We start from the raw sequence: 144,179 nt of genomic DNA, 5'->3' as shown, positions 1-144,179 counted from the left end.
GCTCTCTCAGGGCAACGTCTGTTATTTTGCGTCACCTGCCAGCAAAGAGGGAGGTTGAGATGCGCAGCAGGGGCCTGAGGGAGGGATGAGCTGGGCTGTGGGAGAGAATCCCCCTGCCTGCAGGGTGGTCAGACTGAATGAGAGTCACCACCACGGCGGTAACGTGTGCCAAGAGCTCGCTCAAGCTAACAATGTGGCCTGTGGAGGGGCAGACTGGGGAGGAAATTGAGGTTAACAACGTTGTTACATATTAAACAGGGCCCGTCTGTGCGTACAGGATGTGGAATGGTTAATCCCTGAATAGTCATTCATGTTATTTAGTAATGAAATCCATAAGATTTTTTTATTAAATCCAAATATTTGTGGTTCTTTCTGGATATGCTATTCTAAGGATCTATGAATCAGAAAGACTTTGAAGTTATATGGAGGTAATATTCGCTAAGGAAAGCTGCAGTTAAAAACAATCTTAAGTTTTTAGTTTGAATTACTTTACATTAAATACTGTTTCTTTAAACTCACCAATTTCAGAGTAGTTCCAAATCAATGCTAATATTTAATGTATGGGTCCCTCTGAGAGGTCCCAGAACACTGTAAAGGTTTTTTATACAAATGAATCAAAATCCAAACAGCATAGTTAAATCTGAATTAAACAGTGCTTTTTACAGCTCAAGCCTTGCTATTGAATCTCACTGCTTTCCTTTACTCTTTCCCCCACTGTGCTTTGCCCAGGGGAGAGACGCCTTCTACGTGTTGTAATAAGGGTAGCTGATATAATGAAGGTCATTGTAATCAGAGCTAATGTGCCAAGGAGTCAAGACACTGTAGCTTTATTTGCCAGCAAGGCCCGGCATTTGGTACCCATGGGGATCAGACTGATAGTGTTATCTTTGCTAACCTGACTCTAATACAGGCCTTGCTCCGCTGTTTGTGTCAGTGTCGGAGCTGAACTTTTCCCAGTGATCCCTTCCACGTGTGGATGGGCATGGTTCGGGCTCCGCTCCTCTCCATCCTGGTTTAAATCCCATCCCAAGGTGTTTGGCTTCCCTCAGTTCACATACTGCATTTAAAAGAGCTGTGCTCCCTCTGTGTGACTGTCTGACTGGGAAAAACAGACTGGGCTCACATATGCTTCGATTGAATGTACTTGACATAGAAACATTACATTGGCGTCTGAGGAGGTCTGGCTCATAAGAGATGACCTCTAAATCTAATCCTGTCCCTCAGGATATGCAAATGTCCTCAGCTCAAATTTGATTTTTTTTGTCAGTTCAGGACACAGCAGTTTGTTTACAACTGTTATCTAACACAGTGTGAAAAACGGATGGTGCACATACTTGGCTCTACTTTATAAGACGTTTTACAACCTTGCTCACCAGACTGTTTTGATATTAAGGTCTTGTGTAAATTTGCCTTAAACTTGGCATTGGAATTCCTTTTTCTTAGCTTATCATTTTGTTTGATGAGATATGTTATAAAGCGAGTTTCAGTTTCAAATTGAAACAATTGTATGCATGACTGGAGTTATTGTGAAGGCTAAACATCAAACTGGTTGATAGAATATGAACTATTGTCAAATATTGACCAAGATATCTGTGACTGGACATTTATCAGGAACCCCTAGAAATCTAGCGGCATCCTCAACACTACTTGAAGGTTGATTACCATTTCCCTAATTTTTTCCTACTTGCCTTTTTAATGTGCCGCTTTCTGTAAGAAACATCAAAGGCCTTTTTTTCCCTATTCAACGGAGCACCTCCAGGAAAAAATAGGCTACCCATAACTAACCCCATGCAAGTCCCCTGGTCCCATCATTCAAACTTCCAAGCCTCTCTTTGTGGCTTCCTAGAGGACCATGGTGAAATGATCTCTTTTGTTTCGCATCATTAGTTCCATCTGTTGTGCGAGCAGGCCTGTCTGTTCCGGAGCATGGCAACGTGATGGTCGCCAGGGGCGATTGGAGACGCTACCGTCCCGGTGGCTTGTGGCTCGACCTCCGCCACCACCACTGCCTCGACCGTGATCCCTGTGACACTCTCACGCTCGCTTGACTGTTTTTACTTATTTATTCATACATCTGGGGAAAATAGGAACACACGTGTGCTTCATATGCTAGAAATACAGTTAATTCTGTTGCTTTTGAAGGAAGGGTTTAGCGTTGTGATGTTATTTTTAATATTATACAGCGTCATTGATACTCTATAATTGATAAGAAGTATAAATAAATAAATTAAATGTATAGAAAGTTACTGAAACAATATATACTGTTTACATTTTTTTTTATCTTTCTGAAGTGATTGTATGCAGTTAAATACAAATCACAATACTACAAATTCACGTTGTATGTCCACTCTGTGTTGAAAACAGGCTTTAATAGGTCAAATTTGTGTGCTTACTTTCTTGCAGTCAGGACTAAATGATGCACCAACAGATGTAGCATTTTCTCTCAACAAGGAAATATTTTATTCATGATTTACATGAATGATAAATCTTCAGAAAGTCTTAGCGCTGATGGGCATACACAATTTAACATCTGTCGTCCTCAGAATAATTAATCGCATACCAGAACACTTGGGACCTAGTGTTGGATTTTTCCTCTCACTTTACTTGATCTAATTACTTCTTTAAAAGCAAAACATTCTCTAAAGAAGACTGGAATGATAAACATACCAGACATACGCACGGCTGAAGATCTTGTTCTTGTAAAGGCTGCTTTTTATCCCCATCACTGTGAAACCATGCAAACGCAACCATACCTAAGACGGGGAAATGTGGCCTTACCTTCTAATTATAATTCGTAATTCCCAAATGAATATTTCCATAATGTCTCCCAAGTGAATTGCTCTGGCCTTATCACCATAGTGTGAATGTACAGCACAAGGGCATCTGTGTGCATGTCAATGTGGAGATCACCAGATCATTTTCATTGAAGACGGAGCCATCAAAGGTCATAGCCATCCAAATGACCTAACCTTGCAATGTAACACCTGGGTGTAAAAGTGGACTCATCCCATCTACTGGGATGGGTGTAATGTACCTCTAATGTATAAAGTGCGGAAATAAAATAAGAGTTATAGGTTGGTGGAGGAGGTTCAGTGTGGGCTAGAGAACACTGTAACTCTATAGGGTGAAATAGCTGTGTTGGTATCACCCGAGGTGACAGGCTATTGCCAAAGTGCTGTATTTGTTGGAACCATTATGAAATAAAGTCCACGAAAAAGGCCAATATTCAGTTTGAATTGATTCCTGGAAAACTCCAGAAGTGAATATGCTTTCATTTTGATAGTATTACTATGGACAAAATGTGTTGTGTCAGTTTCACCTCGCCATTACTTTGCTCCATTAAGGCAAAACCAACTGATTTTATTTTTGCCGAGTCTATTTTCTGTGATAAAATGAAAATGGGAGAGCTTTATTAAGTCTGAGTGACACCTAAAGCTGAGAGCCAACAGGAAAATAAGTCATGTGGGATCTAGTTTCAGTTCATTTTTGCTCAATTCCCATCTACTGATCAAATACTGCACTTTCCAGTAGGGGCCTAATGGGAGTGTCAAGTTCACAAAGGCCCTCTCTCTTCCTCTGACTCCATTACCTGATAACATCACTGGTTTTGGCACTTATTTGCACAGCGCAGTGAAACTATGCTTGTACTGTGCACATTTGTAGGAGGTTGTAATGGAAGCTATATTGAGGCAATTTTATTAATTTCTACAAATCTTCCCTGCACATGTGTCCAAGTTGCTGTGGGCACAAACCCATCTCATTTTCTTCCCTGTACTCCGACTATCTGAACTGTTCTTTTTAGTGAAGCTTTTGAATGCTGCTCCTCTTTAAGCTAAACAAACATGACCACTGATGTCTTGGGTTCAGGGCCTTTCAAACAACCTTTCAATAAAACAAGCTCAGCTGTGAGACATACAGGATCTCTCATGCTGGGCAGCCCCGCTGAAAATACCCTCCCTCCTGTTTCAAAGCCATCAGCTTTTGGTTCCCCCGGGGGAGCCAGCATTATCCTGCAGGGTTTATTTAAACTTGTTGGGAAGGTCTTGCCTTTTTTTCATGCAGTGGGTTATGTGACATTTAGGAGAACCTCACTTTATAAAAAACTGATTTTATTTGGCTTATCGATTCAAGTTTCATGACTATAGGTGCCAATTTCCAGTGGCAGGGAGATGGTGGCTGGTCTTTGATCTGGCCTGCATGGAGCTGGGCCAGCTACACCTGCAGCTCATCTGTCTGAGGCATAAGCATAGGATGATGGATGCTGAGAAGCCTTGAAGTACGCCTGCTGTGATTGCCAGACTTTTAGCACTTTGTGAGTGACAGTAACCTGAAAGGTGAGAAGGAACGAAGGAGAAAGACAAATGAGGAGAGATGACAAAGGCATCCTTTACAGCTTGATACTGAGGTCCTTGACTTGTTTTTATTGACCTTTTCTCTTTTCTTTCCCTTATCTATCTAAAGTATAAGATACGCCACTTAAATAAATGTCATTTGACCATCTCTGGTTTCAGTGTCAAACACTGAAGTGGTATTTTGATAGAATTAATTCGGTTGTGTGGATAGTGTATCTATTCTCACAGTTATCTTTTTTTTTAATCACTTCTCCTAAACTGCTTCTAAAATACTCAAACTGGTCAGTCTCAGTGTGTTACTTTTTTTGTTCCATCTTGGGAGGGCAACTATGCTTTGGCTGAGACATTACTGGACCATTAAACCGTAACCCAGCCCCCACTCTCAAGCACTTTCAGTTCTGTATAAATGCATTGGAATTACGTATGGGGGGGGCAAAAAGACCACTGGAAAGGCTACGTATTCTCTTAATGATGACTTGTCCTTTTAAAAGTCGTCATCTTCATCCACAAATGGATGAGTACGGCAGGGGAGCACCCCAGGGACTGAGGTCATCCCAACCTTCTTGTCCCAGCACAGGAAGTTACTTTCTGTGAAATGAGGCAGGACAGTTCGCATTAAAAGTTGAATTTGTTGACAGGGAGTGGGGGGAGTGCAATGCCACATACCACATAGTAATTATTGTGGGGGTGGATAAGTTGGCAGGTATTTGTGATTAGTATGCTGCCCACTAATAGCTGTGGCAAGATGAAAACTGTAAACACAATATTTATGTTTTTGAATAAGTGTTTTACATGTCAAAGTGGAATCCTTAACAGACATAGGCCAGAGAACGTTTTTACGAATGTCTGCTTCATCAACACATAAAATAACAGTGTCTTTGACTTGAACATTGTGAAAGAAATTGGGGACTTTTCTCATGGGAGTGCCCAAAAAGATAATCCATATACTGGCATGCCAGGGCATTAAACTATCAACACCCATCTATTATGGTTTGTGTCATGGTTGCACAAACTAATTGTTGCTGAACTGAAATTTTAAACAAACAGCATCATTTTTTAAGTCTAGATTTTTATTGCTAAAGCTGAGGAAGCGAGTCACTTAATATACTGTTTAGAGTAGTGTGGTTGGCACAGTGGTAAAAAACACACATATGTAAATATACAGAGTAACAATATAATGTGAATTTCTTTTTTTTCAATCCCACCACCTTTGGGCTGCCTACAAGCACACATCATGCGGGTGAGGTGTAGTCAGTGATATACATGACATGCGTCTCTAAGGACCCTCTGATTTGTATAATATCCTTCAGACAAGGTCATAGCAGTTCCTACGTCTTTGAAGATAGAGGAAAGAGAACATGTTCCCCCTTCATTGTGCCTGTGGAATAGAACAAACGTGAGATCACGGTGTCGAGGGGCTTCCACTCTTCAAAGTTGATATGAATCAGACATGAAAAGATTTAGATAAAGTGATAGTTATCTTGATTCCTGGCGCCGTCCGTTGAATAGACGCGCTGAATAGCGGTGTTTTAGTGCGGAATCCTGGGGAAAACGTATCCATCTGGTGTATGAATAATTTAGATGGCTCAAGTTGGTTCCTGTTGCTGTTGTGTTTGTGCTCAGCTTTCTCTCTCAGCTCAGCACCCCCACCACCTCCCATCCCTCCTTGACATCACTCCTGAGGCTTGTTTGTGATGCTTAAGGGGAAGTTGGGCCACATGAGGAATCGTGGGGAGGAGAGACTCACTTTCTCTCTCTGCTGTGCTTTCTGTCTCCCTTCTTCTCTCTTTCCTAGACCTTAACAAACCTCAGATAAACAGTTTAACACCCACAGACTCCTTCATATACACACACACCCCAGCATATATATATTGCATGTGGAGACACTGTAGATGTCGAGAAACTAAACATACAGTACACCTTGCACACCTTTGATGTCTGACAGTCTTGGATTTCAATAATTAAAATCTGATCATTAGCGTGCGCTAAGCATTGTGTTAATAAGACTGGGTGTGACCGATAATAGAATTTTACGTGGCACTTATAAATGCATTATGCAGCACTTAACAGCGATGCATCAGAGTTGGTTAAAGTTCTTTTCATATAAAACGTGAATTTAGGGAGTTTAAAATGGATTCAATGCGCTGAATTGCCAAGCAAACACACACACAAATAATGATGCGCCTTTTACCAAATTATATACCATATTTCACTTTACAATTGCACACATACACTCATTACATGCACAGTGTCTTTTCAAAATAAACTTCTGTCTTCACAGAAATTAGGTTGAGACAACAAGCCACTTAGTAGTGTTTCCGAGATGAGCATGGTTGTTGTTAGTTTGGCTAACTAACGACTCCAGTGACTACCGAGTGACCAGCTAATGAAAAACGAGACACATGACAACAATAACAACTCAAGTGAGCCACGTGACTTACGACTATAACAACTGAGATAACAAAATGTCAACTTTACTTTTTGTTCTGCACGTGACACGAACAGTGGTCTCCTGGACAAAAGTCCTGTGTTTGTACTTTAAAGGACAGTGTGTAAGTTTTAGTGGCATCTAGTGGTTTGTGGAAGGTTGCAACCAACTAAATACCCCTCAGCTCAGCCCCTCCCTTTCAAAGTGTGTGGGAGAACTACGGTGGCCTACAGGTAGGGATTTGTATGTTTTGGATTTTAGAACAAGAACGGCTCAGCCCGACAGAAAGAGCAAAGCAAATGCTCGCTGCAGCAAATAATAAATTACATTTAGTTATCTACTTATCAATACAACGATCTTTTATTATTTAGCATTGGGGCCCGTTTAATACTTGGAAACATGGTGGTGCAAGATGGCGGACTCCGTGGAAGACAACCCGCTCCCTCGGAAGATATAAATGGCTTTTTCTAAGCTAAGGAAAACATAACAATTCTTAGTTTCGGGTGACATATTTTGCTCTGTAAGTCTGATTTGGCGACGAGCCATGGACTGTCTACAAAGGCACTTTCTATATGCGACATCGCATTTGAGAGAAAAACACGCCAATTTCCCAGGAGTGAGTTAAGCAGATTGCTTCTATACACAAAACACTTCTCCAGTTGTCGCACATCGACGCAGCTCATGAGTTTGGCTCTTATTAAAACCATATACTGCATATAAGAAATGGACGTTGTCACCATGACGTCACCCGTTGTTTTTTTGGACCGCCGTTTTGAAGCCTCAAGTTCAGAATTTTGCCCATCGCATTCTTGGCTTTTTGCAACCAGAAGTGACATGAGTAGGCCGAGCCAAGTACAACTGAATGCTTAACATGACATTTTTCAGGCGACCAAAAGGTTACAATTAATCAACTTTCATGCACTGATAACACGACCTGTAAATCACAAGGTATCTGCGCCCTAAAGCATATCCTGCTTTATCGTAAATGGGACTACAATTTACTAAATGAACATCAAGTTGTATTGTAGAAGACTTAAAACTAGTGACTGAGACCATAAACTAATTTTTAAATGTTTACTAAGATTATAAATCAAATGAGAAGTACGGTCAGTTTCTCATAAACCTCTTTATAAACAGACTTCTTTTTCAACCAGTCGCCCCCTGATGGCCAGTAGAAAGAATGCAAGTGTAAGGCATTTCCGCATTCACTCTTCAGACCCAGGGGTTGCTGCCTGGTTAAAAATCTGAAATTCTAAAAGCATCAGTACTTAAAATAGAGTATTGTACCTTTTAATAGCGGGGTATTGCAACACTTTTCATAGTATCAGTATACTGCGCAACACTAGTAGGGAGAGCAATTGAATTATTGCTGTTGGGATGTAAAGACAATTTCAACAACTATAACAAAAAGGGTTTCTAAAATACACTAACTACCCTAGCTTTAATTGATTGTAAAAATGCAGACATGCTCCGGTTGAGTTGTGTCCTCTGGTGTAATCCAGTCCCTGTCTTTAAAGGAACCAGTGAGGAGGAGGGGGGGTAGCATCGAGGAATAGGAGGAGGGAAAGACGGAGAGAGAGAGAAAGAGAAAGAGAGAGGGGGAGGAGGAGGGGGATGTGACAGGCCCTTGGAATCTCAACCTCTCTCTCCTGGCGCCCGCACCAATCAACCCCTGTAATTTATGCAGAAAATATGATTTATATTTAATTTCACTACACTTGCATTGTTAATTTGAGATGTAATTAAAGCGTCGCCACGGCAACTAATTTCTCAATGCCGTAAATTATCACTGCCTTTTCATCAAAATTCAGTTACTTTGGCTCCTGTGTGCAGTGTTGTGATGCAATTAGGTTACCAGGGCAACCCCAAACTGTTAATTTTCTTTTGTTATACTGCAGCCAGGCAGAAGTTTTTATTCCACAAGTCATATTCACTTTTTTTGTGAACAAAGAACTCGGATTTGAGTTTTCTTGAAAAACGGTGAATAGGGGTGTTAAACTGTGGCTGTGGAACCTGCTGCTCATGAACACAAGCATACAACACTGCATTCTGCTTTTCCCAACACTTCTTATATTGCTGTGAACTGATTGATTGCCGAGACTTCTCTGCTATTGCAAGAAGAGGTGTTTGAAAGTTGTCCTTTGGGAAAGGGCATATTTGTCAAACGGAATCTATATAAATGAGAAATGTGTTCATTGTTCAAATTTAAAGGAGCTTGGTCTCTCTACCTCTGACAGCCCCTTTTTCCTCTCTTCTCACTTTCTGTTTCAGACATACAAACATGCTCACACATACCACAGCACATTTTCAGTACTCGCACTCTCTTTATTCCCCCAACAGTGACTGTGAAATGACTCAATATTTTAATCAACTGTATCTAATTTGCACTCGAGCAGAAGATAGGGCCACATGTGTGCTGTTGTTGCCCCGGGTAGCACTGAGTATGCCCACCGGATGCCTCTGAGCCGCCCTGGATTGCCACGCTTGCCAGTCTCTGTGGCCCACTCGGTGCGTCCGTCTCCAATCCATCTCCCCCCTTAGCTAGTCTTCAGTGGAAATATTGGGTCATTGGCTGCTAAGCTCTGGTTAACTGCAAAGGTAATTAAATTTGTAAGCAGGCTTTTTGATTCTTTTTAGCCTCTTCGGTAATACCGGCAGGGATTACAGCGTTTGTGAAGCACAGCTCTATTTTGACGCCATGGCAGAAAGGGGCCAAGTCCCAGTGACCGGACCGAGTTCACAACTGACAAACTGGCTGACAGATCCAGAGCCATGACGTCTTCTTTACTGTGGCTATAGACAGGGAGGACTGTCAGGAAAATGTTTGGTGCAGCCAGATGGAATGATGCACTTCTGCATTAATCTGTCTGTATTTTCTTTCCCAATAAATTCCTGAATTATTTGATTGCCACTGCCACTCTCAAAAACAGTAGCCTCACATGTGGTCAATATATACATTTTCCTTTTGTCTTTTGGGGTTTCAGTTGTTCTACCATGGCACTGATTTGCCTCATTTGTGGTACAGAAGAGCAGGAGACAGCTATGAATCGGAGGATTTCTTTTTCATATCACGATATTGTCCTTGCTGACTTTTAACAACAGTTTGAAATTATTTGCAAAGACTTATATAAAAGGATTCAGCGTATGCTCTCTGTAGAGGGGGGTATGGGGAGATCCCAAGCAGAGGCACTTTTCAAAAAGTCTGTTTCTCACAAGGTAACAAAGTTATTTGATAAAAAAACAAACATCTTTCCGATATAATTTTGCCTGTTTTAGAGTGTTACCTAATAAATTGAGTGATATTGGTTCCTGTGTAGATAACATGGAAGCTATTTGACTGTAACTGCAACCTCCAGCACTTTGATCCCTCCCTGTCTGATCTTTTAACTATAGATTCATTCCACCTCAGAGTTTAAAACAAGCCTGCACTTGCCTTATTTATCACACCTATGGTAAATACCAGGCAGTATGTAGAAACTCCTAAAGTCTGAAATGTATTTCATCACCTCTGACATACACATTCTTGCTTTATGTAAAGATAGTTTTGTGTGGGTAATATTAAAAGCAAAACATCTGAAACAAAGTAACTAGCAACTAACACAGTCATTTGTCTACTGATGTCAAACTTTGTCCTAATGACAATAAGAATTCAAAATGAGGCTAAACGGCTTAATCAAAAGCAGTGTAATAGGGCTTCTAACCGGTTCGGTATGTCTGTCAAGTCTGCTTGATTACAGAACAACATCGTCAAAATATTCTTGCTGTGGATGCAAAGTGTGAAAAAGGTCACCAAGGAAGTTTTTATGTAACTTGCGCTGTAAAAACACTAAGTTGATCAGACTTGTTTATTTATTCAGGTCTAAAAGAGTATTTGCTTTTGTCGCATTTATTCCCATTTTGCGAGCACAAGGGGCCCTGGAAGACGAGTTACCAAGGAACACAAAATTTTAATTAGTGTATTTTAATCATTCAGGCTTTTCAAGCTAATCCACAGACTCCTGAGAATTCCCAAGATGCAGCTCTGTGCTGCTTTACCATTTATTGTTGAGTCTATTATAATTACTGTTAGCAGGTGGGGGCAGGGAGACGTTTATTATGTTTTTCCATCTTTATTATAATTACTAGAAAAAATGAAAGGATGCTGTTTCATTAAGTTTAGAGATGATGCCATTTTCCCCCTGTTTTTCCCCTCAATCTCTTTCCTGCCTTTGTTCCATAATGCTATTGTACTGGCTTTCATTCTAGGGCTTTCATACATTGCACAGCTTTATGAGAAAAAAACAACAAATAGAGACAGATCTCTTATTAAGAACAGAAGAGGGGAAAGATGGTCTTAAAGAACTTAATTTCTGAGAGAGTTTTTCTCTTTCTTTTTTTTTTTTTTAAATCCAAGCAGTGCTCTGAGAATGAAGTTGATGCATCCTCTGAAACAGAAATGTTTAATGGAGTTGGACTGGGATCAGAACAGAAACGCAGAAAGTAGAATGTGTTTGCCTCTCTGTCACACTCTTCAGTAATGAAAGATAAGAGCACTGCAGTAAATCTTTAAGCCCCATGCTTTTGGTGCTCTGCAGGGATTTTAGCATCTTCGAGAAATATTTTATGTTTGTCTGTTTGTTTAAATACTATTTTACCACACCCTCTTCCTCTTGATTCCCAAATGTGTGGCACTTGTGTATCCAAAACAATCAGGCGGCTGAAGTTCTGATCCAAATAAATGGGTATTTTTCTCTGTTGGATTTCTTTTTGTATCCCTAATTGTGATACTTCCCCAGAAGTTGGAGTTAACGGACGACCAACTTTTGTGCAATAGTCTTGTTTTTTAAATGAAGAGAGGTTGCATTTAAACTGAAGTATCTTTTTGTATGGGAGAAAAAAAAAATGCTAGCGGTTTATGTGGATGCCATATGGGTTGACTAGTTGATCATGGTTCTTGTATGCTTGTAGTATGGCTATGTTGGAGTCAACTACATCACATAAAACTTAACGCTTGCCATCATTTCAATGTCTGTCAAGGGCACCATTTTGGCAATGGATCTCATCAATTTTCTTAAGTGAGCAGATCTGAGGCTGTCACTTGGCTAGAAAGCAATATGCTAAGGAACTCTATTTCAGAATGATGTCATTAGACTTTCAGTTCTGTGAATGGATGCTATGCTGTAGGTCCTCGTTCATAAACACCTGAAAGCTAAAATCTATTCAAAAATAGTTTGCATTTGGCTGTCGTCGAGGTGTATCCACACACAATAAAGATTTTATCATTAAGATCACTCAACACATACCTTTGCATACCCTCAGTTCAAGTTAAAACAACAATATTTCACTTATTTTTCTATTACCCAGCAGCAGTGATGTGACATTTATGTCTTATTGCCAAAGGAGCTAAAATGGTCAAGTCATGACAAGAGAGCCTTTACTCTGAAGAGGCAAACAGACAGATTCACTCAAGAGATAAACACTGGAGCTCGCTTTGTACAAGACCGAGACTATTTGCATGCGCAGTGTTATATTTTATGGTTGGGTGGTTGTATTTGGTGGATTTATTTCACACATTCACAGATTCACACATGTAGCATCTGCCCCAGTGAAACAAAAAATACATTTTTTATTTGACATCTCAACCGTTTAATGAGATGCTTCTCTGGAGTACTGGCAATGGATACTATTTGATCCATAATTTCTTGTGATGTGGTAACATTGTTTAAAGAAAAGACTTGCTACTAACTGTATAGACATCCAGTCTGTGCTAGTAGTTCATTAGCATACTTATTAGAACTAAAATCACTCCGTTGCTTTTCATATTGAAAGAGAAAATAGTACTCTACTTCACAGAGAAGCTGTGTTACAGGTCCTGCTGTGCAGTAAATAAACCAGAATAAATCCCATTGAAAGTTAAGTTATTGACTGCTTGAACCAGCTTGGGAAATAAGCTAACTCACACATTTGTCTACTACAAACAAGGGTTTATGTTTTCCTGACAAATGGACACACACATACTCCAGATACTGCATGTCCAATTATAAAATGGCAGATGAATAATGACAATTTTATACACTTTTGAGAATCAGGCAAAAGATCAAACTTCCCTATAAAGGGCTATTTTTTGCTGGTGCTAACCAAATCAGTTTTCACTTTTGCTCATGAGGTTTCATGCTTCAGTTTAAAGTTATTGTTTTGACCGTTGACTACTTTTAAATCTGCCTCTTTGACTCAATGCTGTCCTCTCTCAGGCCATTTCTGAAATTCTTGAAGCTTCGCTGTGTATTTAGCACCACATCATTGTTCTATTCTTGGATGTTTTTGACGGCAGAAAGGAGAGGAGAGTAAGCGGTCATCTCAAGTGGATATTTTTCATGTTTTCATGAAAAATTCCACATCTTCTCATGAGGTGGCTTTCAGGAACAAAAAAGAGATATATTTCAGGACAAGTTCTAGGAAAAAAATAGGAATAGACCTTTGAAGTGTGAAAGGCCATCCTAATGCAATTATAGAGTCTTTGTGAAGTGTCAGGATTTTGGAATTATAAAATCACTTTGGATTGGCAGCAGTAATTATGGGAGGTGAAAGACACATTTTCTCATACCTTTGCTGATTCAGCCTATCAACTGCCCCGTATGTCCACTTTGTTTAAGGGCTTTCTAGTTTTATATGCAGGCGTTTCACTAAGGGCGTTGTTGTTTTAAATGATTAAAAGTAATTTAATGTGTCTTTTCACATAAAATGAACAGTATGATGTAGTATATAAAGGAATACTTCACTCCTAATTATGTAATGGACAACAGCTTCTGTCGCAGGTAAACTCATACTGTAGCTGTTAAGCCAATTGTCTTTTATTTTTGATTTTCTATGTAAATGAAAGACTGTTTCTCCTGTGAAAGTTAAACTAGGGCATCAATTGTTCGACCTATGTGCTCTGTTGACTAATCTATTAGTCACTGATATAACAACTAGGGCTGTACAATTAATACTGATTTTGATTCTTACTCTATGCAATCTCATTTGTCCAACAATGTTCCTGTTTTATTTGTAGATTAGCCATGTGATCCGCACCAAGCACTCTTAAAGGTAAACAACCACCTATATTACAATACACATCCAAGTCTGGTTAAAGGTCTTTGGGAGTACTACTGCATACAGTATGTAATACATGTTTTTTGTGATGCCACATTAGCATTGGTTGGGGCTGAAGACTAAAATGAAATAAATCTATGTGTGGAGTCATAAAGAGTAGAGGTCACCAGACCTCTGTATCAAACTCCTGATCTCTGCTTGAGGCCAGCGGCTTGAGTCTACATTAACTGCTACTAACATAACACACCCAAGTCTCTGACATTACTGTGGGTGCTCAAGTGGCATTGTGGGTTATGTAAGTGCCAGTTTTTGACAAGGAAGAAAAATGAGAGAGATAAAAAAGATGATATCTCTGGTTCTGCAGCAGGAATTAAGATTATTTTCAAAGAATGTCCATCATGAGTCCGACAATGTTATAGAAGTGTATTGCTAAATATGACAAACTCTGCACTGATATAGGGAAAGAACAGCAACAGTACAAACAGCTTTTGACAAACACGTCATGCTTGGACCAAAAAAAGGGTGACATTCTCTTGAAAAATGATGATGAAGACGAAGAGTCAAATGTCATAGATTGCAAATAATGTTTAGCCAAACTGCAGAGTGACACCACAAATCGGAAATATCATATGAAATACGGTATGAATAAGCTTTTAAGGCCACAATAACTACCAGGAAATCCCTGCCACTGAGCTACACAACTGGTTTCTTTATACAGCGTATTGCACAACCCGACGAGCTCACACTCAATAACACAAGAATTGAAAGATGCCTTACAGTAGGTTTATTTAAAGAAATGTTTTCCCTAAGAGGTGTGTTGGAAAATATAATTCTAAACTAAAAATTATTTCTTATTTCATTGAGAATCGTACAGGAAAAGGACAGGAAAGTGCTTAAAGATATGTTGTTGCAGTGTCCTAATACATGCTAAAAGGTTGAATCTAACTGTATCGGAGGTCACGATAAAGATGCACAGTTCTTCGCCAGGTTCAAAAAGACAGACTAAGTTTAAACTTCACAGCAGTGGTACAATCACAGGAGAGTCTTTATTGGACCTCTCAGTAGCATGGCCTTGATCGGCTTTGTGGAATAATAATGAGTGCATCTGTTTTTCACGCAGACAGCCAGGTGATGTTTAGGTTTTTGTATAATAGTAGGGCAAGTGTTTCCATTAGCATCCATGATGGGTCTCCTGGGGTTATTGAGGACAGAAAACCTGTATCCCCCCCCTCCTTTTTTTTTTTTTTTTTTTTTTTTTTTTAAACCAGCTTGATGTCTGTTTCACCATGATGCAATACAGAGGCTCTTTTCCTAGTCTGATCTAAAGGTCCATGTGCTTAGTTCGAGTGTGGCAGTCTAAGCAGGCCTGATAAAAGTGGCATTAAACCATCAGACTTCTCCCCTCACACTGCTCCCACGTCCACATCGTACAAATTACTGCTCAATTTGGCTGCAATCATGCTCTTAACATGGAGCTGGTTTGGAGAGGAGCTTTTCTAATTATGGGCAATCTGTAAAAGATTGTTGTTGTGATTACAGCACAGACATATGCCCTAGTGCAGAGTACATACAAACTAGACACCAGCACGCTAAAAGCCCAGAAGAGTCCCTGGTTAATGCCTTATATGTTATAAATATCATATAAATATACTGTTAATAGTGTTACATGATTCTTATGGAATAATATTTGAAGAAGATGGGAATCAGCAGTGTGATTTTTCAGATACGTATCTCCAGCTTTTGGAGTTCTGACATTAAATTACTAAAAATAAATTAGAATTATCAAACACTTTGTTTGCTAAAATAAATTTGTAGTATTAGAACTTCTCCACATAGCCTCATTGTAATGCTTTCTGGAGTTGCAATGATTAAACTTAGACACATTTCCTTTCAGCAATCATATCAAGAACAGCGTAGAGACAAGATCAAAATATCCCAATTATAATTACAAAATTACACAGGGTACGACAAGGGCATTCAGTCTGATAGTGATAATTACGGACATAAATGGCAATAAGAAATATGGAATTGTGAGAAGCTCACTTTTGTCACTCCACCGATTCTCCATGGATGACTGTGTGTGTGTGTTTCTGTTTGTCTATATGTCTACCTACTGTATATTGGAGCGTTCTGTTGTTAGTTCTTCCAGTGCTCTGATCAGAGAGGTTTAGTGAGCCACGGCTTTGAAAAAAGACTTTGGAGCTATCTGCCTTAGAAAAACTCCTCATCCACCCAAACCGCCACACGTGCCCTTTTCCTGTCTCTGTTTATTACACAGTCATGATCCTCTTACGGAGGCTTCCTCTGCAGTGGAATACCATATGTTTCTAGTTAAGCCCTGTTTCTTTTTCTCATCATTCAAGACAAGCATTTGCCAAGCCAAAAGCATTGAGAAAGCCCCACTTCTGCCATTCTTTTCATTCCCCCTCTCTGAAATGTCTCTGAATATTTCAAATGGCTGAGGTTTTAAATTAATTTATAGCCACAACAAAAGAGCTCAGCATTTTAATAGCATTGTAAGTAATTTTAAGTTAATTCCGTAACCTTTGAAACAGAGTTCATACAGCCACTAAATTGTGGTTGCTGTTGACGAACACAGAGGTCATACAGAGGGTTCCAGCTTATTCATCAAAGGATTAGTGGTATCATTTTGGAATTGCTGTTTTTATCCAGTGGCACACAAAATGTGTCACTGATACACTGTGGAGGACTTAAAAAGCAATTACTAATTTGGTTAAGATTATTTTTATAGCTAACTCTCTCTTACCATTTCTGAGCAGCAACTGTGGTGCTCAAAATTAAGCAGAAGTCGTTTTAAATAATCAAAGTGTCTTATTAGAAGCATTCAGAGGTATATTATGCAGGTAATTGCAGTGCACCGTAGGAGTTGTAAATTGAATTTTGCTGTCAACCACAGCAGCTACACAAAATATTACAGAAATCCTTTGGCATGAGATATATCATTTTGTTTCTATAGGGAGAACTATGCTTAACATTTTAAACAGGGATGCAGCTTGTCATTAGCAACTGGGAACCAGATAACTATCCTTTTCCAACTCCCACAACACCAGCCAGTTCATTTCCTACACAGTATTTTTTTTTCTCCGTTTCTCCACATTACTGCTTCACAACCAACAACAAGAAATAAGTGGTTTCCTTCATAATGTATTCAACAATATGAGGGTATAGCGGTGGTGTCACCTCCTTTTTAGTGTGAATTTCCCCCCCATATTAAATGTAAGCTGTTATAGGACCCAAAGGAGCTCAGTAGTCTATTTTCCAATGATGTTGTCAGCCATGTGGCTTACACCCCTGAGAGGTGAAGGTAATCAGCCTTTTCATCTCCAGAGGAGGGGCAACATCCAGGTCCTGGCTGACTCCATATTTCCCTCAGCCATCCGCACTGTCTGAGCAAAACTTCACTCTTTCTGTAGTGAATCTTTTCTACTTACAGTATGTGGACCATCTCTCCAACAGAGCTTTAGTTTATCAAGATGCTTTTCATTATTTCCCTTTAAATCCTTTTTGAAGTAAGCGAGTGGGTGTATGTTAGGTCACTGAGACATTGAAGCGGTTCTCTTTTTGACATTTGGATTATACCCACGTGTGTTTGTGTGTGTATACATAATTGTGGTTTTGTTGTTCTATCAACGTGAATGAACCCAATTTTAAGAGAGGATCAAAATCCTAAATTCCCTCATTAAAGAACAAATTTCATATAAGGCTTTGAAATCACTTTTCTTCTGAGAGCACATCCCCGCATGCATTTCTTTTGTGTAGGTGTTGAAACAATTGCTCTCTTCCGTGCACCTCCCTAAAATAGCAGACAGTACAGAGCTTGTAAGAAAATTAGTCAATTTAATTTCCTTGAGTAATGAAAATGTCATGCACCATTTAATAAAACTGGAAGAAAAAAGTCTGTGTTTCACACGTTGGAGATAGCTGGGGCCCCATGGATTTGGAAGTTTGACAGTTGCCCCTTTTGATGTTTTCTCTGAGTTTTGTTTCATTTTTTTCTTGATGTGATTTCGAATTAATCTCAACAGCTCGGATGTAAATATGAAAATGAGACTTGTTTGGTCTCCCCCTGACAACACAGAGCACTGCTGGCTGAGGTAACCGATATCTCTTTCCCCTTTAAACTGCAAATTATTTTACGTTTATGAGTTTGTCTCATCTTCAAGGTCAAAAATGTAATTTTTGCTCTTTCAAAGGGTTATAACCTTAAAAGAGAACCTCCATCCTTGCTGATTAATGAGAGACTCTTGCATTTGATGTTTCAACGGTGACATTTCAAACTTTAAATATTTTATATGCATACCTATGAAAAAAATGAAGATATCCATTCATGTGGAATAAACTGTATTGCAGAGAAGAAAGGCTGGGCTGGGTATCATTTTAATAGAACAGTTAGAGTGCAATGGTTTTTCTTGGTGATTTTTATTTGAGGTTTTTATGTGTGCGCAAGCTGATTTAAAGGCACACTAAATCATTGGGGATGGGGAGTAGTGGATTATGCATTTAATCAAGGAGTAGGCCTTGGGAGAGTGGCTGGCCGAGTCACCAGGGCATCAATGAGGGGTTGGCTCTAACATGGGGCCCTATCCTCTTTGTTCCTTGCCATAATGGCCCATTTTCACTTCATTTGCAAGGAAAAAAAATGATTGAGCATGTGCTTCTGTACCAGCTGTGTTCCCACTGATCACTAACATTGTGTGAACACTGTATGCATTTAATATATAATACCTTTATCATTAGTTTGCAATCCCTAAAGTCACTTGAAAATGATCTGCATGAGCAAGCTCTTAAAGTAACATTTTAGGTTTTTGCAAATCTTGTTTTTTTAAATTATTTATTGTGAAGATGTTCCACCTCATGCAGTTACTTTGCTAAAACGTCTGTATTCACAGTATGCACACAGCTCTGTGATACTACATTGGGTATCTGTATGGGTGGACATAGTCACACATGTGAAGACGATGCGTACAGTCATCACATTCTCACTCCAAACTCGTCAAATACAGAAACTTGGTCAGAGGCCCTACACTTCCTAAACTATGATGCTCTACATACCCCTGAGGCTCAGTTTTGTATGTGTACATTTCCACTCATTACATACATCCACAGTCTTTTCAAAATAACACAGGAAATAACGTGGTTTAGGCAGCAACAATGCTTGATTAGATTGAGGAAAAGATTGTGATTGGGTGAAAATAAGTAAGTCTGTTACGTAGCTACTACGCTACGTTACGTACAAGATGTAAAATGTAGTAAAATAAGTAACAGTAACACAATTTTGGTTTCACAAGGGACACGTACACCGGTTCTGCCCCCCCCATTTCTAGTCTGTCTCTCTAAAACTGTGTCAAATAACCTATTGGCCTCTGGAAAGATACTCTTTTGAATTGCTGAAATATAATTATGAAATTGGAAACAATCCAAGGAGCATCAAATAGTTTAGTATCAAAGGGGCAAAATTTCGGTGTGTAATTCTAATTTTCGATATTGAAATATTCTTTTTGTACTTTTCTCTTGTCAAACTGACACTGTAACTGAAAGCTTTATGAATTGCACCGTAGAGTTTCCACAAATCTGCAGTGTTTGTCTTGGTTGTGTCATCAGCCTTATCACAGCTACCACACTGTCCCCCATGAAATTGAAATACTCTCCGTCAGTGGTTTTGTCTTTAGACATGGATTGGTGCGTCAAAGGTTTTCATTCAACCATACTGTACATTTTTATAAAAGGATGAATGCATGTTTAAATTATGTCTTTATGCTTATTGGGGCTAAGTGTTCATTTAGGTGTCCTGCCAGCTTCAGGTAAGTTAGCGTTGCTGTCTCCAAGATGTTCCCATTAAAGTCTTTGAAAATTAATATGTGTGCTTAATGCTTGATGACTTGCTTTCCTACTGGCCAGCTTAATGTTTAATTTAAAAGTCACAGTGTGCTTTGTATGTCAGAGCCGTGCAACTGTCTAAGGTCTTAATCAAGATGGCAGCACACAAATGAAGGATGAATTTAGAAAGCAATTGGAAACACTAGCAGGGGCCAGCCTTTATGTTTATATGCGGTAAGAACTACATGTATGTGTAGATATTGTTCTTATTATCAGTTTGTCTGTGAAGCTCTGCAAAGGGTAAAATGTAATATAATATATATCATACAGCTTTGTTTGGTTTTTTTTAAACACAAATTTGGTCAATTATGCAGCTTAATTTTAAATAACCTCTACTGTTCTTGGCTGTGCAGATAGATAGGTGAAATATTTACCCAAAGTAGGATTTAAACAGGAACATGTTTTCTATAAGGGCATGGTTTGTTTTCCCCTCCTATTTGCTCCTGTGGGGGATTAATACTGTCAATCACATTGACTGGCACCTCTCAAATCACACCCTTGCAGCAAAGTGGCTGATTTTGTCGAGGAGAGAATGGCGTTATCTGTAGAACCTTGTTTGGAGACTCACAAAACCGCTAAACCCGCAATTCATGGGAGATCTGTTTACAATCTGCACCGGCCATTGACTGCTAAACAGCCCGCGCAGATCCATCCTGGGCCACTCCGAGGAGGAGAGGAGCAGAGCAATTACATCCTCAAACAGCAATCTGAGGCTAGGTCGGCATGCAAACAGACATCAAGTACACACACAAACACTGACAGATTCAGACACAAGCAATACGTTTGCTCAAGACTTTGCGGGGTCCTGTAAAGCTTTTGGTATGAATATGCCTGGCCTATCTATTGTTGCATGTGTACAGTGCAGAACAGTGATTTTGCTGATATGATATGTAGATCTGAGGATATCATTTTACTTTCTCTTCATCAGAAAACATTAGGAGAAAAACAAATCCTGATACTAAGAAACTACTTCATGGCTGAAATGCGTAAAAAACCTGCCCAACAAATATTTTTCATGTTAAAAAGATTTTTGGCTTAATATGTACAAAAATAAATCAAATAATCCCAAACTTGCAAAATTACTTCTTGAAAATGATCACACACACTGACATATCTGACATTATCTACATTCAGTTGTACTTCTTTGTGGATGAATAAGATAATTAAAATAAGTATAGCTTATTTATGTTTCTACAATTGTAATGGTATGCTAACTAGTCTCTATATGCTATGTGTATATCAGTGTATTTTATTAACTTCCTATTGGAACAAACTATTATTGTCATTTGGATCTTTGTACTAAGTCAAAACATTTCAATTTAATTGGTTAACATTTTCTCCTAGACCACAATATACAGCAAATATTTTGCTGCTAATGTGAATACTCAAACGTTCTCAAGACGTTTTGTATAAAATACTATTGTGAACCTTCACATCAAAATCACTGTATCCCGACTCTACTGCTTGTTTTATACGTTTGACGTAGAAGGAAGACTTAAAACTGCAGTTGGTAACTTTTATAAAAATAACTTTTTTATCATGTTTGCCCAAACTGTCACTATATCCTGACAGTAGTGCTTAAGGCCGATTATCTGTGTACTACTGTCAGGATAAAGTCACAGTCTGGGCTAAGTAGAACAAAAAAAAAATGAAGCTGCATTTGCTTTGCAGTTTCATCAGGGCTAAAACATAGATATAGATCATATAATGTAAAACTATTCCAATTGCACTATCAGTATCTTGAGAGTTTCACATCTATGGTGGAACAACTTCTCATATACTTTCAAATCCGGATCCAAATGCTGTTCTTTGAACTAACATTGAGCATAGCATTGTCTGCATCACAAAGCAAGGTTAAAAGCTATAAAGATATCACAAGAAGATTAAAAGCATTAGAGACGATGTCAGTAGATCATTTTATTTTGCCCACCCTTCTTCTAGTCAGCACCTTTATATTTTAGTTGTTGTTAAAGGACATATGGCCTTTTAATCCAAAGTGGCTGATTGTTGTTTTTACAGCCCGGAAGTGTTTCTCGATTGGAGTGCACTAAATCATCGCTCCGCTCAATGCTATATAAATGGCTAAAGGTTGTCCAATGGGGAACATGTAGTACATGTGCTCAGACAAAGCAGCTACTCAAGTGTATTACTGACTATTCTGTACATTGAAGGTTAAAGACAAACCTACATTAAATAAAGCAATGTTGCCCTGAATATCTGTTGGTTTGGCATACCAACATTTTTGAGGAACTTATTTTCTCATTTTACACATCATGAAGTGCTGGATCAGTGATCATTACTTTTAAATCCTGCCTAAGACAAATAAGTCAATTTAATATATTGTATGTTGAAGCAATATGTCACAATAGGTGTCAGTCACGCTTTACGGTTCTTGAAATGTAAGCCCTATTCTGTATAGTGCCTTGGGCATTAAAGCTTGAGGATGATGCAAACAGCTAAGTATATTGCTTCATCCATTAAAGGATTTTAATAGTTGAGTTACATTATTGATTTTATTTTACAGTGATAAATACATCACTTATTGAAGGTTTTTCACATCAAAGATGAATTGCATTAGTCTTCCATTTTGAGGAGTCGAAATAGAGATGGGACGTGTGAAAGCCATAAAATCTGTATATGTGACACTTAATATGGACATTACAACTGTGCTAGTGCAGCCTTTTCACAGAATTGTTTTTAAAAGTAGTAATGGTTAATTCAATAAGCATCTATACGTAGCCTGAGTATTCACACATTTGAATTTGTTATCTCTAGTGCGGTAAAGCACAAAACATCTGATTGACATCTTGAACATTCTTTAACGCAAAGATATTTTATATATGCAATTATTTGATTTATTTAATGTTAAATTGAACTACAGCCCAATATCTGTTTTCTTTGGAAGATATTTATATACCTTTTTAGACAAAAGGTAGAGAATGGTGCTGCTCACATCATGTGCAAACAAGACCGGATTCACTGTGCAGTAAAAAAACAACAACAACAACAACAACTAACAAACATAAATAAAAGCAACTAACCATGTGCATGTGAAATATTTTATCTGAATTTTGGTATTTAGAAGATTCAGAGTGAATGATGATATGTGACAATCAGTCACAGCAATTAGTGTTACTGTTAAGAAGCCTTTTTGTTTTCTCTCACCCATACAGAATGTCACAAATAAATCCTCGCCTGCATTTGCATATTAATTGGATCTGAGACGTCAAGCATCTTTCATTAAGCAAAATGATCTGCATATTTGGAGACATAAAATAGTTTATTTCAATGTGGGAAAAGAAGTCATTGAAAATTGACCGCATATGGGATGTTAACTTTGGCTGATCCATTAACCCTTTACCCCCTGGTAGCAGATTGAACACAAAGCAACTACAGGCTGATTAACAATGGGATGATGTTTCTCAGGCTCAAACAATGCTGCAGTCAGATGCAGAAAAAAAAGCAGCAGTGAGATCTAATGATTATAATGAGGTTATTATTTGTGATTTATGTACAGTATTTGTAAAATAGTGACACTTTCATTCATTTTGTTAGTTTAGAGAAATGTAAAACTAGAAAATTGCAGTGTTTTGCATTATCTAACTGAATTAAGCTTTATTTTTTAAATGAAATTGACAGCCATTGCATGAAGCAAAATTAAAATTGTATGAATCTACCACAAATTATACATATTACTGAAAATAAATTTCACAGAGAAAAAATATGCCATATTTTCAAGCTGGGAAATTCTGTTATTGCATAAATCATACTTGTATTTGTATCAGCAGTTTTGTTTATCTTCTTTTCGGATTAGGCCGTGAGGGACCCCAACCCCATGATTATCAAAATCCCTGGTGTCATCTGCAGATGTCTTTCAAAGTTATTCTCAATAGCTCCAACTCTGCACTGCTAATTACTACAAACAACCTACTTCCCTTCAAAGCACCATTTGAACATAATGTCCTATTGTTTTAAGATTGTGTACTTCCAGTGATAAAATTCTCTTTCTCTTAGTGCACTCTCTTCTTCAAAAATAAATGCAATCCCGGGACAATAAGAAATGCCAAACAAAGTGGACAAGTGGGGAAAGATGTTGTTTGTCTGAAATCTTAGTGTGTCAGACACAACCATGCTTTGTTTGCCATGTCTGTTGGCCATTCTAAAGGGAAAAGTGACATTGGTTGGTTCGACGCAATTAAGACTCACAGGCTGGTAATGGAAAGGCTGTGTATCGCAGGGTCTAAATAGTTAGGGGCTAGACTTGTGAATAATTTGATAAGGTTGCAGGGGAATATATCTGGAGGATTATGTAAATGGCAGTGCCCCCATGAAGAATTCTTTTGAACTCTTCAGAACTCACATCTGCCGGGGTCGACAGCTAGACAGGACGGCTGGCTTCTTGTAGCCCGATTCCTCTGTGTTGGAGGAAGGTGTTTAAAGGTCATTTTCAGTACAAACAGACTTGTCCTGAAAGACCTCTCTATTCTAAAGAACTTCAATTTATTTTTTGTTGATGCCCATGCAATTATCATTTTCTTTGAGTCAACAATAGCTGAGCTTAGGACAATTATTGTTGTATACTAATTAGCCAGACTGTGTGCGCGTGTGTCACTAGTAACCTCTTGCAAGCGCTGTGTATGTACACACTGGAATAGCTTTGACCTGTTTACAATATATTTAAGGTTATATCTGCCTCTCCCTCTGTGCTGTCTGATTATGAGATTTTTCCCCCATGCCTTATTTGGTGTATTTCTGGGTGGGGATATGTTTGTGTTGAGCACTATGGCAACCAAAGTCAAGGTGACCAAGAGCATGTTGCACACATTAGATTACCAGAATAGAGGCAGGAGACAATGCAGTCAGCACAAAATACCATTTATCTGCAGCCTGATTGTAGGGATTTCAGAGACCATCCCTGGGCTTGCTGTGGATTTATTGTCTCGGTGAGTCTGACCACCGCGCTCCTGGCTGTATGAAAGCAAAGCTGCTTGTGCAATGGCTTCTGTATATACTGTGTGTGGAGTGGACAAGTAGATATTTTGGCTTCATGTGGACAGAGGGTGTTGTTGAAGCTACCAGTTGTAATGTTCAATTAATAGGTAATGTTTCTCTGAAGTTTTTTCCCTCTTTTTAAACATATAAGTAGCATTTGACAAGTATTTTTAAAATTGCCTTAAGAAAATGTTATCCATATTTGTTTTGTTCAAAGGCCGATACAGCGTAACAATGTTATCACTTCAATTGTATCATAATTCATATCTTTTTTGAAAAGCATTTGTATTCCACTCACAGTAACTCCATTACACTGTGGTGAGGATGTTCTGAGCTTATTTGATTAATCTCCAAAAAAGCTAAAATGCTCTAATATTAGCAGCTGGTTGAAAATCTGGCAGGCTCATAGCGGCACATGTTAAGTAACTCTGGCAACTTATGCTCGCTCGTGCACTGTGGCTGCATGTGTATGTTCAGGCCTTTGGAGATGAAGTGTTTGGGACTGCTCTGCAGAAACTGAGGCAGTGGTGCCAACGCAGTAAAAAACTTAATCACTTTGGCAGGCCATGTAGTTGTGGGATTCAGTCTCACTCAACAAAACATGAAAAAGAAAACAAGCATATTTTGACAGTGCTTAACCTCCTAGTTTATTGAACCTTCCGTCCACATGTGAACCCCCATACTGTGATGGAAATGTGAAATATGGGGAATGTCTGACTTTGTGCTTATGAGTGCTCTCAGTCAGTTTCCTCTCTCAGAGAAGTCCTGAAATATTGACTGAAAATAAGCTTGACAAAACCTCCCACTTCCCCTCTTTGAGAATGTTTTTTTTTTTTATTCCCAGGAATGTATGCAGGGCAGTAAGCGGTTACTTCACCAACAGGAAGGATGATACAAGGACATACTGTAATTATGTTCAAAGATACAGATTCAGCCCAGTTTTTACTTGTCAAACTTGAGCAATCAGTTTTGGAATCTAAAAGAATCCTCTTTTGTGGTTGTCATGTGCTATTGAAAGAGTTTGCTTTGCCCCGGCTTGTGACCACTTGTTGAAGGGGTTAGGAGTGATTTAGGGAGGGCAGCTGGATAACAGAGATTTTTTTTTATCTATTCTGAGAGCCCTTTATTTTTGCAAGCAGTTCTCAGCTTGGAGTTGCTGCTTTCATGACTTTGTGGCAGATTGTATGATTTGTGTGAAATGACTGTGACTAAAGGGGGGAACAGCTGATAGGGTGAATGTTTGGAAAAAAGTGAAGAAAATGGAAAATGCACGAGATGTTAACCAGAGAACAATCTGGATCTCTGGAAGTGCTGTTTAATGTGCTAAATGCTGATTTCCTTTGGATCTGTTAGAAGAAAAAAGAATGGGAGGGCAAAGCATTTGACAAGGGTCAGGGGCTGGGACATGGTAAATGTGTAAGTGTCTTATAACTTCATGCAGGTTGCATTCAACATTTTCATATTTTCATGTTATAAATGAAATGCTTTGATACAGCGTTCAACATGCTGGATTACTTCACAAAGAGTTCATGACATAAGAGTCACAAGAAATAGAAACTTTTCTAACGAGGCTTGGTTATTCAACTGTGTTTCTCACTGCTTTGTGAAACCTCTCAAGGCATCTGAATATGTGATTGTTCTGTGCCGCTACGTGTGTGAGGATAGATATGGAGGCATTATTACCCAGGAGAGGTCAAGGGTCAAGCATTAAGCAAGCTGCCTGCTTGAAGCCCTGCATCAGAGATTTCCCTCTGTTGGCCCAGGAAATACTCCTGTGCCTTGTCTAAATAATAAAGGAGTCCTTCAGCGTACAAATGTGAAAACTGATAAATAAACACAAGAGGCTGAGATTAAGAGGAAGTTTTTCTGCAAGGAGCCCGCAGTGCCAAAGTGAAGATTTTCCCTCTTAATTATAGATCAACAGACTGGTGTTTACGGGGCCTTACTCAGGAACAGGAATACCCTGTTGGTCTCATGCTGTCACCTTTAGTCTCATTTTCTTAGTTTCATAACAATGTTGTTTGACCTTCTACATAGGAACAGTTTGTTTTAACCTCATTCCTCTAAAAATGCAGGAAAACAATGGAACAGGCTGGGGCAGGAAGTCACATATCACCATATCAAAAACAGATTAGAAACTGAAAAAAAGGCCAAAATACATGACTACATGAAAACAAAAGCAGTTTCTTCCAATATGTCTTTGACATAAATTGTTTTAGTACTGGCTGTGCTTTTTAGTATATTTGCTAATGTTCTTTTACTGGACATGTACAGTATGTGCTAATAAATTGAAATATTTACTGAATATTTTTGTTAACTATGTCTTACCTAGACCACACTCAGGGTTTTTTTTGCTTTGTATTTGTATATAACACAGTGAGTATATATCTCACACAATGAACAAAGTTAAGAGGAGTAGCAGTAGTTGTAGTAGTGATAGTATTGGTAGCAGTGTTTCAGAGTCCTTGAGCTATCCCTATTATCTGATCAAACTTCCATTCTCTGAAAGTTCCCGGCCTGCCTCCTGTTAGAATCTCTAAAGAGGGACAAAGTTAGAGTGAGCATTATCACACAAACTCAAAATAACCCCAGAATTCAGACAGTGCCTTATTAGGACATGGATCCACAATGGGAAGGAAGTGAACAAAAAACATATTGACATGCCAATGTTCATTTGAGTCTAGGCACAGGACATCATAACTTAAGATATAGTTTTTGGTTGTGGGCTTTCCTTTGACAACAATTAAAAAGGGTTTGCATACATGAAACTGGGCTTAGTTGTATTAGTTTAGGTAAAAGTATGTGGGACACACAGCAACGTCTTGTGTCATTGCCTCGGGCTTATAGAGGCACATCACCTGTCTGAGTAATTTAATAACTTTCAATGTAACTGGCAATGAAGCATATTGAAGTTTTCAGTTCCCTCTTATATGAGGATGTTAAGGTTTAAAATGGCTCTCTACTCATATGAGAGTCTAACTACGGAACTGTTAACAGCAAAGTATTAGTTGAAAACGAGTCAAATAATTCAATAAATTGTCAATGGAAACCAAATACAGCCTATTTATGGATGCACTTGATAAAAAAGTGTCTTTTCCATAACATGCCTCACTTGTGTTTTGTTCTATTTTTGACCTGATTTTGTCCTTGTAAAGGAGAAGAAAACTGAAAGTCTGTGGGTGTGTGCATACGTGCATGTGTGTGTTTGTGTGGCTGTCGGACAGGGTGGGGTGTATTGCGTCAGAAGTGCTTCAGTTTAGGAAAAGTGACACTTTGCCTTGAAAGACTCTTCAGGGCAGTTAGATAAGGAATTTAGTGGCTTTATCACAAATGCCGCCATTTAATTTAAAAGGGTGAGGCACTTAGGATCTGGCACCGGTCTTTCAGTCTAGTGATAAATTTGCAAGAAAGTGGAAAAGATTGGAGCCTGAGAGCAGATTAGCAGGATACAAATATAGAAGTGACATTATAGTGGGTATTAGTCAGGTGCTCCTCTGAACAAGTGTTAGCCCTGAGAATGGGGCTGCAGGCTCTTGGGGCCAGACTTCTGGACACACTGTGGAAAGACTGATAAAAATAATAAGTTGTATCTCTTTTTAAAGAAACACCTTAAAGCTCATTCATGTAGAAAACTTATAGTACATCAGTAAATCAATATCCCTTTCTAATTATCCTTGATAGCATTCTGTCAAAATTTGTAAATTGGTTTGCTTTATTCTATTTCCCACCCTCCATGATGGGGCCCAGGCCGATCCTTGGCGGATCCTGAGCCAAATCTCAGCACTAATGACAGTGGTTGACCTTACCACAGTCTTGGGATAATCAGGATGTTAACATATTTACTAATGCACTTTTATTTACAATTAATCTGCTGTTTGATTTTCTCAATTAAATATTTGGTCAAAATGTTTCAGAAAATTGCAAAAATCAGAGCAAAACCTAAAGACATTCAATTTATTATCACATATGATGGAGAAAAAAAGCTTAAAATGCTTTCATTTGAGCAGCCTAACCAGCAAATATTCAGCATCAAAATTAAAAATGCACTGATAATGATATTGATTGGTCCAATACAAATAACTGGATCAGGTGAAAAAGTCAGATCTAAGCATTCCTAATAAAAAAATGTCAATTAAGCAATCAATCATTCAAATCATTCAAGAGCAAACAGATACCCTATGTCCATGTTATACAGCACAGACTTGACAAATTACACATTTTATTTCAAGATAACTGCTAGGCTAGGTTATCTGTAGTTCTTACTAATACCCTAGGCCTGGAGCTGATTGCAGCTACTCTAGACAATCTTGTGATTCCGCACCACAGCATAAAAAAGCCTAGAGAAAAGCGGGCAGGCGACCTTCCAATTGTAAAGATGAAAGTACTTTACAGATATTGAGCGTCATTGACAAATATCTAAGCGGATGTAGCGATAATACACTTAGGAGGACCCATGGCCAATGATTCCAATGAAGTGTTCGGGGATGCCATAACAGAAGCTCGAGGTAGTATCCCGATCATAACGGAGTGTCCAGAGAAAAGGTGGGGAGAAATGCCAGACAAGAAGAGAACGTGGCTGTAGTGCTGATGAAACCAGAATCGAGTAGCTTCTTGTCCAGACTCTGAGATGAATAGTAGATCAGTTGAGGTTAAGCTCTGGGATTTCCGGAACTTCAAATAGTTGGCAAGGGTCTCCAAAGGACTCGGGGGTAACTGTATTTTGAAGTAAAAGACACGTGTACGTTGGCCAGATTGATTGTAGTTTGCTTTAAATGGAAAACCATTGTGTCTGATATGCAAATGTGGCAGTGTGGTTCAAAGTGAAAGGTTGCAGCGGTGAACTCAGTTCATCTGATGAAACCGAAAAAGGCCAGAGAGAACATGGCTTCTAGAGTTTGAGCTACATGAGGATTGATGTATCTGGAGCGTATGGTGTGGATGCATACTGACAGCAAATTGATAATAAGAGGAAGGTGACAAGGATTTTGAGTGGGCTATTTACTTAAAGACCTTTAAGTACTGAAGCTAACTCAGGACGACTGCAGGCCAGGCATGGGGTGCAGGGTAAGAGTTTGTAGAAAGAGCGATTTGGCATTCGCTTGCAAGCTCCGAGGGCCATTCTGCCTCAAATCATCTCCCATCGTAACAAAAACCCAAATCCGACAAAAGGAGCGTCATCTTTGTGCAGATGTTAGTTGTGCCAGTGTATCGGTTTATCATCATAGAAGAAGGTATTCCCATTCCAGTTGGCAAGAAGATAGAGACAGAGTTTTGAACAGCTTGGACTGTCCAGTGAGATGGAGTCCAAGAGAGATGGGACTGAAGAGGTTGTTGATAGCAGGTGAGAGATAAAGGCCTGCCCTTGGTGAAAAATGCATGGCCCAGGAAGGAGAAAAGTTGGTGATTTGTACGGCAGGTAGTGAGGAGGAAATTGGAAATCAGAAGGCCGATGCAGTTGAGCGTTTTGATTGTCAGGGAAGCCCGAAAAAAAATTGTGTTGAGAGTGATTCCAAAATTCTCAAGGGATGTGGAAGGGGCTCTCTGTTTTCTCTACTGCCTCGGAGTTGAAAACTGAAGTCAGGGTGAACAGACCGGAGGCAGGTGGAGGTGAGGAAGGGGAGATGACGAGGACATTTTCCAATAGATGGACAAGGAATATAATCTTATGTTTGTTAGACAGAATCAGCAGATCATGAAGCCATCTTTCACTTCCTTCGTGAGCAGCTGCTCTACAACTCGGGTTTGTTTAGCGCTTCAGATTTTGGCATTTCGGAAAGGGCTGTTCCAGGGTGGAAACCATCTTTAAACCCCTTAATGAGGAACTGACCGAAAGTTGGATCAAGATGGTTTTATCTGTGCTGTATGTTGTGGGAACTCTAACAGCTGGGGATGTACATGCTGCCATCTTAGGTATTGGTGCTGGAAGTGTCGCTGCCGACATGCGAGAGAAAGAAGAAGCTATTTTAATGGGCTTGCTGTGGCTTAGCAAGGCAAAATAAGAGCAGGGAGAGGCTCGGTTGGATGGGGCACCACAAAAGGGAGCATGAAATTGCTGCACCATTATGTGTCCTCATTGATAGAAAACCCTTAGCCCCCAAAAAGGAGAGCCAGATTAAGAATTATGGCCACGTAGTTGTCCATTTCTCGCTGGCAGGTAGGACATTGAGAACAGGGAACATCTCTGAAGAGAGACAAAGTGTGAGCACACTCTCGCGGTGTGAGTTCTGGGACGGCGAATGGAATGACTAGCTGATGCCAGGGTGAAGTTGGTGCTTGCCCGCTGAGCTGGAAGGGGTTGGAAGGGAGGACCAGAAATAAATGGAAAGGCGGCCTACTGCTGCAAGGAGCCAGTAGCTCCAGCTGAAATGGGTAACAAGAACTGGGGAAACTGGGTGGTGGAAGAATCTGGCATCACGGTGCTAAGAGCTATAACAAACTGTTGGATTGCTGAGAGAGGGTAGCAGAGGATGCTTGCATCCTGGTTCCAGGAGCCCCAGCTAGAGCTTGCTGCTGCAGGGGGGGCGTCTTGGTATCAAAAGCCCTGGAAAACTAGGCTGCTGATGCTGGTGTTGGAAGACCTGATGGGAAGATCAGGATCCTGGAATTCCAATGTTCTGTGCTACATCTGAAGAGGGTAATTTACTTAAATAAAAAATAGAGGTGGTTTCTGTAGCTATGTTGTTCCTTGGTCTGGCTGAAGATTGCCTTTGATTTTTGATGCTGCTGTTTCTACTGTCATGGTGCTAGATGATAAGGGTGAAGTGTCTCTATAACAGGAGTGCTGACATTGTGATGTGTTGTTAGGGTGTGCGTGATAAAGTCACCTGGAAGAGGGCTGGTGTGCAATATGGGCTTACGTGTGTATTCAAAAGTTTTGCTTTGTTTTCCGTTCTGTGAAAAGGAATTTCTTTTTCTTTTAGTGTTTTTAGAACAGTCAAATCTTAGAACAATGAAGGCTGGTTGTCGAGGGACTTGGCTGGAGTATGGTGATGCTGCGACCGACTGCTTTTAGTGAGGCTGGAATAGCCAGGGCGATGGGGGGAGGTTAGCGTCTTTTTTGGAATCGATGGAGTTTGGGAACTGCAGCGGTGCTGAACTGTCTTTGAAAGGACTCATCCTCTCTTCTCTGATAATGGCAAATGTGAGCAAATGAGATCGTGAAAATAGGAAACGTTGGTAGCTTACCCTCTGAAGTGTTCAAGCAATGTGCATGCTCTTGGTTCTAGTGCAGAAATAAAAAGGAGTCGGTTTGGTGCATATTTAATGGAAATGCAGAAAGTAGTTGTGTGGTCTTTAAAAAAAAGATATGATAATAAGAATCGTCGCGTTTTTGTTATCTTGAGTTGGTTTTATCCACAAACGGAGTGGGTCCTCTTCATGGAGCCAACTGCCCAGAATGGACAAACCAAACACTGTATCTAGAAAGGGCCATTAGTGTTTTTTGTTTTTTCGTGTTGGCCACCGCAGTTCTCCTGCACCCTTGGCGCACGGGAGAAGTTTGAGTTGGTTGCAAAATACAAACTGCAACATCATTGCAGTTACCAACTCAGGTTGTGTGACAAGTATTAGGCTAAATGAAAGACTGCTATTTTATTAGCATTAGACTAAACATTCCCCTCTGAGCCGGCCAACCAACCAGCAGGAATCGCTAGCACAGTGACAAGGACTTGATCCCCTGCGGGCCTCCCACTAGAAAACGAGTTGCTATTGGGTGACTGTGTCCATAGAGGGGTGCGTCTTGATTACTGTACCACCTGAGGGCCTGGTTGTCCTCTGCTACTGCTGGTTTGCCCTCAATGGCAGACTGTACTTTGTACAGTAAGCCCCAGTTAGTTATCTATAATGCCTTTAAATTCACATTCATATGACGTGTCTGTGGTTTCTGTAGCTATGTTGTTTCTACTGTCATGGTGCTAGATGATAAGGGTGAAGTGTCTCTATAACAGGAGTGCTGACATTGTGATGTGTTGTTAGGGTGTACTTTGTACAGTAAGCCCCAGTTAGTTATCTATAATGCCTTTAAATTCACATTCATATGACGTGTCTGTGTTTATATGCTCATACCGCGCTTTTGACTTATAGCAGCAAGTTCACACCTGTTTTCAGAGGGTTGGTTAAATACACCTTAGCAAAACAGTGGAAAATGCAATAGAATGTATGTAATAATATAATTGATGAATGGATTTATAATATAATTGATGAATGGATTTATTAAGCACACAGCAACACTTTATTGCCTTTCTTCTCATTCTCATCATTAAGCAAAAATGCCCCAAAATGTCTATCTTTATTTTTCTCTGATCCTGTAACATACAACATGTATATCTGTATCCATATTTATTACCCTCACCCTCCCCTCTTCCTCTCTCCCTCCTCCTTTTTTGCAACAGTTGTTGTGTGTTCGTTTTGGCAGTGCTCCATAGTCTGTTTGATGTGGTTTCCAGAAGTCCTGAACTGCAGTCCCTGGCCACTCTTTCTGTCATCAGTAGACCTGCTGTCTCTTTAGCCTCCATTGACTCCTTTTAACCTCCTCCTACCTTCCTCACATTGAAGCAGCTGCTTTCCTTCCCGCTGCACATTTCCTCATGGAAATGATCTGATTCCCATTATTTGGTAGTAAACTGGATTTTGCTATGGGCTGCATATAGAAACGAACTCCTGCAAATACAGTTTGCTCTTTTGTCAAGCATACACTGCATTGACGAACATCTTCCAGACTCTTTTCCAGGCACTGAAGAAAAATTAAAGAATGCTACAATTTCCTTGTTGTAAATATAAATTAGGCAGTCCTTAATCGATAGTCTGCTTTTTAAGTCATGAGCTACCAAAGACTTGTGCTCTTGCCATCCCAATAATATGTATAACTAGATAAAAATTAATCAGCTTTGTTGAACCCATTCTACCAGCGACCTCTACACACTGTAATTTGAGTGATAGGAGGAGGGGGGTAGAGCCAGCAAGATAGTAGCTTCAAAGAGGGCCTCGTAGAGGACAGTCAGTGACCCTATATGGGCGCCTTTCCTGCACATACCAGCACGTTTAAAGGGAAACTGATATGCAGGTGAAATATCTGCCACTTACAGAAAAGAGGCAGAGACTAGGGAGGGCAGACAGGACAGAATGGATATGGATTGGGTCACAAGGCTGACGAGGCCTTCCTAAGGAAATGAATATTCCTTGCAAAGTACACTTGGTGACACTTAGGTCTAAGGACAAAACACAAGAGCAAAGGAAATCCATTCCTCACTTTTATTTGGCATACAAGAGCACTGGATCATAGTTTTTATTTTCATCACATAATACCTTACACGCTGTATTAGAGTTTTTATGGTGACAATACTATAAAATATGTCGTGTTGTTCTGACACCATTTATTGTATAATGATTCGTATTACCAAGTAACAATGTAGAAAACGCATTCTTCAATCACTTCAATCTTCAGTGTATATTTGAAACTGAAAAGTATAGGAATTAATCAATCAACTTTTTTCATGCTGTGGAGTATATATGTATCCACTTTCACCACACTAGCAGAGATACATATTATTATCGTGTGGACTTCCACTTTGTATCAGATGAAGGCGATGCTGTCGAGGCAGAGCTAAACATGCCCAGGGGGCTAGAGTGAAACCGGTGTCTCATTTTCAGGGGCAAACAAACACATACAGGGAGCAGACATGGCTGTCACATCTCCCTTAGCTTCCCTGTCACCCCCGAGGGCAGTGGGCAGGGGCAACCTCTGCGCTGTGGTAGTGCCACGAAAATCTACATGTACTCATGCCGAGACAGAAATACATGACCAGACATAAATATATAAAGTGCATAGAAACAAATTCACACACATATGCTGCGCCTTTTGTGGCTTCTGTCCAAACTTTGACAAATGCAGCAAAAAACACTCTTGTGTTGTTGAACCTTAATATCACTCTTGAGATCACCGGTTTGACCTTCCAAGCTGAAAAGCAGCAGATTTTGTCCACAAACCTGGCTCCATTTTTAACTTTCCCAGATTGATCAGTGATTGTGCTGGCGCCGAGCAGCTGTATAGCTTTACATCAGCAAGGAGGAGGTTTAGCGGTTTTCAATAGTATTTCAGGATATCCTTGCTGCTGCTGCTGCAGTTTTTGGCAGCCTAACAGCTGCCACCAGCATTAGTGAACAAGCAGACACTTCTTAATGTTCCCCAGCCCTGGCCTCATGTGTCACATGGACTCCATCCAGCCTAACCCAATTGCCATCCGCAATGGCTGGATTGGTTGAAAGCGGTGTGAGACCAGCAATTTACAATATGCTGAAGACTATCCTTTCATTTTGGTTTAAGGTTAGTAACGATAATGTGACCAGTTCTGACGATTTGGTTGGCCTCTGTTTGCCCACAGAAGGCAAACAGAGTAGAGACACCTTTCTAATTATACGCGATTTATTATCACAGATGAAAAGTGATTTATTACTTTTTTTTTTCAACAGTCTCTGGACCAAGGGAAATTAGTTATGTAGCCCTGTTGCTTATAATTTGAGAACACTGCCTTGAATTCACTGAGATGTAAAATTAATTCTTGCAGTTGTTTTCAATGGGAGTTTCATGTTTGCCTTGCTCACTGTTAAAAATCTGAGAAAAATACAAATGATTGGGCTTGGCTCAGTAACTTCATTGTGCAGGGAAAAGAAAGCCAAACTGGACGGGGTTCAGTGGTTTTTAGGCCTTTTGAGGGTTTGTGTGTCAGGATTTATGTATTTAATTACACACTCATTCTACTAATGTAAGTGGAGAAAAAAGGTAAATGGATAAAAAGCCCCATCAAGCCTATAAGCTTGTAGTTTCCCTCTTACTGAAAGTTGGCCACCGCTGCTGTTTAGCTCCCCTTGAACTGGGCTAATTCTTGTCTATTCCGATTAGGATTAGTATGTGTAGCATGGGCTCAGGGACCCGGGACTCGTAATCTAATAAATCAAGATAAAAAACTCTGAGATTGGTTTACAGAGGGCTCGGATTTACTATTGGCCATCTCAGAGAAACAGGGATTAACACAGCATTTGGTGCCGTAGCTACACACTCCCAATTCTGTGCATAGGGAGAAAGAGAGAGACCTAGGCGGTGAGGGAGGGAAGAAGACTTAAGAGGGAGGTAGTGGAGGAGAAGAGCTGGCTAGGGCTTTATATTGCCTAACAGACATCAAGTTAAACTCGCAGTGACAAGGTCAGGTTAGTCCTTGTACAAAAGGCTTTGTTCCATAGGCAGATTAAAGGTCTCTTTGACAGTTTTTACACTTTTGGATCATGTTGAACATGTTAGGAGTTAATCCTGTCTGTGAGGGGAAGAAGCCCCACTGCCACACAAATGAGAGAGGCAGAAAATGGTGTGCATACTGTGTCCAACAAAAAAGAGCTGCAGACAATATGACTCAACACTTTTCAGATAATTGATGATAAATCAGTTCTTTTTTTTATGTTTATATTATAGACAAGTTACTAGTTTTCACCATATTCCCTCTGCGCCATTGATACATTAGGGGGAAAATGGCCCCAGCACATGCCATTTCAAATTGTTTGAAGAGTAAGTACAATGGTTGCTAGTGAAGGAATGAGCTTCAAAGAAGGGATTCTAAATCTGAAAAAAATCTGCTATGAAGTAAGTTTATTGTCTATCCTTTGCCACATTTGGCCTGTATTTAAAAAAACTGCCGCTATAGTCTCCCATGGCCAGATACAACACATGATTACACCACAGTGTAATGTGAAGACAGTCCCCCTGACCTTTAACAGTTAAGGATACATTTCCCCATGCAGAATCTCAAAATCAGAAATTAAACTGATAATTTAGGGACTTTTGGTTTGCACAATGTCTCTTTTTCACTGATAATGAAGCAGCTCTGAGTTGAGATGATATGATAAGAGTGTTGGTCGTCTGGTTTAAAGACTTGTTGTTCAAGTTCAGAAACAATGATTTCATAACCATTTCAAATGAAAAAAACGAACAGTTGTCTTATGATTTTTTTAATTTGCTAGCTGGAAGGTTGTCAACAAGAATAAATTCCCTGGTGGATCTGTTCAAGTCAATATTCTTACCTGGGTTTTAAGGACAAGTTGCTGCGTATTGTGGTCTATGAGAGATGCAGCTAATTGCCAGCAGCTTGTCCTGGTTTATTTCCGATGTATTTCAACATCATTCTAAACTTTCCTTTTTCAAAATGTTTTTGAAAGAACCATATTCGAGCCATTTAGTCATATCCCAAAAGACTATTAGGTTTCATCTTCTGAGATCTAAAATGTATGATTTGGATATGTTGAGGACAAAAGTGCAACCTGATGTTTTCCCCCTCAGACCTGTCATGTGATCAACATGTTAGACTTTTGGTTTCCTCCTTCACATTTGAAGAGAGTTGATGTTGTTAACAATTGTTTTGTGCACTGTCCAATTATCAATAGCAATATTATGTTAAGGTACATTTTGTCACCTTCAACTTAGTTTGTAGACGCTGTGTATCATGGGTTTCTGAAATTTCAACATATATACTTCTTATATAACAATGAATCGGTTATGATCTCAAGTGTTGTTTTCATACAAATACATTTCAGTTATATTTTGTTTCAGCAAGTGTTAATAATAAATATTATGTATTTGCAGTAATGCAGGTAAATGTACACAGTTGCAGAGCCTTTGTTTTCTTGCCATATGAAACATTCAGACACAAAGGCATTTAGATTTGAAAATGATGTATTTTTGGCAGTTATCCATCCGGTGCAGCTCCTTTTTCTGCTCTGCGTTTTTCTGAGAAACAAGACTAAAATATCACCTGAAATACGAGCTCTTTCTATTTTTTTCTTTGATGCCAGGGTTTCATATAAAGTTTTACATATCAAAAGTGGAATGTTCTTTCATCTGCTCGCATGTCTTGTTAAGCAATATCAAACACAGGAAATCTTTTCTACATCCCCGTATAAATGTTGAAAAATCCTAGCAACATATCCCAGCCTGAGCAAAAGAGGCCTTTTCTTTCTTTCTTTCTGAGGGAACTGTTAGCAATATCACCGGGCAATTAGCAAGGAAACGAGAGAGAAATGGAGAAGCCAATTACTTCTGCGAGTTAGCTAAAGGCCATTTTAAACTGTGTGCCCATGACATAATAATGTTTATGGTAAATATTATAGTTGGAGACAGTGAGTGCATGGCGTGAGAGGCAGGGGAAAAAAAAGGCATCAATCTCAGATCGAGAATAATTTATTAAGATCTGAGATGCGGCAATTACGTGGAAAGGACCAAAAAGAAAAAAAGAAGAAGAAGCCAACTCTCCAGGAACCGCATACATGATTGCAATCTTGATTAAATCCCCCTGGATCTAATGAGTTGATTTTCTGCTGTTAATATTGCATTGGCTGATGATGGATTCGTTAAGATAATGGAACGAAGCTAAAATATAAATGACTCCCTGTCAAGGAGCAGATTTTCGTCATTTTCCGTCTGACACCTCCGCCGTGGGGATTTGGTGAGGCCTTTTTGTGTTTCCAACCATCAGGATCTGGAATACTAATTGCTTATGTGTGGACGCTTCTAATGCCTCCCCTCCCCTCTGCACCCCCCCCCCACCCCTCCCTATCGTCTTGGTAAATATCTCCTCCACATCTCTACACGGAAACAAAGACACAGAAGCAGCTTTCACATAACACAACTCATTTCGATCCTGTTTAACATTCCCGGTTCAACTATGAAATCTCAGAAAGAGAGGCCAGTTATTTAAAGCCACTGTAAATGACACAAAAACTGACAACAAAAAAAGAAAACATGTAAGCAATGGGCTTCTCATATCGACCTGTGCTTTTGAGATAAATTAATAATGTGGTCTCCCTTTGGTGCTGTGCAGAGTAGCTGAGCCAGTCTCTCTCTCTGTTTTAAATGGTTTGTCACTTAGGTCAACTGGAGGAGTAAAATGTCCGATGCATAGGATATTGATCCCATATCACACACGAAACGCATACAATAACACTACAACAACGCTACATGTATAATGTCTCTCTCAAGTGCATCATGAACATAATGCAAAAAGCATTTGTAATAATACAAATGTATATTATAGTGTGAATATGTTGAGATATTTTGCTGTCATTTGAATCGGCCGGAAAGAGAGTCGTTAACCAAATAGGAAGTTAGTATGTTTAGATCCACACAAGGTTTAATGACTTATAAAATATCTAGAGGCACAGTTTTCTGATAACAAAAGCTTTAGTGTCTGAATTAAAACTGCAGTTTGTGGAAAATCAAACACTCCTCCAATGTAAGTGAATACAATATTACCATGTGTAGTTTGAAGTAACCTACCTACAAAAAACAAAACTTTTTGTATCACTATGATAATGATCATTGTTGTCAAGTTTCATGCTCATCCTGACCCTTCCTTTGTTGCGAATATAATATATTATTCGTTTTTCTGTGCGATATTACCAGGAAACCCCGTCTGATTGGGCCATCCCCAAGGGCCCTTTCTTCTGTGTGTCACTTTTTGTGTCCTTTAACATGGTTTTACTAGAAAGTCTTTTTTAATCAATCAAGAAGCAGGCAGAAAATAGGCTTTGTCATGGCCTGGCCTGGGGTCGTGTGATGCCTGCTCTTCCCGGTGACAGGTCTTCAAAAGGGATAAAAAGGAATATTTTGGGGGGAAAACGGGGGTTTCCATGGCACCGGCACTTGTTGCACATGGATCACCATTCTTTGGTTCTGCGTGAGATTGAGGTTTCAAAGGGCTGGACAACAAAAATTAGGCGAGGAGGGGACAGCGGGACTGTGGAGGTAGCTGCCCTTAAGCCCCCCGACTCTGTCTCCTCCAAGGGGAAAGGGAGAATAGGAGCCAGAAGTGACAGCACAAAAAGGGGCCTACTAGGTGCCGTTAATATGCATGAGTAAATGGTCAGTTTCTCACTCTGCAGTGTGTTCAAAAAGTCAGAACGAAACACAGACAAGAAGGCACAAAGTACAGATCTATTCAGTGAGAAGTGTATTCTTGTTGCGGCTTCCACTTCATGTAATTAGAGGTTGTTTCATGTAGAATGAGGTCACGTAAACTTGTAAGTTTCTCAGTTCATGTGTGGGAAATGAAACCAAGGAATTTAGACAATAGATTTGGCAATCATTACCACAAAGGGGGATATTATTTTAAACTGTTCAATTGAGTGCCTGTTTGTGTGTTCCTGTTATTTAAATGTGTAATAAATGACACACTACCCTGTGATGTATCAGCTTAACTTGTTTACTAACTAAAAGTTTAAAAGAACTTTACTGTATGCAGGTCTGGTTTGCATTAACCGTGTTCATTGTATTAAAATTAGCATGTCACCTTATATTCCACACATGAATGGCTTTGAGCTATTTTCACTTCTGTAATATTGTTGTGCAGTGATTACCTTTGTGCTCCACCTCTAATTCTTCTAACAATTACGCATTCTTCTGTCTTTGGGAAATGGCGTCGTGAGGTCAAGGTTTTTGCATGTTCAGGAGTCCTTTAGGCAATTTGCAATAATTTCCATAGCATCATCACTGCCACCTTCAATAACGAACAAGGTTACACACACGTGTTGCTCTTTACACGCAAGCAATCACAGCTGAACGTGTTTTAGTGTTGGAGGGCTTTTGCCTGTTCACACTTGCATAAAGGAGGTCAAAAAGAAGAAGCACATTTAGGAATTTAAGTATAAGAAAAGGATTGTGTATCCCTGAAATGCAGTCGGTAATGTTAAAATTTCAAAAACGAGGTATGGTTTAACGGCATCTTATTATAAGTTCTGTGTATGTATGAATTTATTTATTTATTTTGTTCTTTCAGGTTCTCAACAATGAGCTGCCAGCCTGTTTAAAAGGTTAAGGCAGTCGGGATATGTTCCTTGATAGGATTTTATCATGCTAGGCATGCTCTGTTTCCTGATGAATATATTAAAATTATTACTGTGCAAACAGAGTTTCTAATTACTGACCTGCTTGCCATTGTACTGTGCGTTCTGTATGCCCCCCTTCTTCTCCATGCCTTGTTTATTTATCTGCACCACTGAATACAGAATAGTCTATGCGATGTCATTTCCATCCACATGAAAATGATTTTGAAAATGCCAATCTTGCCTATTATACAGTGTAATTACTTGTCTGCTTTTTGATTTCATCATATCTTCAGCCAGTGGGAAGATACTTGGACAGGGCTAAACATCTTAGTGGAGCTTGTCAGCTGACGATTTGCAGTGGAAACGAAAAAAGACCCCCAGTTTGCAAATGAAAGTGTTATCTGCCACATGTACAAACTCGATGATTCTAGTTCACTGTGTGCTTCTCTTGAGATTCAGGAATTTCGTCAAGTGAAAATAAATGCTGCCACGTCATACTTGAATGTAAGGTATGAGCTACTTGGACAGCAATGAACTTTTTGGGGACAATTAATTATGAGCCTCAAGAGAAAACTTGGCATCGGCTATATAGATAACAAAAACAATTTTCAGTTTGTCGTTGAATACATTTTTCAAATACATTCTCTACAAAAGCATATTTTAGAAGGTATGTGAAATATGGGCAGATGGAAGCACCTTGACGCATTCTTAGGCCATGAACGAGCATTTGCCAGTTACCTTTGCTTTCACTCAACAGGTTTTTCAACTTACGAGGACAAAAACACTACTTTTGGAGTTCATTTTGATTGTCACCGCTGCACCTCTGACATGAGTATATATATATATATATATATATATATATATATATATATATATATATATATATATATATGTGTGTGTGTGTGGATGTGGGTGCAGTGATGAAATTGTCACAGATTTTACTGAAGCATCTGCACTACATCATGGAAAAGGGCAACCCTGTTGTTTACTTGTCTGCCTGCAATGTTGCACAGGGGGTTGATCAGGGGAGTTGATAGGAGCTGCAATTTAAAAAGAGGACACTGCAGCTCTGAACAAAAACAATTAAAGGAAAATGAAAGACGGCCCCCAAGGGTTAAAAATAGAAAATTATCAACATGCATGCTGGAATCCACTACCCCCCACAACACCTCCCGCACCAGCAGCCCCCTCAAACTTACTGGGCCTGCATTGTTATGTATGATCAGATCTGCCAGTTCTTCCTCTAAGCTCCTTGTCACATTTTGACTTAATGAAGTGCAACTTAGAAGGGAATTGGGTTCATCATGCTAGTCGCACGATGCTCCCTTGTTGTAGCAAACAGGAGTGGCATGGGACCAAAGCGCTACAGCGCGAGTCGTTATCATTCCGGTCAGTCTGTTTAACACAAAATTAAACAAAGAACTAATTAGTGCCTCATGAATTAATAACTGCACTGTTGCTGAGAAGAAGTTAGGTTGCTGAGGGGAGATATAAAATAAGTAGGAAGATCAGGTTAGAATTATTATTACTTTTTCGGGGATGCATGGGCTCTCAAGGTTAGGAAACTTTTGAGAGGATTTAAGAGTGACTCAACTGGTTCTGCCAAAGTTGGTTTCTGTCCTGAGGTAACACTGTGTCTGGGTTAATAGATGTCATATAAGGCACTGTGCTTTTCTGCATATAAGAGAAAGACATATGGGCATAAGCTTCAACTTTCTATTTCAGCCATTTATATCATTTTAGCACAGTATGAATAAGGAACCAGCACTATGTATTCACTCCCATAACCTACTTTGACCTCTCAAAGTAGGTTATGTTCTTCATCTAAGCAGTGTTTGATCCAGAAACCTTTTTATTCCTGTCATATCATTTTTGTTACAGATTTTTTAAATGTCTTATTCGTCAAGACTCTGGTGAGTCGCTCTCAGCTAAGAAGTAGGAAACTGCTGTTACTTATTCTCACCCAAGTATGATTTTAGGATTACTGGCTGTTGGTAAATTATTACTGGCAAACTGCTGAAATATGCACGGACATAGCTGACTGTACTCTATGACTGCTCCCCAGGCTTCAATGGGCTTTGCAAACTATAGCTTCTCTGTTGCCCCTCCCTCTGTCGCTAACCCCTTTCCCCCAGCTGTGATGTGAGGCCTTGGTATATGTGGAGCTTTATACAGTATATCAGAAGGACAGGAATGCACAAAAGTACACATTTTCCATTTGCATCATCTGGAGACTTTCTACTATTATGTGAACCACTGAAGATCAGATGACTTGAGTAAATGTATGGATGTCTCCAGAACATGTATGCATGTGCATGCGTCTACATCGGAATAATCAGTGTCTGTCTGGGTTTTTAATGTTTTATCCTTTGCTCTCTTTCTCAGATGAAGTGAGCCCCCGTATGGAGTGACTCCCCAGGAAGAGAAAACGAGGTAGGACAAATCCCAAACATGACTGATTACTGTCCCCACCATCTCCCCTGTTCATATCTACAACAATATCAGGCATCTTCATTAATCCCCATGGATCAATGTGTCTGGGGGTTGTAAAAATTGACAAATGACTTATTAGAATCCCACCGTTTTATTTTCCAACTGATTAACTCACAGCAATGTCGTACACTATGCAGGCACACTGATGTATCTGTTTTCCAAAGACGGCGTTCTCTCTGTCTCTCTCTCACTCTCTCTTGCTATGAGGGATCTATACAGTAAAATGCACCCATAACACTGTGTATTAGAAACCCTGCCAGGCAGCAACGACTCCAAACTACAAGAGCTATAAGCTGCTTTTGAAATATATGAACTGCTGTTTTATCAGTTTTCTGACATAAACAGCCGGTAAACAATGCTTTGCAGTACTTAAAATACAAAAATACGTTAATGAACCAACACAGAATTGGAAAATAAACAGCTACAATTTGAAATGACATAAGCTTTTCCCTGGTATTAATAAAACATGTATTTTAACACCATCATTTCTTATAAATGTGCCAGCATGTATGCCATATTCTGTTATCTACCCTGTAACGCTGTCCCATTAATTATAACTGGATATTCTTTTATGCCTGCTTTATGTCTATGTTGATCCCCCATTGTCATCTTGACAAAATAATATCATTTTCCCACTATAAGGCATTTATTACTGTAACAGACATTAGACACAGACATCTAAGTACGGATGACATCCACCAAATTAACAAGAGTATAAAACCTTTTGTTGCTGATAAAAAATCTGCCTCTGTACAATTTGACTCTCGAGAGGACGCTAATGACTTGTGACTTGAAGAAACTGGGTTGCTTTTTTTTCTCTCCCTGAGATGAAACCTTCTGTGCTAATGATGTTAGCTGGTATGAGCACAATGCTGATGTGGGAGTCTGTCATGAGGATGCATACAACAGCCCTTGCCCCTGGCCTCCTAGTCAAGAGGGATCTAAACATTCAGAAGTGACACCGTGGGCTGTCTCATGTCAAGCCAGAGACCCTCACTATCACCGGGGGGCGGCATGGCCGTGAATTGAGGCGGAGGGCTACACCACACTCCTTTGTTTCTGGTGGTGTCACTCATACACCAGACACAGACACACTCCTTGCATCAATCAGAGCGCCAGAAACATGCTCAGTTTACCTCCCTACAACATGATGATGACACTATCCACAGATTTCCACATAGATACAATAAGTAACAGCAACAGGAGGATGAGAGCGTCAGATCAGATTCAGTGCAGCTACATTTACCCTCATAAGTTCCCCCCACAGTTGGATGCATGGACGGACACACACAAAAAGCCCTCTTCAAACAGGTGGCTTTGGAAGCAAAGTTTAGTATGAGTCAACTGTGTGACCACATACACTAACTTAAGTCTTCCCTTGTTTAACTGCATAACAACAACATAACAGAGTGCAGTTAGTTTAATTGGCTTTTGATATATGTTAATGCAACTAATAATAAAGGCCGACTGACTCTAACACTAGGCTGAAATGACATCCCCTCTCTCCTTTTGGCTCCCACAGACTTAGTCAAGAGAGCGCACCCAGAGCGAAGTCCCTCTCATAGACAGTGGGAAGGAAATTAAACTGCCAAATTTGTTTTCATTGGTTCCAGGGACGATCTCAGGGGACTTCAAGGCTTTTAATTGAGCTCACTGAGCAAAAATTTGGAGGGCTGCTTACCAACAACACTGGTGTCCCCCTTTTACTTCTTTTTGGTCTCAGTGAAAGATCAGGCAGATTTTTTAAATAATGTGATGCTGTGCAAAAAATGTTTTTGTAATAAATGGGATTATGAGCATTAATATAGCAGCAAACAACTAATTGTTATATAAAGATATAGTGGAATAAGTTGTACCCGAGCAGAGAATGAAGCTCACCCTCTTTGCGTGTGTTGTAATCTGAGCTTTGGGTCGGCCGTGCATGCTTTTAGTGCGTGTTTATGCATGTGTGCATGCCCCACTGGCTAGCTACTGCTCTGCCCTGTGCTCGTACAGCGGTTTCAGCTGATAATGTCGTCCCAACCGACAGCATCTTCACAGAGCGTAGCACCCACCCTCTGGTTCCTCTCAGGTAACCTGTGTTAACTCTGTCGGCACTTTGGCTGTAGTTTGCACTGCTAGCGCCTTATGCATCGTTAGCTGCAGGACGCCAGCTTAGCTGTCGCTATGTTGGGAGCCTTTCAGATCCGTTCAGAGTCAATAGAAATGGTCCCAATCTCAAGTATAGCACCTTTAAAGGTTACTTTCTACTTGTAGTTTTTCCTGGAAAACAAGGAAATGTGTTTGATAATGATTTGTAAGTGAAAGTCACTTTGTTTTGTGCTTTGTTGGTTTTTTCCAAGGTTTGTGTGTTATAGGGCATGATACTCTAATAAATAGGAGTCAATTCAGTCATAGATAAAGGTAAATAAAGTCAACAGTTCGCCTTGGGAAAGATAATTGGTCTCACTGAGAAAAAAGAGCAACAATATTTGATACTCAATTTGGTATTATCGTATCACCCAGTATAGTATAATAACAAAAACGAGAAGCCACCTTCTCATTTTTTGCACCTTTCTCACTCCTCTTTTTGTCCTTTAAATTTTTCCAATGTGTCAAAACAAGCAAAGGCTACATGGAAACGGCAGCCCTGTGTAAATATTTATGATGTAACATCTCCATGTGAATAGACTTTCCTCCCAATCCATCCATCATTACGGGCATATCGTGAAAGCCCACCTCCCGGTGGTGGCTCAGGGCCTTAGGAAGCTCAGACAGGAGCGGCGTGTCCCCCTCTCATTCAAAGTATTTGTTTTTCTTTTGACTGGGGGCAGCCCAACTGTGAGGGCATTTCATGTGTCAGCCCCGCCGTTTTCATTCAGGGCTGACTTCAAAGCCCATTTTGGTCCATTGTTTCTGTGACGTGGCTGCTGGACCCGAAAAATGCCCAAACAGAAAAATGTGTTGTAGGTCAAATTACTGCAGTTGTGCCCTGAAAAAAAGAGGAATTCTTACGGTCAAAACATAAAGCCCTGGTTACCGCCTAACCCTAGCTTTTGTGCTTGTTGTCCTCATACCTCTTTATTTGTTCATTGTAGAACAGAATGGAAGTTGGGGAATGTAGAATAAAGAGGCTGGAGTTAAAAGTGTTTGGCAGAAGAATCTATGTTTTTTATATTCTGCATTTATATTACTCCAAACAGGAACAAAAATGTAAAATGTTAGAAATGTAATTAGGTTGGAAACTGTACAAAGGTCCTGTATTATGATGTTATTTGCTCTTGCAAGTGTGAATGTGACTTAAGGATATATACGGTGTATCCATAAGGGCCAATGAGAGAACAATTCTTTGAATTGTGCAATGATTTGAAATGTGAAACATGTCTTCATTTGGTACAAACAATGTGGGATGAAGGATCTGCTGCAGTTTTTTTGAAGGTGAGGTAGATTTATGAGGTTGTGGGTTTGCAGAAGTAGGTAAGTCTACTGCCTTACCTAAGTGGATTACAAGGTTTTAGGCTTTTCTCCTTGCACAACTTATCGGCAGAAAATAGGCGTTGCAGACGTTAGCGAAATATTGCCAACCAGCCTCACATAACATTATCATTAGCCATGGAGGATTGCTGAAATGTGATTAATACATCACCATTTTGACAGACTGAGCCTGAAAAGGTAATATGGATTATTACAATGGTTGTAGAGCTCAATACCGCCATCCAAGTTTATCCATTTATCTGCAATGATGAGACTCCTTTGTGTTGTATAGCATTGTAACATCTATCTAAATAACAAAAGATATCTCTCCCATACACAATTGTCGTGCTGTTAATATTCAGCCCATGCAACAATGCACATGGGATTGGAGTGATGAGACAAACTTGACTCAGAAAGGGGGAAAAGTCCATAGAACATAATGAGCACTATGAATAGATGTTCAAGCCTTTAGTACCGAGCACTTCTTTCCTTTGCTTAGGTATCTGATTACCTTCAAACAAAAATATTGCTCCTTTATTGTTCAATTACAACTGGTTGAGTGCTGAGTCATGCAATTCCCTATCTAAGAGCTATTTTTCTGTCTTTGTGTATAGACTCTATGTGTGTTTCATTCAGTTGGCCTTGGACGAGACCCGTTGAATAAATGCCATTTTTCTGTCGTTTCAAGTGCCTCTTTCCTCTCTGTGGATCCATTCAAGCTTTCAATACCTTTTCTCCCCCTCTCTTCTCCTGTCTCTTTTTTCCACGAGCAGGAGGGTTTTACTTTACTCCTTTGTCATCCTAATTGATTGCATTAACCTTTTGAGTATTGAATTTCCTGTGCATCACGCCGAGCACAATGTGGAATATTATCATAATCCTTCCAAGTAATGGACACAGGGCAATCAACAATGCTTTAGGAAAAGTACATCTTTGAAAGATGGAGCATCATATTATTTTCAGTCCAAAGAACTGGATAGGGGAAGACTGTTGAGCTTTAAGAAACTTTGTCAATAAGTGAAGCATGTTTCTTTTTTTCTTCTAATAAAGTCAGAAGAGCTTATGCCATGTTGGGAAACAGTGTTTAGGTTTCTGCAATTGTCTTGTCCTGATGAAATGACCTATGTAACACTGTTAGACAAGCACATACATGATACGTTTTAAATGTTTTTTCTTGATGTATTTCTGTAAAACAAATTATTCCAAGAAAATGGACCAGTAATGAGAAACTGGATATCTAACAGCTCAAATTCTTGGTGGAAATTGTAATATTTATTTGTATCTGAGCCATTTGCATACTATTACAATCTTAAGAAGAACCCCTACTTCACTTAAACTAATTACATAGTGTAAATACTATTTACTAGAATTAGGATTCTTTCAACAGTTGCAATTATTTCTAATGGCCTTGTAGAATCTTTAAAATATTTTAATAATTTACTGCAAAATAAAAAAACTAATGGAATAATATCAGCTATTATTTACACATTTTGATCTAATGGTGGTATGCTATGGAGCCAATGCTGCTTTGGAACCAAACTCCTGGAAACAGAGTCATTATAATTGAGTAGTTAGAGGTTAGTGAGAGGTGCCAGGCTGTGCTGGGATAGTCACAAGTTCCTGGTTCAACGCTTGCTGAGTTTTTATCTGCAAGTATTGGAGATCCCTATGATTCAGCAGGATGAAACTGTGGCATCTTGGGTTGCAGAAGCAACCACTTGTGTCCCACAAGGGCCTATACTGGGTCCTATTTTATTTACAATTTATGTTATTAATTTGTCTAGCAATATTATTTATATAGAATTGTATTAGTATGCAGACAACACCATTATGTATAGTTCTGCCTCATCTTTAGTGAGTGTAATGAAGGACCTGCGATCTGTTTTCAATGTTGTTCAGAGGAGTCTGTTCTGTGAATCTTGTACTAAATGTTGACAATCAAAATGATGTGCTTCTCAAAGTCAAAGAAGAGAGCTGATGGTGTGTATCAGATTGTTACTATACATATTAAGGTGATTTAACAAGTCTCAATTTACACTCTTTTTTTTTTTACCTAGAAGACGATCATTCTTTTTTAAACATCATAACAATTGACTTACAATTGTGTTTTTATATATGGTTGATCCTCTTTGAAAATGTTAGATTCTCATTATGCTGCGTTATGATTTGTCTCGGATTCGAATTGAACATAGTGGAATTGAACATTGGTATTTTTTTTCATTTTAAGGCCATTAAACTATGTAACTGAATCCTAAAACATCAGTAGCCACATCATTCTGCCAAATAATGTGTGTCATCGCTCAAACCCCCACCGCCATTGGTTAAGTGCCTTTTTAACCAAATAAATGTCTAAGCAATATAAAAAAAAAAAAAAGGATTGAGGACTATTTGAACGCTGAATATACAGTGGGTACGGAAAGTATTCAGACCCCTTTAAATTTTTCACCCTTTGTTTCATTGCAGCCATTTGCTAAAATCGAAAAAGTTCATTTTTTTTTCGCATTAATGTACACTCAGCAACCCATCTTGACAGAAAAAAACAGAAATGTAGAAAGTTTTGCAAATTTATTAAAAAAGAAAAACTGAAATATCACATGGTCATAAGTATTCAGACCCTTTGCTCAGTATTGAGTAGAAGCACCCTTTTGAGCTAGTACAGCCATGAGTCTTCTTGGGAATGATGCAACAAGTTTCTCACACCTGGATTTGGGGATCCTCTGCCATTCTTCCTTGCAGATCCTCTCCAGTTCTGTCAGGTTGGATGGTGAACGTTGGTGGACAGCCATTTTCAGGTCTCTCCAGAGATGCTCAATTGGGTTTAGGTCAGGGCTCTGGCTGGGCCAGTCAAGAATGGTCACAGACTTGTTCCGAAGCCACTCCTTTGTTATTTTAGCTGTGTGCTTCGGGTCATTGTCTTGTTGGAAGGTGAACCTTCGGCCCAGTCTGAGGTCCTGAGCACTCTGGAGGAGGTTTTCTTCCAGGATATCTCTGTACTTGGCCGCATTCATCTTTCCTTCAATTGCAACCAGTCGTCCTGTCCCTGCAGCTGAAAAACACCCCCATAGCATGATGCTGCCACCACCATGTTTCACTGTTGGGATTGTATTGGGCAGGTGATGAGCAGTGCCTGGTTTTCTCCACACATACCGCTTAGAATTAACGCCAAAAGTTCAATCTTGGTCTCATCAGACCAGAGAATCTTATTTCTCATAGTTTGGGAGTCCTCCATGTGTTTTTTGGCAAACTCTATGCGGGCTTTCATATGTCTTGCACTGAGGAGAGGCTTCCGTCGGGCCACCCTGCCATAAAGCCCCGACTGGTGGAGGGCTGCAGTGATAGTTGACTTTGTGGAACTTTCTCCCATCTCCCTACTGCATCTCTGGAGCTCAGCCACAGTGATCTTTGGGTTCTTCTTTACCTCTCTCACCAAGGCTCTTCTCCCACGATTGCTCAGTTTGGCTGGACGGCCAGGTCTAGGAAGAGTTCTGGTCATCCCATACTTCTTCCATTTAAGGATTATGGAGGCCACTGTGCTCTTAGGAACCTTGAGTGCTGCAGAAATTATTTTGTAACCTTGGCCAGATCTGTGCCTTGCCACAATTCTGTCTCTGAGCTCCTTGGGCAGTTCCTTCGACCTCATGATTCTCATTTGTTCTGACATGCACTGTGAGCTGTAAGGTCTTATATAGACAGGTGTGTGCCTTTCCTAATCAAGTCCAATCAGTTTAATTAAACACAGCTGGACTCCAATGAAGGAGTAGAACCATCTCAAGGAGGATCAGAAGAAATGGACAGCATGTGAGTTAAATATGAGTGTCACAGCAAAGGGTCTGAATACTTATGACCATGTGATATTTCAGTTTTTCTTTTTTAATAAATTAGCAAAAATTTCTACATTTCTGTTTTTTTCTGTCAAGGTGGGTTGCTGAGTGTACATTAATGCGAAAAAAATGAAACTCCGATTTTAGCAAATGGCTGCAATGAAACAAAGGGTGAAAAATTTAAAGGGGTCTGAATACTTTCCGTACCCACTGTACGTCCTGTTACTGAACAACAGTGCTAATTCATTGGTTGATGCAATTTGCTTTGTGTTTTAAGTCGGTTACATGTCTCTTTTATAAGAAATTTCTTATGTTGTTCTAACTTTTTGCTGTTTTATTATTAAGCCTGTTATTTATGCTTTTGTTTAAAACGTTTAAGCTGACATTTTGGCCAGACTCCCTCAGAGAAGATATTTTAAACAACAAGGGAACTTTTCTTGTAGAATAAGGGTTAACGAAAAAAATGGGGCATTAAAGAAGTCTGGGGGTGTCATGGAGAAGAACATTCCGTTGGCTTTTTAAGGAAAACTGTCAGACAGGAAAGGGAGGCAAGGCCTTGCTCAGGCTCTCCTCAGATGAAATGCAGATCCTCAACTACGCATATGGTCAATAGTTGAAATAAACGTTAAGGAAATCCTTTCCAAAATACCCTCTGTAGAGGATGCAGAGCTAAAAAAAATAAAAACCTTGAGCTAACCCTTGCCTATCAGGCAGTGCTCACTGAGGTCAGCAAATTTCTAATCAGTGACAAGGTAACGTGGATAAGATGAGAGACGTTGTTGTGGTTCCCATTTTTAAAATGATGGAACTGATGAGTGTATTTTAATAATCACAATGTTTAGCCTCCCTGAGAATGCAAATACCAATCTGCTGGAATGGAAGTTCAATCCGAGAGTCAAACATCAGATTCAAGGAGAGCATTCAGATTCCTGGTCATGGAAAAGTCCACATGTGTTTCATGGATTTTGAGGAGGCTTATGAAAGTGTCATGTCGGGGAAACTGGGGGAATATAGGCCCACACCATTCTACATGCCATCTGGCCATTGTACAACCAACTCAACCTATATGTCTGTATTCTTGTTCTTCAACTGATTAGTGGTGTTTTGTCGGTGATGACAAAATCATGTTGCTTGTTTGCACTAGACAGCAAATAAGCTTTACTGGGAGGATACAATGCACATGAAGGTGTATAGTGTACCTTCAAGATCCCAATTCCCCCAGGAATCTACTACAAATTATTAGTGCATTACCAATAGTGTGAACCCTCACCATGATCTCCCCTCAAATACTATTACTAGGTATTCCTAAAAATGGGAGACGCTAGTTTAGTGGTTTAGCATGCTTACTTTTGCCAATTCATGATAATCCATCCAGAGGATGTTGTGATATTTCACTGGATAAGTGATACTTTGACCTGTTGATGACCGTAACAGTAGAGGCGATATTGCGTAACTTTTGACCACAAAATATCAAAACCGGTGTCACCACATCCTGTTCTTCTACACTATGTTAATAAAATTGCAACCAAGCAAGCAAAGTAGTAATATCTTGAACAACAGTGAATGCGCATTCAAGTTGAAGCTCATTAGTGTCACATATTAAGGTGGCTCGTGAGAATGAAACGGCAGCGCAGCAAAAATCTATTGGTTTAGGGGCAAGTATCAGTTGAGTTTCCCTGTTTTCTTAAGTGTCTTTGCTTGTTAATTATTTAGCGCAAGCCTGCTCATATTTGGTTATCTTTATCTTTCTCCCTGGCCCACATTTACATGAATGGAGATTAAAGCAGGTGCAAAAAATTTTTTTTAACAGGCATTACACATATAACACTGCAGCTCTGCTATATCATAATATTGAGGCCCCAAGCCTAAAACCTACAGTAGACACTCCAAGTATAACGGAACAATAATAGCCTGTTAACAAGGCAGGAGGTAGCCCATAGGCCTATTGAGTTTAATCTGTTGCTATAGCGGTTTTATTTAAACATGATGGTAAAGGCATAAAAAGTAGTTTATGTTGCAAGACCAATGTAATACCCATAACTGTCTTATAAAGGCTTAACGTCAGGAGGCTTTAGGGGAAGTGTCACTAGAATAACACTGATCAGCCTTGAGCTTGGGAATTAGAGACTGCAAATCTTTGAGCATAACGTGACAACTGGGATAGTTTGGAGGGATACAAGTGGACTGCGTTTTTTGCTTAACAATTTATATATATATTATACAACATTTTACTGTTTTTATCATCTTGTAAGAAAAGGCTACCACACATAATGCGACATTACAGAACAAAATGTAATATCATGGGGATAACCTACAATTAAGACACCAATAACTACTATGCAGCAGGTAGCCTAATATGCTAGCTATGTTTGCTCTGCAGTGGCAAGCTCAGATGTCTTTTTTTTTGCAATGACATGACATGTTTTCTCACTTAGAACCCTATATGCTGTCTGATTCTGCCATAAACCACCTAATTACAGTATTTGTGGACTTCTACAGACTGTCGTGTGTTTCTCTGTAGCATAAATCCATTAAAGTAATTGATTGTTGAAAAACAGACAAAACTTGTTATCATGTTTCCCTGGCAACGGCAAGCATTATCTGGGCTGTGTTGATGAATTGAAGCAAAACACCCTGTAATTCATATCAACTCCATTATATTTTTCAGCTCAAAGAGGAAAAATCAATTGAAACAAGCTCTTATGCATGGATAGATGCTCGTTTTGATCAATACTATTTTCACAGGGATAGTGCCTTTGAGTTTGAGCGAGGCCAGGTTACACAGAGCTAGCCAGTGGTGCTCGGTACTGATACAAAAATGTAGATATTCAGAGATATTGAGCAGTCACTATTGGGGCGCATTTTCTAGCACTTTCACCTGAGTTTTATTGATCAAAATAGAATCATGTGATTGAGTGAGGATGTGGGTCAACAAATAGGTCAAGGTCAGTCAACAGCACAAAGCCTAATCCTGTCCATCTTTTGTATTCCATCAAGCGTCACTGGTATTCCACTGGGAACCTGTGCCCACAGCATATGGAAACTAAGGGCCCGTAGTTCAATTATACAAGCCCATTGAGCTTTAGAATATTGACATATCTCTGTACTCTGAAAATGTCATGGATAATGATCAACCAGTTCACCAGAAAATGCTTTCATACAAACCAAGATCTGGAGGCTGGATGTGGATTGCACTGAATGTGTGAACTGTAGCTGTAAGGTCAGAATTTAGCTGCTCAAAGGTACAGAAGGTTTGATATGCACGAGAGCTTTTGTTTTCTCTGAGAAACAACACACGTCCATAGCCACACACAGGGTTCACAAAACGTAATGCATATCATAGTGTAAATCAGGTGTTTTTCAAAGGTCGTGAAAGGTTGGTTAAGTGGTATGCAGAGGTTACATAACAGATCTAGTTATGGTCAATGATCACTGTTAATATCCATTTTCACCGACTGGTAGATTTGACCCATAGATATAATAATAATAATAATAATAATAATAATAATAATAATAATAATAATAATAATAATAATAATTAAGCCTTTATTAGTCCCACAATGGGGAAATTCAGTTCTCTGCATTTGACCCATCCCGGAGGAGCAGTGGGCTGCAATGAAGCGCCCGGGGATACATAGAAAGACTTTTAGATATAGATTAAATGTATTCATGTTTCACACAAAGATGTTGAATTATTGACAGTAGGAGGAGGAAGTTGCTGTAAATTTAGTTAATTTAAGACTTTTCACACTCAAAAACATGGCTGACCACAAAACGGCTTCAAGCTTCTCAGTTACTCCAGAAGGAAATGTGTGCCCACTGGAAAAATTTAACAGTTCAGCTTACATCTGCAATTACATGTTGTCAAACATGGTGTTGTTAGCTGTGTAATTTGGGGATCCACAAGAAATGTAGCCATACAATAAGTGACAGTAGAGATATCTATCTCAGGATCTCAGTTACTTCCTCAATGCAGAGCGCAGGCAGCCTCGGCCAGGAGTTTTTAGGTTTTTTTTAGGGACACTGACACTTGAATTTGCTGTGTCTTGACATTTGCTGACCAAGCCGACACATAAATACATTCACCAAGTTTCACTTCTGTTGCACCTCTTTTCATATATTAAATGATTATCAACAAAAAAATTCACACAATAGCGAACAAGTGAACCCAGGCAGCAATGCGCTGCATTCAAACTGGCTGGACATAGAAATACCTTAACTCTGTCACAAAACACACAACATTAGTTTTCTTCCGTATTGTACTTTGGCAGCTTTGTCTCTTTCTTTACATTTGAACTCTCAGTCTTGCTCGATTCAGTAACAGATACAGGCAGAATCTTAATTGATCTAATCTGGTTACTGCCTGCTATTTTCAACAGTTCCATTAGAAAACTCCCATCCTCCCCCACTCTGTCTGTCTCCCTTCACCTCCCACACTTTCTACCCCCATCTGCCCTGACCTACATGGTAGTCACATGGCCCGGGCTCCCTGGCTTGGCATTTTATGGAAAATCTGCAGGAGATAAAGCCACAGGGTTTAAAGTGTTATCCCTCCCTGTCCTTTGAGGAGGGCTAAACACTGAATGAGGTGTTATTGCATCAATGCTGTTGGACACACACCGGCCGCAAAGAGGATACCTTCCTCCCTCCTTCCCCCTCCCCCTCTCCCTCCTCAGTTTGATTGGATTTAGTAGAGTGTCACCACTGTGACTTTGGGGGATTTCTCTTTCCCTGTCAGTGTCTTATGCATGCTTGCTTGGGTTATTTACTTAACTTGTCCAGAAAATGGACTGTGATCTGCAGCTTACTGCCAAAGCTAAGGAGACACAAGTGCCTCATGCAAGTTAAGATATGCCAGACAGGCACCTAGACGCTTGCTTGCGGCTCTGGCTTGCTTACTCCCTAGTTGGTGCTGAGGGCTTAGTTTTGCACTGTGACCGAGTCCCCTTCACACTGTTGTCTGCCTGTAAATTTTCTGCTGCCCTTGCTATTCAGCCAATTACAGCAAAAGAGCTTTAGTGATTTTTTTCCCCCTTCTCTTCCTACTGGTGTATATTTATTTTTACAAGCGAATGACAAGCATAGCTGAAGGTTAAAAAAATGCTGAATTTCATAGTGCATATAATGTCAACTTTTTTCTATTGTAGTAATCAATAGAAGACAGTTTGTACAGAACAAATACACACACTTGTATAGCTTCTTCGCCTGTTGCGTTTCAATTTTGATTTGTCCTTAATGCTATTAGCTTAAATGTAGAGAGGAAACATCACAGTATTTGCGATAGTATTTTTAACATAGTCTTTATAAGGGAACAGTTTGTTTTGATCTATGAGTGAAAGATTGTGTGTTCCAGTAAATACATAAATTACTGGTCCGATTTTATTTTCTTGGACCAGTAGTCCCTTGTTGTGGAACCTATAGCAAGGACAGAAACAGCGACTGCTCTTAAAATAGAAGTGACTATATGAGATACTGTGAGAGTGTAAATAAAAGCAAATAAGTTCAGTTTATCAGGAGTTTGCAGGTCCTGTGGTTTGTCCCAATGCACACATCCTAGTTTGTTATGCTGTCAGTGTCTTCCCTCCCCTCTTGACATTAATCAGCTCTGTCCCATACTGTCAACCTTAGTAGCTATATATTCAATAATTGGTTTAGAAGTACACACCCCTAAGCCGATACACAATAATAAGGTCTGCTGTATTTCAATGCATGCACCATATGGTCCTCTCAGGTAGGTTTCTTGAGTTGTTTATTCATTTTGAGGCTAGGATGTGGTACTAAATATATTTGACCTGATGTCTGTGAAAGGCCACTCAATGACTATCAATCCAATGCTAAATGTAATGCAGAGCCACAAAGCAGTTTAGGAATGTATTCAAAGTGCTGTGCCATGTTGCATTCTGGTGCCAAAATGACCAGAGAAAATACTTGATAAGATAAAGCAGTCAGGACAGCTTTGCATCACTGTGGCAATGGCTGTAGTCATATTGTAGTTACACTTGACAGGGTGAAGTGCAGATTTACAACAGTCCCGCTGCACCAAAAAAAGAACATCACATAGGTTTTATTGTTCTGTCTGTCATAAAAACAAAACCAGAAGTTACACAAGTGATAATTGTGCATAAAAGCAGTGACACCACAAAATGCAGTGTTCCAAAACAAGAGAGCAGAAGAATAAAGGGCTCTTTCCACCAGTGTAAAATCCGCCACGCCTAGCAGTGGGAACGGAAAGCAAAACTGCTTAATGTGACAAAATAAAGACAGAAACACTCCAAGGGAAAGTTAGAATTAGGATCCTGAAAGATTTATGCCTCCATTTTATTTATAATTTGTTTTCTTTTCCTTATTGGAATTGAGTTGCAACTGAATATTTGATGAACACAGCCTAGAAGTAAGGATGTTATGTCAGCAAGGAAACAAAAGTAAAGAGAAACAAGCAAGAAATGTTTTTTTGCAAAGTTTGCCCTTTTAGAATAAACTAATATGCCTCTGCTTTCACAAGTGACTTGTTAATTGAATGTAGGGGGAGTTCGCTATCTGCAGGTTGTGTTGAGCCCTAGCGAGGCTAGCTGCGCCTTTCCGTATGCACTGCGCTGATTGCCGGGTACTCTCCGTGCACAGAACACCATCTGCATTTTGCTGTTAACGCGCCTTCACATCCAAGGGAGGATTAGGAGAAAATCCCCTGGTTTTTTTCAACCAGTTGACAAATATCAGATTTGTCTCTAAAAAATTAGCTCCATCTATATCTCCCGCCATATGACACACAAAAAAGATTATCTTTAATACCCCGCCAGCTTGGGTGTGGAAAAAGCAGATTAAAGTTTCAGTTTGGTCATATTTACCCAACCACTTCAACTACGAGACAGCCTGCATTACACAGCAGACAGACCTCTTCACATCCACATATGCACTCCCACACCCATCCCCGAGCCTTTACCTTCCAGAAACAAGATGTCTGCCTTGAAACAATTAGACATCATGCTTAAATAATTCATCATTTCTCAGTGAGTCTTTCTCTTCTACGTGTCCTTTAAACAGACAGAGTGAGCTGCCAAAAGGGGCTAAAGTGAATAACAGCAGCAGGTGCCTTTTCAGATGGAGCTTTGTAGTCTGCAGAGGGTGCTGAGCTGTTATTTTAGTGGCCCACTGGTGAGGAGCAGGGGGTGGCTGGGAAATGGACCTGGTGGCTGACCTGAGACCCCAGAGCTGTCCTATTAGCAGTGTGGTCGCCACTAAACATTACCAGCAACAATTCCTGGTTTCAGTGGCCGGAAAAACAACAATACCATATTCACCCATTGTCACCTGTGAAGTTAAAGCCATTGCTTGAATCCTTATTTGATCATTTAACAAACCTTACTTCCCGAGAATAAAACTCCTTTGACCCTGAAGGAGGTCATTTGTGTCTGCAGTGACAGATTGTAAGACTGGATGCATGATTAGTACCCATCAGCATGCATCAGAGGGATTTAAACATATGAGTAAGATGCTCCTTAAGCCTCTGCTAAGTCAGTATGTTCTTCCTGACCATTTCATTATCAAATGCATAATCGTCATCTGCCGAGCACAGGACTGAAGGCCTGAGGCCCTACCTGGTGTCCTGAACGTTGACTTCCTTGCTTCCGCTCAGGACCACTGCCCCACCCAGAGGTTGCTTTATGAACACAGGAGCCCCATAAATGAAATTAAGGTGTCAATTAGTCAATTACAGCATAATAACTCTGAGGGCAGACATTTAGAGACAGAGAGAACCTCAGCTAAGTTCATTTCCTCCGGCCCAGGAGCCTAGCGCTTGGCACACGTCACTCCCCACCCAGACTCGCTGAATAAAGGCCCCAGTGCTCTCCCTAATGTTATTTTCCCCTGGATATCTTTTTTGATCAACAATTTCCTTTCATGGGTTTGTTTTTCAGATGCAGGTTATGCGCTTTTTCTATCCCCAATTTGGCTAGGGAGAATTTTATAATTTAGTAATTAAAATCTTTGTTAGGCTTTAGAAATTGCGGCTAATTGAATTTAATGGGAAGATGAATTTCAATTTTATTTGATTAGCAGGACCCCTGGCATAGGTATTTATGGAAAAAAACTCTACAAAAATATGCTGTGTGGGCTAAGATGGCATAATAGAATTACTCATAATCGGATTTCACTGTCATGAATTTCACTCTAATTTCACTCTAATTTTCCATTAGATAGCTGGTTTACAAATATTTGCTCATCTGCGATGGGAAAGGCTATCTGTCTAAAATGATTACGGAGCAAGCCTTCAGAAATATGTCCCTTTTTTCCCCTCCCTTTTAAAAACCAGATTGCGAGGGATCAAAATTAGGAAGATTGCATTATGGATGTCTGCATCCGGGAGAGCAGTGGGGGAGATATGATGATTACGGCCGGGGGATGAAAGCAGTGTCAAGAAAAATGTATGACTCAAAAACATAGGCCTATTCTATCTACAAAATCTCTGCTCTCAGCACACCGCCGCCAAGCAACGTGCTATATCATAATTCATGTAATATAAACAGTGCATGAATAGAAGAAAGGCAGTGCAGCACGTTGACACACAAATATACCTTATACCTCATACAAACTCCATGTTAATTGCTTTCAAGTGTGTACCTATAATGAGATTTTGCAATGTGATTTTCAAAGTGTATGTATGTGGCTTTATATACAGCTATACAGCAATTATGAGAATCAAATGAGATTCTGAAGAATCATTGTCATGAGTAATGCAAATGATGATCATCAAGAAGTGGTGTATTGCCATCATCACTGTTCTGGCTGTATTTGTGTGTAAGTTTAATATTCAGCCCCTTCTCTGCTTAAAAAATAAATATATAATGCAATATAAACAGACGTGAGAGGGAATAATATCCCGCATCACAGACAACCTAGAATAACACAAGGGTGAACTCTTGTTGAATCCCACTTTAAAAGACCCCGCTTCAGAATTAAGCTTTACACGTTCAATTTCCTGCCAATTTGACAACAACATGACAGTGAATATCCAGAACAAACTTGGTCCATTGTCTTCTGAAATACACAACTCTTTTAATTAGTTGTGTTTAAAGTTAGACGTAGTAGAAGTGCTTTGTGCAGCTGCTCCTGTGTAATCTCCCACCTGTGTAACCAACCAGTTAGGACAGACCTCCACCCCACGCCAGCTCACACCCACTCCATCCCTCCCATTTGCTCACTCACTCTTTGCCCCAACTGCCAGAGACAGCAAGAAGGGTTCAAAAACACAATCTGACTCTCGGCAAAGGTCAGATTTCTCACTCGGCATGTCTCTGGGCTTTGGGCACAAAAGCCACTGAATTCACATCTATCAACTGGGCCCTAGCTTTTGTCCTGGGGAATGGAGGACTCGGAGTGGGCCCTTCACCAGACCAGCCCCTCCTGGAGTGCACTGTCAGGGGCAGCCGAACGTCTGGCCCCGGCAGCCCTTTGACTGATGTACCCCTGCCATGTCACACGCACGGAAGCATGCACACACACGCTCACACGCATACACACTCCACCTTGCCCTCAACATTCTCCCACATGCTCCGTACAATACCCTCAGACCACATCAAACGAAAATCCCCACAGCTTCTTTTGAAAAGCGATGGTTTCGGCCCCAAAGATGTCAGCTTAAGGGCCAGAGGGCTGTAATGCATGGACGACAAACCCCCCCTCCTGTTGACATGAATAGAACTCACCCCTGTAAACTAAAACCTCACCCAATTTCAAGTTTAGATATACTGTAGTAGTTTTTGTTTAACTTTTTATTGATATGCTCCACCTATGTGGAAGAAAGTCTTTTTTTCATGTTACTTTCAACCACAATCCTTAAAAACTCATTTAAAACTGCTTCTTTTTTAAATATATAATCTACATTTATATTTTTTGCAGTGTGGTTTGTATTAAGATACTCACAAGAGCTCACCAATTTTAATAACTACAGCACCAGTGATCTGAGTCTTTTAATGACTACTATATTTTAACTTGACTTCCTATATTTTATGTCTTTTGCACAACATTAAGGTAACAGATGTATAAACATGGTAACAACAACCACTGCAATCAAGTTTGTCCACTGGTGTAATACCTTACCAGGGCACTGAACTATGAAGCAGGATTTGGGGTTAGCCAAACTTAACGTAACTTCAGGTTTAACCTGGATTTTTTTGTTCTCCGGCTGGTGGTTCACTTTTTACAGGGGCAGTTCGCCATGGTAACTTAGGTTGCACACCTAACATGCTCTGGAGCAGGTTATATTCGAGATAAGATATCAACTAATATAAAAGCGACAGCTACTAATATTCAGCTTTATTCCATATTTTTTGGTGTTTAGCCTTTCAAAAATAAAGTTTGGTCTTCCTCGCAGCAATCTAACAGCACCATAAATAACATTTACGTACCCACAATAACACAACATATTTATATTCTTTTATCACATATTCCTATCCTATATCAACTTCAGCGAAATGTTGATGTCGTGCCTAACAGTTGCGTAGGCTGGTACATTAAATGTTCGCTGTATGTGATTACAAGATATGAAAGTAAGCCTATTTACAGTTTTGAATTGTTTTTATTATTGTGCTATTTTCTATTTGCCCCCCAAATCCGTTTCACACCACCAGGGTTGCAACTGAAACATAAGGCTAAAATTTTAATACAGCCAGAATTTCCCTAACAGGATGAAGAAAGCATCTTCTAATCTATTCTATAAGAATATAGCTGAGCAACATATTCATTTAACAAAATACAAATATGTTATTATAGTCAGATCTACTCGTTCATACAGGTAGATGGGGCAATTATACTATTCTTTTAATTTGCAAAAAAAATATGCAGCTCTGCTGACAGTAGACTTGTCCATGTTTGCAATTGGTCATATATGCTGCTAACACGTTTTATGTGAACGCGCTAGCCAGATTAAGAAACTCTGGTTGATTTACCGAGTTGATAACACCGTCGTAGGACCGCTTAGCGGGATGACGGCTGTCTGCGTTAGTTTAGCCAGATAATAATAAGATTGTATGTTGAGCTTGCGTTGTAGAACAGGGCCCTGGTCTCACTAATCCACCAAACAAAATATGTTTGTTTGTTCAATATATGATTGATGGAAAACAGGACTGACATTTGACAAATGTCCAACGCCTTTACAACAGAAAAGGTTTGGCTGCCAAGTCAGTTCATTTAAACACTAGATTTTTTTTATCAAGGCTAACAAAAACTAAAGTTGTATTTACAGTACAATGTAAGATCAAGGGTGTAACCTTTTGATAGAAACGCTTTTAAGGACATATCCCTTTATGAGAGTTATGAAGGAGGATACAAAGCTTTTTTTCCCAGTATTAACTGGTATGAGTCATCATGATTTAAAAATCAACCAAAACCTGTTTTATGTACATACTTTGGACTTTGCTGACAGCACTCAGGAACTGAAGCCAGGACTATGTATCATTGTATTATGGTTCACAGCCATAAAGTTGTTCATTTCCTCTTTTCTATAACCAGTAAATGCTAGTTATACATCACCTTTATTCAAATAAAGCAACTCCTGTGGAAAACAGGAATATCCAGTGACCTTTTGAAAGTTTAGAATTTTTTGCTATTTGGCGTCACTTTGTAAATTCCACATTCTTGACATACACAGTCATGTTTACAGTATATGGGCATAATGTAAAAGAAAAAGGTCCAGAGGCACTTTGCATGCCACTGCGGAAGAAACTGCCAGGCAAATAAGGGGTTTGTCTTATAAAGTATTCATTGTCACCTGGTAACGGCTGTCGTTTATCATTTCACCTGAAATTACAATGAAAACTGATAGCTTATCAGAGGGAGGGAAGGAGAAAGAGTGTACTCTGAGGGAGAGAGGCAAAGAAAGTACACTACACAGCGCTGAAATAGAGAGGATCTCTGTTTTGTGAGAGAAGTGAAAGAGTTATTTGCTTCAAGCTAAAGTGTTGAAGGAAAATCTTTATCAAATAACGCAAACGACCTAATGCTTCTTAGAAGGCACATAAAAGGACAAGCATGTTCATCATAGCTCATAGCTTTAGGTGACTCACTTACAATATTGTCCAAATATCCTTTCACATACTGTAGTATTACTTCATATAAAACAATAATGGAATAATGGTGTCTAAAAAGCAGCCTTTTTAACTATATTTGATTTAAATCTTTTTTCTAAAAGCCTTGAATACATGTGCGCAATAAAAGTAAAATACATTTTAATAAACGTGCAATCTCTTCCTACCAAAACCCTTTTTTTTTTTCCAAGTGTTGTGCTCCCTTCATTTGAATAGAGGCAGCAGAGGCTCCACCCCAAGAGAGTTGAAAGGCTAGAAGACCACAAAGATGGAAAAGGCCAGCCCACTGAGGGGAGGGAGAAAAAAACTACTCCGGTTCCTCTGCCATAATTTCCTATCAGCCTATTCAGACAACATCACCAACAGCTTGGTCTGTGCGTGTGTGTGTGTATGGGGGCAAAGCCGAGAGCGAGAGAGAGGCAGCGTGTGAGAGGCAGAGAGAGAGCGACAGAGAGAGAGAGAGAGAGAGAGAGAGAGAGAGAGAGAGAAGGGGGAGGCTCCATATTCTTTCACCTACCCCCCGTCAAACCACAGGAAGGAGGGGCCAGACCCTAAGCTGCCAATCAAATCAGCTCATGGCAGCCGGCATTATCTCAGCAACAAACTATTGACAGATTACATGTCAAGGAGTTTAGTGCATGATTGAAGGAAGCCTTTTTTTATCTAGTTACTTTTCCGTTTTATTTCCCCCTCCACCAACCAACATTCGAATGACTTTCTGACAGAGTTGAGTAATATTATGAAAGTTACATGTCTGAGAGGATTTAACTTCGACTTCCCTGAATATGGTGAGTACTCTTCTTCTTTTATATCTTTGCCAGATATGTTTTATTAGCTGACAGTTTAAGGTGTGCCTTTATCTCTGACTAAATACACGGAGAGGGGAAGTTGTTCATGATTAAACTATGTGCCAGAGCATACGTATACCCAAGTGTTGCGACACCCTTATTTATAACTCTTTGACAGTGCCCAAAGGTGACTGCAATATCAAATATGATTGCCCATACGACTCAGGACGCTGTGTTACACGCAGAGCACATGAGAAGAAAGTTCACAAAGCCAGTTTCATTTTCTCTTGTCAGAGTCTATTTCTCTTCTATGACATGAGACCGGCAAAAAAAACTCCCTGTCAGGCTGTTCTGTTTCTTCGTCCTTGTTTTCCTGCTTGTTTAGTCGCTTCAGATAATTACATGTTTTTGAATAAGCCAGTATTGGTACTGTAGAAATACAGGTATAGGTTTTACCCACAGAGGCACTGGCAATGCCATTAGAGTACATAGAATGGCCTAAGGGTTTGTTACCAAGGGGACAAAGCAAACAAACTGTTGTGTTGCTCTTGTTGTCACACATGTAAAGGGAACAGGAGCAGGGCTCACACCTTTCCAGGTACTTCTAATTAGTTTATATGCATTACATTGGCGAATGTTACATTAAAATGTAAACAGTCTGGTAAATCAAATGTTCGATAAATTTATAACAAAACACTACATTTATTCAAAATGTTTAAAAAGATGGTTCTCATCGATCAGTATTTTTGTGCAAATGCACCTGTGGGGCAGATCATTTTAAATTTCATTTGATTTCCTGTTACTGTCAGGGTAATAACAGTCACTCTGTGGGTACTTTTCAGAGGATGAACTTGTCCTGCTGTAACTGGATTGCACCTTTTACTCATAAGCGTCACTCAGCTCGCCACTTTAATTGTAATAAGGGTTTTGTACGTGTTTTAAAATAACTCACGCTCACATTTAGTTCTTTCTGTTTTGCGTGTACTCTGTATGCGTGTTCTCTGTTTGCATGCTCTGAGTGGTGTCTCCCTTTTATACGTGTGTGTATAATTAGCCCCTCTGTATTTCATTATTTGCACTATAGATAAATATAACTACTCGATAACTAAACTTTTTAGAGATATATTACGTGTTCTTTTTGACTTTGATAAATCTTATCACCTTATTTTTGAAACACATTACTCTAAACTCATACAGTAGATAAATATTTAGTAAAGAGTGTGGCAATTTTTTGAGTATGCTGCTGTATTTAAAACATCAGTATTTTAAATTACAGAAAGCATCCTTAGAAAAATATTTATATAGAGAATTATTCTGTCTTTTATTTTAAGTGTTTTATGTATTTTTAGGGGAAAAATCTGTAATTCAAACTTCATTCAAACACGTTTTGCTCCAGGCTGTTCTTTTCAATACATTTGTGTGTCAGTTATGTACTCGCTCTCTATCTTTATTTATATCCTCTTAACAATTATTTATTATTCACTCTTGACACCAAATAGGTTTTTCTGCTCTTTAACTTGTATGTGGCAGCATTACTGAAAAATAAAACCCAATCTAAAGATATTGTTTCTAATTAAATAAAACTCTGAGAGACTGTATAGCAGACCACTGTGACCATAGGCTTTCACAAACACATTCGCGAGACAGACAAGAGGGCTTGGTTATTATGTCAGGTTATTTAAGGTGTCCGGCATTATAGTATGAAATAACAACAAACAAAGTACAACTGTAATCGTGACACACCCTAATTTCAAACTTTTTTCGTCAGCTCGGAAAATGTTTTTCTACCCTCATATGAGTCATAATGTTGATTGCCTTCTCCCTCACTGAGTTGTCTCATTAACCCTTTGTGGCCCTCTCCATCTTTTACGGCCTTCCACAAAAAACAGGATGAAATGAGGGAGAAAAACAAGCCCAGTTCTGAAGGCCCTCAATAACCTTTTATCACAATTTAGCAATAACCTGAATCAATTTGATGTCTTAAGCAATAAAATATGCTGTTGCACTCCTATTTCTGCTGCTCCTTGGATGACAGTAAATTTACATTTTTTAATTAAACTAGCCGGAATTTTTATTAGGGGGCTGGGCTATGCTAATGGGAATGTTGTGTACAGCAGATTAACAGAGTTTGGAAATAAATTTAACAGGGAGACATTTTGAGGGAAAAAAATGCGAGTCATTGTCTTTAACCTCTTTCATGCCGATTTCTCCTGGGGGATCCTTGTATTCTAAGGAGCCTTGTCAGGGAAGAGTGCTTCTCAGCAACGAGGTGATTAGTATCGCCTTGTCAACCTAGGAAAAACACTCACATTCTCAAGATCTGATTTTTAAATACCTTGTTCAAATAATACCAAAATATATGATCACTTACATATGCATATTAAATATACCGACACAATTCACTCTCTTTCAGTTAATATAAATTAAGTTTTTAAAAAGGAATGTATATATTCATGCAATGTTTAAATTTTTTTCAAATGTTATTGCATATTTGAAACATTATGTTTAAAACATTATCTCTCCGATCGATTCTTTCTTTTAATTTCCCTGGCTTAAATAATTCCTTTTCTATGTTTAAATTTATTTTTCCTGATTTCACACCGCATCCAACAAGAACTATTAAATAAGTGTCAAATACAGTAGTTAATGGCAGTGTATATGTTTGTGTAGTTTTATGGTCCGCTCTCAGTATTTGATTGATGTTACGCGAGGCTGTGTGTGTTATGCCTGGTTTTAGCAGAGTGGCAGGGGGAGAGAAGGGGGAATATAGACAGCAGACGAGGGAGGTGTGTGTGTGTGTGTGTGTGTGTGTGTGTGTGTGTGTGTGTGTGTGTGTGTGTGTGTGTGTGTGTGTGTGTGTGTGTGTATGCGCGCGTTAGGGGGGTAGACAGAAAGAGAGGGACAGCTGAGTCCTGGTTGAGCATGTGCCCAGTCATCAGACACAAGCCACCCAACACCATAATTACCTTAACCCCTGTCTTTTAATACCCAAATCACACCAACTGGCTTTTTTTTTTTGTTTTTACCGGTGGAAAGAGGAAACATTAGAGATCAAACGATCAAATAAACTCCAGATGCACATGGGCTGCCATGCGTCTTGCGGCAGTAGCCAAAGTGTTCAGGGCTACTTGATATGGGCCAGGAGCAAGGCAAGTGGCATCACCACCCCCTTTCTTCAATCCTGTGCACTCATGCAGTGGCCAGCACCTAATTAAAACCTCAAAGCTCCCCGTCACCAATCTGGAGTAATGGCCTAATTAATACTCGGTGAAGAAATATTCCAGAATGATAAACAGGTTGCACCTTGGGTCTTCATTGCCTTTATTATCTAAAATGTAACGGGCCAAGTTTTTATTATCACAGATAATGCATGTTTGTTAAACTACGCTACTTAAAAAAAAGGGAATGAGAACGGTGAAGTATCCTTTTTAATTAAACTATCTTAAAAATGATGGAAATTAATTCTAAATCGTTTCATTAATTAGAAAAAAAAAGTTTTAATCATATATCATTTTCTGGGAAAAAAAGTGTCTTTTTTTCCCCACTTTATTTCAGTCTAAATTGTCTCAGCATAACCAGTCATAAAGAAATCCTGCTTTTAATCTCACAGCTGAATATGCCGTGTCATGTATTCTTGTGAGAGTCAAGAGAAAAGCTTCCGGTAACTTTTTTTTCTCCTCAACCCGATTTCCTAATCTTACATATGAAATTATAATTTCATGCAAAGTAAGGGGGAAGAATAATCTCTAGTTGTTGATATGCTATATAAGCGGGGAAAAGGGGAAAACGAAGAGGTAATTAGCAGGGTGGGAGACTTTGGCGCGTTCGTCTGAAAGCAAGTCCTCCACTGGCCATGAATGAATTTGCATGCTTAGCTTATCGACGCACACTTATTAGGCCAGCTGAAAGAGAGATTAAGCCAGCACAAAATGTGGTGACTAATCCTTTTAAATGTGGCAGGGGGTCTTTTAAGGTGTGAACCAGTCCGTACGTAGGTTGCTGGATATGGAATGTGACGGACCACAACTTTCATACAACCGAATGTGTGGAAAAGGAAGCAGCAGATGCGGGGTTAACTATTTAATGACAGGGACAGTGATTGACACAGGTTATAAATTAATAGTTTATCTCCTGAACCTCGTATCTCTGGAACAAACAGAGCAGGTGGGGTCAGGCTTGATATCATGACGGAAACACTTTATCTGGTCAAAAATCAGTGCTGTACTTTTCCTTGTTTTTTTTTATAAATCAATATGTTGGTAAGTTTAGTTAATCATACATATAAGGCAAAGCTTAAAAAGATGAGAAGAGTGGGCGTTGAGCTAAATCTGTCTTCTCACTTTGCTGCTGTTTTTTTGACATTGAGCACATCTCTTGGTTTCAATTCTCTATCAGCTGTTCTTTGACAGGATTAAGGTGGCTGCTGTTCTGACTGTGGTTTTATTTTTTGATAGGGGGAAAGAAGAAAAAGAAAATCTGCACAAACAAACACAGAAGCTCTTTTTTTTCCTGTCACCTTCACTGTGTGCAGGAAAATGTTTGCTCTGCCGAGTTACAGAGCCAATACCCCTGTCCTCGTCCGTAATTGACTGCAAACAGGAACGTAGTGACGTTTAAACACTGCCCTCCTCTCTCTCTCCTGTGTGTCTCTCTCACACACACACACACACACACACACACACACACACACACACACACACACACACACACACACACACACACACACACACACACACACACACACACACACACACACACACACACACACACACACACACACACACACACACAGTCCCGCGCCCCTCAGCCTCAGGTCCCCCTTTCTGCCGAGTGTTTTTTCATGTGACATTCTATTCACTTGGGTCAGTAGCAGGCAGCACCAGCAATAATTACTGTCTGTACATGATAAATCTGAAGCCCAGCTGTTCATTTCTGTCACTGCCGACAGAGACAGAAAGATAGCGAAGAGAAGGGAGAGAGAAGGGGGAAAGAGAGAGGCTGAGCCCGGTTTGCCGGATTTCTTTCCTTTTTTTCCTTCTTTTTTTTTTTTACTTGGAAACTTGATAGGATTACATGGTTCCAGAGCCCACACCTGTTAAGAGGCTGTTAGCAGAACAGTTGGCAGTCCCATAACCACAGCTTAGTCCTTTTTTCTTCTCCCGCTGCTGTCCGTTCTGTATCCCCTTTTTAGGATTTCACCCCGCATGTATGACGAGAGTTTGTGTCTCTCCGGGTCTCCTGAGGGGTGAGGTCGGGGGGGGAGCACTCCTTGTGACACGTGAGCGGTGTGTGTTTGATGTTAGGGGAGCGTACCCGTCTGTGTGTGTGTGTGGGAGGCCGGGTCGGCTGACATCTCTCTTTTTTTTTCTTTCCTCCCTCTCCTGAGACACATCTGCCATCGGTTGTGCTTCCCTTCTCCGACCTCAGTCACACCGGAGCCACCTCCAGAACAAAATGTATATAAGAAACACGACAGCAAAGAGAGGAAGAATCCAATTTGGTTTGTTTTTTATAAAAGGGTGGGAGGACAGGTGTTGGCAAGGTCATAAAATACCCAAATACAGGTTAAACCAGACGATTTATATGATTAAGGGTTAGGTTTGAAGAAGGTTTCTGCATATTTTAGGAGTGCCAAAGCCGTGCTGTCAATTAGAAATACTTTTGGAAGGAGTGGAGAAATGAGTAATGCATCAAATTTGTTGCTTGTTTTCTCTTGTTCGGCTTTTATTCAAGTGAAAAACAGTCCTGAATGTTGTGTGGATACGGGGGAGATGTTGTGTTGGAGACAGTTTGTGGGAGAAGCGGTGACAGTCGTCAGACTCAGAAAATCGCATTACAGTAGGTTGTTTTGTGCCTTGGTGCAACGTGTCTCACTGCCTTATTTGGCATTCAGCAGCAACCCAGCTCTTTGGCTTCGTCACTTTCTATGTGCTCTCAGCACCTGTTCCCCCTATTGTGCCGGAATTTTCTATATTTGGCAAGAAGTTGAAACCCTCTCAATTGGTGTGTAGGACAACGTTTTCTAATAGTTAGAAATCAACTCTGTATTCTCCTTTATCTTTCCTTTTTTTTCTGCTGTTGCTAGGTTGATCAAAAGACAATATCAGAAAACATGATTTAACTTGGGAGGACTACGAAACATTTCTCACCAGGGGCATCTAAATGTCATGTCCTCCCTTGCATGTCATTGACACGTTGCATAGCCGGGCGTGCAAATTATCTTTCTACTAAAGCACAGGAGAAATAAAAAAAGAGCAAAGTTAATAGATATCTCGGGCTAACTTTTAATTGTTCTGATATGTAATCGCTAAATGACAATAAAAAAAGGAGCAGGGCCACTTTAAAAGCTTTATCTCTCCTGCTCTGTGCCCAAAGTGTCATGTCCATAACAGCACCACCTGATCTACAGAGTAAAATTACCGCTAAGGCTTATTGTTTGGACAATATTGGAGCCCCCCTCCCCCATCCCCACACACCCCACCCCCTTGCTCCCACCGCTGCTTCTCTCCCCCTCTCCTTGATTCATTTCACCCACTGTCCTCGGCTGCCGGAAAATGGCGTTAATTTTTTTATTACCTGTTTGACTCTCCAGCCTTATTACTGTAGCCCCTTAATGTTCTCTGTAACCGTGGAAACCAGATGAATAAATGTCCGCCAAAGAAAATGAGATGATTAAACAGGTCACCCTTGCAAAACAAATTCGCTTGGTCGAGCGCAATTTGTGTACCAAGCGGCTGTCTTAACAGTTTGCTAACAAGGGGATTGTTTGCCAGACTAACTGACAGAGAGGGGAGGGGGGGAATGAAGATATCTGGGGAAAAGGATATGATTGAAGAGATAATATTTTAGATCACAATGCTATTTGTCTCATCTCTTTATTCTCCATGTTAATGTGGTGTTTGCATGAGATTTAAAGTCCTACCTTTCTTTATTTTATATTTCTTAATTAATGGAGAAAGATATATTTATAAATGTTCTTTTCCAGTGTATATTTTGTGAGTATTTACAAGTAACAATTAAGTTTAAAGCGGCTATCCATATTGCTTCAGAGGCATTCAGTCTGTGATCATCCGCAAGTGCAGTAGCAAATAGAATTTTCCTCATTTATGTGGCAACCAATGATTACTGCTAATTGTCCTTGGGGCCATCTGTATAGGACGGCTCGTCCTCTATTGGTGTTGGAACAGTACTGGTCCAATAGTCCAATAATAATACTTAACTCCTCCAACCTCCATAGTCAGCGCAAAACAGTTCATATTCATAACTGCAGTAATAAATATGAAGGATGTCTTTTTTCCCCTCAAATTAAACAGTAGCCTGAACAGCATCCTGGATTTAAAGTGTCACGAGCTGCTTTCCCATGATGCACCCACCCTTCCCTTCTTGGTCCAAGTGTAATGTTCTCATGCAGTAAGACTTGTTTTAAGCAAAGCTCTCCGACAGCCGTATGAAACGTCTGGCGTTTTCATCTGGGAAAATAAGAGACTCGGTCGGGCAGATTTAGCCGTGTAACGATAGGGCAAACATGCAGACTTGGATTAGAATCAGGCCTGTGTTGCCATTCAGACCACAAATCATAAATGTCGGGGACACGGCGGTGGTGTTGTTTATGGAAGGATGCCACGCTGCGCCACTCAAGGGTGTTGCCTGTTTGCATTGATGCACCACCACCACTTACCGCCTCTTGCTTTAAAACAACTTCCGCATCCCACTCAGCCCAGCCATTTTGTCCCGTTACCAGAGCAGATCCCAAACGCTCACCGCAGCTTTAGCCTAGACTTTAAAAGAAGGGGGGAGGTTGTGGCTCAAAGCAGGGCCGTGGCTTCTTTAAGCCATTTGTGGGACAGAAGATGGCGAGCCAGAGTTTTTCCACTGGTGGAGGTGGTATTTCATCCCAATACGGGGACACTACAGCTCAAAACTGAAAAGCACTTATGCATTATTGATGTTTTAATTTGTGCAAATGCCCAAGTCTTTGTTAAGTGATTATAGTGCTAGGGAGATAACAGGGGAGGTACTTCTCCATGAAACAAGAGCTTTCTTGCTGGCCGCACTGGGAAGCCATTGGACTAAATCTAACAAGTCAACGCTTCTACTGAGCTCCGTGCGAGCGAGAAAGAGAGAGAGGGAGGGAGGGAGGCGGGGGTTGGGGGTGGAGGGGTGAAGAGAGTTGGCTCAAAAATATCAACGTGTCTAAGATAAGAAAAAATTCAGCCGTTGATCTTTTGTACTTATTTCGGCTACACCTCTCCCGTTTATGATGCTGGGTTTATAGTTCTTTTACATCCCTTATCAAAAATTATTTGATGTAAATACAATGGAACTGACCTGAAAAGCCCTGTGTGTACATAGTCCTCATGGCACACTAGAAACTGACCTTGGGAGAAGAATGCAAAGTTATTATGCTTGCAAAACAAGCCAATAAAATAATACACCGTTGAAAGGAAGGAGTTTGGGTAAATATGAAAGAGAAGAAAAGAGAAGCACTTTTCTTTCCCTGCAATGATTAACTCAGAACAAAGGTTATCAAGGATGACTTTCTTTTTTAACTCTGTAATTTATGTAATTGCCTGCTATAGCTACCTTGCCAGATCAACAGTAATGGAAGAAAAGGTTGAAACTTTCCCCCTAGAAAACAAACATACCTGTATATGCAGACTATGAGCTGACCTAAAAAGATTTATTTCCATATCCTAGTTGATCTGATCTCATCTCAGATCATTGCCACCAGAGTGTAGAAACCTCTATTGTGCCGTTTGGTGTCTGTGATGAATGTCCAAGCTCGGCCTCGTCTCTGCTGCTCCCACACCTGCAGCTGTTCACACAGCCTGCCATCCCCAGCACCTAATGCATGTATAACCTGTGAATTATGCTGTATTCATTTAGCTCAAACTGCATTAATATGGTCTCTATCAATGTCAACCCATGAGATAAGTGTTGTAGTTTTGGCTTTGGTTTCGGTATTAGTCATTCTCTTTTGTTCAGTGGCTTTATTCTTGCTTTATTCTTTGTGAAAATCTGCTTGAGTATGGAACCAGGCTTTGCCTTCTGCTTTGAGGTCCCTGGTGGAGGTAAAACACGAGAGCATGCGTGTGCACATACGCACACACACAGACACACACGCACACAGTAGGCTCTCAGGCTTCCCCAAGCATTTACTGCTTTATTAAGCTGTCTCATGAACCCACTAGCAGAACATGAGAATACAGGAAAAAAAGAAAAGCCTATATTACTTAGATGATTTGATGTCATTTGTGGACTACAAAACACCAGGCTTTATTGTGTGCGCAGGGAGAAAGAGCGGGAGCAGAGAAAAAAAGGAGTTGGCTTAGAAATTCAGAATTTCAATTAGCGTACGTAATCTGAACCTGACGGCTTTGATAGAGGCTTTTTTTTTTTTTTTTTTTTACTAAGAATACAGCAGCACTTGTAAAACATTAATTAAGCAGACTTGTTTTTTTAAAGGATGGAGTAAAGTGTGCTTTATGCAGTCCTTTTCACTGAACAAAAGGCATTTACCTCACATAGAGGACTGCTTCACCCAAACCATTTGGAAAAAAAGGGCAATTTAAATTGGAGAAACACACAAAAGACAAAAAAGACAAGCCATTGAGAGTAATGTTCCAGAGGAGATGATATCATATGAGAGCGCAGCCTTTTGCTGAAGAATAGAAATGTATCCCTGCCTCAGTGAAACCTAAGCTTGGTGCAGGAAAACAAGCCCCTATTTTAATGACTTTCTACCTGACAGATGACCGCCTTTTGGATCACATTGCTCTGACTTTGTCTCTTACATCACCAAACCATTGATTATTAATAGTTTATATGAATTGTTAATTGATTGGTAATATGAGTTATGATGGCAATGTCCTCCTAAACATAAAAAGATTACTGTTAGATCTGTTTTAAAAAACTAAAAAGTGATGACTGGTGATGGTTTGTGGTAAAGCTGTTGTATGACTGTTTGTGCTGATGAAATGGTTAGTGTGGCTACGTGACAATGAAGCTGAAGTGCATGCTCTAAACAATACTGTTTAGCATTAAAGGGGATTTCAGTTCATTCACACACTTTCCATTAATGTTTCAAGATAAAAAAGCAACGCAGGTTATTCCCAATAGATTGTTTACCAAGTTCAGAAGCACATAATGACAAAGGTATAAAATAAACATGTTAAAGGGGATTTTCTTATTCACTTATTATAATACATAAGCGGTTTTATGGGTTCAATTTCTTGGAAAATATAAAAGAAAAAAGAGTCCCTGTCCCACATTTGCACACGGTGTTCTATATGCATTTTCCACACACTATTGTAAATCCTCTTGCAGTGGGTGATGAGTACACATACAGATGATACATTAAAACTGCCATAACTCGCACACCCAGCAAAGCTAAAAATCAATTGGAATGGATAGTTAAGCTGGCCCCTAAAAATCAATGAGCAATTCATGTCCTTGATCACAGGGTGTCATTCCTCTCAATGTTAGAGGCTGATGAGGGCTGAGCACACACCCATATTCTCACATTCAGCACAAATATACAGGAAACTTGCAGACACATTCACTGTGCTGATAGAAGAAGTAAAGAGTAAATTAAACACACAGGACACATCAATTAATTCACTTGTATTATAAACAATCTCTCTTGATATCTTATCTTATATCAAATGTATTCAGTGTAACAGTGTGCTGTCCATTTTACTGCATGTTTTAGTTTTTACAACTGAATGAATGTACAAAGTTTCCATCAAAATCTGTTGAGACAATGTCAAATATGGTTAGGGTATTTCAGCAGAGTCAGCTGGTGGATGCAAAATTGTAGTCAATCTAAAATAGCATGGAGTCAAATTTCAAAGCTGGTGTTGTTGTTTTTAAACCGTTCAAAATGTTGCAATTCAACGACATTGTACACAGAGCCTGGAAAATAGAGATGACCTTTTTAGCCATTACATGGTGGGGGCACAGACGCACTCAGACGCACCTACACTCAGTCACACACACACACACACACACACACACACACACACACACACACACACACACACACACACACACACACACACACACACACACACACACACACACACACACACACACACACACACACACACACACACACACACACAGTGGGCTTTCATGAAGGAGGAAGCCGATAGGATGAAAATTCTGTTTCAAAATAGCAATTTTGCCCTTATTAATGCCATTAGTGTAACAGTCATAATGGATCAAATCAACGGATGACCGAAGCAACTCCTCTGTCTCTGCGCTATGACGGGATCACGTCGGGAACAATTTGGGCATTTTGTGTTGATGAGTGAAGTTTAGAGTGTTGTAGTATCCTGCAAACTGCCCCCTAAATGATGCAGAAAGTTCCTCTCTTTATCTATTTCTCTTTTTACTTTGTTCTCTTTTTGTAAACATATTATCATTTTTTTCTTTCTGTGAACATTCATTTGCTATTGCCCCCCTTCATTTCGGCCAGCTATCAGTAGAAGTGACCCTTTGGTTGAGAACTACTGTATTTTTAACCCAGATTTAGATAATGGCACTGTGACAGTCATTATTGCTCCTGGGCTATTCACTGCTTTGAGGCATTTCATGTCACTCACACTTTGTATCTCTCCGTTACCAATTATAGCGACACTGACCAATTCAAAGCAACGCTACAACAGAAATTATGTCTTTGCAACACCATATCTTTAATTTAAAATCTTAATTTCTGTTCTCTGAACCTTTCCACAAACTATGTTCTCCTTCTTTGTCCACAGAGTCTGGGTTTTAAAAGTTATGAGTAAGCAGCAGTTGCTTGGCCTTAACAGGTGGTCATCTTTTACGGTCCATTACTCTGGTAACATTTGAAAGGGTCATTCAGCCCGCTAGCTAAATACCTCAGATTTGGGGAGAGGGCCTTCGAAACAGTTGTCGCCTGTCAGGAGGAGCAGAGAGTCAGGAGGAGGACCGGTGAAACACTTGCTCGTCCTCTCGTCGAGGTGAGAAATTTTCCAGCAGCTGTCACTTGGCCTCTTTACCTCATGTTTTTTTTGGGACGGGTGTCTTTTTTTTTCTTTTTTTTTTCTTCATTTGCAATAAAGCAGAAATGAATGTTTGTGGCAACTGGAGGGGGAGGGCAGACTCCAGTGCTCTGCCCTGTCACTCACAATCTCGCCCGTGTGTGTCCTCCTCTAGAAGGGTTACATGTCTCATCAGCCGCCAATCACGAGTCGCACGTGAGACAAGCCTAACGGCAGAGACTTCTTTCTTGTGATTGAACTGCTTAAAAAGGGCTCTGGTGGGTTTTCATTTAACGTCTGGCGTCACAAAACTCTCTCCGTTTGGCCGTCTATAGTAACAAAATGGTGTTTCGTTTGCCTCTGTTCTGGCTCTCCTCGACTGCACTACCCTTCTCTCTCTCCCATTCCCCTTTCCTTTCCCTGTCTCCCTCGCTCCCCCTTCACCCCCCCCCTCCCTCCCTCCCCTCAATCCATCTGCATCATGTCGATCTGTCAGACTGCCAGTGTCTGTTCCAATTAGATTCCACTTAATACACGTAACCTCGATTAACACGCAATCAAGCCCAGATAAATCACGTCCTTTAAGTCCCCCCCTCTGCCTCTCCTGTGTTGCTTTGCATCACTCAGTTTCCCCCAACAAGCTTTCTTCGCCACAGTCGTTGGTCACAATGTATGAAATCCCACTTTGACTGCACAAGCAGGTTAACTTAGCAAATGTCCTCGGTGGTGACATTTTGCTGCGGAGACAGGTGCTTTTCACCTCCAATAAACGCTCGTTCTTCGTTCGGTCTCACTTCTGTCCCCACATATGTGAGGTTTCCAGCAGACTCTTGTTGGTGCCCTTTTCTCCCCCTGAAGATGAAGGTGTCTTAATTATATCTTTGGTTAAAAAGCTACAAAAGACACCCAGGGCTTTTTCTACATTGCGGGGTAGCTTTGTAGTCTATTGTCACAATGACCTTTTTAGCTAGCGGACAATTGGTTTGACTAGATTACAAATTAAGACACAGCGCCAGGCACTTAGAAAGCAAGTCTGTTAGAGAGCAGTTCTATTACTACCAGCCTGTGAAAGCCACTGGGCCATACATTTTAAGCATCACATAAAAGGCCACAAAGTCAGGCATCAGATGCACATTGTTCCGTATCTATAAAATATAAAAGTTGAATTTGCTTTAATGATACCTGATATGCCGTAGTTCCTCTTTGCCAGTGGCAGAAAGGGAAAAAACACACAAAGCCACTACAGAGCTTAGGATTCAGGGCCGATTATAATTCTTTAAACAAAGTTAATAATTTACACTGTTTATGCTAATAGGAGGGAAAGAGGACTGTTGAATTACCAAACAGCGAAAACCTCTAAAAATACAAACCAAATGAAAACAACCTGGGGCACTGAAAAAGCACACACAGCACTCTTGGGGTCTTCTTTTATTAATCGCAGCTAAAAGTGCTAACATTGACATGTTGAACAGATTAGCCTCTTTAATAACGGGGCGGGTCAACATGGCTACCGCTGTTGATCCAAGGATGGCCTGTCGGGAGCCGGATAGCCGGTGCGTTTCATATCCTGACCCTTGCCTCTGTTGGGCTTGCCCCTGCACTAAAGATGCACTAAATTTGGCCTTTGCTTTCACTAAATGAAGACTATAGTATTTTTCTTCTTCTATCTCTTTTTTTTTTACTTTTTCCTCACATTCATGAAGGTCTGGCAGTATTATCGCAGTGTCTGACTGCGTTGTTAAAAAGTGGGAGCTGTGGCAGTTAGAGATCTGGCTTTGTTTCACACAGCGACAGCTTGTGTCATACACGCTCAGGCTGCCGCTGTACAGCATTAATGGTTTTAAATATCTCAATGCTAGTTGGAGCTGACAAGGCTTGCCGGTGCGCAGTGTGTAAATAGGGCTTGGATTTAAAATAAATTAAGCTATGGGAAAGGCTCACGTTGATCCATTTCTTATCTCCTCTGCTGCCTTGTCAGCCCAAAGACCTTTCAAATAGTGTGGACAAGCAGTCCTCATTCACAGTTTCTAGCATATAGAAATATTATGTTATTAGAACAGAATATTGAACAATGTTATGTATAACTACAATAGATACTATACTTGTTTGAAACTGTTCATCTCTGTAAAACCAATTAAAAAGTTGTGCGTGTTTTATTTAATTAGTATTGGGTGCAAACAAAATGGGTATTGAATAGACACCCGATAGCCCTCTGCCCTGTCTTTTTCCATTTATAAACTCTGTCCACAGCCACAACAATGTCGCACTGTCTCTTTAAAAGGGGTGACAGTTTTGACTATAAGTTGAGCAATTTTTTTTTTTTCCTTCCCTTCCCAGAGAAAAAAAATGGGACTAACACTGATGAGTTTTAACAGCTTCAGCCAGGCGATGGGCAAATATAATAAGTGTTTTCGTAGACGTCACCATGATTATCTCATCTGGGCATTTTGGGTGAATGTAGTGGATTTAGAGGCTCGTCTCCCATTGTGCTGACATCACCCTTTAACAAACGAAATTAAATCATGGCTAAAATCGTTTGAAACTCTCCCAGAGTCTGTCTCAAATGACTAAACAATGAAAGTCTGGGAAAAATTTAAAGGGAACGCTGGGTGCGTTTGGATGTGCGTGAGTATGTATGGGTCTACGTGTGTCTAGTTGTGGGGGATGGGAGGGGGGTGTACTGTGGAAATGGGGGCAAATTTACCCTCACACTGCATAATGCGATAAGGGAAGCCAATATTAACACATTCTTAAGAGAAATTAAAGGACACCATTCTGACACAGTACTTTGCACTCATGGGTTTTTTCCTTAATTCCAACTGTTATTTAGAAATAAGTTTTTAGTCTTTGTATTAAGTTTTTCTGTGATGTCCCCAACCTAAGCATGGAAAGTGCTCTGTAAAGAAAACTCCCAGAAGGCTTATAAAATACAACCTGTGTCTTGATATAGCTCTACTTTTATAGATAGAAAGTCAGATTAAAGGGCACGAGTGTCCAGTTTCCCCAGCCAGGCAACGCTGCATGGAAAATACTTTGATACTGATCCCACTATGACACATTACAGGCAAGAAAAGAGAAAATGACACCTGTATATTTTATAAACACATTATGGTGATGTGCCATCGTAGCGAGTGAAATGTATGCCAGTCCAAGTAACAGTGATTATTAAAGTGGCCTCTTAAAAGTTTTCTTTTGAAAATAGAAGTATTTTGAAGTATTTATTTATTTATTTAGCCATAAGATATGGTCTACTAGCAGGGCTGGAACACACAGGGATTCCTCAGCTGTCCCGTTTCAACACTCAAGCGCTGTAGTTGGCCACCCATGACCTTGTGAAATGAACAAAGGAGTAAGAGAGAGGGAAAGTGAGTGAGAGGAGTCAGTGAAGGAGTTGTGGCAAAGTGTGGAGGTGTATGGAGGTGGTGGGTTGAGGGAGGGGGGGTTGCTGCTAAAGGACCTCAACTCAGCCGACGTGGCCTGATGTGACAGGATTAGCTAAGCCCCGGTGAGCATGGCTGGTACTGTGAGCCTCTGTGTGTGTGTGTGTGTGTGTGTGTGTGTGTGTGTGTGTGTGTGTGTGTGTGTGTGTGTGTGTGTGTGTGTGTGTGTGTGTGCGGCAGGCAGGCATTGTGCACAGCATACTGGCAACCCAGAACTGCTGCTCGCCACCAGCCGAGCCAAGACAAGACATGGGAGATCAACAGTGTGTCAGCCCATTGCTGCCATCCAGACTTAGCCCTCACCCCCCTCCCCTTCCACCAAGGGGGAGAGAGCCAGACCATAGAAGAAACAGCCAAGGGAGTCAAGATACAGTGGCAGGGGGAGACACAGTGGGGGACTAGTGGGCGGGCAGCTGGGGCTAAAGTGAACGTGAGTTGGAAAATGATCCTATTAAATTGAATTAAAGAGGCAGTCTTCATTTACCCCAAGAATGATGGATTTGGATAATTAACAGTGTTAATGGGGACTGGTTAAAGAGGGCAAGGCAAACCGGTGATGGCAGACACAAAGTAAAGGGGCCAGGTCAGACCTGCGTTGCATTCGGTCCAGCGTCCCCAAGGGATTTTTTTGCACCAGTGTTTTGTTGGGGCTTATTTCATAAGTGTTACCAGACGCCGTTCGGAAATGCTACAAATCCCCCTTACCTCTTTTTCCTTTTCAAGGTGTTCTTTTTTTTTTACCACCACAACTCAGCAACTGTAAGATGATCTGAACACAGCAGATCAAAGGCAGTTACGCTGAGTGGCATGCATGTGAATGGGGAAATAAAGGCAATAGCAGGGTGTCACTGATGGGCATGTAGGCTCCGGGTCCATACATTTTGTGGTGTAGTGTGCTGCAGCAGTGACTGCATTATACCAGTTTAATGCCCTCATCTCAGGACCTCATTATGACACTAGTTGTGTGTGTGAAAATATATATGTGCACGTACATGTGGCGGAGTGCTTGTGTGCCTGGGTTTTCATTTTGGTCAGTGCACAAAACCCTATCTGCATGTCCTTAATTCTTGATGATGTGTAGGCCTTAGGCAGTGTGTGTGATGGAGAGGATGCCTGTGTGCCAAGTTGAAGTGATCAGACGGCAGCGCATGGGCCCTCCTTTAAAAAAAAAAATGCCCTTGCTTTGCTCGCAGCAGCCGAACGGCAGTAGTGCGTCGCTAGTTTCCACAGTCTAGTCGGGACTAGTGACACCCCTGCCACAAAGAGCCAGATTTATAGGGCTGTATGCGTCACCGGGTAATCTGCAGCTCATCTATTGCTTTACAAATAATAGCTTATCCTTGGAAAGAACTAGCTATTTACATGATCTCGGCCACTGCCTCACTAATTCTGTTTATCCCTTATATGCAGCGTTTATTATGCGCTGCATTGTTTAAGGTCGAGCGGTTCTCTTTCTTACACAGACTTGTGGATGTAATCAATTTTGACAGTTGTAGATGCACACTCAACTCTCTATTACCTTGGACGATTTGCACCACGGCTTACCTGAACCCTGATTAGGCAGAGAATGTCTTAAGTAAAGGGATCAAATAATTTTATGCTACTTTTCTCCTTTCGAAAAAAATTAACACCACAGTGTGTGTGTGTGTGAGCGAGAGAGTGATAGAGTGTGTGAAAAAAAACAATCTCATCAAGCAGGAGGCCGTTTGCTTAGCAAGAGCTGACAGTCTTTGTGTATGTAAATGAAGAATTTAGACTAATGGAGTTGAACCATTTCTAATTTTGTGATGGCAAGAGGATTTTGATTGAAAGTAATTAAGCAAGCTAGCTGTAAAATTAATTAAAGCAAAAGGAGGAGGGGGGGGGGACTTTTATTGGATTGGATAGCGATATAGCTGCTGTCAGGCAGGGGGACAAATGGGGGTGACCTGGATTCTCTGCCCTCCCTCCTCCCACTCGGGACTTTTATGTCACTTTAATCTCCTTAGAGCGGCTGGTGTGCATTTGTTCGAAATAATCAAGGAAATATGGTCAGAAATTGTCAGCTTTCAGATCTAATTTACCTGACAGCCTTGCAAGTGTGTGTGTGCACGCGCAAGTTTGCATGTGACAGTGGCAGGTCCTTCTTTTTCTCCTTGCCCTCTCCTCAGCTTTGTGGAAAATGCTTTTGACAGTCTTGAAAGCATCTTGGTTGTCGAAGGGGCGGGGGAGATGAGGAACTTGGGTGGCTTTAAGACGGACATTTCAATGAGGCGTGTTTCACCCGGCTTAGCACCTCTGACACCGTTGTGTGCGTGCACACACACCAACATGCTTAATTGCCTCTGTAACATTTTCAGACTCCGTTTGGCCGCTGTACCAGCACCTCCCTGCCTCTGTTGTCTGCAGGTAGCCTAAACGAGCAGAAGCAGATTACAGTCACGACAAAGCCTGTTACAGCTACTTAACCACTGACAAAAAAGATTGGCCAATCCTATGCAAATAGACATGGAACTTATTGTCCATTTTAGTTAAAAAAAATTTTTTAAATGAACATCTATATAATATTTAAAGTAAACGCTGAGTAGAATATTTTCCCTTTGATGTTCCAAACTTTTATTTTAAGCTCTTAATTGAAAGGCTGGGACGTTGTTTAAAAAATATCAGCCACCTGTGCAATTTGTGCTTGGCTAATAACCAATCATAAAATAGCCCAGCTAATGCCCGGCGACATCTATACGGCTTTGAGCTGTATGGGGTCCATATTAAAGATCCACGGGGTTTCCCACGACTCCTCACTGGGTGAGATGCCACTTCCTCTTAAAGCTTCTCAGTGCTTTCTGCTGTTTGTGACATAGGGTCTCAGTGTGGCCCTCAGTACCCCCTGAAGAGACAGTTAATTAAGGCCTGGGCCCAGACAGCGCTGCCGGGACTCTCACCCTCCACACCATAGTCTCCACCCCGCCACCGCCCCCACCGCCACCAACCTCCCCTCCTCAAATCTGCAGCCGCCGGGGCCTGTGGGAAAAGCAGAGCGCCAGGGCTGCGCCACCAGCGGGGCCCCTAACGGGATTAGGGGTCCTCTGAAAATAGGACCTCAGCTCCAAAAGCCTCTCACCCACCTTCATCTGCCCAAAGGATCCCCCTCACTTCACCCCCAGCCCTATCCCCTCCTACCCCCACCCTCACACCCCCTCTATAAGACGGCTCCACCCGAGCTCCGTTTTATCAATTAATGTAATAAAAGGTGGAACAAAGAGCTTTCTTTCCCCCCGATCTGTAATTAGAGGGGGAGATCTCCTGAGGACTGCCATTCCTTGGGCCCGAAAAAACATGATTCGCAATCCCCCCCCATCCTTTCTCTTCCGCCAGCAATCAAGCGGAACTTGGCGCCTCGATGTATAAGGGTGATAATGTAAATTTGGTGCAGTTTGCCAGGCATACCGGGCACGACCTATTTTGCAGTATAGCTTTATCTAAGTGTGAACAAATGAATGTAACAGTCGAAAGAGTGATACATTATTAACTCTAATTGATTCCTTTATAACACTATACATTTACTGTCACCTTCGCTTTGGCTCGCACGAGTACATGCGCTCTGAATCAGTCTTGTCGCTGTCCCTATTCTAACACGTTACGTGTCACTACACACTGTTAACAAATGTGATAAAACCACCTGAATCGAGAATATCAGGTATGGCGTCTGCCTATGTGTGTTTTTGTCTGTTAAGGTGAGATACGGTAGACTACTGTATTGTGTGTATCGTGTGTGTGTGTGTGTGTGTGTGTGTGTCTCTCTCCCTCTCTTGTGCTTAACTGTGTCTACACGTGTGCAAAAGTAAAAGAGGGACAGAGCGCCAGCTTTCACAGCCACTGGAGCTTTTGATAGAAATTAGTTTTACAACATATGCAAATGTTCCCACCTTGAAAAAAAAAAAGGGGTCTTTAAGTGACAGGTTGATATGTGATTAAACGACAATTAGAGTGCTGAAAGTAAGTGTCGGCAGTAGGTCAAGCACTGGGCGGCTCAGCTAAAAGGTAGCAGACTATTGAGGAGAAAACATTCCCAGGCAGAGGCCAGCAACAGGACCCAAAACAAATTAGAGAGGTGAAGGGGGGACGAGGTTGGCACTGTGTTCCCATAAACCCACAACAAAAACAACTTCTGTGTTTTGCCTCGATGACAAAAGACAGAAAATTCATGATTAGGCCAGGATCCTGTTTTTAACAAGCCAGTTCCGAACATAAATACAATCCGTGAAACCAAACTGTATTTAAACTCTATTACACTGCTTTAGTGTATTACTTGACTGGCAAACTTCAAGCCGCTATTTAACAGTGATTCCCTGCTTGTTCTGATTTTAACCTTTCGGGCCCCCAGCCCAGATAAAACCAGTTGTTAGCACCCCTCTCCTCTGCTGCCCTTTAAGTTAAAAGTACAGAGACGCGAGGGTCTTTTTTTTCTCTTGCTGTCTTTCTCTAACAAACACATACACACTCACACACATTTGCACACAAACATACAGGCAGAGACATAAAAGGGCTCACGCTTATTCTGGCAACAGATGGCCCTGTCCCTATAATCCCCTTTGATGCTGCGGTGGGCAGTGGCTCCTGAACATCTCTGAAGCCAAAGCCCCAACAAAACTTGAGCTACTTTTCCTTTAACTGACCCCAATTGCCAAGGAGCTGTCAGCTGTCAGACCTGGTTAAGAGCGTCTTTACTGGGGGAGACTGAAGGGCACAGGTTTTTCTCTCTCTCTCTCTGCCTCTCTCTCTCTCTCTCTCTCTCAGCTTCCTGTTTGTTTTGTGTCACAGACGGTTCATTCCACCTCCACGGCCCGGCTGTGAAAGCAGGTTGACCGTGGTACTCTGACTCGTAGTATTGACGGAACTTGTTTCCTTCCAGGAGGCAAAAAGAGTGAACCTCCCCGAGCTCTAATATTGGAGCCACAGATGGCAGGAGGTGGGATAAGAGGCTTAGATTTCACTGGAGCACTCACCTTAATTATTGTCAATTGTAAGAAAAAGATCTTTTCACTGACGTGTTACCTTTATACAGCATCCAACACGACGAAATGACCAGCCCTGTAATGCGTCACTTATTTTTTTCTAGATATAAAACTGTTTTTGAGTGATTTACAGCAGATATCTTATCTTTTTTTTTTTGGTCCTTCTTTCAGGCATTTACATAAGCTCTCTTCAGCTGAGAGCTGGCCAGTTGATGCTGATGAAATAAATCTGCTATCTTTAAAGAAAGTGGTTCAGTCTGATAAGATAAAATCCCCAGGATAGTAATGAGCTCACTAATGGAGTTTTAAAAATAATTTAACAAGGACCCCTTAACCCCTCTTTCACAGAAGTAAAGAGTGACTGTAGTTTAATTCTTAACACTTATGTTATAGCTGGCATTTTAAAAGAAATTGCAAAAGAACAAGCATTTTTTTATGTTGTTAATGCTTTTTTATTCCTAAAGTCACTGATTGTCAAGGCACAGAGATGTGTTCCTCACCCTTGATTAATTTGAAGATCACTCACCCAAATGTTTGAGTGAACCAGCACTACGGAGCACTTTGCTCTCTTATTAATTTCGCACTGTAAATAGAATCAAATGTGAACTCATGTCTCAACCTTTGTCTTAAATAATTTCTTCTCCTAATGTAGGGAGCTCCGTTCTCGGGGCTTCTAATTGGAGGACAGCAGTTAAATGTCTCCTCGGGTGCAGAGGCGACTGATTGCAGCAGTCTCTTCTGTTTTTCATTTGGAAAGCACCAGATTTGAACACAAATGGGGAAACCCACATTAGCGCTAGCTGGCTTTGTGATTTCAGAGAAGCCTTCTGTACGGTTTGATTATGTATTATCATTTGAGAGCTTTAGGGGATAATCATCACTGAGATTTGCTCACGTTTCCAGCAGGTCTGCTGAGATGCATGTACGTAGCTAATGGGATTGGGCTTTTTTTTTTTCTATCCCTCTCCTGTGGCGTTATGGAGCTGGCAGCTGAACTTGAACGGATGCGCATGGTGCTGAGTCGTGCACAAGACTATTTCAAGACTGAAATGCGATTGTTTTAATACTTTAATCCACCTGTCCTTGGCATTCAGGATGTTGCAGAAGTCGCCTAATTATTTCAGTGCCCTCTATCCTTCCTGGTTGAAATACAGCAGAGACAGCAGTACCCTTCTGTTGATAAATAAGTTCATCTTCAAGGTATTACTTCTTTGAATTGATTTTAATAGAAACTGGTGGTCATTTATCTCTGGAAATAAAACAAAATGTCTACAAAGAACTCGAACACACAACTTCAGAATCGTACTTAAAAGATGTATAGCCTAATTGAAATTTTAAAAATGCATGTATGCAAAGAGGATCTGAAATACCCCAAATCACTTTATAGAGCGAGCTATTAAACATCCAGAATCCTCGGAATTGTCCCAGGTTCAAACCACCGGTATGCAAACACAAATATTTTCTTTTAATTAAAAAGGCCTCATCTCGCTGTATCCTCCCCCAAGCCTGCTGCCAGCGCCCCCCCATCCCTCCCATGCACACACACACACACACACACACACACACACACACACACACACACACACACACACACACACACACACACACACACACACACACACACACACACACACACACACACACATTCAGACACACACATACACACTCTTGTGATGCCTTGTTCAAATCCATTCACACTCAAAGTCACATACATTGAGCCAAATTTGAGAAAAAGTCATTACTTTAATTGTGTCCTGGGCCGTGGATTCCTCTTGACTAGCTGCTAATCTGTCAGAGCCTGGTTGTCAATTGAGAACCAGGGACCAGCCGTCACCAGCAGTGACGGGCTGCCCAGTTCACTGATAGCCCCCTGAGGGACAGTTAAACCTCAAACACCCCCAACCTCCGAAAAAAAAAAAAGAAAAAAAAAAACCATCTCGTGACTCCCCACATCCACCCTTCCCCCCCAGACTGGTCCAGCCTACCAGAACCTGTGGCACTAAAATGTGGGGAGGGGGGGTGAGGAACTGGTCGGTCTTTGTGCTGCTTTGGGACAGTGGGGATGCGTATTTGTGTATGTATGTGTGGTTTGGCAGGGGGGGGTGGCGGCTTGATAGTAATGCATGTTGATGGTTTCAAAGATACTTCATTTCAGAAACAGGGGCCTCATTAAGCGTAGTCTTCATCAGGCCAGCGAGCAGCGGGCACATTAGGGGTCCACAGGAAGTTAGAGTACAGCAGGAGAGTGCATTAGGGAGGCCTGGGGAGACACACTCCCTCTATTCTCCTCAGTTTCACTTCCACCTCCAGAGCTTTTTCTATATCTTAATGCACCTTTCAGAGGAATTCGGATAGAGGTCAATAATTATGCTCTTTAAATTATTCAGTCGAGGTCCTCTGTAATTGTGCTTTTTAGAGCTCGGACATTGACAGCATGGTTTACTGCACCGCGTTTGGGGCACGGCCTGACCGGATGAATCAGTACAGAGTAAAGAGAAAGAGTTTGAGTGTGTTTAAATGCGCTTGCACCACCAACTCATAATGGATGTAGCCGCGATCTGCATTTCTGAAATTTCAATACGTGTCGACATCAAATGAACACATTAACTCGTATTCGCAAATGTATCCAGGTTGGAATTTCTTTTAAACACGTCAGCACTGGGTTGCCTGCGCTTGGTATGTTGGTGTCAGAGACTTTCGCAGACTACCAGCCACTGTGTGGGAATGTTTAGTTTGGGACACAACCGTGTTATTTTTGTGACATCGAGGAGAGGGAAGCACATACTGCTAGGGTGGCAGAAAAAAAAAAAAAAATCACCAAACTTTTCTCTACAAAGCCAGCCCGGCAACGTTTGACTGCACATGATAACACCGTCAGTCCACACAAGTCCTCTTTCAACTACAGATTATTAACACATCGCTGGAAGCGGCAGAGAGCGAGTCGCTGTTGTCACAGGGTCTAATATTTATATTTATCTAGTTGGGAGAGGCATCGACAAACATGTCACACACCTGCACTTTTGTAGTATGTGCTTACTGCAGTTCAGTGTCAAAGAAAGAGCCTGTACAGTTGAGTTTGGTCGGGGCGAGAGGAAGACTGTAATTACTGTCTGACGATTCATCTAGTCACTGCATAAAATAGTGTTTATCCAGCCGCCCGTGTTTTCTGTCGCGGCTGAGGGAGGGGAGGGTCATGTTTTGCACAACTGAGACAGCTAGGGCAATCAGGAGAAGAATCGTGACTCCAAAACATTCAGCCTTTCTTTCTTTTTCCTCTCTTTGTCTCTCTCTCTCTCTCTCTGGTTGAGAACTGGTGCCTTAGAAAATGAGATCTCCCTTTCTCCCCCCTCCAACACACCCACACACAAATAAACATAAAAAGCTAATTTGTTAGCGCCCTCATTTCAGAGGCCTGAGCAGGAGAATATTATTGGGGGGGGGGGGCGAAAGTAATGCTTTGTCAAATGTTGACATATGTTGCAAACATGGGGCCTTTAGCAGCAGCGTTTCGTATAGTGGCTCAGGCACATTGTCGGCACATGAAGAGAGGATGCTTTGAAACAAGATTAGCCTCCAAATGGCCTTGCCTGCCGCCCCCCCCTTCCATACCCCTGTGCATAATGTGTGCAAGTGCGCCTGCACTAAGATGCTAAATGATCAGATCCGCTGAAATATTTGTTGGCCTGATTTCTCATAGAATGAGTCGGGGGTCATGTGGTGTATATCACCGAACAGCTGAAGGTGTGTGTACGCTGCAAGGCCCCATTGTCTGGCGCGTGGTGTGGCTGGGTTTCGTGGGCCAGAAAGCACACGTCCCTGTCACTGAGGCTACCTCCCCTTGGCTTTGGGTCAGGGTGACACTGGGCAAGGGGGAGAAAAAAAACCCCCCACCCCTCACCCCCCACCCCCCCCCCCCACAAAAATGAATCAAAATTGGAAAACAACATGCAAGGTCCGCCTAATACAGGAACACTTGCAATATGCTGATGTTTTCTTTTGCACACTGTGTTTGCTAAATTGCCTTTGACTGCGTGCATCAGTAATGAAACTTTATGTCCTTGTGGAGAGGGCAGCAAGTCCGTTCCAGTTAGGACCGGGACGATCTCTCCTGTCTGGCTTTTGTAAGACTTTTTTTCTGCTAATACGCGTCCTTATGAATAAATGAAGCCCATGAAGTCATTTTTTCCATATTTGTCTAAATTGCTTTAAAAGCATTTTATCATGTCATAAAAAAGCGCAATTGATCTGCTGGGCTTAGCCCATTGGACAGCTGTGTGTTTTGTTAATGGCCACTTTGCTCCGAGCAGCTTATTAAAAAATTTATATATAAATGCTAAAATTGCATAAATTATTTAGATACAGTAAGCATTTTTTTGTTTTGGTCAGGCAGGGAGGGGCTGTTATCAGTATGTAAATTTACCATAGTATATTATCTGCTGAAATATAGTAATATATCTGCCCAGACACATATGTGTCCTCCTCACTGCACCCCCATACATGCAGAGGCGCAGGGAAAAAAAGTATATATTTTTTGATGACTTCGTTTCAGCAACCACGGAATGTCACCCATATCCTGGTTGATTGTACTTTCGAGTTTTATGATGTTTTTCCATTGATTTGTTTCCCCGGCGCAGCTGCCGACCTCTATTGAGGGACGAACGTAATCAGCGCTGACGCAAATTAGATGGTTATTCGTTTCGAAAATTGACAGAAAAACAATAAAAAAGATGAAATGCTCCCAAATCAATAGATATAATGAAATTCAAATAATCCGAGAGATGAGGTCTCCATGGCAACTGATAATGTGGAAAAGAAAACAATTTAATAAAGGACAGACACGCTTTGAAAACAGATTGGGGGGGGGTGCTGTAAAGCGGGGAGAGGAGAGCAGAGCAGAGGAGAGAGGAGGTGGGGAGATGGAGGGATAGAGAGAGGGAGGGAGGGAGGGAGGTGGAGGGGTGTTTGTGGCTGTAGTGGTTGCTCTATAGCTTGTTTCCCCCGGCGTGTGAAGGATCTGTGTCTGTCCCAAGGACACCGGAATAATTAGAAAAGCTTTCAGGCCAGAAAGTGCAGATTCAGGTTTTAATACACAAAATTATTTCAGGGGCAGTGAATCGGAAAACCATTTGTTGGTGACCTTCCTGAGAGGCCTCCCCCCCCCCCTCCCCTCCCCGGTACAGGGCAAGATGGAGGCTATGTGGCAGCACTGCCTGAGTTATGGCATATTTGTGTTTTTATAGAGGCTGGGGGAATGGAGTTGGGGAAGTTGGAGAGGGGGGGGTAACAGTGCGTGAGTGGTTGTGTTTCGGTGTATATGCGTGTGTGTGCGTGCATGCGTGCGTGCGTGAGTGCATGAGTTTAGGGGGTGGGTCATAGGCAGACCTTCACGTTGTGTGTGTGTGTGTGTGTGTGTGTGTGTGTGTGTGTGTGTGTGTGTGTGTGTGTGTGTGTGTGTGTGTGTGTGTGTGTGTGTGGGTCTGGCAGGAGTTTAGGAAGAGGGAGGGAGAGCAAAAGGCAAGAGGGAGAAAGTGAGGCAGTGAGAGAAATGGGGAAGTTGCAGATCCGGCTGTATTTACAGATCAGTTGTCAAAGGGAGCCATTTAAGGGGAATGCGCCCGTTCCTGCACTGTGACAGGCGAGGTGCCTGTTTAAAAAAGCAAAAAGACAACTATGAACCTGAGAGGGAGGTAGTCAAACACAGGCTTTTTTTCTGTTGAAGACAGACAGAGCAGGGGGGTGGCGAGGGAAAGCGAGTGGGTGTTAAGTGACTTCATTTGTAGTCTATTTAAGGTATGTTTTACTTGTCCTTGTGCTGCTCCTCCAACATCTAATACAGGGGGCTGCGTTCTAGTTAGCACAGCAAGGGAATAGTGATTTGAGTGCGTCGTTCTTATTTCCTGTAAATACAAATGACTTTCCTTCATCTGCTTAAAAACCTGTATTTGATTTCAGTCAAGGGAGATTTGCTACTGATGCAAACAGTGATAAGAGTCAACCAAAAGCAAAGCACGGTTTTCTCTCATCGGCTTATCACGACAATAAGTATGTACACTTTCAGGTGGCTTTATTCAACATCCGTGTCCTGCTCCTTTTAACATCCTATTTTCTTTATTACTCTTTGTCAACGTTTTGAAGGCAGTCTGGTTGGGCGTTGGAGATTTGTCTGTCAAGCAGTGACTACAATTTTTGTGTCATTAGAAGGCTTTGTTTGACTCAAATAAAGGCGATCCACCCTCTGTTCAAATGATACAAACAGCAGGTCCGGGATATCACGTCTTGAGTGCAGATGCCCTTATCCTGTTTCAGGCAGCAATAAATGAAAAAAAAAACAAGTCCTTACACAGAGGTTGGCCTGATAATTACTGTTCTGATATTTTAATAGCACAGGATCCTGATCAGGATCACTGCTTTCCTGCAATATAAACCCTCGTAAAAGTTGGGCAATATTTGATAAAAAATGTGGGATCAAGTTCCAACAGTGTTAATCTCAATGCTTTCTCTTTCCTAGAATTAGTTTGTTGCTTAATTCATTATTAAGGTGTACAAAGAGTATTCTTTGATCTACTCTCTACTTACTTTTTAAAGGTTTCATTCCCTTTTTAACTTGATTTTTTGAAGCGTTTTGCACCTTTAATTCAGTTGTTAACACGATGTTGTACACAGCATATAATTACAGGATTATAGGGACTCTGGATAGATCTTCCTTTTCTTTTACCCCGAGGGAATCTGCCCTTATTCAAACGGCAAACAGAGATCTGACATTCTTCAGCAGGACAGCTAATATTCTCCAGTATTGATATTGTGATGTGAAAAGTGCCCCACAAGTAGGCGAGAAACTAGAAATTCCCCACTGTGCCCTAGCTGAGAGCCTTCAAATCTAACATGCCAGTGTCAATGAAGGCTGTTTTCTTTTTTTCTTTTTATACATGATTAAAAAAAAAAGATAGAAAAGAGACCTGAGACACGAGAGCCGATAGGCATCCGCTGTGTGTTTGTGTATGAATGTGTGTTTGTGTGTGTTCTTGCACATGCACACTGACACACACACATAGGGCACAAAGCACATGTTATCACTGTCAACAGCAGCAGTAACAAACAGCGGCAGTTGTTCCGTGTGTGTGTCTGTTTATCAAAGAAAGTGTGTATGCTTGTGCATGCCCTCTCTCTCTCTCTCTCTCTCTCTCTCTGGCTGCTCGCTCTAAGAGAGCCACTGTAAGTCAATCTGTGTGTTCATGTGCCCGTGAGTGTGTGTTCATGTGCCCGTGAGTGTGTGTGTGTGTGTGTGTGTGTGTGTGTGTGTGTGTGTGTGTGTGTGTGTGTGTGTGTGTGTGAGCCACTACTGTACTACACTTCAGGGGCCAGGAGCCAGGACTGAGACTAGCTGAACAGGGCTGTAAAGGGCCGAGGGCCAGCTCCCCGTGTGCAGACCATCCACTTCACACCTGTCTCTCTCTCTCCTGCACACACACACATGCGCACCCACACACACACACACACATGCGCACCCACACACAGCTCGTACAGCCGTGCAGCTCTGCACAGGGCTCTCATTGTAGCAGTGACAGGAGGGCGCCCGTTAAGTGGCTCTCTCTTCCTGGGGCCTGTGTGTGTGTTTTGTTCCCCCATGTGGCTTCGGGGTGGAGAAGGGCGATGAAGGACCCCTACTGGTAAAGTGGGTAAACTCGCACAGCCTCGACATCTGTGCTGGGAGGGAGGGAAGGGAGGGAGGGAGGGAGGCAGGAGGGGAAGGAGTGGAGAGAGAGAGAGAGAGAGAGAGAGAGATGGAGAGGAGGGGGTGGGTAAGGAGGGAGGAGAGATAGAAGGCGAGAGAGAGAGGAGGACAGAGTGGGAAAGAGGAAAGGGGTGAGAAGGAGAGACGGAGGGAGAGAGAGACAGAAGGAGAGGGGGAGAGAGAGAGAGAGAGAGAGAGAGAGAGAGAGAGAGAGAGAGAGAGAGCAGAGCCTAGGCAGAGAGCAGTTGATGAGAAAATGCCTTGCTTTGTGGAGAGAATTCATCCAGGGCAGGAGGGAGAGGTGAGACAGAGCGCAGAGGGCGGTCTGCTGCCAGGTAAGACTCACACACACCCTTCCTCTCTCTCTCCCTCTCTCTCTCTCGCTCTCTCTCCCTCTCCTCGCTCCTCACACAGGAGTTGAGTGCTACCTCGAGGTGAACGGGTCTGCTACTAGTTGCAGTTGGCATGAGTCAGGCACGCATGTGTAGTGATGTGGTGGGTGGTGTCAAAGGGTGTGTGTGTGTGTGTGTGTGTGTGTGTGTGTGTGTGTGTGTGTGTGTGTGTGTGTGTGTGTGTGTGTGTGTGTGTGTGTGTGTGTGTGTGTGTGTGTGTGTGTGTGAGAGAGAGAGAGAGAGCCCAAGCGAGTTTGAGAAAACAGAGCAGGTGTAGTGAATGTCCTTTTGGATAAAAAATGCCGTATTTAATTAGAGAGGCACATTTTTTCCTATGAGTGTCAGTGATGTGTTTAATTAGTTTTAATGGTGTGTTGCTTCCTCAAAAGTTTTGTTATTGACTTTTTGTATTTTGCCTTATAGCACGCCACACTTCCACTTTTGTATATTCTACAGTTACATTTATGACGTTCAGTCGTGGAAAGTACATTTATTCAAATACTGTACGCTATCATTTTGAGGTGCATTTACTTTTACTTTTACAGTTATAGTCACATTAACTGTTATTCAATGGATTAATATTTTAAAAACAAAATATGATTGGATTTTAAAATATGATAGATTGATTTAACTACTACAAAGTATAGAGTTTTAAATTAGCCACAACACTAAAATGTTGCTTGATCAGGAATAATAATCCATTGATATAAACACTCTGCCCATTTGTTTTAATGAGTATTTTTACTTTTGTGGACTTTCTTTACTTTAACTTTTGTAGTTTTAAAGTACTGACTTCTTTTTTTTTTTTGAATGCAGCACTTTTACCTGTAATTGAGTATCTTTAAATTGGGGTGTTGCTACTTTTACTTATGGGATCTGAATACTTTATCCACCACTATTTACACATTACTTTAAAGGAAATACTTTTATCCATTATAAGTCAATTTAAGGCTGTTACACTGATAGACTAGAAATAAATATGATCTAAATACACCATTCCGCATGCTAAAAATAAAAAAATATTAAAAAGCACTTAAAATCCATCCGCTCTAATGTCAAGTGCAGATGTTTGCGGATACGACACGGGGTAATTTGCTGTGTTGGTCGAGATTGATTCGGCTGTTTAGATACAGATGTTGTGATGGAGAGGTTTGTCATCAGAGGGATTTTCCACTCTGCCGATGTAAACAGTGTCGGTTGAAGAAAGGCTAAAGAGCCCCATTCTCCCTCGTGGAGACACGGTTCGGAGAGGAATAATCCTCCTCGTGTACAATTAGATTTTCTCCTTTTGGTTAAATAAATACTGTGGCTGTGAACATAAACACAGATTTGCATTCGGGCCCTGTGGGTGTCTCTCAGAAAGCCGACTGCCACAGCCTGGGCCTGATATTTCTTGTCGAGGCCCACACTAAAAAAAAAAGAAAAAAAAGAAAAGAAAGACGAGGCAGAAGTTGGCCGGCTCTAACTTCGCGCTTGCTGTTTATTTGTTTATATAACAAATGGAACCAGCTTCCCGAGTGAAAGGTGAAGTCAGAATTGAATTTGGCTTGCGTTACCGTGGCGATCTGGCAACCGCTCCCGTGTCCCATAGGACTGCTCTGGTTGCTGTGTGCCGGGCGCGTGTGTTTGTTATTTAACTGGCGTGTGTGTGTGTTTCTGTGTGTATACGCTACTGCTCTAGGTGCATATGTGTGTGTGTGTGTGTGTTTGAGCAGTGGGTGGTGGTAGCAGCATACACCAGAGAGACATTTTACTAAGCAGACATTTCCCCCTCTGTTTTCACTCTGACCTGGTAGGAGATTGATGACTGAATTGTGGAGTAGATGTTAACAGTAACTGGTGATTTATGAAGATACTCAGGGTAAGTGAGGCCGCACAGGCTGGAAGGGAAGAAAAAGATATAGCCTTTTAAGTTAATGCAAAAATATAGCCTTTTTAAGTAATAATTGTTATTACCACTGCTGGGTCTGGAGAGAGGTCTGAGGTAGAAGTTGGATCTGCACAAAATGCGAAGATGGCCATGTGCCTTTCTTTGTTTCTGATCTTTAAAGTTTGACTTCATTCAACATAGCAAGTTGAAAAAAAGTAATCTAAAGACAATATATCTGGATTTAGATATGTAGATGAATAGATCTTACCATTAATTACGACAGATCAATTTGAATATTTGAATTGAAAAAAAAAAGAAAACTTTTTCCTGGGTAAACCACAGTGGAAAACTTTTCTTGGATGAACCCTTGCACCGAAACAAGTGCAGTGTGTGTTTTGGCAGCCCCCCTTAGCCAAAGATCCCTCAGAAAATCCGCATGCAATTTTAGAAGAATCAGATTCTTTTCCTCTCCTTGGCTGGCAAACTCCCTCGACATTTATGCAGACGGAGAATCCTCCTCTCTATTCAAATAAGAGCTTCAATCCACTTGGAGGTGATCTATAGCATTTTTAAGGAATAAAGCAATTTTAGGGAATACGGAATAGTGCTTCCCCTGGAAGAGGGATGGCTTTCATTTTTTTTTGAGGCACCTCTTAGACTGAGTGAAATGTTTCCCCTGTTCGCTCAGGGACGACTTTATTTCTTACCAGGGATTTAACACTCACTCAGTCCCCTCATAAATACAGCGTCCCTCAGCCATTCGCTAGCCATAACTCATGCACTAACTCTCTAGCTAACTAAACTCGTATAGCAGAGCCAACACTTGTTTGTCTTTTACCTCAGCCTTTCTCTCTCCCTCTTCCTCTCTGTCTCTTTTCCTCTCCTGAGCTGATTTATACATGACAGAATCTCCTCTGACTACCATCTCACTAGGCTCCTGCACTGATCTCCTTGGCCCACTCGTGGAGTGGGTTTTAGAAGAAATGTGCATTTGAATATGAGCCAGCCTAATCTCCTCGAGGCCATTTAGAGTGAGCCTAATGCTCCAAGAATGAGCGAGAACAACACCGGGGAAAATGCGGACATCCCTCTCGGCGTGTCACAACACAACTCAGGTCTCGAAAAGAACGAACAAAGTCTTTGATTTGCTGATGAAAATCTTTCTGTGAAGCAAAGGACATAAAGTTCCTATTTTCAAGGCACCTGTTGAACACATCTGTCTCCTTAGCGATGCTTTGTGTGTGGTTTTCGGTTTTTTTTTGTCTTTCTGCCTTTCTGGCACCTACCTGTGGAAATTCTTTAATTTTTTAACATGTTATCCCAATGGTACAATAAATAGCAGGCGGAAGCCTTTACTGATCTGGTGCCGATTGGCATTTCGGGAGGAGAGCGTCTTTCTGGCGTGGTTCCCGCATTGGTTGTTAACAGCCTGCTGGTACCTTCTGTTCTCTCAGCTCTTCAAGCATCTGAAATCCCTCTGAAGTCAAAATCACCCATTTTGATGTCTCACGGCAGCATCCGACGTTTTGTTGTATTTGCGTCTGAAAACACAGGCCCTGCTTGGAGGAATTACCCTCAGCACTGGTTGGTGTCGATTGGGGGAGGAGGGTATCGTCCCCCCCCCCCCCCCCCCCCCCCAATCTCCCTGCTCTCCTTTGTGTCCTTCCTTTCTTTTTGATCTCACCATCAAATCTTCCCCCCTGGTATTTATGAGTGACGTTTACCCGAGAGCAGCTTGGGAAATGGCTGGCTGAAGAAGACGTTTGAGAAAATGCGCCTGAGCAAGCCATCACCTTTGATAAAGCCATAGCTCCAGTGGGAGAGGAAGAAGAAAGCCAAAGAGTAAGAGCATTGTTGGTAATGAAAAACGCCATGCAAGAGGGAGCATCTCTCTGATCCCAGAGCCTGTTAAACCAACAATGTACAGTACAACAGATACTGCAGTGGTACTTCAAGCACTTCTCTGTTGTTGTAACACAATGAGTGCTTGACCCAGAGGACTGATCTGAATCTGGGATACCACACTGTGCCTTTATTGCACATCAGCTGGGCACCAAATAATCTCATAACACAGCGCTCACACATGCAGAGAGATGCTGCCATCAACACCAGCATAGCTTCAGCTGTGTCGCCAGTTGGCAAAAGGCTGGCAAGTCACTTGAAAGCACTGAGAAAAGAGAACGAAATAACGGGTAAGTGGAGGGTAGTCGGAGGCACAGAGTGCTAGAAATGTTAGCTTTAGTAATTACTACCTCCATAGAGGAGCAGCGGAGAGGACAGTGAAGCAAGCGGGCGCACGAAGGAGGCCCCGTGTGCAGATAATGAAGGGGTATCATAGTAGCTCTGACAGCGTTAATCTTAGAGTGCTCCACAGTGTGTGTGTGTGTGTGTGTGTGTGTGTGTGTGTGTGTGTGTGTGTGTGTGTGTGTGTGTGTGTGTGTGTGTGTGTGTGTGTGTGTGTGTGTGTGTGTCTGTCTCTATCTGGTTGTGTGTATGCTCTGTGCAGCATATGCTGCTGGGGTGTATGGAGGTCACGGTGCAGTGCCATTGACTCTCACCCTAAACAGTAAGACCGGCCCACCTGACAGCACCGTGTCTCCCAGCGCGCTGACAGTTGCAGCCTCTCACAGCTTCTTGAAGACAATCCTCAAACTCTGCAGCCTCTCCGCTCCTCCCGCTCAAATAAAAAAGCACTGGGATCACCTATCAGCACCCAAACTTGTCTACTTTGCAGAAGAGGGAGGAAGAAAGGAGGAGAGCGTAAAAAAAGGGGGGAAGAGCAGTCCAACTTTCTTTGAGCCTGGCTTTTTCTTTTCCTTTTTTTTTTTTACCCCTCTTCCCATTTGAAGATGTGAGACACTCATTTAAGCCTCATTGCACACCAACACTCAACACACGAGAAAGTGTTATGAATATGTATCAACACAGCATATGGCAGCAGTAGCACTGGGACTAGGTGTGTCCAGAAGGGTAGAGTGCTGCCGATGCATTATTCTCCATTCAAATTACCACGGGAAGAGAGGAGATGAGAGGTGTTCTCCACCACTTCAGACCGGGGCTGGAGAAGAACCTGGATCATGCAAAGGAGCAGGAGCCGAGGAGCTGTGATGAGCACAGTAGCGAGCCGGCTGGGTTTCCTTGATTCGGTGGAAATTTTTTCGTCAGGTTCAAACCCAGCACTCGCTGACACAAGCGTGATTAAAAGTGATATTTCTGACACATTAGGATGCGCACGGGAAGTAACCTCCTCTAAAGCGTTCATTATTAGATGCATGACAGACCTGAATATTTATAAAATAGGTTTTAATAATTAATAGCAGCAATCTGCTCCCGTAATTCATCAGATTTGCACTTCAACAGAGTATCCGTTTTCACTTTAAAATAATAATAAGAGGAATATTAATGTTGGAGAAATGTAAAACGGGCAGCTGGATATAGCGCAAATAGGCGAGCTCTCCATGTTCACTTCAGAGGCTTTCCTCTAACCTGTCACTTTTAAAATAAAATTACATTTTTTTAAGCCGTCAACACTGCACCGTTTGAAAAACCCTCAGTTGTTTGTGCTTGACAATTTAGTGAGTGGCTTCTCACAAATGTGGCAAGTCATAAAGAAAGATGCAGGAGACAAAGTGGGTTTGGTGTAGAATGCAAAAGTAGTTGCTGTGGTTTTATCAAAAGCAAATTTATTTGTTTGAGTCAACTTCAGCAGCACTTCCTTTTGTATGCTGAGACCCAAAATAGACAGCACTCTTTTTCCTGTAAAGCAGCTTTGTCTGTTTCATCTTAAAACAGTCATTTTACTCTTTTTTTTCTCTCCCCTTATTATTGAGAGTGTTGCTTTATCACACCTGCAAATTCAGTCATGGCACATTCCTCTCTCTACTGAACTCCCAGAAACATGAATGTTCCTGTTTTAGGTGAAAACTGGCACATTTTGTAACGCCTTCCAGTTCACATTGAACTTTTTTATTTTTTTGGTAAAGCACACTGTTTTAGTGCCGTCTCTGACACGGTGGCGTGTTTATCCTCGCGTGGATCGTTTATTTCCTGAGTGTGTAGAAATGTCAGTGTGCATATTTGACAGTGTGTGTCTCAGAGCAAATGACGTGACCTGCAGCAAACTAGACAGAGAGGAGCAGAAGGAGAGCACAAAGCACAATGCCCTGCTGTCTCCTGCCTTGCAACAACACACACACACACACACACACACACACACACACACACACACACACACACACACACACACACACACACACACACACACACACACACACACACACACACACACACACACACACACACACACACACACTTAATATTAGTAACAGCCACTTAACATATGTGTTTACAGTGTATGCACATACCCACACTCCCCCATCCATAGACACACATACACTTTTAAATGCCATATAACATGTCAACTTATTGTCACTTTCATTCTGCCTACCAGAAAAGAAAAAAAGAAAGCAAACTAAACTTCTGCCAGTCGAGTTCCAGCCACAGGGTCTAAAAACTGCAAATCCCACGAGCAGGAAGACTCATTCTCATCACTTCCTCTCTCAGCCCTACAGAGAATGTATTTTGATCAAACTTTAATCATGCTGCATAAGAATAAATTGAGTTTTAACTGAGTATAATGTGATAAAAAAAATATGTTTAAAGCCTCAGATTTTGAAGGAGCCATGGGTCATTTTCGGACAGGTAGAGAACCCGCTCTACCTGTCACATTTTAACGGGCACCTGTGATTCAGTCCAAAAGAGGAAAAATCTGTCAGGCAGAGCAAATGTTTTAATGGGAGCCGGGGATCGATGTTGTCAGAGCAGGCATCCTGTCTGGAAATACATGCTGTTTTGGGTTAATGTCACCTCCTTCTTTCTTTTCAAGGAGAGAGAGAGAGAGATGAGAGAAAGAGTAAAGGGAGGAGAGAGAGAGAGAGGAGGTGGGGAAGGGGAAACAGGTCAACGAGATCGAAAAGCAAACGTTCCGAACCGGGCCCGAATTTAGGAAAATGTTGAAAGAACATTGACTCGCACTCTCGTTCACAAGGCCCCCCCGTATCTGAAAAACAAATTTGAAACGTAACCTTGGAAATCAATTAAGAAGTCCCCGGGAGCTTGAGGGGGAAAAAAGAGAAAGGTCCACCCTTCTTTTTCCTTCTTCTTCCCCCCTCCTTACGCGTCTTTTCCTCTCCTCCGGTTAACAGGGACTTGGATCTGCCCGTCAGAAACACGGCATTGTGTGAGGAGGCTTTGTCAGCTGGGGCTTTATTTAATTTTTCTTTTTTTTTTTTTTAACGGCAGAGTTTCTTACGTGCTGTCAAAATGTCTTGAGAGTCTTATTAAAGAAATGCCACAGCTCATTTCCTTGTAATGCAATTCATATGCTGGTGAAAGGGGGCATGTCTAAAGATCTAAACAGCTTTGCTTTTTAGGCTTCACATTAGGGGTTATCTGTGAGGGCTTGTCATTGATTGACATTATCCGGCCTGACAGGGCCTCATATCAAGGTTAACCTCGTGGACAAAAGTGCCACCCGCGCGGACGGACACACAAACGCACCCACTCGCTCACCCACGCTCGTAGTCAAATAAGGCACGCTCTCCCCTACTTCCTGTCGAGAGGGGTGCTACGTACTGTATGTGCGCCGGCTGCATCCGTGTGTGTAAGACAGGTGGAGATTTCCAGACTTAATTGATAACTAATGGAGCGGCGTGTGCTGAGTTTACCCAGGAGGATTGGCACTGTGTGTTTTTGTGTGTGTGTGTGTGTGTGTGTGTGTGTGTGTGTGTGTGTGTGTGTGTGTGTGTGTGTGTGTGTGTGTGTGTGTGTGTGTGTGTGTGTGTGTGTCCTGTGGAGAGATAGAGGGGCTAGGTGATGGTGAGGGGACGGGGATGACTTACTCAGCAGTGGAGCTCCAGATTCTGGTGAATTAAATACATGTCCCCCAAAGATAATGACATGGAATGACATACACCGGTCTGGCGGCTCCTGACCTCTTAGGCTAGCAGGCCGTTCACTTAGCTACAGAAGAAAAGTGTGTAAGTTAACACTCACAATATATACACACACACACACACACACACACACACACACACATCTCCCCTTCTCCCTCCCAACAAGCCACAAAGGCAAAGAGAGATCCCCGTGACCAAAATACAACTGAAGCAGTTAATCTGTACAGATATTAGCTCAAGGGCCCTTGAGAGGTGCACCACTGAGCCCCCTTCTCCACTGTACTACCCACACTGCCTTGCTGCCGCACCAAGCCGAGCAGCCGTGAGGGGAGGGACACAGGGGTCGTCTGCTCATTTACCATGGCGGTTGGCTTATCAAATTGCACTCCTGGTGTCTTGAAACCGAACATGGGAGCTAAGCCTTAAAAACAAAGCTGCAGGAATAAATTTCCCTCGTTTCAATCTGTGGAAGCATGGGACTGAGTTCCGTTGTGTATATTTTTTTAAAGCAAAAGTTTTTTGCCTCCCGCTACACAAACACTTAGAAATGAAGTCGTCATCTGGTGCCAGCTGGGTGTCCAGATTTGATGTACAATTTTAACAAGTAAGCCATGTGTCCCATGAATTACCCTAAGCAGCAAACTCAATGAAAGTTGGCTGTTTTGGTTCGTGGCTGTCAGAATGGTTCTTGTCACTCATGTCAGATCTGTTTTGTTTTTTTTCTCCCTTAGACCATTTTAGGCAGCTTGTCCTCTGTTCTGGAAAACACCATAATTACCCTGTTTGTGATGAAGCCCGAGGGCGTATTTGTCCTTAGATTTCAACTTTCCTGCCTGATTGCCCTCAAGTTCAACGTCTTTCCTCTTCCGCCTGGTCTTGAAATATACTTTGTGTTCTTCGGCCATTGTCCTGTGCAGTCAGTTTGTGTGTGAGTGTGTTACTGGGGCCGTTTGTGTCTGCCTTTGTCCTGCAGCGTTCTCTTTGTGTTTTTCGGCGGTGTGACTGGAGCGCGGCGTTTGGCTGAGGGCTTGAGTTTGATAACAGCCTGTGGAACCGAGCCGAAGTGAACTAGTCCAAACGGGTCCTTCAAGGTCAGCATCCCCAGAAAGACCCGGCACACGACGTGCAAGGTCACGTTCTAGACTGAAAGCAATAAGTGCTTTATTGATAGAAAAAACACAACAACAACAAGCAAGCAGATGTGCAACCAACTGATTAATAATAAAATACATTTGTGAGAGAGAGAGGAACAGGGGGAGGGCAGGGGGGCGACAGATACCTCCTGACTGTATGTCCATATGTCTGTGTACTGTATGTGTGTGCCTGTCCTGCATGCACATGTTTGCAGGAAAACATTGATCCTGCAGTGGGACCTAAAAAAAAAAAAAAAAAAATCCATTACAAAATCCAGTAGTTAAAAAAAAAAAAGAACCAAATGTGACAGATTGTTGCTGGTGGCAGTTTCCCTGATGCACAGTCTCTCTCTTTCTCTTTCTCTCTCTCTCTCTCTCCCTCTCTCTCCCTCTCTCCTGCAGTTTGTGTGATCTGTAAAGTACAGTGTGAAAGTACCGTTTAGAAGATCACAAGCAACTCAATTCTCCTGTTTTGACTGTAATCCACGTATCATACACATCTGATCAGTATCATGTTTTATGACGGAGACAACAGTCACTGTGGGTTCCTTTTTTTTTCCATTCAGTCACTTAATGAACAATGTGGCTTTTGTACTGCACCTACTGTGCTATTATCTTTTTATGAAAATAGGCTCATGGTATTGGACTGTCGTCATCTTTTATGTGCCTTTATCGCTCGCACTCTTGCGTGCTCTCTTTTTTCTCTATCTTCCACCAACCTGGCAAACCTGCCAAGTGAGTAGAGCTCCGAAGTGGATCAGTCAGTGGCAGATTTAGGTTTAGAAGGTGGGGAAAGCGAAGTCCCATTCCAGGCCAAACCTGTTTCTTCAGGAAGACTCTGAGAGACAGGAGTGCTTGGAGATTTCCATACGCTCTGCCATCCCCACCCCTCTTGCTCCGTAGTTAGTGTTGGCCCCCCTTTACACCCCCCCCCTTTTCTAAATCTCTTTTCTACATAAACTTCTCCTCAGATGCGCCCACCCCTAAAACCCCCATCTATCAACTAGTTGGCAATGGCATTGTTTTTAATCATCAGAACCTCAAAATTATTATTATCGCTTCTGATGCGGCAATTAAAACTTCAGGTCAGAGGCACAACGAGCGGTGATCAGCAGCCGAGCTGAGAAGTTTTAATTAGACGATCAGAACCATTAATGCACAAAAAAAAGGTGTGCGCTGGGAAATTAACGGGAACGTCTTAATCAGGGTTAGCGACTCCGAAGAGGAGTCAAGTGAACAGAGAGCAAAAAACAAATCATTTCCGCACCACTGGGACAAAACTCAATTAAATATGCATGCGGAAAAATGGAAATTTCTCAGCATCGGCTGCACCGACTGTTGGAAAACTGTGGCAAAATCTCACGGCGGGGTCGACGACCTGCTTATTGTTATTCTCGTGTTATAAAAATGAGAGAGGGGCCAGATGCTGGGGTCTGGGTGTCGTGGCGTAGTTGTCCATCAGTGGCTTTCTGCATGACTTCCTTGCGGCTGCCGCAGCCTCTCGAGCATGCAGGGGGAAGACAGAGAGAAGCGGAAGAAACATTCTCATCCTGAACGCTGGAAATTTACAAATATTAAAACATGATCATTTCTTTAGTGTATCTGTATACGTTTGCCTGTGTGTCTCGCACACACACTCTCTCACACATACATCTTCCTTGAGAGCCAGAGACACAAAAGGTTCACTGAGCTCCACACAGGGAGCTGCAGCCTTGCCGATTAATCTGGCAAAGGTTCATAAAGTTATAACTAGGATTTTTTTTCTTTTTTAAAAGCTACATCAACTCTCGGTTGCATATTGTAAAATAATCCTGAGCTGAACAGACATCTCCCAGACCCTGTTTGTATTAATTAACTCCTGATATTGCGTGGAGGGGGGGTTTGTCCCTGTGTCAGTCATGTTGGAACTCAGCAGGAATCTACAACAAGCCCTGTACCTGTGTTTGATTAGGTGAAGAGATAAGCTTCAGTTTAAACAGGTAATATCTACGTCTCTTATATACAGACCCTCCTGCGTGCTCGCTCCATACAAACTGATAAACGCCGCAGGGAGTCGGTGTGTTTATGTTGCAGCAGCGCACCCTGAACGAACAATAAAGTCAAGTTATTCAATTTTCTACATGCTGTTTATTAGACTTTAAATCTTCCAGAAGATGATTAAACTGGCGTTTTGGACATAAGCTCGCCTCGTCTTGTATGACAAAATAAGAGGTAAAGCCGTGACCCTGCCAGTCACAAGCAGCCTCAACTCCCACATCCTTTACCCGGAGCTGCCTTGATTACAGTCTGTGCACGTACACGCAAATAATGCACTTCCAACAGCGTTATTAGGATTTGAAACACCACTTGATTGGGCATGATATCATTCTGGCACACAAACAGAGACTCTGCATCAGAAAACCAACAAGACCTGTGGGGCTTAGAGCCTGTGGAAGAGTTAGTTTGTCAGTGCGGAGAGGGCTCGACTCGAACACACGCTGTGTTATCCAGCGCTGAGAAGAAACAGGGCTCAGAAGAACTTTGATGCACTTACTTTTGTCTGAAGATGAAAAAGAACCTGACCTAGTCCAAAATGGATTCAAAATAGTTCAGACCTTTTTTCCTCAGGTTTTGGCCTTATACAGACAGTATGTGGCGCTCCTTTGTGGCCCTGCACTGTTTCCAGTAAAAAATAGTGTCACGTTAACATAAGCAGTTGGAAAAATGAGTTTCAGCTGTTGTGTTCAAATTCAGACCTGCCTGTTTTTTTTTTTTTCCTACTCCCAGTGCTTACTGAGGTGTCTCCTCCTTGACAATTAGCACACCAGGCTAAAACAGACTGTAAATAATGTCCAATGCATGTGACAGTGTTGTTTTTCTGTCTGATATTCATTAATAAGGCAGAATGCTTACTGGACTCTCAGAGAGGTGGGTGAGTTGGTCCCAGAGGGAAAAGTTGTTCTCTCATGTAGGTCCCCACAGATTTTATCTCATTGTACGCTATCATGCACACAAACGACTTGAGGTAAACAGCTTGGTGTTACCATAGCAATCCCTATTGTAAGCAAAGGCAAAAAAAAAAAAAAAAAAAGCAGCCGTGGACAGAAACCCTCAGCATAAATAATAGTTTAGACAGCTTCCATAAACCATTGAACCATAGCATGTTCCTGCTCACAGGAAACCCACAGTATTTAATTTGTCTTAAAGCACACCCTACCTTTAAAAAGAAAAACACTGAATATGTGCTTAAGCTGTCTGATAATTCAGTTAGAGGCCTGCTAGATACTCAACCAGTAGCACTTAGTCGTCCACGTACACTCCGTATTGTTAAAAGAAAATCATATATAAATACTCGCTAATGGAAAGAAACAACTGTGTCGGGGTCATTTCCTACAAGGAGCTTGAGATTGCAATGCAAAGGAAATCGGCAGTTAAAGCATGAAATACTGAACACAGTAAACAGAAAAAAAAATAACCTCCACTGCAACACCCAAATGACCTCAATCTTCCTTTGGAGAGTATTTTGAAAGAAAAAAAAAAATAACTCGAAAATTTATGTCTTCCACTTCCTAATAGTTTTTCCAGCTGATTCCTTTTTTTTTTTTTTTTCAAAATTGCTGCTTCTAAAAGGTGACCCTTTCACCCCCGCCTGCAATTGTCTAACACTAAATTGCACAATAATGTGCTGCTGATATACGGCCCCCTCAAAACTACATAATTCCTGAAGCTATTGTTTCAGAGAGGAAGCCTGCAACGTAAATACAGTAACTGAGAAAGCATGTGTGGGGAGCACGGGGTGCATTGTCTGCCGACGGGGTGATCTGTAAGCACCTTCAAATTGTATATCCTCTAATGAATCCACAGCTTTGCAAAAGAAAATGAAAACAGGATTTTATGTTGCGCCGATGTGATTTACATAATGCTTGCAATGGCTCACACATGATTGTGCTTGGCTTTACGGCTGAGGGGAAAATGAAGAGGCTCGTGCTCATTGTTATAGAAAGTGAATTGAGTCTTTAAGGTAGAACTTTGTTACCTCTCATATCACACATTTTTTGTCTGCTGAAATGGTGTGTCCATAGCTCAGTATAGTGTATTATCTTAACCACAGTGTGGCTGAGTTAAGATTCAATACTACTTCACACAGGCAGAACTTTCTCTGCTGTGGCGTGCTGTTTTAACTGCTTTCACAGAGCCTCAACTGACAAACCTTTACATACTGCCGAATAAAAACACAATACAAGTGAAAATGCTTGGCTGATCTCTGGTGGTTATACTGCTTCTTTTTTTTATCTTTTTTTCGATACCATAAATACTGTGACTCACGGTCAACTCCTCCTCGCTTTTTAAAACTTATTTACTACTTGATAACGATCTGGCCTTGATTTTGAGTCTGGAAAACGCTGTGGGAAGGTGAACTTTGGTGGCTCTGGAAATAAAAGTGAAAGGTACTAGAGTGCAGTTTCTGCCCTAAAAAGGCAGCTCTGGATATGGAATGCCAAAGGCAGCTGTTCCTGCCTCATCAGAGGACATGTTATAAAGATAGCCCCACTTCGTTGAAATAATGCCACCCATTGCTGCCCCAAAGCACACTCTATCATGCTCTATTGTTCAGAGAGGCCGCACGGGGGAAAAAAAGATGTTGAGACAATGCAGTATGTCTTGATATATACATTTTTTTGGATCCATGTTGCTGTCTTGGCTGGATCAACTGTAAAAGACAGCAGAGGGTACAAAGAGCTTGTATACCTGGTTTATTATTTTCCTTTTAATAAAGTGAAACCAGCAGCTTATTCAGAAAAAAAATACAATTACAACCCAGCTTTTGGGCGTAATCCCACTGAATAGCCAACGTGAGAACACAGCACCAAAAAGACCAAAAGCGCTCAGCATTTTCACTCTACATCCTGACAGCTATAACGCTGTGCAGCCCCCCCACTCAGTGGCAGGACCACAGCCTCTTGAGGTGAGAGTGAAGATAACATTTCACAGTGTCTCTCTAGCGCTGTCATGTGAAGGATTATGTAGCCGTGTATTTGCTGCTTGTAGTACCATAGGGGGTCTGATACCTATCTGCCTGTGGTTTCAGCTGCCTGGGCTTTTTTCTTTCCTTCTTTTTTTTTTTCATCACTGCTTTCAACTCTGAGCTGACCGAAGAGGTGTGACTTAGAAAGATATGTACAGTATCTCTGTGTGTCCTTCCAGTCTGTTATTGTTAAGTGCTTTTGGATGTTATTAATAGCAGCAGTCACTGTTGTTCGCTGTTGTTTTTCCATTGTGATGTTTAAAACCAGTTACTGACATGGAAGAGCTGGTTCAAACTTTGTCTCTGGTGTTACCGGAAGCATTTAAACAAAAAAAAAATGCTAATTGAGTGAAAAGTTGCATACCCTAAACCGTAACACAGATTATTGTAATACTGATTAACCTGAACTAATCTTTTTTTTCTTTTCTTGTTTCAATTAGCTGAAAGGAGTTTATGCACTGAAACGACCTCAGGAAAATCCAAGATGGCCGCCAAAAGGAAAGGTGGCCTAAAACTCAACGCTATCTGTGCCAAGCTGAGCCGTCAGGTGGTGTTTGACAGCAGCTCCCAGAATGCCGAGGGAGACCAGAGTGTGGCAGAAAACAGCGAGCGCGGCAGTTCCCACTACGACGACAATGACACCAACTTCCCAGAGGGCCTGAACCTCACTCAGAGTCTGGAGGAGGACCAGAAGAGACGCGAGGCCATCGAGAAGTGGGTGAACGGCGAGTATGGCGACGAGCCGCCAGCCCCCGTCGGCGAACACGACGAGCATGAACTCAAAGTGGGCAACGAGGAAGCCGGCCCTCCGGAGGGCGTGTACATGGTTCACCCCACGGGCTGCAGCGATGACGAGGACAACGCCGAGGAGGCCGAGCCGGCCGCCGGCTCGCAGGATGGCAGTTTCCATGACGACAAAGAAGCGGAAGACAGGCCTCCAAAAGAAACCACGTACATGCCACCACGTGAGGCCCAGAGTCGCCAAGCACCTTTCTCCTCTAAAGGTACATTTTGACTCTCTGTCCTCCCATACCTTCACATGTCCCCACCATACTCTGATTTATACTTGACCCTTTTTTAGACTTCTTAAACCGACACTACTTTTGCCCTTCAAAACATTCCACCCCATAGTATTAAGGGGCAAATGCTTAGATAGAGGGGTGACATTGCCCCATCCGCATAAGCTTAAGTGTGCCCATTATTGGAAAGAGACACTCTAAAGTTACATTATGAATAGCCAGTGACATTATTACCCTAAAGACAGATTCAACTGGCAGGCCGGGGAGGATGGGGGGGCAGAAACTTGTCAGTGTGCGGTTAACTGCAAAAAGAAATTCATAAATGGAGTAGGCTTACAACGTAAGGCTGTTTATGCACTCTCCCAGCAGCTGTGGGCCAAGAGCGCATGGCAGGACCAGGCTAAGCTTCATATTACACCCAGGATTACATATTGAGTCTTTGATTTTCCCTAAGCTCACTAAACTTAGCCACCGCTTCAAACTCCTCTATTACATGGAGTTGTAGTCTGCCGTAGAGGAGCTTTTTTTTAATTTATTTATTTTTTTCAGTTGTCAAATACAAGAGATCAATTGTCAAATAAAGTCAGAAATAGGGAAATTATATCACAGAGCCATATGACTCTTGAGTGTGTTCTTATCTTGTCACAAACAACAGTGGCTCCATATATTTATTGCGAGCAGACATGGACATATTTTAATAAATGCCTTTATACAATGTGCTCTTGTAAATTACTTGTAATAACCCCTGTTTAATTATGACATGATGTTCCCACAATATCATTTACTGATTATCAAATAGAAAAAAGCTGGCTCAGGCAGTCAGTCGGAAGTAACAAGAGAATGTGATAACAGCACAAACAGTCTTTTAAGAAAATGTCTTTTGCACTTATACACTTTGTCACACTTGTAGCTAGATGCATACGCACTATAGGAGAGTTTGGCCTTTGTATAGTTAACATGCAGAACTTTTTAAAAAAAAGGAGAAAAAACATGGCTCGCTTATATGAATAGATAAAGCGTGTTTTGAAGACAGCGAGAGGAAAAAAGGAAGCTGCAATTTGCAGGTGAGACCGGTTGTTGCGGTACAAAAACAAGTTTTGTTTTGTGCTTGCTCACCCCACTTTAACAGTTTTTTGGCCTTTCATCTAGGTTTAGGTATCTACCTCAGAGTCATGTACACATGCTCTTTAAGTCTGCATTTCTTTTGTGTTTTACAGCAACAGCTCTGGCCACACAAAGGGGCTTCTCAGAAAATGAAGCAGGTTTCATTTCTGAGGCAAATGAGGAAGGCTTTGTGGTTTTAATTAGTCATTTTGTGTTTATTTCATGGCCAAAAAAAAGAACGCCTGTCTTTAAATATGTATTACTGTCGTGTAGCAGACCTACACCTTTCCCTTCACTGGATCCCTAACTACTTAACATCTCACAGCAAAGCCAGAGTGTTTGAAGACTGTGGGGAGAGCACACTGCATCAGTTGCAAATCTTGTCTTTAGAGTGTTTTTTTTTTTTTTTCTCAGAGTTGCTCTTTGTTGATTGTAACTAGGGCATCTATATTGCCATGTTTCTGCTCAGCTCACAATTAAAACATTTTTTTTTTCTCTCCTCTCTCCCTCTCGCCGCTGTCTTTCAAAGGCTGATGCGGAGTGCACATAATTATGCATATAAACATAGTGGCTTAATTATCTCTCACAACATCAGTGACAATGTAATTAACAAACATTGCAAGATCAATGAGAGAAACTGCGACCTTCAAAACATTTAACTCCTCACATTGAGGCATCGTGCGGATTTCCTATCAGTGCAAAACCCCAGAATACTTTTCCTAGATAATTTAGATGTCGCATTAGAGCCTTCGTAAGCCAGTCAATGGAAAAACCAATGAATTAAAAAAAACTATGAAAGCAAAGACAGAGATGCTCATAGCGATGGATCAAACAGGCTTGACCGTGACTTCCATTTGCAATTCTGGGTTCACTGTAAAAGGTTATTGTTCATTTCAAACCATTTCAAAGCCCCCACTATTTACTGCCTGTTAATTAACTAACCAAACAGAGAGCAAGTTTGAAGCTCCGTGCACTTTTGTGTGTGTGTGTGTGTGTGTCAAATTAGTCCAAACAAATGTGCATAATGTCATTTATTCAAAGCAACTCTTTATTAGGCTACCACTGCCCATTTAAACAAAACACACTTAAACTAATTCACCGACATCAACACAATTTGCTTTTTAAAACTCTATTTAAATTATTGCACCATAATAAAAAATAATCCCACTTTGCAAAACTTTCTCTGACTGAACTCAACTGAAAACACAGCATGTTATTTAAACTTATATTTTCAACTACATAGTTTACGTTGTGCATGTGCGATTCAAAACTGACAACTGTATTCAAACCCCAGATTAGTCCATATATAGCCACCGGCATGCACCTTTATCATCAGCGACACCTCTGCCTCTCAGTCCCGTGAGCAGAGAAGCTATGCCACACTGATGGCCATGTTTGGTCAGCCAAAAGGAGATATAATGCCCATCTGTTATCATAACAGGGAGGGAAAATGTGGCCCAATTGCCTAAAATATAGACAAGGCAGGTATGTGCCGTGTGTTGGGCTTTGCTTGCCTGAAGTGTCAAGATTAGAAACCACTTGTTTGTAGAGTTTCCAGTGACACCAGAGAGAGTGTGGAGGGAAATGTCAGATGTGAGGTTTATTTCTGTGTTTTTTTGTTCCTTTTCTTTTTTTCTTTTGGTGGGTTGGGTGGTAGCATTAGTGGAGAGACCAATCTCACCTTAACCCATTCACCCCATACATAGTTTCCCACCTGGTGTCACATGACATCATTAAAAGGCAGCAAGATAGGGCTCGAGTAGAAAACTCATTTACATGGTGTTTTAGAAAAGGTTATCTCCTGTCAGTTCCAGTCATAATCCTTTTCAAGTCCAATCATTTGCCTTTCGTTGATAGCACGCCACATGGCTCCGGTGATGAATAAAGAGACTTGGCTAATTTTTTTCAGAGACAAGGTAATGATAATACCATAAGCAAATATAATATAAAAAAAAGATATGTCGGTGCTCCCATGACAGAAACCACTAGTCTCTGTACAGTAATTAGCAATTGACTCTGCCAGAAAAATGATAGATGTTTTATTTAATTTGAAACCTACTCCAAAGCAAAAGTCGACAGACATGAATCTATTCCTGGTCAATACAGAAGCAGCTTTGACACTCTTTATATTAGTGATCAGAAGATTAAAAAAAACAAATTTATTTAGACATTTTTAAAATATGATTTCCATCTATTCTGGTGTGCTCTTTTTAAATACCATCCCTCACTCATTACGTGTAAGTCCATTTTCTGACTTTTCTGCTACGTGTGTGGGCGGGTCTGTCCTAACTTTAGAGCTATATGATATACTGTGACCTGAGGTCCCCTTACAAATACAGTAGCAGTAAAAGCCAACCATGCACTAAAGTCACAAACACCTAAATCAAATGAGAAGAATGTTTAGCAAAATCACATTTTGAGTGGAAATGTTCAAAATGTTCTTTTGTGCCATGTATGATTATCAGTTAAACAGCTCAAAAGAAACCGAAAACTTAAGGATAAAATAAGTCAAGTTGTATTGTACCCTGCAGTAAGTTCTTGTAGTCTGTGGTTTCAGTACATGTGAAAACATGGCAGATTTGATCAAAAGATATGCGAGGCATTTCCTCTCAAATACACGGTCCATTTCTGTTAAATTTTTCATGCCCTTTCGATCTACCAGATACTCTTTCATACTGATCCACTGCGTAGAGGAGCAACCCCAACGCAGTGAATGGAAATTTGGGGATTATTTTACATGCTCCGCGGGAGATGTGAAAAGCAGGGCACGGAGACTGATTTAGCAATAACTGAGAAATCTGAGACAAGAGCAGAAATATTTATGTATTAATTACCCGGGTGGTAGGTGGTATTACTTCTCACCAGATCATGTTTTGATGGTGATATGATGTGAAACATTTTTTTTTAAACTTTTTTTTTTTTACTCTGGTCCTGTGACTGTGCCAAGGATGAGTTAAGAAGGCCAAAGCTTTTACATGACCCAGGTGAAATTATCATCTGTTACATTACTACTCTGGTGTTCTGGTATCCTGTCTGACATGCAAACTGACACAACAGGAGATTTATGAAATTGAGTTGGATCAGCTAACACAACTGCCTCACATTCCTACCTCTCTATTTTCTCTCTCATGTACCTTTTCCTCTTTTTTTTCTCTATGCAAAACTTTGTCCCTCCATTGCTTTCAGACAAAATCTTTTTCCCCACTCTCTGACCTCTTGCACTAACCTGGATGAAAGTTAATGGGCCAGAATTAATCTCGCCATAATGTAATTAAACTATACATTGACTATATTTCGCTTATGTCCTTGGGGAAGTTGTCCAATTTAATTGACCCTTAAAATGGAAAGGATGTTTCAGTTCACAAATGTGTAAAAAGGGGAAAGGATTCATTCATTTCACTCTTAAAGGTGACACATTAATCATAGTTGTTTTTTTTACAATACTTTACATCAAACTTCGGGGATTATGAATTGCACTTAACATGCCAACTTCCTGGAAGATAGCAGTTCTAATTATGTCATTTGCATCAGTCATTGTGTAAAAAACTGTGGGGAAGTGCACTGATGTTGATTCATTTCACTTCATTTCTAAGAACCTAGAGATTCCCCTATTTTCTTCGGCCTCAAATGTGATCTCATAAAGATTTCCTGCTCTTACATGTAAACCATTTATTTAATATATTATTTAATAGTGATTCTCTAATGAATTTTTGATAAGACATAACAAGATAGAAAATCTGAAGAAGTTTGTTTATTCAGTGTGTTCTTTGGTACAGTCATCTGCAAATTGTGCAGGACTGACTTGTAGTGCAACCAAAACAGGAAGAGCATTGCCTCAGGCTGCTTGTTTGTAGACACATAAATGCACAGAGATGTACAAGGTAGACGCTGCTCTAGAATCACTTTTCCTGTTTTAAAATTTACTGCAGTTCTGAAATAACAAGTATAGCCGAACACATCAATCGTAAGCAGGTAATGTTCAGAAAAAAAGATAGACTATAATGTAGCAGATTTAGTTCTAGTAGGTTGGAAGTCTTTTATTATCATAATGCAGTGTGCTCACCTTAATATGAGAGAGGGTTGTTATAATTACTGGGCTGTCAAAATATATTTTCCACAGATTACTCCATTTGTAACATAGGCATTTGATGCCAAACAAAACAATAAATTGTTGAATCTTCTTCAGCTACACAGCATAGCGATAGTGAAACACTTTTCGGGTGAGAATCAGTCAATGTGAAGCGATAGAGAGTGGTGGACTGATTGACTGATATGATTTTGGCCAATGATTGACATGCCTTGAGCAACGTTGTTTGTAGCAGCTTCAAAAGGAAAACATTTGCAGGCAGTTTAAGAATTGTATCTCTCACAGAGGAGCTCACTACTCTACTCTTTCTTTGTACAGGAGAAGCATCTACCCTGCGAGACTATGCAGCCAACACCATGAATGAATTTTTGGGAATGTTCGGTTATGATGACCAGCAGGTAAGGGATGAGCTGACCAAGAAGAGCAGCTTTGAGAAGCTCAAAGCCGCTACCTCAGACCCCTCATCCCTCAGCACTGAGGAGGCCTCGCGGCGTGCCCGCTTCTCAAAGTACGAAGAGTACATTCGTAAGCTCAAAGCCGGCGAGACTCTTCCTTGGCCCATGCATGCTTCCCCACCCAAACCAGAAGACCTCAACCCAAAACTTGCCCAAGACAAGAGCGCTACCATGCTCCAGACCTCTGGGTGCCTCCCAGGGGCCGAGGCACAGATCTACCCCCAAAGCCTGGAGCACAAACAGCCAGGAGGACCTCAGCTGGGCACTTCTCAGCCACCGAATCCCTCTCACATGCAGAACATGGCGTCCCGAGCCTCCAAGTATGACTTCTTCATTCAGAAGCTGAAGATGGGTGAGAGTCTACAGCAGCAGAACGGCAATGCTTACAAGCGACCCTCCAAGTACGATCTTGAGAACGTCAAGTTTCTGCACCTCTTCAAGCCTGGCGAGGGCAACCCTGACATGGGCGGCGCCATTGCCTTTAAGACTTGCAAAGTGGGCCGCCCTTCGAAGTATGACATCAGAACAATTCAGAAGCTGATGCCGGGAAATCACGAGGCCTCATTGATGCCCAACATCCTTGCTACAGCACCAGGGAACCCAGGAGCTCCCGGTGTCCCCACCGTGGGCGCCGCCGGGGCCAGCATCGCCCCAGGGCTCACGATGGACCAGACAGGACAAATAAGCTTCAACGCCGCTGACTACCTGAAGTCCAGCTTTTCCAAGACTGACTCCATCACCACGGGCACTGTGTCCTCTGTTAAGTAAGTAAACGTCATCATATGAAACTAGAAAGCATTTAGAGAGCACATACCTCTGCCAAGGCTACACAATGCTTTTGATTAGTTTAATGTGATTTGTAATCTGCATCAACATATACATAGAGATCGATAACGCCAATTTTGAGAATTCTTAAATCCTGAATAGGAGTATAAAGTGTTATGCAAACATTCAATATGGTAAAATATCTGTGAAGCCCCAAATGGGCGTGGCCTATATGATGAGATAAGTGACCAGGGAAACAAGGGGGAACAATTATTTCATACTTTACTTGAGCAGGATTGAGCAAAAGGGTATAACGTTGCAAATTATAATACGGTGAAGCTATCCTGCACATAAAAACTAATAAGTTACTATTTTGTCAGTAACCAAACTTTTGCCTAAATGTAATAGATCAGTACATTTTTTGATATTCACCCAACAAAAAATAACAAAGAAACAGACCAACGGTGCAGAAAACAGTACCTTGTCAGAGTTAACAATAAGTTAATAAATATATACAGAAGGCAAGCGATGACAGCATTGATCTCATCCTCTCTCTTATTGGTAAACGAGCGACGTGTGCTTATTAACAAAAAAATATTGCATGACATACTGCACAATATATTTGCACCAAAACAATGCATACCTCTTAAAATCTGTTAATAAAAAGTACAACCTGTCCATTAAATTTCCAATTTAAAGTTTAATGGCGGATTGAAAAGATCCCAAGTTCCAGTGGAACACCTTGGAGCCAATATGAAGCTCACATACACTTAACTGCTACTGTGAGTCAGTTAGCCTAACGCAAAGGTAATTGCTACCTCCACAGCAGCCAACAGGAATGTAGTGTGAAATAGCGTATAGTGCCCAATAGATCCAGGACATGATGAGTTGCGAAGGCACATGAAGTGTTTACTCGCTGTAGCACTCCGTGGAGACTGATTTAGCACAGTCATCGCAAAGTGACTGACTTCTTTCGTTTGGCTAGGGTGTAACAACTCTCCCTTTAATTACTTTGGAGCCATGACTAACCTCCCGGCGAGTCACAGGGGCCGACTCTACACCGCCTGACGAGTGCACTTTAAAGGAAGCAAACGAGGGGTTTGGGGAGCCAGCCTACAGTCTTGTGCACTACTAGTAGGAAACAGCTCCCAGAGTCTGTTTGATTGGTTTTGACCTTGTCTCTAGTTAGTCGAGACCTATCAAAGACAGTGTTCAAGAGCCCTCTGGCACTTCTCCCTCAGGCTTTGGCCTTTGTCGGTATTGGGGCTCAGTGGCGCTGCAAGCTTGGCTAACTGACCCAGTCTGGTGCTTGTATACAGGGAGGAAAGGGGGGGTGCTAGTGAGAATGTCTGGCAGTGCATCCTCCCCTCTGGGCCAGATTAACCTCAGGTCATCCCCCGTGCGGAGCTGCTCACATGAAGCTTAATGCCGTTTCTGAGAGGGAGCGAGCAGAACCAATACTGTATTATGACTGTCACTGCTACCAGCTTCATGAAGGGAACCACATCACAGGTGACAAAAAGCACACGCCGCTGTAATGTGATGAATCCCTCTTGATTTCCTTCTTTTGAATTGAATCTGATTTGAGTAAAACTGATCGAGTCGGTCGATGAGTTTGAGCCATATGCATTTGAAGCTGCAGTGTTGTCCTACATCATTGTTTGAACTGAGTTCAGACTGATAGTCAGACTGTTCAGACAACTTGACATCAGCATTTGAACCAAGGGAATTTAGAGATTACCAGAAAAAGACCTTTTCAGATCTTTCCTTCCACATCCACATTATCCAGTTTTTGCAAATGAGCACTCACTAAAATACCCCCCATAAAAGATTAATGTCCCCTTGCTCCTGCATTTTGCCTTTCATTGGTTGGAAGACCATGCATCAAAGTGTGCGCCTTCCATCCCTGATTCATACGGCACATGAAAATGTGCCACAAGTAAATGTATATTGATAGTCCAAAGTTTGGGAGCGGCTTGTAAGTAAATATTGTGTCAGTTTGTTTTTATTAACAACAGGCAGCCCAACCACACCATTAATCCTGTATCTTTTGTGTTTGCCGTTGCATTAGGAATGGCCTGCCACCGGATAAACCCGCCAGCGACGACATCAACCTCTACCAGAAATATATTGCCAGGTATGCAAATCCCTCAATGTGCTACACCAAAGAAAAAATATACCCAAAACTGAGATGAACCTTTTTTTTTTTTTTTTATCCACTAACGGTGTGTTTTATTCAGTGATGTAACTAGACTTTAGACTGGTATGAGATTATTCTGTGTGCAGTAAATTGATTAAGAAAAGACTCAAATTTATGTGCTGAGAGGAAGTATAAGGATGAGGGGGTAATGAAAGTGAAATGGTTTGATGGTAGCTTACCGTAACTGGTTAAGGAAAGGCTCACGGTGTGTATAGCACTAAAACAATGAGGAGAACATAATTCTGAGCAGCTATGTACTGTTAGCTGTGACTGTGGCAGAGAGGATATGAGCTTAGGCCAAGTTCTCCTTGAGGTCTGCTGCTTATTGTTGAACACACAAGGAACTGAATGATCTGAAAAGTCTGTCATTCACACCAACAGAGACAAAAACATCAGGGGAAGGGAGGTATCTTGCTTTTCAATGGACACAGAACAATGTCCCCCATTCTGGAATCATATTGAGCCGACACTAGAAAGGTGATTATCATTTGTTTGTTTATTCCGTTTAAAAAGAAAGAAAAACAGCATTTGAAAAGCCAAAGTGGCTTTGGCGTTAATGATTACTTCTCCAAGCCATAACATGAAGGGCACAAATCAAAGCCTTGGCACTGACAGACACACACATACACACACGTCCTCTTCTACACACACACACACACACACACGCACACAGACACACAAAACCCCTTCCTTGGACTGATTACATTTTGCAAGAAGATTTAATTAAGGAATTTTTAATGAGGCTTCTGCTGGCACTGCCAAGAACTGTTTTGATATTTGCGCTGCATAATGCATAAAATTTGTCTAAACATCTCGGCAGTTGATGCACGGGGAGGCTGCAGATAAGCCAAGATACAGTTTCAATTTCCGTGTTGGGGTTGGGAAAAAAAAGAAAAAGGAAAGAAGAGGAGGGAGGAAAAAAAAATGGAAAAGGAGGGCTCATAAAAAGGGCAAATGTAGCACCGAGAGGGGAGGTAGAGGCGGGGGAGGGTCCTCTTTTGAGCTCGGGCTAATGAGTGCACATTAATACTAAAAACCAGCGTTGTAAACGCGTTTGTACCCAATCCTTGTGAAAAGAGGAAAAAAAATAAGTTCTTCATCTCCTCACCACACTACAGTTTGATGTTTTAAAGAGCTTCCATGGTAGTGTTTAGTTGCAGGTTTCACTCTTTAAATGCTTTCATGCACCCACTGTTGCCGCGGCACTTTGATCTGTGTATCTCTATTGTAACTGGAGATGCGCTGCAATCTCTGTATCGTGGTGATATTAATATTTAATCTGCTGCTGAATAGCAGCGGCCCATTAGGCCCCCTGACGCGGCAAGTGGGAATTGTCCAGAGGCAAAGTGATACAGCTGGGCAATGAGCAGAAGGGTGGGCCATAGTCTCAGGGGGTGGGGGGCTTTGTGTGTTCATACGTGTAAATGTGTGTGTTGGTGAGTGTATGTATGTGAAAGAAGAGTATAGAAAGCACTAATGGTTGGGACATATGTTGGCTTTAATGTGTGTTCACACGTAGTTCGACTTCTGGTCTTGTCTTTTACTAAAAGAGCCATCAAACCTTCCTAAAGCCCCCTCTAACTCCGTCACCATTTCCCAGACACACACACACACATACACATAGATACACCCTCCCAGCCAACTTAAAAAGAGTAGTGGATATGCCGTTCAATTAGCTTAATGAACTCAGCAAAGTGATCTGTAAATGCAGCTCTGGGATAATCCTAACAAGGAAAAAACAGAAAGAGAGATGGAAAAAATATTACTTAGCCCCCCATCTCCCCCTCTCCTCTGCACTAGCAGATGGAGCTCTTGGCAGCAGCAGTGCAAATGTTTATTTGTGTGTTTTCACTGGTAATTGGAGGATTTTAACAGTCATCGTCGTCAGACTTATAATCACCACCGTAAAAGTGTCTGTACTGTAGCAAGCAGCGCCAGACAATTTTTTTGTTGGACTCCGCAGGAGAGAGTGAAAGGGTTTGGTGTGAAAAGTAGACGGAGCTGTTCCTCCATCTCAGGATACCTGACCCTTTTCCTCACTTAAACTGTGGTTAACCTGAAAGAACTGTGCATTGATTTGACAAGGGTTTTCACAGTGCCGAGAAAATAAAGTAGTCATGGGCATCCTGATCCTTGAGTGTGTGTGTGTGTGTGTGTGTGTGTGTGTGTGTGTGTGTGTGTGTGTGTGTGTGTGTGTGTGTGTGTGTGTGTGTGTGTGTGTGCGTATCGGGGTAAAGGGTTTCAGTATAATAAGTGTCTCTTACGGCTGCTTTGGAAATAAATGGAGCTAATTTGGCTGAAATTGGTGTGACAGACGGATAAATTGTCGCAGGAGTGTGGAAAGCAGAAGTCAGTTTGAAGGTGCGAGCGGTGTTACTTTGAAGGTGAGACGAGCACAATGCCTCGAGAACTCCTTCGCCTGTTTTTCTTTTGTGCTCTTCCTGGTATTATAAAATTATTCCTTCACTAATCATTCTCGATTTGCCGTTTATTATTTTCAAATCACACCGACATATTTCTGAGCTGCTTTGTCATTCAGAGTTTTCGTCCCTACGACTGTTCTTTGTGCGATGAGCTCTGATGTGTCGTTTTATCCCCTGCTCTGTGTGTTGCTGTTCAAAATATGAAATTGTTCACATTTGTCCTGTAACTTGGTTTTCAGGTTCTCTGGGAGTCAACACTGTGGACACGTGCACTGTGCCTACCAGTACAGAGAGCATTACCACTGCATGGACCCTGAGTGTAACTACCAGGTGAGCGTGAGTATTTTACAACTTTTTTTGAGCATCCCTCAAATACACATGTTCTCCTGTACGCTGCAAACTTTACTTTTGGATCGAAGAATTTTTAGATTTAGAACTCAAAAAAGCGAAGCGTCTTCCCTTTCTTCAGGACATGACAAAGGGGATGTGGTGATCCTAGGACAGACAAACAGGATAATGTGAAATCTCTTCATTAGTGAGGCCACAACCAGCCAAAGTCTACCAAGTGAAAAGTTTGCTGGCCTTTAATCTGACGAACAGGCTATGAGTGTATATCTACGCTCAGAATACAGGCATCTTCTAGGAACAGTAGATCTTTGACACTTGGCCTTTAATCACAAGGGTTATTGTAAATATGCTTTAAACAAGCCCTTTTTTTTAATCTATGTGTTCTTTTTTCTAAAGACATCTGCCACTGACTTGAGGGCCTGTCTTTAATCCCCTTCCACGTTATTAATCTGGTCCCGGTCCCAGGAGTTGTCATGTATGGCACAGGAAGGAAAGAAAAAAACGCAAAGCAGATCATAATACAGTCCTTGTGTTTGCTGTAGCATATGGTCTGAGAGAGTTAGGCAAACACAGGCAGATTTGTCAAAGATGGAAGTGTGTGTGTTTTTTTCCCCTTCCTTTCCTTACAATTTTCTGAATTAAGCCATCTTCATCTGTAATCTCCTTTGTCTGCTCCCGATCAGGAGAGATTACCGCTCGATAAATATTGTTTATGTGGTAAAAAGCATCACAGATCTAAGCTTTCATTTTATGCATGAATCCCACTTCACAGTCTGATGGGACACATTCTTGGAGGAATACAAAGGAAAATCATTTCATGTCATTATTTAGAGTGTTAGTTCAGGTTATCAGGGCAATTTTCCACGGTCAGGTCTACATTTCTCTGTTGCTTGTGCATTGCGTGGAAACACAGATATGCTCTGCAAGCCAGCTCTCTGGGACGTCAATACCCTGAAAAAAAGGGAGAAGCAGGCAGTGACGAGCAGCCCCCTTTCGAAGCGATAACTCATGAAATGTTACATGACACACACTCCTGGAATATTATCCCACTACCAGCCTGCGGGCTATTGGCTGAGTCTTAACATTCTCCTTTCATGGGCTTGTACATGAGGGAGAGTGTTCATCTTGCCACACTAGTGGGAATCCTAAAATAAATGTAGCAAGTGGCTCCCAACCTTCATCGCCACTCAACTGAAAATGAGATCTTTTTCCCAGTCAGCTCTCTCCATGGCCTATTTTGGACGGCTTGATGGATCGAATGTACCATGACCGCAGTTCAACTTGTCTTCCGGTCATCATTACCCATCAGATACCAGTGAGCCCCAGATCTGTGCTCAGAATCTTTCAGGAAAATTGTTCAAAAAAGCTAAATCCACTGCTTTCATTAATTAGATTACAAATCCTAATGAAGTGTTTGCTCCTACTGGAGTCAAACATCTCAGATATATGCAGTGGGAAACAGGCTAAGAGGAAGAGAATGAACAGCTGGGTGAGATCTGAGCTCTTTACTTTTGCGGAGTAGAGCACATGACACAAAGCAATTACCCTACTTTGTACAGCAATTAGTTGCTTTTTAGAATAGTTCTTTCTGATGTTTTTCCCTCAACTGGAGATAAATATGGATTGAAGGCAGAACTCTCAAGTCTCATTGATTCGCACTTCTCCTTTTACAGTTTCTGTAACATCAGCTTAAGCCCAATTACAGCAGATTTGGTTGCTGCGAGTCTCTGTGGAGTGACTTTTCTATTTCCCCTTCCCAACTCCTAGGTGTGGGAGGGATTTTTTATTTATTAATTTTGTAATTTTAGAAGGCGGGTCTCTTAGCATATTCACTCATCATTACAGGCAAAGCCTGCACCAAAAGCGAGTGCAAACGCTTTAATTAAAAATTGAATCATATCTCAGCGAATTGAAAGGGAAAACGTTTTTTGGTTCACTTGTTTGTTTGTTTGTTTGTTTCTGTTGTCTTCTGTTTTCCCCTGTGCATGTCTGAGAAACCATCTGCATGGAACATAATTTTTCCAGAGACAGAAACATCAGAACTGTGATCTTGCATGTCAATTGATTCATCTTAATTAAAAAAAACAAAAAAACCATTTTGCTAGAAGGGAAAAAGTTGAGAACACTCTTCATGATCAATGTGGAAGCTTCTCCTGCGCTCAGAAAGTCCCAGAGTCTTTGGTGCTGCATTTGGATAGGACACAACTTTGAGATATGCAAAGTAAATCAATAACCACAGAACGCATCATCTTTAAAGACATTCTGGCCCTCTCCGTTGCAGTCGGCACAGCTCTCCCCAACTGCCAATTGGCTCCTGCATGCTGCAGCTGCTGCTTCCACAGAGATAAAGTGACTTGTTGCTGATTCTATGACTGGTTTAAATAAACACCAACCTGTTGCCGCACATTTTCCCCTCTCCCCTTTTGCAGAGGTTTACCAGTAAGCAGGATGTAATCAGGCACTACAACATGCACAAGAAGAGGGACAACTCTCTGCAGCATGGCTTCATGCGCTTCAGCCCTCTGGACGACTGCAGTGTCTACTACCATGGCTGCCACCTCAATGGAAAAAGCACCCATTACCACTGCATGCAGGTACATTACAAAGACTCACAGCTCCTCCTCCACCTACACACATACCCACAATAAAGCCACAAATACGTGCTGTAAGCACGCATGCACACAAATACGGAAACATTTGGTCACACATGCTTAGACGTTACATACAGTACAAATAACCCACAACTCATCTATGCAGATACAAAATGTAGAATATAATTCATCACTAAGTTTACCTTCCAGAGCCACACAATAAAGGTGGTTGTCAGTAAACCATAGTCCATGTAGAGCCTAAAGCCTGGTTCTGTATCCATTAAGAGCCTTTAAACAACTGTTTTCAACAATGACATCATATAAGGACAGTTTTAAAACAGGATAAGGCAGAAAAAAGGGCAGTAGCAGAGCATCATGATACAGACGATGCCTTGATCTAGGAAGTCAGGCCGCTCGTAACACGACTACAGGATGTTTGAGAGTCACACAGTTTACATACATCTGTGAAATGGTATTACAGTTCCACACTTTTTCCATTTACACCAAAGGGTCTTTAAAGAGCAGTTTTGCAAAACGTGTCCTAAAGTAAATAATTGAAGATTTAAAAAAAAAAAAAGGGTGAATACACGTGAGGCTGCTTGTGCTTTCCCCACCTCTTCACTCTCTCGCTCCTTAATTGGCATGGATAAAATTCAGTAAGGTGTTTATATAAACTACACATTTTTCATCTTTTAGTACCAAGCAGCCAGTTGAAGATTATTCCCCCTTCTGGATTTGTTTAATTTTTTTCACATCTGCTTATTTTCAATGTGTCATTGCGCCGAGAGCTTTCTCGCCGTCAGGACGGCAGCGCGGCGGAGGATGGCTGGAGATATATTCTCTTTTAAACCCCTCTAACGGCGTAATTGTTATTAGGACGTTTCAGCCCTTGTTTTAACAGTCCCTGAGAACCTGCAGATGTTGGCATCGGCTCTCTTGATTTAGCGAGGGGAAAAAAACAGAGTGGCATTTTTTTCATTGTTTGACTCAATATGGAGAAGTTGCCCGGTTTGTGTGCGGGTGAAAAGTGCCAGGGATGATATACAATTGCTGCTTTTAATTCAAACATTACCTGTTTTTTCCCCCCCTCTGTTGGCTCTGAGGGCTCCTGAGTACCAGAACATTTTAAACTAAAGACCGAGACAGTCATCTACTCCCATCTGCTTTCCTCTACCCCCTCTACCTCTCAAAATTTGTTCTCAGAATTACAGTAAGTTTGTGGTGACTGCGTTGTCACACACTAAAAGGCAGCTTTGCCAGGAAGGTACTGTAGTTTCAGCTACTTGCTGTGACCACTGCCTCTTTCAGTCACTTTTTTTTTCTTTTGTTCCAATTGTCACAATGACAAGATTGTTTCCAATTCACGGGTTTGACTTGAAACTTGTGAACATGAAAAACACAACCTTCTTCCACCCATTTCTAGGCCACTAGCATTTTCTTAACCGCACTGAGCTGCTTTCTCTACAGCACGTACAGTATATCAGATCTCTTTAAAGCACTGCCTTTTAGAAGCTGGCTCTTTTTAAAACCATTCTTGCAAAACTGAAACTTCCATGTCTGCTTTGGGCCAAGATCTTGTCTTCAACTGTCATGCTTTTCTTTGTTTTGCAGGTGGGCTGCAGCAAGGTGTACACCAGCACCTCCGATGTCATGACCCATGAAAACTTCCACAAAAAGAATGCCCAGCTGATCAATGACGGCTTCCAGAGATTTCGTGCCACTGAGGACTGCGGCACGGTCGGGTGTCAATTCTACGGGCAGAAGACCACTCACTTCCACTGCAGGTGAATATTGCAGGCCTAATGTGGTGGACATTTTTGTTTGAATTTATAAAACCTATATTTAGCATAAATGCATTCAAAAGTTTCAACATTTTATATATATTTATATGTTCTTAATTCATTTCAGTATCAAAAAATGTAGTGACTTACACATGAACAAATGCTGACTGTAGCTGCATAGACCCATAACAGCAGTTTACACAAATACAAAAGCCAACGAAAGAAAAAATAAATAAATAAAGGCACATTACTATTATCAATGGACATAGAGAATCACTCGGTTGATTCATCAAACTCCCTCCCTGGAATGCATCCCTCCGTAAACGGTTGCAGGTGGCAACACGTCAACGGGCTGCTGCTGTGGGCTGCTACCGAACAGCCTTAGCTGTCATTCCTCCATTGTTAAGTATTTGAATCATGTGGGCCCTATCCATGACTCCAAACTACACCACGGTTTTAAGGAGGCTATGTAGTGGAGCATCATATCGAATCACGTTTTCCCTTTTTTTTTCTTCCCATTCTTATTTCAGGCGCCCAGGATGCACATTCACCTTCAAGAACAAGTGTGACATTGAGAAGCACAAGAGCTACCACATCAAGGACGATGCCTACGCCAAAGATGGCTTCAAGAAGTTCTACAAGTACGAGGAGTGCAAGTACGAGGGCTGCGTCTACAGCAAAGCCACCAACCACTTCCATTGCATCCGCTCAGGCTGCGGCTTCACCTTTACCTCCACTAGCCAGATGACCTCCCATAAGCGCAAGCACGAGCGCCGGCACATCCGCTCCTCCGGTGTCATGGGCCTCTCCTCCGCCTACATGGTGCCGAAGGATGAGCAAGAGGAGTCGAGCAACGACGACCTGATGGACTTCTCCACCATCAGCAGCAAGAACTCCAGCCTGAGTGCCTCGCCCACCACCCAGCAGTCCACCACTGTATCGCACCTGTTGGCCACGCCCACCACCGCTGTCTCCTCCTCCTCCTCTGCATCGGGCCACGCCCTCAAACAAACATCCTCGCTGCCCGGCGCGGGTCAGCGGATGTCCAGCCTGCTGTCCCAGGCCCTGCCCAGCAACATGCCGGTGGCCCTTGCTCTTTCCAACAGTGCCCTGGCGGCCTCCAACCCGTTCTTCCCCCTCATCCCCAGGATGTCTCTCCAACCGCCTCCTCCGGCCGCCAGCCTGATGTCAGCTGTATCTTCCGGGGCTCACTCCATGCCCACCGACTCACTGACCCAGGGTTTCTCCACATTGGGTGCGGACGGAGCAATGGCCTCGACCCCAACATCATTCGCCACCTCCTCCATCATGGAGAAGATCTCGGCAAGCAAAGGTCTGATATCCCCCATGATGGCCAGACTGGCGGCTGCTGCCCTGAAGCCCTCCAACAACCTCATCACAGGTCAGTCATTTCACAAAACATCATCACTTTTGTGATCATTGTGTCATGAATGTGCATAATTTATGTAGATTCTACAGATAACAAAATGGGAAATAGAATTTTGAACAAAAAAAATACTTTGGTCCAGCTTCTCAAATATGTAGATTTTCTGCTTTATAAGATTGTAAATGAGGAATTGATTATTCTAAAAATAACTGATTAATTCAGCCCTATTAATATTTCCTTTCCCTGATGTTGTTACTGAACCAGCTTAACACACTTGCAACTAATAAACCAAGAGTAAATTGGTAGTTGTAAAGGTTAACTTTGCTTGTTACTCTATTTATAGACAAGGGTATTGAAAGATATGACAAACAATAACCTTTGGAGCTATGTCGGTGTCCAAAGAGAATATACTGCATGTGTACTAAAAGCCACATCCTTCTCTCTGCGTGTGGACTTCACTCCACTCCAGCCAGAGCACAGAGAGTGCACTCAGAGGTCACTTCTATCACTCTACTACAGTGGAGAGAAAGGCAGCAAAACTGCCGCTTTCAGGCTTAAAGGGGCACACTGGAGGCATAGTCCTCTGCTCTGGGCTTGTTATTGTGTTGATCGTTTGTTAGATACCCACAATCCATTTGGAGATAAATGCGCTGACAGGGGAGAGTAGAGCCTGTAAAAGTCTCTTATGATGTTCAGAGTGGGGGCTCCTGGGGCTTGTGTCGAACATGTTTCCTCATCATTGGTCTCTTATCTATGTCTGCGCCCGTTCCAAGCAAATGGAGGTGGAATGAAATTAAGATCAGAAATTGCAAGAAAAAAAAAAAAAAAAAAAAAAAAAAAAGAAGAAATGTTGGGTTTTTTCTTTTTTTTTTCTTATCCTCTATGCAAACCGATAAAAAACTGAAATCGTTCAGGCAGAAATGACTCAATGCACCAGAGCTGAGAAAGGGGCTTTTTTTTCTCACTGTCACAAGAAACTCAGACACACTTGCATGCTTCAGCAAAGAAACAATTTTTGAATTTCTCGAAACCTTCTGTTCCCACAAAAACATGTCAATACCTGTTTAGCATAAACACGATTCACATAAATTTTGGAGGTAATTGCCTTGTCTATGTTTATCATATTGCTCTAAACAGAGCTTCTGAGAATGAAAATGAAGTTAAAGCATTAAATTGATAATAAACTGCAGAGTGATATCCAGCATTCAGTAGCAGAGGGGCCTCCTGTGCTGAGCCGGAGCAGGTGGGGTGCGGATTGCAAATTGGGCTGCAAGGGGGAGCGTCTCCGGATGTTGGGACTGGGAAGGATTACAATTCCTGGTGGTGTTCCTGGAGCAGGACGGGCCCTGCGAGAGGGATGGGGCAGCTGCTCCGGGGAGCCGGGCTGAGCCCAGGCTGTCAGGCGGAGCTCCACCTCTGGGCTTCCAGCAGGTAGTCTGAACACTGGGAAAGGGGCCCCCACTGAGGGTGGGGCTTCCACAGATGGCGCCTTCACCACCCCTCTCGTTGTCTTACCCAGAGGCTGAGTGTCAGATCCCTCTGCTTGATAACAAAGCTGTTTTCAAATAATCTCACATGCTTTATGGTAAAAGTTAAGTGCAGATACAGGATGGAGGAGCAGCTTCGGTTTTGTTTCTCATATTTGCTTCATAAAATGTGTGAACAGGACATTTAGGGCTAAAATGAGGAGGAAGTGGTTTGTGCTTCTCTGTCTAAAAGGTGTGAGAAAAGTCGCAGTGTTTGTGGCTATTTTTCACAGTATTTATTTTTTCATGGGGTTGTGAAACTTCACCTCTTTTGTGGTGAATTGTGCATTTCTCCCGTTTCTGCTTTCAGTATTTTAACAGTATAGTTTTTTATTTTCTTATTAATGTTCCGCTCTAATTTACCCCTAAGTGTTTTTCCCAGAGATTCAAGCATCTGAAGGGTTTACTAATTAGACACACAGTACAAATGATCTTTCACAAGCTCTGCATCTTATCCGGAGTAATTACATGGTGATACATAATTCCTGGATAATTTCCAGAAAGAAGCTGCTTTGAGTCATACTCATTTGTTCTCCCTCTTTGGGAAGTGAATAGAAAAAAGACAACTTCATGTTGTGCAACAGAATAAGAGAGGTTTGCATTGTAATCCACCTTGAAAAGTAAATGTATCCTTTGGTAAAGGAATGCTTTAATTTGCCTGATTACATCAAGAGGCTGCTCTTGATATAATGTGCTCTCATTTGGTCTGAAAGTTGATTTGATTGTCAATGACAAGGCACGATCTGTCTGGCTAGTTCATTTTGGGGTGTACTCTTTTCAAGTTGGGGGCGAGGGAGGGGAGCGCTGGACGTAGACTCAGTGAGCATTCAGTGACCTCAAACCAGACGCAGAACCGTTTGACTGCAGTTTTTCCTTTTAGCTCCGCCCCAACTCCACCTCCAGCCCCTCCAACCTCAGCCATTGTCAAACTGAACTGATACTGACACTTCCTCATCTCCCAGCTTTCAGCTGACAAGGCCCAAGACTGGCTTTTCTACTCCTATTCTGCCTGATATGTCTCTGGGTCATCTTGTAGAAGGAGGGGGGGGGGGGCTCTGGTCGGCTTCCCCCCTTACGTAGGAGAGTAGCCTCACCAGGCTGAGGGCCAAGGGCACACACTTGGTTGCCCATGACCTTGCCTGTCACTATCCCTCAGCACCAGCCCTGATTCCTAACCAAACAGATTCCTCACCAAACCAATCACAGCCGCTGGTGCTCGTCAGTCTTAAAGTGTCTGAGAGGCTACATCAGGGTCAAACCCTGCCGCACACATTAAAAAAATAAATAAAACCCCACTTATTGTCTACCTAAAAGCCCAGCATACACTGTGTAGCCCCAGGACAAATTAATATTTCAATCCCTCGGGGATCGGGGGGTAGGTGGGGCAGAATTCACCTTCCTGTCAGCATTTCTACCCCAAGTTGTCCCCTGGTCTTTATTTATTTCATTTCAGCACTCCTGTCCCCCCGCTCACAGCATCCACTGAATACCTATTTGGAGGCGAATGTGATCAAGAGGTCACGCTATTTGAACCAATCTGATTGGCTGTCAGCTCCAATCTGACCGACATAGCACCCCTGTTCCTTGTGGGTACGCTCAGTGGCACTGGCTGCCGTCCGTTGTCAGGCCAACGAGCAGCCTGGGAAGGTGGGAAGGGAGGAGGGAGGGGGGGTTGGTGGCCAATCTGAGACTGCCACTTTCCCTCAGCATTAGCATCTCACTTAATGACCAGTTAAGAGGCAGCCCGGCAAATGAGTTGTGACAAGTGCTGCAGAAAAAGGAGTCTTTTTCCCTCATATCTCCCGCCTCTCAATCACCATTTAAAAGGCTTGACGGCCTGACATAATTCCGCAATAATTATCACTCGGAGTATTCTTTTCGGGGCCAGGACAGAAGTCAGATTGGATCTCATCATGGGGTAATAATGCTGACCAACAATAACTTTGTTGTCACTCCTCTCATCTGCGTCTCATTCTTGATCCTCAGGGAACGGGCAGCCGGCTTCAGCGAGCCAGTTCAATCTGGTTCAAGTGAAGCAGGAGCCAATGGACGTCCACTCTGGGGGAAACCAAGACTCGGCGCAGGAGCACAGCCTGGACCTGAGCAAGAAAGACCACAGGTACACAGCTGCCTGGTACATAAAGGGTTATGAAAAATGATGATTCACCTAATACACTGAAAAAATAAATCAACAAGGAACCAAGCCTTCTACAGTCTTGGCAGCCAGGGTTATGTACACAATTATTTATAAAAAATAACTTGCTTATGTGCATACATTTATAAAACACTCAACATATTTCTCAATTTTTTTGTGTGAGAAGGATGTTTGTATAATGTCAGCTCCAATCTTCCCCTTCAACTCACAGTATATATTATTTTATAAGAAGACAGCATTTTTCTTCTTCATTATACAGGCACACCTTGTGTGATAAATAGTAATATTTACTGTTCTCATGCAAATCTTGACTAAACATTGTTCATTTTCCTTGTTCCAGTAATGAATCAAACGGACACCCTGTACCAGGGAATACATCTCTTTTATCCTCGCTTATGAATAAGGTAAGATCCATCCATCAAACGCCTTTCATCCCAAGACAAATTAGCGGGACGCGGAGGGGCCTGTTATTTATTTTTTTATTTTTTTTATGTTTCACCGCTAATAAGATGAGTTTGTATCATTTAAATTTTCCAGCCATTTTTCATACAGTGTAATTTTCGCTGCACCTCTCACAAATTAATATAATGAAGCAGTGGCTGGGTGCCATGCCAGATATATAGAGATGTTTGTTTTTTGATGAGCTGTTTTGAACCCGCCGTCCATTTTTTCTCCTCCTTTATACTTTTTCTTCCCCCGCCTCGCTCTGCATTTATTTATAGACTTTGTAAATTATTTGATTAAAAAGTCAGAGGAGAAAAAAAAAAAACAACAGGGAGGTGCTGCCCTCATTTTTTTTACCAGGTCTAAATGTGAGCGTATGGAAATTTTAATGTGAATTTTTTTCTTTTTTTGGTGAAGATTAAAAAGGACATCTTAATCATACGTCTCATCTGATTGATACAAATGTGCCAGGTGGTTTCCATCACATTGATGATGTAATAAGGGACCAGCCTTTTTTTTTTTTTTTTTTTACCCTTGCCAACTGGTCAATACCCCCTCCCTCCTCCTCCCCTCCCCTCCACACACTGACACACGCGTCGTCTAGTCACTGTTCTCAAAGCAGTGATTAAACCCAGACAATGGAGGGGGTAGAAGACCTGTTGTCCAACAGCTCCTCATGTCATGTAATCTTTTTTTTTTTGGGGGGGGGGGGTTGATTCAAGCCACCACAGCACATAAAAGGGTTAACAGTTGCTCCCAGAGGACACTTGGCAAACACGTTTGGCCTGCGCTCAAGCAAAAGCCTGGATGTTTGTAAATCTGGCTGTGCCTTTTTTTTTTTTTTTTTTTGCTTCGCCAAAACATTTGTGTGTGTGTTTGTGGGTGTAAACTCTCACACTCTAACTAACATATGCAAGTGCCCAGTCTTCCGTATGTTCAGCCAACCCAGCAGCGGGAGTATTTATGTGCTATGTGTGTTTTGTAGATGTCACAGGTGAACCCTGCCCTGTTCAACGCCATGAACCTGAAGACGGAGCTGGAGGCAGGCCAGGGAGGCAACAGCTCGGAGGCGGCGCACTATCTGAACAGAGTGCTGAAGAGGCCCCTGCCAGAAAAATCCACTGAGATCTGGAGGACATACCTCCGCAGGTATGACACATGGCGGTACAAAGAGTCACTGTAGCTTGATTCCCCTAGTTAGGCTTGACTCCTTTGTTGTGATAGTGAGAATACAGTCAGTGTTTTAAAAAAGAAAGTACTGTACATAGAAGGACTTGTTCTGTAAATACAATTCCTCACATAGTGCAGCACTGGAAACCCCCTGAAATACAAATAATCTGGTCTTGCAAGAATTTAGAATGACTTCCAGCCAAAAAAAAAAACGCACACCGTTTACTGTCAGTTTACGAGTTGAACCAGCTTTCCTCTTAGCGTAAAAATGACAGTCTTCATTATCTGTCTCTGTTAAGGTTTGACACGGAGGACTTCTGTGAGGCTCAGTGTGACTTCCTACAGAAAGTGCACTTCCACTGCATGGTAGAGGACTGTGGTGCGCTCTTCAGCACTGTGGATGGGGCAATAAAACATGCCAAGTGAGTGTTCCACTGGTTCATTAACTAAAAAATACACCCTTTTCACATTTTAGCTTTTGTCTTTATTGATCAGCATAAAAAAATTAGCTTCCGTCTTATTTTTTAGCTTCCACCTCCGCGCCACCTTTAAAGTGAAGTCAGAGCCTCAGTTCGGTGAGGGCAAGGAATCCGGTGAGGGAGCCTCGCTGCAGCCTGCCGCCCCCGTCTCTATGGCCAACAATCCCTCCATGGATGTGGCCCACCTCACCTCCTCTGGCGGCTACAGCTCTCCTCCTCCCTCCCTGCTGGCCTGGAAGCAGCTGACTGGCAGCATCCCTCAGATGCCGGCCTCCATGCCCAACCTGCCGGCCAACTCCCCTCTGGCCACCACCTCTCTGGAGAATGCTAAACCCCAAGTCAAACCTGGTTTCCTGCAGTTTCAGGAAAAGTATGAAAAAAACATTAATCTTCCACCTATAACACATAACAGTGCAGTATGTTTACTCGACCATAAACTGCATTTTTTCGTTTTTTTGGTCATCCAGTGATCCCTGTTTGGCTACTGACTGTAAGTACTCCAACAAGTTCCACTTCCACTGCTTGTTTGGGAACTGCAAGTACGTGTGCAAGACGTCTGGCAAGGCCGAGTCCCACTGTTTGGACCACATCAACCCCAACAACAACCTGGTCAACGTCCGCGACCAGTTCTCCTACTACTCCCTCCAGTGTCTCTGTCCCAACCAGGTGAGCGGGGCTTGATAACTCAGCCAGGAGCTGAATCACCTACTGTCATCTTTCTGTCAGGTTTCTAAGCATGAAGTATGCTATCTATTAGACCAGTATTTGAGGTTATTTGACTCAAGGCTTTCACAACCGCCGCTTCCCGTCTTCCATCTCTGCTGGAAAAAGACAGTCGACTCACCCCAGTAATGCCTGTTTATATGTCAATGATGTCATTTTGACTGCCGCATTCTCCTCTCAGAAAAGGCCAATTTAGCTGATATTACCCAATAAATCATTGTCACTCGCACAGTAAACAAGGCTGTCTGGAATAGGGCAAAATCCAGGGGAATGCTTCGCAAATGAAACCTAAATGGCAGCCCCTGCCTGCTCTCATGAGCCCCGTATTTGGAAAACCATTTAAATGAATTCATTAATGTGTCGAAAATCACCCCTCTCACAAAAAGTCCCCCCTCCCTCCCTTCCTAATCCTCCCCCTCCTCCTCCTCCTCCCTCCTTAGTCTCCATCTCCTGAACTGAGCAGATCATATTTGGACCAGTCCTTTGGGATCTGGGCCCCACAAACAGATGGTGGTGTACAGACATGTTTCGAAAAGGAGGGGTGTTTGTGGGAAGCCTGAAAAAAAGTCATCGTGCTTAGAAATGTTGCGATGTTCTAAATGAGCAATAAGAAAAAAAGGGCTGTGAGGTGTTTGTTTATGTTTTGGGATACACTGTGTGTAGCGTTCCCTTTAACTTTGCACACAAAGGAAGATCAAATAATATTAAATCAGCTCTATTGGCTTTTCAAACATATTTGACTCATGAAATTGGAAACTGTGTGTGTTTCTTCTGCAGCACTGCGAGTTCAGAATGAGGGGCCACTATCACTGTCTGCGGCCCGGCTGCTTTTTTGTCACTAACATCACTACCAAGCTGCCATGGCACGTCAAGAAGCACGAGAAGGCAGAACGCCGCGCCGCCAACGGCTTCAAATATTTCACCAAGAGGGAGGAGTGTGGGAGGCTGGGTAAGAAAAAACACTTCTGATGTAATCAAAGATTAGTAGACGTTTTTGGCCTGCTACCCCTTTTTGTCACACTCCAGGTTTTAATAATATTTTACCTGGAGCGATGTGCGGATTAAACTTTCAAATTGAGAAAGACGTACATTGATTTTTTTGGGTGGCTGTTAGGATACATTATGTGTTCACAAAGGGAGAGAGACCAGTGTTGGCAAATACAGTGTCATGCTATGTGAGTTGTTAAAGAGGCATGAAAGAGGTCTGCCTCGTAGGTTTTGATGCTGTGTTTTTCACATTCACAATGGCACCTCATGTCCCAAAGGTAGTCTTGCCTTTACCATATGAGCAATAGCGTCAAAATGGGGGGGGGGGGGATCACATCCAGGTTGTTTTTCTTCTTCCTTTTGCCCCTGTCAGAAATGAGCAATTAGGTTTGCGTTTGTTAATTATCCGGCTTGTCTGGTTTAGCCTGTTTGTGTTCTGAAGCTGCGCCTCACAGCCATCGCTGCCATCGCACAGAAATGAATTAAAAGTGATCTGGTTTTTTTTCAGGCGGTTACACAAGCTTTTCAGAACGCAGACACAAAAGCAAACAAAAACAGGCCCTAAACAGCTGTTTTTTGTCCCCAGCCCCATCCGCCAATGGTATTGTTTGGGCTGTGGGAAACACAGAAGGGATTACCATCGCTAGCGCTCCTGTCATAAAGAATTGATGGGTTGCCAGTATCCATGGCAGCAACATTAAACTGAACACCGCCGATGATGTTACCTGGTTTCTGTCTCACAAAAGGCCCTCCCATGTCACAGGGGTTACTGTTATTTGCACAACTTTGCGTGTTTAAAAACATTGTGTGTGCAAAAGCTATTTGATGACACAGACAGTGTTTGTGCTCTTAAACTGGCTACCATGGTTACTGACATGCTAGCACATGCCCAGCATGCTACTCTTTCAATTATTTCTGCCTGCTTTTATATAATGGTATTTGATTAACAGGCACAAAACGGAACATTCATTTAATTTGAAATCATAAAGCAATTAGTTAAAACACTAGAAAAAGAACAGAAGAGTATGAAGCACACAGCAGCACAACGGAGAACAAAAGGAAAAAATGACAATGGAGATACTTTGAAAAATGAATTTAATATGGTAATAATTGTATATTTACTTTGGTTTGCAGGGGTGTGCGCATTATTGGCCCACAGAAAATGAGAATTTATTTATGTAAATTCCTAATTGAATAAAGCATGTCAGTGTAATAAAAGAGCTCCACAGGTTTAGTGCACAGAAGCCTTGACTTGCTCAGTGTGACACCGGGGTGATCTAATATTCCTCCTACATGTACACTCCCAAACACTTTGAAACCGATCCCTCTTTTGTCGTAGCTATATCATGGAATTAAAAAAAACTAAAAATATTTCACTTTGTGTTTGATCTAATCATAACACCGTCGCACTGATAATATTGCATTCGGTGCGGTAGCTGCTCTCAGACGCCTCACAATGAGCCAAAGATAAATGAATCTGCAAATGGAGAGTTTAAGAACTGTTACTGGTTTCTCTGTTCAGGTTGTAAGTATAACCAAGTCAACAGCCACTTCCACTGCATCCGCGAGGGTTGCCAGTTCTCCTTCCTGCTCAAGCACCAGATGACCTCGCACGCACGCAAACACATGAGGCGGATGCTTGGGAAGAACTTTGACAGAGTCCCATCCCAGGTACGTTCAAAAACTGTGACATATGACACATAACTGAAAGGTTTTATTGACTGAAATATGGGCTGAACAACTCAGAGAACTAAAACAGGCGTTGAGCGGTTTATTGAAACAAATTCTAACAAAGCCAACTACCTCACACACCCTTTAACTGAGTGATTAAATGGGGAATGTATTGTGCTTATTTATCCATTGTAGATGTTTAGATCTAGTGTCCTATTGTCAAAGCCCATCGATTTTGATGGGTTTCAGTTTTAACCAAAAAGAACCCAGATGTTTTTTAGAGTAAGTTACATTTACATTTTATGTTCCCACAAAAACATACAGTAGTTGTTGGTTCTGTTGCAAGGAAATGTTTTTTAAAAAATGCCTTCTTCCATTAAGTAACTGCTCTGGAAATCTGGTTGTAGAGAGTGAAAAGGAAAATGCAATTGAACTGCAAAAAGAACCAATTTTCAGTTTTCTTTTTAAAAAATTTCTAGGTTTATAATGTTTCAGCTCAACAATAATTCATTGGTATACAAAGTCTACGTATTGGCATTCTTTATGAGTCAATTCTGAAAGTACAGAAAGTACCGCTCATATCCTGTCATACCAGTCAGTTACAAATCAATGTCATTATTTGATTACATTTTTCACTGTAGAGTATACTTCTTTTCCTGACTTAACCTCTGCGGTACATCCTGTACCGTAAGTGGATTTAAACATGTGGATTTTCTAGTTTCATTTGTTCTTTTTTCATTTGATCCTTCATTTAAGTGTGACGTTCATTCTTTCAGAAGACTTTTTACGCCTTGAGAAATATTTGGTTGTATGCCCAAAGCCAACACCTGCATTAATGACTTTAAAAAAAAAACTATGCCAGGCTAGGCAGCAACCTATCAGTGTAACATATGGATATGTCTACATTACCAATGGATAATATAGTCTAAAATAACGTATACATTAGTTAGGCAGACATACAACAGAATAAAAGCCCATAGAAAGAGAAAGAGAGAGAGAGAGAGAGAGAGAGAGAGAGAGAGAGAGAGTGCGTTTGGTGTCGGCGCACCAGTAGAAAAACAACTTATTCACTCCTACAAAATGAGTAAAAGTGCTACCACATACAATGAGCATCTGGCGACACCTGGATTAGGAAAATAGAGAGAAATCATGGTGTCAGCGCACCAGTAGAAAATAGCTTGATCAATGGAACAAATTGAGTAAAAGTCCACTGATAACCACACAAGTCTGGTGACGGCAAACCATGATAAGGAAAAATGAGAGAGAAAGCATGGTGTCAAAGCAAAAGCAGAAGACATCTTATCACAATCAATGAGTGTCTGGTGACAGCGCACCAGGATAGAGCAAAAGAGAGAAATATTGGTGTGAGTGCACAGTATCCTAACATCAGACAACACACACAAAGCCAATGAAAGGGTTGGACAAAATAATCAATTAATCAGATATACATTTGAAACTTCTATTGATGTTTCTGATAAAGCTTCTAATGTCTGTTGGCATTTTTTTTTTTTTTTTTTTTACATCACCCCAAATAAATGTTGATTTTGTGTTATTGTGGTATATTAATGTCATTTATAGTGCTGGTAGATATATCGTCCCTTTATGTTCCGCTGTTAAGCAAGCTGGAGAGCAATCCATGTTTTGACTGCCGTGTAAAAGTTTCTGAAAGTCTGTGCCGACAAATATGGATTGAAGCAGAATATTTCGTTGGATTAAAAACATTTTGGAAATGATTATAGCTCTTTTTTCTATGAATTTAAACTTTTGGATGGTGGACTGAAACAATACAGAGACCACTGAGCACTGCTTCACTCACTATGTGTGTGTGTGTGTGTGTGTGTGTGTGTGTGTGTGTGTGTGTGTGTGTGTGTGTGGACTATTGCACGCAGTGTTTCTGTAGTATATTAATAAGACTTTATCTGTTAATGTTATGAATGAAGCTTCACATTACATGGTTTTTCGGTACAACTGTTAGGCACTTACTTTATTCGCATTTATTGTTTCCCCCAATGGCTAGCTCTTGCTTGGCAGGTCAACAGGTCACATCCATGGGGCTTTTTAATATATCCTTGTTTTCTTTTAACTTTGCATTGCACATGCTGGTATGGAGCCTGCTTTGTGCCAATACCACTCTTGCAGGAGTTTTTCAAGGCGATCTGAACGTGGACATGGCCGTCAAATTGGCTTGTTTATCTGGCTGCAGCCACATAACATTAGCCAGTCGTTATTTTTCGTACCGTACTCTGTTTGAAATTGTCTGCGTCGTCTTTTGCGCAAGATCCGTAAGGTCAGGTGATGTATTACCACTAGCGGCCACAGCGCACACATTTCCACGCTGATAGCGGGGGGATAGCTCACGTGACATGATGTCACGTGACATGATGGGGGGGGGTCCATCTGCTTCATCGTAGCATCTCTGGTTCAGCACAAATTCAACGCAGTGTGGGATCCGACTACGCATGCGCAAAGCTACGTAATTCTGATGCGTTGGTTGGATGTCACTGATGTAGGTCTGCGGTTGCCAAACTACAACGAAAGACTACAAAAAGTGCAAAAATAAGATATGACTCACGCAGTCTATTATAGATAAGCATGCAGGTTGTATTAAAGGCCCCTTTAGTGACAAGGTGCTTCACTTGTGGTGTGAGAGGGAGATAAACCGAAGCTCCTTCCTTCCTGCTGCTGTCACACTTAATCAACACTGTTAGTAGAAACTGATCATTCACTCGTGCAATATCAACGAAACTGTTTAATATAAATATTTCCTTTTAGCAACAAAGTATATTCAACTGTGGTTATATTTAGATTTTTGACAGTTTAATAATTTATCATAGGCCTAGCTTTTTTTTTTTTTTTTTTTTTTTTACTGATGCTGAATTTGTTAATTGACAGTTGGCAATATTTACTGCTCATTTTATTTCGTTACATTTTAGAAGTAAATACATATATATTAAATGTCAAAAAACAGTTGGCACTGTCGATTCATATTCATCAACATTAATCCTATTAGTTTATTACTGTATGAAAATAATTGTTAAACCCGTGCAAGAGAGGCAATGAATTGTGGGGCAGCATTATCTTCTTTCCTTTGGTCAAGGAAGGTCAAGTGTATGCTATGCTCAAAGAGCTTACAAAGGAAGCACCTTTCCTTAGCATTTAGAGAATTCCAACAGCTCTTATCGTGGCAGCCACTTACATACTTCCGGATCATTTTACTCAGTTAGGAACCTTCCCAAGCAAAATGGACTTTTGACCGCAGCTCATGAGTTCCAGATGAGTTCCCATCATAGCTTTGAACTTCCTGCATTCAGGAAATAGTTTTAGTTTAGGTCTCAACATTTCTTTTAGCTTTGGTGAGGCACTGCCTACCCTGACCACACATCACTTACAATAAAGATGATTTGTTTTCCAGGTGATGCCACTGAGTCAGAGGCCAGATGCATCTGGCATGATGGGAACCCATCCTGGCATCAACTCCTGCTTCTCGTCCTCCATCATGGACGAGACCGATGACTACATGGACTACATGGGAGGAGGGGGCAGCCCCTTGGGCCTCTCCTCCGAGTCCTCCAACCAGGACCGGAGCTGCAGCAGCACACCTGTAGGCAACGATGGTTCTCCAGCAGGTGAGAATATGCAAAATATATATATCTGTCGGGTGTATAGGAGTCAGCATGTAGAGCTTTATTAAGGGTTAGTCTAAAAGGGGAATTCAAGTTTTATAATCTTACATTCAGCATCATACATCATGCTTCAAGTCCACATTCATCTGTCTTACCCAGAAGACCAGCGACTTTTCATTTCATTCTTTTTTACAATCAATAATATAATGACACTTAAATCATAATATATGAGGTTGATGACAATGCTGTATTCTGATGTTCTGAGTCATGGATAAGGTATTTTCCAGTTTGCCTGGTCATCCTCATAAAACTTCCATTTTGTACATCAGTGGTTTGAGTTATTGCACTGTATGCAGCTTATTACATTTTCCTTTGGCCAGAGATCATCCCTGTGGCTTCATGTCTACTTTAGCACTTTTAGTAGTTTGAATTGTGGGGGAAAGGAAAGGAAAGGAGAAACAGTCTCCTTTCCTGTAAACTGACAGAATAAATGAATTATCCTCTGCTTTTTATTTCTAAATCCGCCTGTGATTTTGACATTTCTACATGTGTGACCAATATTATCCACTACTCGCATCATTGTTGTTTTGGCTGGTGTTTTGGGTTACTTGTCTTGGATGGCCCTCATTTTGTATCATACTCTTATCTTTTCTCTTTGCCTTTTTACCTCCCATCCCTCTGTGTGTGCGTCTGTGTGTGTGTGTGTGTGTGTGTGTGTGTGTGTGTGTGTGTGTGTGTGTGTGTGTGTGTGTGTGTGTGTGTGTGTGTGTGTTTTGGTCCTTGTTTTTGTGTGTTTCTTCCCCTCTTGTCTTTCCTTCACCCTCTCCGGTCCACCTGTCTCTCCAGGACAAGGCTGGCCTCCCACCACTTCTGCTCCTACCACCCCTGCTGACACTAGCGCTACCCAAAATGCACCTCCTTCTTCCCCACCTCCTCCACCACCACTGCCACTTCCTCCTCCTCCCTCCGCTCTTCAGCCTGGCTTCCAGTCCCAGGCCCCATCCCTCTCTCCTGCCCTCCTCCGACCTCCTCTGTCCTCACTCCCATACCTCCTCTCTCCATCCTGTCTGTCATACTCTCTGCTCAGCGCCTCTCTGGGAGCCACTCGGAGTGTTGTCATGCCAACCAACACACCAGCTTTCAGCTCCATCATTGCCACTCCGTCTCCGGTTAAAAATGACGTCCCTATAGTGCAGGATGCTGCAGGTACTTATCCCCGGCGCAAACCAACACTGCAGCTGTCACTCTCAATTGAGTCCTGTGCAGTATTTAACTGTGTGATCCAGTCTTTCTCTGCAGTATTGTTGTGGAAAGACGGGGGAAATAGAAAGGGCTTTCCTGCATGCAAAAAATAAATAAATGAAGAAATGTGCATGCTTACTGAGTGGGTATAGTGAAAAATGTGTATAATTACCTCCCCCCACAACTTTGCGTGTCATTTTTATGTTAAGTTTTACTAGGATTCTTAGATAGAGCAGTACATTTGGCACCTGTAGTATGAAGCCTGGACCTTGTTTAGATCCCATTAACAAGGCTGCATTACCAGCCTCTTATTTTAATCACGTCTTAAGTTTTATCGAGGCCCACTGCTTCCTGTCTTGCAGAACAGGGAACACATCATTAGGGTGTAGCAAAAGGTGGGTGCCCCCTCATAAAACAAACATGGAGATAAGAGGGTCGGTTAAGACCCACAGCTCCGCCTCTGTTTGGAGGCTGGAGACACCCTGTAAAAGTGTCATGTTCCAAAGTCAATCTATCATTTTTCCCCTTCCTTTAATCATTCTGGGAATTAGGAATAAAACAAATTGTGGCTCTCTGTGCTTACTCAGCTGTGAACCACTTCTGGCTGAGTAAGGTCGCACATTAGAGTTTCGACCAGGATGGTCCTGCGGTGTAATGTGCTTGTAGTTTACTTTGTGAACCAGTTGATTATCGTTTAATGTGCCTCCTTCCTCGTTTCAGGCAACACCATCTCCATTCCCACGGCCACCGGTGCAAAGAAGCGCTTTTGGATCATCGAGGACATGTCACCGTACGGCAAGCGCCGCAAGACCCCGTCGTCACGCAAGATGCTGGATGAGGGGATGATGCTTGAGGGCTTCAGGCGCTACGACCTCTACGAGAACTGCAAGGATCCAGGCTGCCAGTTTTCTCTGAAGGTGACCCACTACCACTGCACACGTGAGAACTGTGGCTACAAGTTCTGCGGCCGCACCCACATGTACAAGCATGCGCAGCACCACGACCGGGTGGACAACCTGGTGCTGGACGACTTCAAGCGCTTCAAATCCTCCCTCAGCTGCAACTTCCCTGACTGCCAGTTCTCAGGCAACAGCACCCACTTCCACTGTCTGCGCTGCGGCTTCCGCTGCACCGACAGCACCAAGGTGACGGCCCACCGCAAGCACCACGGCAAGCAAGATGTGATCACCGCCGCTGGCTTCTGCCAGTTCAGCTCCAGCGTTGATTGCGAGGTTCCCGACTGCAAATATAAGCTCAAGTGCTCGCACTTCCACTGCACCTTCCCTGAGTGTAAGCACACGGTGGTGGGCATGTCCCAGATGGACTCCCACAAGAGGAAGCACGAGAAGCAGGAGCGCGGTGAGCTGCCGTCCGTGTCGCCCAAACAGGAAGTAATGCACCACCTGGGAGGAAGTGTGTCTACGGTCCCTCCAATCTCCATGGGCCTTTCCTCTTCTTCACCCAGTGGCGTCCACGGTTTGTCCCGCAGCATTAACAGCAGCGCTCCCTCCATGCTCTATCCAACAGGTGGCATCGGGTCAGAGTATAACCACCTCTACCAGCCGTCCTCCATCAGCCTGGACGGCTCCCTCAACCTGGGCACCGACACCAGCAGCTCCCTGTTCTTCCTGAAGAATGCCGCCGGTCTGGGTCTCAACGACTCACTGGACCTCAGCAAGAAAATGCACCATGACGCGGCGCGATCTGGCCACAACCCACCAACCCCGCTGGGTCTGCCGGCAGCTCAGGACGACACCACAGGAACATCCGGAGAGGCAGAGGATGACCTGTCGCCAGAGGAGGAGGCACACGCAGAGGAGGACGAGGAAGAAGAGGAGGACGAGGAAGAAGAGGAGGAGGATGAAGCGGAGCTCAACTCTGACTCGAATGATGATTCGATGGCGGAGCCTGATGGTGAAAAGGACAATGGCGAGAGTTTTGATGCTTCTGTTAACCACACTGATTCTTCCCAACTGGAAAAGAAATGAAAGAAAAAAACTACCACTGACCGTAGGGCCCGAATAAATACTCTGTGTACTATGAACAAACAAAAATGAAAGTGGCCTCATTTATCACGTCGAGAGACTTCAAATGACAATGAAAAAACAACAGCGTGGAGAAAAAATGACGGCCCAAAATGATTTATTATGATGTTTACAAGATGACCAACATTATTAATTCAATTATGCATTAAAAAAAAATATGAACCGAGACACAGAATTAGGCCCTGGTTTACACACGGGGCAGCAATGTAAAGCATTTTACTACACATCAGTCTTTTTGTGTGCGTGCATGTTTGACTTTAATTTATTTTAATTTTTTTCACTTTTTTGTGTGTGGATAAAAACAAAAAAAATGTTAGAAAAACAAATCTCTCTATATAACTATATATGTAGGTGTGTGTGTGTGTGTGTGTGTGTGTGTGTGTGTGTGTGTGTGTGTGTGTGTGTGTGAACGACGATATACAAAAGGAATTTGCTGGTACCGGCGACATGAACTGCAGGGTCGTGGATACATAGAAAAAAGGGAGGTGAATCACTAAGGGGAAACAGGATGCATTCAAACATTTGATCTTTTTTTCTGTACTATTATTATTATTATTATTATTATTATTATTATGAGACACAGAGAGAAAATGGAGTTACACTTTGCTTGTTCCCATCTCTCTCAGATGTTTTTCTTTGTTCTCAATGACATGTGGAATTGACCAGTAAATATGGGGTCAGTCTTGGCAGTCGGGCCTCCAGCGAGCTGCCGGTCTCAACAGTTCTCTGACATTCTGCTAGACTTGTTCAACTAGCACCAAAACCAAGCTCAGCCCTTGTAATTTAACCCCTTTGCGGAGGAATCAAGTTTGTGTGTGAATAGTGCACTTTCATATTAGCTGACCACGATGATTACGATGATGATAGATAACTCATAAGCATATTTAAAAAAATATTTTTGTTACCATTTGCATTTTTTGCATTATTATGTTGTTTTGTTGTGTTGTTAGTCAGAAGCATATCGATCTGTAAGCAGGCTAGGTTGTGATTAACGGCCAGAGAGTCAGGATGTGTTTTGGGGGAAGGGGGGGGGGGGAACTGAGTGAGGGGGACGACAGAGGAAGCGGTCAAGAGAGTGTGTTTTATGTTTGAAAATTGACAGATCGAAAAATGTCTCAATGGCATTTTGTTTCCATTCACTATGGCTATGGTTGAGCTCCTGTTGTAACGGTTTTTATTTAATATTTATGTGACCTTCCAATGAGAAATTTCTAGGGTGTTATTGCACTTTTTAGGTTCATTTCTACCGTCTGAAAAAAAAAATATGAGAAATATCTTTTAACAGGGAATTTTGCTTTAAAGATGTTGTTTTAGTTCACTTTTGCTTTAATGCACAAATAGATGTTAGTGTGACAAAGAACTGTTGTTCTGTGATTTATTTAAAGACTGGTTTTTATTTTGCTTCCGTGATTCGACAGTTTGCAAAAAAAAAGGAAATGGGTGTACCAGATAAAACAGTGCCCTGTTGAGAAACACTAATAAGGACTGTGATTTTAAATGACTTCTGAAGAACTTCATGGCAATGCTCACTTACTGTAGTTCTAAATTATAAATCTGTCAGAGCCACCCGCTGGTTTATATTGAGCGAATATGTTCGACCGAGAAGTGGACACACTGATCATGAATAATCTCCCGAGCTTGGCATTGGAAATAAACGATCATAATATAGGGAATAATAATGTGTGTAGATGATATTCCTCCAGATAATGTTTTGAGAAGAAAAAAAAAGGTTGTACAGTATTTTCCTCTGTAAAAAAATAACTATATATGAACAAAATGCTCTTTCATGAACAGCTTCCTTTAAAAAGAAAACCGTTAAGAGGAGAAATGAATAATAAAAAGTAAAAAATTCAAATAGCCTCATCATAGTTTGCTTGTGTGCTTGACCTTTTTTAATTACCCCAGATATTTTGGAAAAAAAGTTGCTCATACTGTAGCATTGGCAGATTCCGTTATGATGTGTGCAGTATATATTTCTTTTCCAAACTATGTCAGAAGCTAAAACTAAAATACACTGATTTGAATTCATTCATCGATGTTTCTGTTTTATTTAACGACTCATTTTATTCATTGTCATTTATCTATGTGTGTGCTTTTTGTTTGTTTTTTTTCCTCATTAATTGAAATTCTTGGTTTATATTTACTTTTGCTGTGGGCATGCCTCGTTCACAGACTGAACTGTCTCCTGGGACTCTGCTGCAAAGCAGAGGCGTCACAACATTTGTTTTGTTTTCTCATCAGATAACTGTAGGAGCTGGGAGACAGTGTGCACTTGAATTCAGTTTAATGTATGTGTGTATGTGGGAGTGTGTGAGGGTGTGAAATAGCAGGATTTGTAAAAAGTTGAAAATAAAGAAACTATAATTATTATAACTATACACATGTAGTGATTGGTAGTGCTTCAGCCTGAGGACATGTTGGGTCCCGTGTGGAGGGTAAAGGTGCTGCTGGACGACAGCAGGGCAAAAGGTCACGGCAGCGATCTCTCTGTGTGTTTTTCTATCTGTCAGTGACACTACTGAAGTAAGTGTGCGTGTGTGTGTGTGTGTGTGTGTGTGTGTGTGTGTGTGTGTGTGTGTGTGTGTGTGTGTGTGTGTGTGTGTGTGTGTGTGTGTGTGTGTGTGTGTGTCTCCTGTGAGAGAGACAGACAGGCCACGGCTGTAAGAACACAGACCTGTGGCTGCGTCCCAGCTGCTCAGAGCTTCGATTCATATTTCATGACCTTGTGCGCCTTTTCCCTGCTTTCTTCCGCTTTAAATCCAAATGGGACAGTTGTTCTGTCGCAGAATTTGAAGGAACCAACAAAAAAATGTAAAAAAAAATAACAATCATCTGCATTCATGCAGGTAGAGGAGTCAACAATATTTGTTGTTGGGGTCACCCGTTGTTCAAGCTTGACATTGTGGTGCGAGAACAAGATCAGAGCTGAAGACCATTAGGGAGATTTAGAGGCCTGCTACTGCTAACAAGATGGCTCTCTGTGTCTCTGTGTTCCGTGTTAACAGGGCGCATTTATTTTTGTAGTTCTTTTTTTTTTTTTGCCTTGAGCCATGTGCTGGGTTCTCCTCCCACTCCTTCATGTCACCCAGTGGCCAATGTGCTGGTTCTCTCTGTCCCTTCGTCTACAGCTGTTCCTGTCCTTCCTCCTTCTCTTCCTTGTGATGTTTTTTTTTTTAATAAAAAAAAAAGGAAAAAAATCGGGTAAAGGCATCACCATCTGTCAGCCAGCTGGCATCCTGTATATAATCTTCCAGAAAAAAAAAAAGAATAAACATGAAAATTATATTACACAAAAACCAGACGGAAACGACCTCCAAATCCTGCATAGGCTGCTGCCGAAACGACAGATCATTTTACTGTTTTAATTAACAGAGTAAAAAGGATGGTATAAAAAAGTGGTGGAGAAATAAACTGAGATGTATTTCCACTGCTGGGAGAAATGTAATATGAAAGCGTCCTGCTTACTGCAGCGTAGTGGATAAACATCATTTTAGACTTTGTAAAATATATAGCACTTTTGGACAAAAAGCCATCTCCCGTTTGCGTTCAATTTGGCTAGACTCATGAGACATTTTATATGAAAAGTAGACAATGGAGCAATTTTTTACTTGAATTTGTTGCCCTCAGCACTACTATTCATTCTTGTCGTATTGCTTATTTCCACTTGGATACAATGCTGTTCATCTTCATTGTGCTATATTTATGTTTTTCTTCTGTTTCTGCATGTCTTATGCAAAGATTGAGCTTTTCACTCAGTGAAATAAAAACATACTGAACGACTTTAGGCCTGTTTTCGGTGTGGATGTCATTTTGAATGTCAAAGATGAGCATGATAACAGATGCACCCTTTCTACCTTTACACAAAACACAACACCAGGCCATATATATTAGAAGTGCCAACAATGTGTGCATGCATGCCGCCCATCGCTGACATGCAGTGGGTTAATGTGCCAGGAACAGGTTGAGTGAGAGAGTGAGCAGTGTGGAGAGGCGACATTCGGGGCTGGAAACACACACGACAGGTGTGCGCTGCATATGTGGTCACATGATGCCTATAAGGCAGATTAGGGCCCAAACAGATGAAGCGCTGCTTAATGGCAGCTTTTATTAAGTTCACAAAGCGTGGAGGGAGGGGGTGAACAGAGGAAAAGCAGGTGGCTGGGCCTGTGCACTCTTAAATGAAGACAGA

General features: G+C 41.6%; 1 protein-coding gene across 1 annotated transcript; it reads left to right on the top strand.

Annotated features, from left to right (window-relative positions):
- Positions 1-63,181: 63,181 nt before the first annotated feature.
- Positions 63,182-140,992, top strand: casz1 (castor zinc finger 1). The gene is made up of 20 exons (XM_054609264.1): positions 63,182-63,240; positions 106,206-106,742; positions 112,294-113,043; positions 113,086-113,194; positions 115,267-115,332; positions 118,058-118,148; positions 120,596-120,760; positions 122,369-122,541; positions 123,069-123,940; positions 127,438-127,570; positions 127,947-128,010; positions 129,036-129,199; positions 129,520-129,642; positions 129,749-130,069; positions 130,167-130,365; positions 131,200-131,371; positions 132,932-133,080; positions 136,493-136,706; positions 137,550-137,909; positions 138,666-140,992. Exons 1-20 carry the CDS (start codon positions 63,192-63,194, stop codon positions 139,931-139,933), a joined length of 5,979 nt encoding a protein of 1,992 aa, XP_054465239.1. The 5' UTR covers positions 63,182-63,191; the 3' UTR covers positions 139,934-140,992.
- Positions 140,993-144,179: the final 3,187 nt, after the last annotated feature.

Source organism: Anoplopoma fimbria, chromosome 12 (assembly GCF_027596085.1).
Source record: "Anoplopoma fimbria isolate UVic2021 breed Golden Eagle Sablefish chromosome 12, Afim_UVic_2022, whole genome shotgun sequence".
Lineage (NCBI taxonomy): Eukaryota > Metazoa > Chordata > Actinopteri > Perciformes > Anoplopomatidae > Anoplopoma > Anoplopoma fimbria.
Note: the sequence above shows the minus strand (reverse complement) of the source record. Positions and strands in the feature narration are given on the sequence as shown.

Bases quoted from the DNA above. Each gene is read 5' to 3' on its own strand.
- casz1 (XM_054609264.1), top strand. From the start codon at position 63,192: ATGAAAGTTACATGTCTGAGAGGATTTAACTTCGACTTCCCTGAATAT. The intron at 113,195-115,266 runs GTAAGTAAACGT...CCGTTGCATTAG, and splicing joins GGCACTGTGTCCTCTGTTAA to GAATGGCCTGCCACCGGATA. The intron at 129,643-129,748 runs GTGAGTGTTCCA...CTTATTTTTTAG, and splicing joins GGGGCAATAAAACATGCCAA to CTTCCACCTCCGCGCCACCT.